Source organism: Myotis nattereri (genome assembly GCF_964212035.1).
Source record: "Myotis nattereri genome assembly, chromosome: 11".
NCBI classification, from domain to species: domain Eukaryota; kingdom Metazoa; phylum Chordata; class Mammalia; order Chiroptera; family Vespertilionidae; genus Myotis; species Myotis nattereri.
Window position 1 is genome coordinate 6,271,433 of NC_138086.1, and position 108,116 is coordinate 6,379,548.

At 56.0% G+C, this 108,116-nt stretch overlaps 6 protein-coding genes across 17 annotated transcripts; 4 read left to right on the forward strand and 2 right to left on the reverse strand.

Moving 5' to 3' along the window:
- Window positions 1–227: 227 nt before the first annotated feature.
- GBX1 (gastrulation brain homeobox 1) lies at window positions 228–23,793 on the forward strand (the record flags this gene model as incomplete). The annotated part of the gene is made up of 2 exons (XM_081102671.1): window positions 228–984; window positions 23,243–23,793. The coding sequence occupies exons 1-2, from the start codon at window positions 456–458 to the stop codon at window positions 23,791–23,793; spliced, it is 1,080 nt and encodes a 359-aa protein (XP_080958797.1). The 5' UTR covers window positions 228–455.
- A 2,004-nt stretch (window positions 23,794–25,797) lies between these two features.
- AGAP3 (ArfGAP with GTPase domain, ankyrin repeat and PH domain 3) lies at window positions 25,798–80,205 on the reverse strand (the record flags this gene model as incomplete). Of its 6 annotated transcripts, XM_081102672.1 has the most annotated exons (18): window positions 25,798–26,502; window positions 26,674–26,929; window positions 27,596–27,818; window positions 28,004–28,094; window positions 28,177–28,331; window positions 30,022–30,159; window positions 31,556–31,675; window positions 35,198–35,366; window positions 40,654–40,758; window positions 45,298–45,390; window positions 48,708–48,866; window positions 50,393–50,520; window positions 50,659–50,793; window positions 51,148–51,289; window positions 51,391–51,476; window positions 51,628–51,715; window positions 51,894–51,952; window positions 79,632–79,963. In XM_081102672.1, the coding sequence occupies 18 exons, from the start codon at window positions 79,960–79,962 to the stop codon at window positions 26,296–26,298; spliced, it is 2,685 nt and encodes an 894-aa protein (XP_080958798.1). In that variant the 3' UTR covers window positions 25,798–26,295. The 6 variants fall into 6 exon arrangements, with proteins under 6 accessions (XP_080958798.1, XP_080958799.1, XP_080958800.1 ...); XM_081102673.1 differs by lacking the exon at window positions 31,556–31,675; XM_081102674.1 differs by lacking the exons at window positions 30,022–30,159; window positions 31,556–31,675.
- A 3,614-nt stretch (window positions 80,206–83,819) lies between these two features.
- LOC308527043 (small ribosomal subunit protein eS19) lies at window positions 83,820–84,341 on the forward strand. The gene has a single exon (XM_081102364.1). It carries the CDS (start codon window positions 83,859–83,861, stop codon window positions 84,294–84,296), a length of 438 nt encoding a protein of 145 aa, XP_080958490.1. The 5' UTR covers window positions 83,820–83,858; the 3' UTR covers window positions 84,297–84,341.
- A 2,328-nt stretch (window positions 84,342–86,669) lies between these two features.
- TMUB1 (transmembrane and ubiquitin like domain containing 1) lies at window positions 86,670–89,141 on the forward strand. The gene is made up of 3 exons (XM_081101742.1): window positions 86,670–86,778; window positions 87,635–88,053; window positions 88,343–89,141. The coding sequence occupies exons 2-3, from the start codon at window positions 87,665–87,667 to the stop codon at window positions 88,692–88,694; spliced, it is 741 nt and encodes a 246-aa protein (XP_080957868.1). The 5' UTR covers window positions 86,670–86,778; window positions 87,635–87,664; the 3' UTR covers window positions 88,695–89,141.
- A 221-nt stretch (window positions 89,142–89,362) lies between these two features.
- On the forward strand, window positions 89,363–93,583 carry FASTK (Fas activated serine/threonine kinase; the record flags this gene model as incomplete). Of its 6 annotated transcripts, XM_081101750.1 has the most annotated exons (11): window positions 89,480–89,581; window positions 89,769–89,802; window positions 90,335–90,757; window positions 91,208–91,387; window positions 91,520–91,659; window positions 92,079–92,292; window positions 92,392–92,551; window positions 92,773–92,864; window positions 92,952–93,087; window positions 93,165–93,279; window positions 93,374–93,583. In XM_081101750.1, 11 exons carry the CDS (start codon window positions 89,480–89,482, stop codon window positions 93,479–93,481), a joined length of 1,704 nt encoding a protein of 567 aa, XP_080957876.1. In that variant the 3' UTR covers window positions 93,482–93,583. The 6 variants fall into 6 exon arrangements, with proteins under 6 accessions (XP_080957871.1, XP_080957872.1, XP_080957873.1 ...); XM_081101745.1 differs by lacking the exon at window positions 89,769–89,802 and having other exon boundaries at window positions 89,363–89,561; window positions 92,377–92,551; XM_081101746.1 differs by lacking the exon at window positions 89,769–89,802 and having other exon boundaries at window positions 89,363–89,561.
- A 93-nt stretch (window positions 93,584–93,676) lies between these two features.
- SLC4A2 (solute carrier family 4 member 2) lies at window positions 93,677–107,107 on the reverse strand. Of its 2 annotated transcripts, XM_081101744.1 has the most exons (22): window positions 106,994–107,107; window positions 104,799–104,964; window positions 104,405–104,646; window positions 104,207–104,325; window positions 102,542–102,774; window positions 102,311–102,453; window positions 101,190–101,370; window positions 99,447–99,582; window positions 99,198–99,363; window positions 98,992–99,106; window positions 98,697–98,881; window positions 98,386–98,611; window positions 98,050–98,265; window positions 97,822–97,970; window positions 97,519–97,713; window positions 96,153–96,407; window positions 95,945–96,034; window positions 95,588–95,754; window positions 94,694–94,947; window positions 94,431–94,600; window positions 94,001–94,174; window positions 93,677–93,905 (listed from the first exon to the last, which is right to left on the reverse strand). In XM_081101744.1, the coding sequence occupies exons 1-22, from the start codon at window positions 107,042–107,044 to the stop codon at window positions 93,825–93,827; spliced, it is 3,714 nt and encodes a 1,237-aa protein (XP_080957870.1). In that variant the 5' UTR covers window positions 107,045–107,107; the 3' UTR covers window positions 93,677–93,824. The 2 variants fall into 2 exon arrangements, with proteins under 2 accessions (XP_080957870.1, XP_080957869.1); XM_081101743.1 differs by having other exon boundaries at window positions 94,431–94,947; window positions 106,994–107,090.
- Window positions 107,108–108,116: the final 1,009 nt, after the last annotated feature.

The window sequence follows — 108,116 nt, forward strand, 5'->3', positions numbered from 1 at the left end:
GGGCTGGGTGGAAGGAGGGGCACTGGCCCAACAGCTGCAGCCGTCTTCTCGTTGGCCGCAAACTTTCACAAAGCGGTGTGTCCGGACTCATCAATCTCCATTAATAATAGTTGGTTGGGCCGCGGGGGGCGGGCGGGTCGGGCCGCTGGGAACAGGCTCTGCTGAGGGAGCGGGCGGGCTCCGCAGCGGGCGGAGGGAGGAAGTGAAGCGTAATTTGAAGAAGATGGATGAGTCCGGAGGGCGACACCCCCAGCCCGCCCGCTCGCCCGCCCCCTCCCTCCTTATGAGAGAGAGGGAACGCGGCACGGGAGCCACACTGCGCTGAGCCCGAGCCTCGCGCCACCTCGGCCCGGGAGCCAGGAGCCAGCTCTGCGTGTCCGCTCGGGCGCCCGAGCCGCGGGGCGCACGGCGGTGCCCAGAGGGGACTCCCCGGGGCGGCCACAGCTCCCAGCGCCATGCAGAGAGCTGGAGGCGGAAGCGCCCCCGGGGGCAGCGGCGGGGGCAGTGGTGGGGGCCCGGGCACTGCCTTCTCCATTGACTCCCTGATCGGGCCACCGCCGCCACGCTCTGGCCACTTGCTCTACACCGGCTACCCCATGTTCATGCCCTACCGGCCCCTCGTGCTGCCGCAGGCGCTGGCCCCTGCGCCGCTCCCCACCGGCCTCCCACCCCTCGCCCCGCTAGCCTCCTTTGCCGGCCGCCTTACCAACACCTTCTGCGCCGGGCTGGGGCAGGCTGTGCCCTCGATGGTGGCGCTGACCACCGCGCTGCCCAGCTTTGCAGAGCCGCCGGACGCCTTCTACGGGCCCCCAGATCTCGCTGTTGCTGCTGCTGCCGCCGCCGCCAGAAACAACCCTGAGCCCGGCGGCCGACGCCCAGAGGGTGGACTGGAAGCCGAAGAACTGCTGCCGGCCCGGGAGAAAGTGGCAGAGCCCCCACCGCCCCTGCCTCCGCACTTCTCAGAGACTTTCCCAAGTCTGCCGGGTAAGTGCTGGGGCTGACCAGGGAGCCGGGCGGGAGGCTCCTTACCGGAAATCCCAACATCAGGCTACTCAGACTGGACACTTGCCTGGAGCCCTGGAATCCCAGACCCCCCAAATGGCGGGTTCTGGGAACCACCTCCGGTTCCCTTCACACAGAGCACTTCTAAATCCCAGAATCGCAGCCCTGCTCTGTCTCCAAAGTGCCCGAAGCCTCGACAAAGACTTCCAAATTAGTGTCTTTCCTTTCTGCATTCTAGTCCTCAAGCCTTGGCTCTGCTGCATCTTCTTTTCAGAATCCCTTCATTTTCCTCAGATGCTGGGAATAGAGAAGCTGCAAGTGTGGGATTCCTGAGGACAGCAGCAAGACCCCAGGGTGAGGGTACATTGGGGCAGCTGTCAGTTAAGAGGGGGGCCCTTCTGGCTTCTGAGAAGGTTGTATTGACCCCAAATGGTCTCCGTGGATGCAGGGGCAAAGGGAGGGTCTTAAAGTGGTGGTGACCATGTTGATGACCCATCTTCATCTTAGTAGAAGAGGTCACTTCTGAATTGGCATATTTAGAGCTAAGCCGTAATAACTGAGTAGTGGCCTTAAGGAAACCTTAGCTAGCAGGGGGCTTAGCACCTGCTGGACCAGGGCTCACTGGGATGCCAAGAGAGAGGCTGGGCTGGGCTGGGCTGGGTGCAGCCCAAAAGCCTGGAGTCAAGAATTCAGCTAAGATTCTGGAACTAGGAGATTCAGCTAAGCTAATGCAGGAACACTGGGTCCTCCATGGGAAGAAGATGCCCTCTAAATAGAGACAGGGTGTATTAAACTGAACCCTGTTTAGAATAGATCTATTTAGAGAGCTCCTGACTTCCTATTTATTGATCCTTCACCCTTAGTAGCCGAAAATGCTCCTCCCCATCCAGAGACCGATCCGGGTGTGCTGACATCCAAAGCTTATACAGTTTGGTGGGCCCTGTTTAAGAAAAATAAGGGCCACATGCAAGTGCAGGGTTCCTGAATCTTAAACTTCTGTAGCATCAGGATAGATCTGCCTTTGCTTAACCGTTCATCTCAACCAGCTTAGTAGTGACCCATGGAGGCATGGGGGCTGATTCTAGTGAAGACCAGGAGGAGATGCAATAATTTTTTGTCCTTTGCCAGGAGAAGGCAATTCCTGATAATAGGTGTCTGGTCCCTTTCTTGAAATTGACCTTTGGAGGCAATAGGAGCAGAAGAAGAACCAGACACACCTAGAGAAGAGATAAGCTGTGGGGGAGGAGAAAGGAAGACACCTCAGTTCCAGAGAACTGAAGGGGAATATGCCCAAACCATGGAAAAACAAGCAGCTTGTCCTGCTCTCTCAGGTTTCCCTCAGTTCTGATATTGAACCATTTGTAAAATGGGTGCTCTTTTCTGACGCAGTAGAATATTGGCTGTAAAACCAGACACTGAGAGAGAGAGAAAGGAATAAGCAGAGGAAAAGAACAGAAGAGAAATATTGAGGAAGGAAGAATAAGGGAAAGTAACAACAAATGAGCTTTACACCCACATTATCCAAAGAGAGAATATTAGAAAGGAGAGAGCTGCCTATTGGAAGAGAGATGTACAGGGATTTTTAGCAGGGCTAGATGAAAAATGAGCACTATCTGGATCCGAAGTGTGTGGATCAGAAAGAGTTCTGTCTTGAGAGGACTGGATGAGAGCTAAATAAATATACAGGTAGGAAACGGGAAAGTTTCAACAGTAGGAGTAATTTTTAAAAAGGTTTTTCAGTACTAGAAGTAATGGGAAACTAGAATTTATATAAAGAGAATGATGAAGGAAAGATCATCATCTGAGGAAAATGTTGGAAGCAAAAAAAGAAACTTACTCTTAGAGTAAAGATAAGAAATTTATTTGCTAAGAATGATGGGAGGGGCCTGGCTGGTTTTGCTCAGTGGATAGAGCATGGGCCCACAGACTGAAGGGTCCAGGGTTCAATCCCAGTTGGGGCTCATGCAGGAGGCAACCAATTGATGTGTCTCTCACATCGATGTTTCTCTCTCTCTCTCTCTCTCTCTCTCTCTCTCTCTCTCTCTCTCTCTCTCTTCCTCCTCCACCATTCCACTCTCTCTCAAAATCAATGGGGAAATATCCTCAGGTGAGGATTGAAAAAAAATGAGGGGAGGAGTCCTTACAGAGGAAAAATTTTGAGAAGTGCTGGAGTGAAGGTAATCATTCATATTGGGAAGAGATACACAGAAAGGGTCTACAGGAGGGTTTCTGGGGCACAGCAGTAAGGAGAGATTTCAGAAGAAACATTCCAAGAAGATAATGAGTAAGAGATCTTATCTGTGACTGCTACTTCTTACCACTTCCAGTACAAACTTTCCCAACTCTCCTCACCATACCATTCGTACCCATCTGCCCAGTCTTGATTCCCCCCTAAAATAGTTGGGACAAGAAAAGGCAACTCCAGAAATGTTGGACATAATATCAGTTTGAGGAGTGATGATGACACATGGCCCATTGCAAAAGTGGTGGGAAAATAAATGTACCATTTTGAGAATTGTATTTGAGTATTTTGTGTGAAATAAGAGAGTTCTCTGCTTAAATAATGGGATTGAAACCTCAAAATTAGAAGAATTTGGAGAAATAATTCTATCTTTAAAATGACAGAGGAGGAGTTTCTGTCTTAATATGAATAGGAGATATTGGTCTGAAATTATTAATTTACATTAGTTTAGTGTTTTACAATTACTAGCCCCTTTAAATGAAATTACAGTGAAGATAGGCCAATTTGGCAAATGATGAGTGAACTTCCTTTTTTGGGGAATTATAAGGACATTTTTTTTAAAAATTGCTGAGAGTTGAAACAGATACCACCCTACAAGAATTGATGAGGAAGAAACTTTATTATAATTTGATTGAATGGATAGAAGCTATATTGTAGGCACAAAGAAATACTGTGTACAGAAATAATGAGGTAGAAAAGGTATTGATAACGGCAGATTGAAAATAATTCTAAGTTTGGAGTATGGGAAGCAGTGAATGTAATTGGAGAAGGTGTGATACAAGAAGAGAGAATTTTTAATTAGTAGGGAAGATTTAAAAGTATGAATCAATAGAAAAGTCCAGAGTAGTGCTGTCTAGCAAGCCATTTATGTAATTAAAAAATTTTATTAGCCATGTTAGAAGAATAAAGAAATAGGTGACATTAACTTTAATATTTTATTTAACCCAATATATTCAAAATATTATTTCAGCATTAATCAGTGTTCAATGAGATGTTTTATATTCCCTTTTCATATTAAGTCTTGGAAATCCAGTGTGTATTTTACACTTCCAGTGCATCTCAATTCAGACTAGCCATGTTTCTAGTGGTCAGTCGCCTCATGTGACCAGTGGTGACCATATTCAACATAACAGATCTAGAGAATCGTAAGAACAGTCACATGAACATGATGGGGGAAAAGGAGCTTTGAATTTCAGTGAATAGTGAAGTCCCCCATGTTAGGAACAATGGAGCAAAGAGAGCGGTAAGCTCTAAATGACAGGAAAAAGGAGAATTCTGCCTTGATTGGGATGGGCAGAGATGATCTTGTGTGTGAAGGTGTGTGTGAGCTAAAGCTGAGAGAAATCTAAGCTAACTTGAAGATGTGGTACAAATACACATTCCAGAGATAACAAGTGAGGAGGATGCTATGTGCTGGGAGAATGAAGAAAAAGAGCTGTCTGTCTGGAGAAATGCAAAAGAAAACTTTAAATTGGGGGTGTCTAGAGCAATGATTCCTTCAGGGAAAAAAAGAATTAGGTTATCTGAAAACAAATATTTAAGAAGTGAGGGATGGTAGATAACCCACATATAATTTTTGTATAGATGGTAAAAATACAGTAAGAGATTGATAGCAAAGATGAGTTGAGTGTGGTAAGGAAAAGAAAACACTTGTAGTTGAGACGATATAGAGAAGAGAATGTGATGGGACAAACCTGAGAGAAGGCAGTGTAGTGAACATTATGTTTTAAAATTAAACAGAAAAAGATTTGCTAATTTCTGAATAGATTGTCAATAATAATGGAAATCATGCCAGAAGACCAGGAAACTTCTAGGAGCACGATACTGTATTTGAGTGCTGATTGCTGTAAGCCAAGCACCTGATTGTAGCTAGACTATGTTACATGACCATCAGTTAATTTCCTTTTTTTAAAAAAAATATATTTTATTGATTTTTTACAGAGAGGAAGGGAGAGGGATAGAGAGTCAGAAACATTGATGAGAGAGAAACATCGATCACTGGGGATGTGCCCACAACCAAGGCACATGCCCTTGACCGGAATCGAACCCGGGACCCTTCAGTCCACAGACCGACGCTCTATCCACTGAGCCAAACCGGTTACGGCTCCTTTTTAAAACTATATATTTTTAATTGATTTCAGGGAGGAAGGGAGAGGGAGAGAGAGAGAAAAACATCAATCATGAGAGAGAATCATTGATCAGCTCCTCCTGCATGCCCCACACTGGGGATCGAGCCCACAACCCAGGCATGTACGGTAATCGAACTGTGACCTCCTGGTTCATAGGTCAATGCTCAACCACTGTGCCACACCAGCCAGGCCAGATTCAAAGTCTTATAATTTCTCCAGGCTTCAGTTTCCTCATCAGTAACATAAAAGTTTTGGTTCATACCCTGGCCGATGTGGTTAAGTGGTTTGAGCATCAGCCTGAGCACTGAAGAGTCACAGGTTCAAGTCCTGGTCAAGGGCACATACCTGGGTTGCAGGTTCGATTCCCAGCCCTGGCCTGGACAAGTACAGGAGGCACCCAATCAATGTTTCTCTCTCTCTCTCTCTCTCTCTCTCTCTCTCTCTCTCTCTCTCTCTCCCTCCCTCCCTTACCCACTTCTCTCTCCCCCTTTCTCCCTTCCATTCTCTCTAAAAATCAATGGAAAATATATCCTCAGGTGAGGATTAACCCCCCCCCCCCAAAAAAAGAAGTTTTGGTTCAGGTGATTTAAAAAATATTTTTTTATTGATTTCAGAGAGGAAGGGAGAGGGAGAGAAAGAGAGAAACATCAATGAGAGAGAATCATTGATTAGCTGCCTCCTGCACACCCCCTACTGGGGATTGAGCCTGAAACCCGGGCATGTGCCCTTGACAGGAATTGAACTTGGGAACCTTCAGTCTGCAGGCCAATGCTCTATCCACTGAGCCAAACCAGCTAGGGCTCAGATGATTTTTAATATTCCTTTCAATTCCATAGGATAAAAGCTTCTCTTTAAAGCCTCCATGTTTACAGTATGGTTCTTAATATGGACTTCATGCACCTCTTGTGAGGGGATCTGTTAATTATGGATGGGGGAAATTACATTGTTATTTTTATTAACTTGTAACTAAATTTGGTGCTTCCTTTAATTATAAATGTAGGCCAGAAACCATAGTAGTTTCAACAATACCTGAGATTTTTGTCACCAGTAGAAATCATAGATATTTTTCATAGAAATTTACAGTCTTTGGAGGCATCTTTTTGTTTAATAAATTAATAAAGAATCGCCGAAACCGGTTTGGCTCAGTGGATAGAGCGTCGGCCTGTTGACTGAAGGGTCCCAGGTTCGATTCTGGTCAGGGGCATGTACCTGGGTTGCGGGCACATCCCCGGTGGGAGATGTGCAGGAGGCAGCTGATCGATGTTTCTCTCTCATCGATGTTTCTAACTCTCTATCTCTCTCCCTTCCTCTCTGTAAAAAATCAATAAAATATATATTTTTTTAAAAAAAATAAATAAATAAATAAAAAAAATAAAAAAAATAAAAAAGAATTATGATTACTCAGGCCAGTGTTGCTCAGTGGTTGAGCATCGACTTATGAACCAGGATGTCATGGTTCGATTCCTGGTCAGAGTACATGTCCGGGTTGCGGTCTGAGTACCAAGTAGGGGCCTGCAGGAGCAGGCAATCAATGATTCTCTCTCATCTATCTTAAACATCTAAAGGCATTATTCTGAGGAGTTTATAGGCTTTATCAGACTTCCAAGGAATTCATGGCACAAAAAAGGTTAAGAATCCCTAGCTGAGATCTCAAAAATGACAAGAGGAAAATTTTATTAGGGTTGGAATGGGATACTGGGATACCTTATACATGGTAAAGGTAAACCTTGGGAGGGATGGAAGACAGGAGAGATCTCTGCAGTGGTATATGTAAATAGGGAGATATCCTATATAATAAATGCCTAATATGCTAAGTGTCTGGTCTTCCAGTCATCCATTTCAACCAATCAAAGCATAATATGCTAATAATATGCTAAGGCCACTCAACTGCTCGCTATGATGGGCACTGACCACCAGGAGGCAGATGCTCTGACTGGTAGGTTAGCTTGCTGCTGGGGTCGAACTGATCCGGACTGAGCAAGTTGGGCTGGACATGCCCTGGGGCCCTCCTGCAGTCCCTCCCCAGCTGGCCAACCTCCTACATCCCTTCCCAGCCCTGATGGTGCACTGGTGGGGTCCCTCGGCCTGGCCTGTGCCCTCTCGCAATCCAGGACCCCTCAGAGGATGTTGGAGAGCCGGTTTCAGCCTGATCCCACAGGCCAGGCTGAGGGAACCCACTGGTGCATGAATTCTTGCACTGGGCCTCTAGTATATTATAAATGACTAGAGGCTCAGTGCATGAAATTCATGCACTAGTAGGGTCCCTAGCATCTGCCAGCTGGGGCCTCCCTTCCCCCAGCCAGCCCACCCCCTGTATGAACTCCTGGAAGAACTCTGGTCGAGGGACAATTTGCATACTATGCTTTTATTATATAGAATTAGGAGGATAATTCTTAGAGTCATGGGCAAGAATAGTCTATACAGGGAATAATGGGAAAGAGGCAGTAATTGGATATGTTTTTATTGAATTTTTAGAGAGAGAAAGAGCGAGAGAAACATTGATGTGAGAGAGAAACATTGATATGTTGCCTCTCGTGTACGCCTGACCAGGGATTGAACCCACCAACCTGAAACCTTTTGGTATATGGGACGACACTCCAACTGAGCCACCCAACCAGGACAAATATTTAATTGAAAATAGGATGAATATAGTATGAGCAGTGCTTTGCATCGAGAGTGATGTTAGGAAGCTAGGGAAGTATTTTGCCTTGGAAGTAACGGGGAAAGGATCTTTGTGGTGAAACTGATTGGGAATTAGGAAATAGAAATGTGAGAAGTAATGGAGTAGATGTACAAAAAAGAGAGACACTTAAATAGAGATGATGAGGAGAGTTTGGTGGAAGAGAACTTTTAGCTAGGGGAATGGGGAGATGCCCCATGTTGAGGCCGGAAAGAAGGCCCATATCCGAACCAGTTGAAAGGACAGAGCTCTGTATGCAGGTGGTGGTACCACAGCTGCAGTGGTCACGATGGGTATGAAAGAGATCTGGATTAAGAGTGGCAAAGAAGTTGGTATGTTTTATTGGAAATATGGTCAACCTGGGAGAAAGTTATCAGCTTAGAGTAATGTGGGAAAAATATTGATGTACTAATTAGGAGAAAGAATGACAGAGAAAAGACATGCTTGAATTTAGTGTGATAGAAGAATGACCTGCACAGGCTGAAATAAATTGTAGTAAGAAGCGACAATATTGTACTACAAGTAATTTCCTTCCTCTCATGGAAGAGAAAGGAATAATCCCCAAGTGATGAAATGAAAAATCTGTATTAGAATCAGGAAGACTGCAGGGCAGAGACCAGGGTTCTGAGGAAAAAGCACTTTGTGTGAAACATGAGTACAGGAGAAACAGGACAATACTTTGGAACTGGGGATGATAGTAGATGGACTTCTTTTTTTAAAAAAAATATATTTTATTGATTTTTTACAGAGAAGAAGGGAGAGGGATAGAGAGCCAGAAACATCGATGAGAGAGATCAATCAGCTGCCTCCTGCACGCCCCCCAGAGGAGATGTGCCCGCAACCAAGGTACATGCCCTTGACCGGAATCAAACCTGGGACCCCAGAGTCCCCAGGCCGACACTCTATCCACTGAGCTAAACCGGTTTGGCATAGATGGACTTCTTTTTTTTTTTTTTTTTTTAATAAATTTTATTGACTTTTTACAGAGAGGAAGGGAGAGGGATAGCGAGCTAGAAACATCGATGAGAGAAAAACATTGATCAGCTGCCTCCTGCACACCCGCCACTGGGGATGTGCCCGCAACCAAGGTACATGCCCTTGACCGGAATCGAACCTGGGACCCTACAGTCCGCAGGCCGACGCTCTATCCACTGAGCCAAACTGGTCAGGGCCTTTTTTTTCTTTTTTAAAAATTCTTTTATTTTATTAAATCTTTATTCAGATTATTACATTTGTTCCTCTTTTTTCCCCCCATAGCTCCCCTCCACCCAGTTCCCACCCCACCCTCTGCCCTTACCCTCCCACTCTCCTCATCCATAGGTGCACAATTTTTGTTCAGTCTCTTCCCGCATCTCCCGCATCCCTTTCCCCCGCAAGAATAGTCAGTCCATTCCCTTTCTATGTCCCTGATTCTATTATAATCACCAGTTCATTCTGTTCATCAGATTATTTATTCACTTTATTCTTAGATTCACTTGTTGATAGATGCATATTTGTTGTTCATAATTAGTATCTTTACCTTTTTCTTCTTCCTCCTCTTCTTAAAGGATACCTTTCAGCATTTCATATAATACTGGTTTGGTGGTGATGAACTCCTTTAGCTTTTCCTTATCTGTGAAGCTCTTTATCTGACCTTCAATTCTGAATGATAGCTTTGCTGGATAAAGTAATCTTGGTTGTAGGTTCTTGGCATTCATCACTTTGAATATTTCTTGCCACTCCCTTCTGGCCTGCAAAGTTTCTGTTGAGAAATCAGCTGACAGTCGTATGGGTATTCCCTTGTAGGTAACTGAGTTTCTTTCTCTTGCTGCTTTTAAGATTCTCTCTTTGTCTTTTGCTCTTGGCATTTTAATTATGATGTGTCTTGGTGTGGTCCTCTTTGGATTCCTTTTGTTTGGGGTTCTCTGCGCTTCCTGGACCTGTAAGTCTATTTCTTTCACCAGGTGGGGGAAGTTTTCTGTCATTATTTCTTCAAATAGGTTTTCAATATCTTGCTCTCTCTCATCTTCTGGCACCCCTATAATTCTGATGTTGGTACGCTTGAAGCTGTCCCAGAGGCTCCTTACGCTATCTTCGTATTTTCGGATTCTTTTTTCATTTTGCTTTTCTGGTTGGGTGTTTTTTGCTTCTTCGCATTTCAAATCTTTGCCTTGATTCTTGCACTCCTCTGGTCTGCTGTTGGGAGTCTGTATAATATTCGTTATTTCAGTTCGTATATGCTTAATTTCTAGTTGGTTCTTTATCATAACATCAAGGGTCTCATTAGATTTCTTGTAGATCTCAATAACTTTATCGGCGGCTTCTAGACAGTTCTTGAGAGACCTTAAAAGTGTGGTTCTGAACTCAATATCCTCCATTGACAGTTTTGTCCTGTTTCTTTGTCTCCGCATTTTTTATGCTTTCTTGGTGCACCCCCTAGTGGTCTTTGTGCACAGTCTTGTTGTAGGTAAGCCTTGATTGTTGTAGTTAATACTAGGGGGATTTGACCTCCTGGCCAGCTGGCTGTGAGAATCAGCTGTGTCTGCAGTGGGAAAACTTCTGTAGATGGACTTCTTGACTGTGATTCCTGGGAAATCCTATCTAATAAAAGAGAAACATGGTAATTAGCCGTACCTCCGCTACCCTTCCCATTGGCTAATCAGGGTGATATGCAAATTAACTGTCAGCCAAGATGGCGGCCAGCAGCCAGGCAGCTTGAAGCGAACATGAGGCTAGCTTGCTTCAGTGACGGAGGACTCCAACATTCCCTGCCTGTTGCTGCCGGCCTCTGAGCTTGCAGTTTGAAACATTGTTACAAATATAGAAGCTAAACAAAACCCCAGAAACCTGCTTTCAGCCAGCCAGGATCTCAGAGCTGGAGTTGAAACAGTGTTTCGATTATAGAACCCAAACAAACCAGATACCTGCTTTCAGCAGCTGAGGCCTCAGAGCTGGAGCCAAGCCTCAGAGCTAAAGCTGGCCCAGAATAAAAAAAAAGAAAAAGAAAAAAAGGAGCAGTTGGGAGCTTCAGTCACCCGCCAGCCTGAAAACAGCCCTCAGCCCCTCACTGACTGGCCAGGCACCCCAGTGGGGACCCCCTCACTGAAGGGTGTGTGACCAGCTGCAAACAGCCATCATCCCCTCATCCAGGCTGGCCAGGCACCCCAGTGGGGACCCCCGCCCTGATCCAGGACACCCTTCAGGGCAAACCAGCCGGCCCCCACCCGTGCACCAGGCCTCTATCCTATATAGTAAAAGGGTAATATGCCTCCCAGCACTGGGATCAGCGGAGCCGCGAGGCCTCCTGGCACCGGGATCAGCGTGACGGGGGCAGCGCCCAAACCCCCTGATCGCCCTGCGGCTCTGTGTGTGACAGGGGGTGGGGCCACAACCTCCCTATCCGCCCTGCTCTGTTCGTGACAGGGGAAGGCGCCCCAACCCCCTGATCAGCCCTGCTCTGTGACTAATAGGGGGGAGCTCCCCAACCCCCTGATCGCCCTGCGGCTCTGTGTGTGACAGGCTGCAGTGCCCCAACCCCCTGATCGGCCCTGCTCTGTGTGTGACAGGGTGCGGCGCCCCAACCCCCTGATCCGCCCTGCTCTGTGTGTGACAGGGGGCAGTGCCCCAACTCCCCTATCAGCCCTACTCTGTGAGTGACAGGGGGGAGCTCCTCAACCCCCTGATCGGCCCTGCTCTGTGCGTGACAGGAAGGAGCTCCCTAACCCCCTGATGGGCCCGGCTCTGTGCGTGACGGGGGGAGCTCTCCAACCCCCTGATTGACCCTGCTCTGTGCGTGACAGGGTACAGAGCCCCTACCCCCCTGATGGGCCCTGCTCTGTGAGTGACAGGGGGCAGCACCCCAACCCCCTGATTGGCCCTGCTCTGTGTGTGACAGGGGGTGGCGCCACAACCTCCCCATCGACCCTGCCTTGAGTGTGATAGGGGGCGGTGCCCCAACCCCCCAATTGGCCCTACCCTGAGGGTGACTGAGGGTGGCATCGCAACTTCCCGATCTGCCCTGCTCTGTGCATGACAGGGGGCAGCGCCCCAACTCCCCAATTAGCCCTGCTCTGAGCCCAACCAGGGGCTGCACCTAGGGATTGCGCCTGCCCTCTGCAACCCGGAAGCAGGCCTAAGCCAGCAGGTCGTTATCTCCCGAGGGGTCCCAGACTGCGAGAGGGCACAGGCCGGGCTGAGGGACGCCCCCTCCCCCCCGAGTGCACAAATTTTTGTGCACCGGGCCTCTAGTGGTATTATAATAGAACAGAGAAGATGGAACTGTGTTGGGAGCCATGGGAAGAGAAGTGATGCAGAGGTGTACTGGAGGGAGAGAGGAGGAGAAAATTATCTTGAGAGTGAAGGTCAGAAGCACTGAGTGCTGGGCTAGATGATAACTGTTCTGTGAATTATAGCTAGATGTTAGAAGTATGTAAGTACGTGATCTTGGCCAAATCACACCACTCTGTGTCTTAGCTTCCTCATCAGTAAAATTAGGGTTTGATTTAGGTGATCTATAAGCTCTACAATTCTGTTTCATCTATAAGGATATCTTAATGAGTTGTTTCCTTAAAAAAAAAAAAAAAGTCATCCTGAGCAAAAAAATTGGGTGAATTTCTATACTTCTCAATGCTGAGTTGTCATGGTAGCTGATGAGGAAGAGCAGGCTGGGATATGTATGTCTTGAGGTAAAATCAGGACTGGGCTTTAGGATAGAAAAGGCATTGTCATCTGGGGTCGGGGGGGTGTTAACTGAGCTGTGGCTGTGTACAGCCTTCAGATTAAATGAGATGGAGAAACATGTGATAAAGGTGGGAGTTGATCTTATCCAGGCCAAAAAGATTGGGGATCAATTGTGACCGACTTTATCTGGTGGGCAAAAGAGCAGTGCCCACGAGGGAGTGAGAAAAAAAAAGTTAAGTTGTGGAATCAGTTCCTGGCTTTTTATATTATGTTTCCAATTGGTACAATATTTATCATAGGGTGACATCAGGAATCAGTCTCTCCACTCAGTGTTGAAGAGATGTGGTGTGGTGCAGAAGAAGGAGTACCGGAGTACCTTTGGATACAGATCTTGGTACCACCCTTTCTTTGTGGCCTAAAGCAAAAAACTAACCTCTGCAGTCTCAGTTTCCTAACCAGTAAAATTAGTGCAATAATACTTACCTCATAGAATTAAGGACTAAACGAGGAGATATTCGTCCAGTATCCTAACATAATAAGTGTGCAAAAAATTATCAGTATTGTCCTTGTTCTGGAAATGGATGGGGCGCTTTCCTGGGAATTAAGTTGGGAAAGACATCTTCTCTAGGAATTGTTTAGGATAGATGATACTCTCTGTACTGATAGGGACAAATATTTCTGGGAGTGATGATAGAAGTAGCACTGTATTCTGAGTACTATTCATATGGGGAATGCCAGGAGAGAACATTGTATGAATCTAATAGGAGTAGATTTTGTCTCTTGCCTTTCCTTCCTTCTTTTTTTTTAAATTTAAATTTTTATTGAATTTATAAAAATGGTGACATTGATTAATAAAATTATATAGGTTCCAGGTATATAATTTTATAATACACTAGAGGCCCGGTGCATGAAATTCGTGCACTGGAGCTGTCCCTCAGCCCGGCCTGTGCCCTCTCGCAGTCTGGAAGCCTTTGGGGGATGTCAGTGGGACATCCTTAGCACTGCTGTGGAGGTGGGAGAGGCTCCCCCCCCACCACCACTGCGCTCGCCAGCCATGAGCCCGGCTTCTGGCTGAGCAGTACTCCACCTGTGGGAGTGCACTGACCACCAGGGGGCAACTCCTGCATCGAGTATGTGCCCCCTTGCATATTAGCCTTTTATTATATAGGATCATCCTGTATATTGTATTGTTTTACCACCCTAAGTCATGTATCTTTCCATCACAATTTATCCCCCCTTTACCCTCTTCTACCTTCCCCCACCCCCTTTCCTTCTGGTAATCACTATACTGTTGTCTGTATCTATAAGGGGTTTTTCTTTGCTTAACCCTTCATCTTTTTCACTCAGACTCTCAACACCCCTCCCTTCTGATGGCTGTCAGTCTGTTCTCTGTATCTAATGCCTGTTTCTATTTTATTTGTTAGTTTACTTGTTCATTATATTTCACACGTAAGTGAAATCATATGGTAATTGTCTTTCTCTAATTGGCTTATTTCACTTAGCATAATGCTCTCCAGGTCCATCCATGCTGTCTCAAAGCACAAGAGATCCTTTTTACAGCTGCATAGTATTCCATGGTGTAAATGTACCACAGCTTTTTTTATCCACTCATCAACTGATGGGTACTTGGGCTGCTTCCAAATCTTAGCTATTGTAAATTGTGCTGCTATGAACATAGGGATGCATATATTCTTTCGAATTAGTGTTTTGCATTTCTTCAGATATATTCCCCAAAGTGGAATTTCTGGGTCTTTTTCTCCCTCCTTTTGGTTTCCATGTCTCACATTTTGGCATCTCCTCTAGATCCCAAGGCTGCTGAAAGCCCTCTGCTGTGTCCCCCTGGCACCTATTCTTCCTTTCTCTCCGTTAAAAACAAAAACAAAAAACAAACAAAAACATCTCCTTTTTTTCTTCATCCAAATTCCTTTTCTCTCATATGTCTGATCTCAACTTGATGTTAGGAGCAGAGCCAATGAATTAAAATTAATTCATACTCAAATGGATTAAAGAGATTTTTAACAATCCAAATGAATTTCAAACTGGTGGAATTTTAGGGGGTGGTATTATAAATGATTTCAGGTAATGTGGGAAAATGATTATTATTATCATTTTTAATCCTCACCCAAGGACGTTTTTCTATTGCTTTGGTGAGAGATGGGGAGAGAGAAAAACATTGATGTGAGAAAGACACATCAATTGGTTGACTCCCGAACTTCCCCCCTGACCAGACAGGGGGCCGAACCTACAGTCCAGGTACATGCCCTTGACCGGGAATTGAACCCTCAATCCTTCAGTTTGAGGCCGGCACAGAGTTGTAAACTAACCACTGAGCACACTGGCCAGGTTGAAAAATTATTTTATTTTTTTTAAATATATTTTTTTTTATTGATTTTTTACAGTGAGGAAGGGAGAGGGCTAGAGAGCCAGAAACATCGATGAGAGAGAAACATCGATCAGCTGCCTCCTGCACACCTCCCACTGGGGATGTGCCCGCAACCCAGGTACATGCCCTTGACCGGAATCGAACCCGGGACCCCTCAGTCCGCAGGCCGACGCTCTATCCAATGAGCCAAACCGGTTTCGGCGAAAAATTATTTTTGATGGGAAGTTATGGGAGTGAGGTGGAGATGCTTACTTTCCATGGGGGTAGGGGGGTGAAATAAGCTAGTTACAGCATTGTATGTAGTCAGAACTCTTTGAGTTGCTAGTGACAGCAGCTCAACTCTAATTTAAGCTAAAATGGGCAGTTATTGATTCACATGACTTTGAAATACAAGAATGCAAATAGTGCTATTATTTTCTTCTTGTTCTCAACTTGTCTCCTTTCTCTGTTTTCACCTCATTCTCTCCATGTGAGAGGCAGGAGGAGGAGTGTGGCACAAGCATAAGCTGATCTAAGTTTTATAATCCTATGTTGGGACCCCAGTGGGTTCTAGCACATATCAAATCCTAGGATGGTTGATTAACTAGCTTGAATCAGGTCCCCAGGGAGATGGGATGTTAGGATTGGTCAGATTCAGGTCCCATGCCTACATTTCACTAAGGTGGAGGGATGTGATTGACAGCCCCACTGTACTGGATAATAGGTGAAAAGCAGTGCCCAAAGGAAGGGGTGCTGTGAGTGAACAAAGGGGAAAGGGATGCTGGGCAGACAAAAACAAACCCCAAACAGATACCTATCTCGACCAGAAAGAAAAAAAAAGTACCGACCTTTAACTCCCTTTCATTATTAGGGAGGAAAGCCTTCTCCCTGGCTAGATAAGGAGTCCTAGGGAGTGATAGAAGAGATACCCAGAGTGAGGACTGAAGAGAGTTCTGTAATGAGGAAGGTAGAAATGAAGATAGTAGAAAATTTCTATTCCTCAATGAGGCTGATTCTTGTACAAGAGCTGTCCTTGAGGGTTGAGGGAGACAGTTGTAAACTAGGAGCTAGAGAAAATTTATATTAAAACGAAGCTGTTTCCAGAGTTTGACAACATTATTTTTAAATGAGAAAATACATTTCTAAATAAAAGGAATGTTGACTGGATGGATTATATCATCAAACCAATAATGACAGAAAAAAATATGAGAAAGATCTGATGGGAATTTTGTTTTGGGAAATGAGAGAAATATCCTGTTAAAGGACAATATTAGGCTAGAGCTCTGCAGTGATAAGTGAAAGGGATGAGGTCTAACTTAAAACTAGATTTGATAGGAAGGTTATTTATCTGATGAGACATCTAGGGAAAGGACTTTTACTTCAGGTGGGAGGGGAGAAAAGATATTTTACTGCAAAGAATAAAAGAGCATTGACTAAAGGTGTAGGAGACTAAGGTTTAGACATGGCTCTGTCCCTAACTATGTGACTTAAGGAAAACATTTTAATCTTTCTGAAACTCAGTGTTTTCACCTGAAAATAAGGTTACCGACCTCTCATTGCTATTAATAATAGGTTCTACTCCACTTCAGTGAGTTGCTTGAAGATAAAATAATACATGTGAAAGTGTTTTGGAAAGCTGAGGTGCTCTTGGCACTGGCACCATTAGTATGCCATAAGAGGAGCTCTGAGCTTGAAGTGGTGGGGACATTGTCCTGAAGTTGTCATGAAGGTTGGAGGGACTCTGGATGGTCGAGATGCAGAGAAAATTCATATCAAATCTGGAGCCAAGAATGCTGAAGAGCCCTGGGAAAAGGAGAGAGAGGGAGGGAGGGAGAGATAGAGAGAGAGAACCTAAATTATAGAGAGGAGTAATAGCAAATTGGGGGCCATGAAATGGATGGGTTAATGAAAAACAAATTGAAAGTAAGCTAATTGCGCCCTAGCCAGTTTTGCTCAGTGGATAGTGTCGGCCTGTGGACTGAAGGGTCCTGGGTTCAATTCCGGTTCGATTCTGTACCTGGTCGGGGCACATGCAGGAGGCAACCAATCAATGTGTTTCTTTCATATCAACATTCATAGCTCTGTCTATCCCTCTCTTCCACTGTCTCTAAAAATCAATGGAAAGCCCTAACTGGTTTGGGTCAGTGGATAGAGTGTCGGCCTGTGGACTCAAGGGTCCCAGGTTCGATTCCGGTCAAGGGCATGTACCTTGATTGCGGGCACATACCCAGTAGGGGGTGTGCAGGAGGCAGCTGATCGATGTTTCTCCCTCATCAATGTTTCTCTCCCTTCCTCTCTGTAAAAAATCAATAAAATATATTTTAAAAACTCAATGGAAAAATATCTTCTGGTGAGGATTAAAAATAAATAAACAAATAAAGTGGTAACTGTGATGGCAATAAATGGGTATATTGGGGGGGCGGGGAGAAAGTAAGCTAGTTGCTATAAACAATTGGAGTAAGTACTGTCTTTGAAAAGAACAGAGCAATAATTCTATACTGGGCTTGATGATGAGATGAGGATTTAGAAATGAGAGTGGTAGCAAACACCCCTTTTATGAGGTATGACCTGCATTTCTTCTCACCTCTTGACAACAACTTCCTCCATTGGTTCTGTATTCAGGAAACTGAAGAGGTGACCTGATCAGTAGGATCAGGAAACTCTGTGTCCTGAGAGTGGCTGTGGAGTGTGAGGGTAGTTCATCTTTGAAGTACAGGGAAGAGAAGTCAGAATTGAGTGAATGGGGAGAGACTTCTCTTCAGTGGGTAGTAAAGACTATTGATTTTATATAAGCTAGGACAGTAGGTGGATGAGGGATGGCACAGGGGCCCTGTGAGTTCCTGTAGCTGGAATCTAACTAAAATGGTTCTCCACTCCCTGGGCAGTTTTCTGTGCCACAACCCAGGCCACCATCCTTGGTGACCATGGCTGTGGGATTCCCCTCTAGATGGTGAGAGCCAATGCTATTAATTCTTTCTACTGGAAAATACCTACCATGGGTTCTTTGGTCCTTGATTTCTTCTCCAGCCTGACTGGACCGTTACCAAGATGGGGCTTCTCTGTCTCTGGAGCTGCTTCCCTTCCTCTTGGAAGGAAGGCCCCAGGCAAGGGTATCCCTGCAGCCTGGACACTACTCTCTGGAGTGGGATTAGTGCCCTGGCATGGACTCTACAACGAATTGCGGTTCAAAACTTGTGATTTCTGGTTCTTAGTGTAATAGCAACGACAAGGAGAGTTCACATGAACTCTGGATATATCCTAATAACCAATCTGCCCCACATTATTCCTCCTGAACAGACACCAAGCTTTTTTTCACAGACTCGAGACTTACCCATAGGGAACAAGTTTAAAATGCAAATACTCTTCTATTACCAGTAATAACATTTTCATGCACAAAGGACAGAATCTTTCTTTCTGTTTGGCTTACCTACCTAGCTCAGGCAAATTGTTTCCAATTTCAAGTTTTCCTTTTGGTGAAATTATTGTCATCAGAATCTTTATTTCCCATATAAAATTTCAATGTGGTCTTGTTTTGTTGATCAAGGTTTTTTGTTCATATCAACCAGTTATAGCATCTGCAGTTAGAATTTTACTTTTATGGACATTAAACCTAACAAATCCAATTATTCTAAATCAAATTTTGCAAATGGAAATTTTATCAAAAAGATTTGCTTTTGTTTTTAGTCAACACATTTTTCTATTGCAATTTTCATTTTATTTGATTTGAATATGTTACCATTAATATAACATATTATAAATTGGATAAAAGGAAATAGTTTGTATTTATTTCTTAGTTAACTCAATAGAAAATAATAAGCTGTTTCACGATTGACACATTGCAAAGGATTGGGTTAATGTCTTGTTCCTTCAATTCTTCTGAATATGTCTCTCTCACTTTGGGTATTACATTCTAATGTGCTCCACTGTTGGTGGAGCAAAGGGAAATTGGCAGGGCTAAAATGTTTTGCTTTGCTCCAAATGCATCAATGTTTAGGTAAAGAAGGTAGGGGTGTATGTGCGTTTTTAAAGCTTTTTGCTATTTTCTTTCTTCCTTCTCTAAACTTTTTAGCTCTTTTAGTTTCTCTGATTCATCACTTAATTCTTCCACCCTCCTTCTCTCATGACCCACTCCTTTCTGCCAACTTTTCTTCTCTCACCCACTCCTTCTCAGTCTTACTGTCCCGGACTCCTGTTTAGCTGCATTTCCCCCTCTCGGTTGCTTTCTTTTTTACCCCACCTCCATCTCCTTCTAAGAGTTGCTTATCAGAGCCTTCAATGTCATGATTATAAAGACTCAGAGACTCCCGCCCCTGCTCTCAGCATCCCCCTGGGATCAAGTAACCAAGAGAGGTTGTGAATCTGGGGTTCTTGTCTGGCTTTAAAAGCAGCACTGAGGGTGGCCCACTTATGGGGGCTTGATTTTATGGAATCTGTCTGAAGACAGAGGGATGGATGATGTGATCTCAGGAGGGCCCTGCCAGATCGAGGAACCTGGGAGCCTCATCTCAATCCTCATCCATTTAGATTTATTGGACACCCCTTGGGTACTCAGAACTGTGCTAACTGATTTCATCTTTCAAGACCTTTTAGCAGCTGTTTAAAATATTGTAATCCAGTATCTGCCTTTTTAGCAGCTGTTTAAAATATTATAATACTGGGCAGAGTTTTTACAAGCTTTTGTGTGGTTTTTGTTATTATTTACAACAAACCATGTTTTAAAAATTAGAAGTTAAAAGATTTAGTAATAATATTGGAGATTGTCCTTCATTTCTTTTAGCAGACAATCCTATAGGTTACTACTCCATATGGATTCCTCTCCAGCTACTGTGAGCTCTGAGGGCATGCTGAGCAGTGGGTAGGATAATATTCATGGAGAAGATGCCTTATGCGCACTAGAACTGGCTTGGATTGGGGCTGTGGAGAATATCTTAGGAGAGACATGGGAAAGGAAGGACAGAGGGCAAGAGAGCAAGCTTGGAACAGTTCTCTTATTTAGTCAATAAATATTTATTGAGTGCCTACTCTGGGCAGGTAATTTTCTAGATACTGAAGGTATAACAGTGAAAAAATATATTAACAATGTCTACCTTCATGGAGTTTATATTCTAATAAGAGGAGAGAACCAACAAAATAAATGAAGTTGGTGATTTGTACTATAGCAACAAATAAAGCACAGATAGGGAGTATTGGGAGTCTTAATTTTAAAAGGGTGATATAGTAAAAACCTAAGGAGACAGGATATGAGCCAGTGCAAAACTCTAGGTGAGAGTATATATGTATTCCAGAGAGAAGAACCTGGATAGGGGGAGAAGGCAGGGCAGAGAAACCAGTTTAGAGAAAGTGTCAATGAACCAGGGGAGAGATAATGGTGACCTGGACTTGCTGGATACAGAGGTGGTGGTGAGAAGAGGTCAGGGTCTGTATTTTAAAGGCAGCAACAAGACCAGGACTTGCTGGTGGATTGGACAGGGTTTGGTTTGAACAACAGGGAGGATGGAGTTACCATTAACTGAAATGGCAAAGATGTAGGTGCATGTGGGGAAGAACTAGCGTAGAAGAAAGATCACAAGTTCCATTTGGGACTGTTAAGTTTGCGTTCTGGAAGTGGAAAGTGGAAGATGTGTGAGGAAGCCCTTAGTGCTGGGGTGGGGAACTTTTTTTTTCTGCCAAGAGCCTTTGGATATTTGTAGCATAATTTTTGGGCCTTTTGGATATTTCTGTCATCATTCTTGAGCCATACAAAATTATCAACTTAAAAACTAGCCTGCTATATTTGGTCAAACATTTAATTAACTTACTCCTAATGCCTGGCAGGGCCAGACCAAATGATTTTGTTGGTGTTGTATAGCACACAGGCTGGACATTCCCCAGCCACCCGTCTTAGTGAAATGAAGGAAGAAACCAAGGATGTGAATCTCACAGTAAATAAAATGGACTTGGCTAGGGGTACGGGAGAACATGTGGGCGATAAGAGGTGAGTATCATGAGGAGCACCTTATAGTATGTGAAGTTGGGTGCTCATGAAGCGTGGCCAGCTGTTAGGGAGAGAATGAGGACCACTTGCTGGTGAAAAGCAATGAATAGTCACATAGGAAGGCTGGATAAGCCTCAGCTGGGGGGTGCCACATAGGTTTTGAGGTTAGATAAACAATGAAGTACTACAGGGAGAAAAGGTGCTGGCCTGGGGTATAAAAATACCCTTGAGACTGGCTGGCATGGCTCAGTGGACTGAGCATCGTCCCATGAACCAAGAGATTGCTGGTTCGATTCCCAGTGAGGATACATGCCCAGGATGTAGGCTGGATCCCTAGTGGGGAGTGTGCAGGAGGCAGCCGATTGATGTCTCTCTGTCATGTTTTGCTGTCATTGATGTTTCCATCTTCTCTCCCTCTCCCTTCTTCTCTCTCTAAAAAATCAATAAAAACATTTTTTAAAATACCCTTGAGGTATGAAGAAGCTAATTGAGGTGGAAGTGGGTGATCTGGATATGGTCGAGAATTTTGGCCTCTAAGGATAATGTCAGTGTGGCTCTTAAGGAAAAGGAACAGGCGTAGATTGCATCAGTGAGAGGAAAGGGACAACTCTGGGATGGGGAAGGGGATTGAAATTTACTGGGCTGCTACTAGAGGCCCTGAGAAGTTCTGCTGACTTAAAGGCAGATGGGGAGGGATTTGAGGAGAGCAGCAGGTAGCCTCTGAGTGCTGAGAGGTGTTCTAGCCGTGTGTACATGTGCACACTTCTTTTCCATATAAGGCACTTCATTCCCTGAAGTTATTTTACTTTGGGTTGTATTCACAACCTTGGAGTGTGCTTATGAGTGTACATGTGACATGTGGGTGTAGATACATGTGCTTCCAATTTGTGAAGTGCTCCCCACTTTTACACACTAAACTCTATTGGTAAGGAGCTGTTTACAGATTATTCATTTTTCTCTTCTCTTTCCTATTTGTTGGTTTTCTTGTGATTTTTTTGTTGTTTCACTGCTTATTGGTCCTTTGGGCAGAAAACAAGGGATTTTGTAAAACTCATTGAAAACATTTACAATGCATTATTTGCATTATAAGAATAAAAATGTCAGTGGATAGAATAAAACCAATGGTTCAATTAAATTTTAGAATTATATATGGGTTAAAATGTTTATGTGGCTGTGATTACAAATAATCAGTAATCTACTAAATGAATCAAAATTTCGTTTTCACCATCTATATTTTCCCTTGCTGCATTTTTATTTCTTCCCATATTCCTTCCATGTTCCCAGCTGACATCAAGCTCAGGGTCCTCAGGATTCTGAACTTAAGCAGAAAGCAGCTGTTTGTGCTGCTCAGCAATCTTAACTGGGAAAGAGGGAAGGTGGGAAAGCGATGACATCATTTTTTAAACAAGGAGAAGGAATGAAAGGGGCTTAGGAGACTAAGTAATTGGAAGAAGTCTGGTCACTGATAAGCCATGTGGCTGGGAGGGTTCCCCATTGTGGGCTGGATGGTCTGATTAAGGGGAATTGGGAAGGAGTGCAGTAAGGAAAATTCCTGATTCCCAGGTCCTTGTGTTACATTTCTATGACCCAGATTTTGGGAATAGAGTGAGGATGGGGAATCACATGCCCCTGAAATTCCCATCTGGAAATGAGATTCTAGATTTAAGGAAGAGGGAAGACAGAAGAGAAGTCAACACATAGCTCTTCCACTGGGTCTGGCTAGGATTCCTAGAATAACAAAGGCTGATAGCCCCGTCCTGCAAAAGTAAGCTCTCCTATAGTGTTCATTCCTGCCGCAGCCACTGGAAGGATCCTAAGCCAGGTCCCTACTACTTCACTCTGGGGCCTGAGGCTGCGTGGTCTGGATTTAGAGAAAGCTGGGAAGGTAGTGGGTAGGCAGAACTGAGGTAGGGTGTGGGAATGTGGAGGGGACACAGTCCTGGGAATGGTGCTCCTTTGATAGACACTTGTTGCCTGCCCCACTTTGCTTTAGTGAAATCTGTGCTGGTTAATACCTTTCTTTCTATTTCTTTGTCTTCCCTGAACTTCTTCCATCCCCATCTCACCCCCTCTACATCTGTCTCTCTTCCTGCTGTCGTTCTGGCCATGCCTGGTCATGGTTTCGTGTGCCTCTTCCAACCTGTCTCTTTTCCTACCTTCTCCCTCCCTGTCCATTGGTTTTCACTCCCCACAGAGGGGAAGGTGTACAGCTCAGATGAGGAGAAGCTGGAGGCACCAGCAAGAGACCCAGCAGGCAGCGAACAGGAGGAAGAGGGCTCGGGCGGTGACAGTGAGGACGACGGTTTCCTGGACAGTTCTGCAGGGGGCCCGGGGGTTCTCCTGGCACCTAAACCGAAGCTAAAGGGAAGCCTGGGGACTGGAGCTGAGGAGGCAGCCCCAGTGGCATCAGGAGTCACGGCTCCTGGGGGCAAAAGCCGGAGGCGCCGCACAGCATTTACCAGTGAGCAGCTTTTGGAATTGGAGAAGGAGTTTCATTGCAAGAAATACCTGAGCTTGACAGAGCGTTCCCAGATCGCCCATGCCCTCAAGCTCAGTGAGGTGCAGGTCAAGATCTGGTTTCAGAATCGGAGAGCCAAGTGGAAGCGCATCAAAGCTGGCAATGTCAGCAGCCGTTCTGGAGAGCCCGTAAGAAACCCCAAGATTGTTGTGCCCATACCTGTGCATGTCAACAGGTTCGCTGTGCGGAGCCAGCACCAACAAATGGAACAGGGAGCCCGGCCCTGAATGGGGCTCTTGAGGACTTCAGAAGGCAAAGGATTCGTTTCCTGGGCTTGCTTAGAGACTGGGTTATGGCTCTGTGGACCAGGGAGCTACCACTATGATTCTGCCCTAGCAGGGGGCTCAGTTGGCAACTCACTTAGCTCTAGGTATGCTCTCCTGGCAATCCGAGATATGGGCACATGTCCTTGAGCCTGTTCCAGAGACCCTCAGGACTGGGGCTTCAGGACTGAAGGGACTTGGGTTCTCATTGCCCAGGAGCTTTTGGGACTGAGGTGGACTCCTGGGGAGGTGTTGGGTTCTAAAATGCCTAGGGCCTGAAAGGTTCCTGGAATCACTTCTGACAGGGGTGGGGAAGAATCCAGGGTAATGACCAGCCAAGCTGATCACAACTCCTTATTTATTTTGTGTAAAGTTTGTATATGTGGATCTATCTGCCTCTGTCTGTCTGCACTGAGAGGGCTTGGGAAAGTTATGTTTCCTCGATCCTCAACCAGAGTTTAGTTCCATCTTACTGCCTCGGAGTGGTTACCGTCTTGCCTATCTATAATATAAGGACATGCAGAGAAACTAAATGGAACCGTCACTAGCCTCCTTAGAAACTTAACACACACCATCTCTTCTCATGTAAACTACCTCCACATCTGTTCTTTCCCAGCCTGGGGTCTGCCCGCTGTGCACCTTTAGACTTCATGTTCCTAACGTGGTCCTTTACTCTCTACCCATTAAACAGGCAAGCTTCATCATCTCTGCCTCCTTCTTTGGAAGAGTTGGCAGATTTCAGAATAGAGGACTCATTCACCTTTGTATTAGGACAGGAAATGAAGTACTTGGCCCTAGTTTAGCTTGGGTGTGCCCAGGCCCTCTCTAACTAGGTAGATGTTAGCAGTTTGAATTTGTTAGTGACTGACAGGCAGGTGTGTGTGTGTGGGGGGGGGGGGGGTTGACGGGCGGGTGCTGGCTCACCCTCATCACCTGTGAGCTCATTAATCTTTATCTATGCAGAGGACACAGCAGCTAAGTGCATCTGCCACCATTTAGTATCCCAGACATGAGGGCATAGAGTAAAAGACACATTTCTAGTTATTTCTTATGGCATTAATTATGGTTTCTCCTCCCAATCACAGCATTTATGAAGTTTGGGATACCAATCCTTTTGTTACAAAATGAGATTGGTTGAGAAGGCCCACGGCAAAGTGGAGGAGGCAGAAAAGAATCTGTGATGGTTCTGGAAGGGTATGTACTGTGGGGGAAGCTAGAGATAGGAATGAGGCCTTGGGGTTGGAATTCTATGAGCAAATTAAGGAACAGCGTTAGTGGACACAGTTACAGACCCTAACTTAGCAAGTTCTTACCCTTTAAGAACAGGTACAGGAGGGTTTCCCCTAGATGTTCTTTCTAACATAACTAAGGGAGAGAGGGAAAAGCAGAGGCTCTGAATTCTGGCCCAGCCTGGCAAGATGGTGGGACTCAAGGTAACTCTTCTGCCATCAGTGACCTATCACCGCCACTTTCCTTAAAAGCAAAGGCTAGGCATCCGTGCGGAGAGAAGCGCTGCCCTAGTGAGCACCAAGCCACTCCTCCTGCGGCATCCTCAGAGCTCTCCTCCTGTGCACCGACTCGTTTCCTTCCCTGTGTGGGCTAGTTCCCATATCCTCAGAAAGGGGAACAATGCTTATAGCCTCTCTTTGGGTGAACTTTGGCCAGTACAAGTCATGGCAGGAGGTTACTGGATAGAATGTTGATGAAAATAAGACTAACTGGGAAAAGTGGGGGGTGGGGGTGAGTAGAGAATGCAGCAGGAAGCTTCCAGAGCTCCGTATCACCTCGTCCAGACTCACTGCCAGTGCTGTTGACAAACTCAACTACACCTGCGGCAAAAGAGGGCTGAAAGCGATGTTCATGGAAGGCTCAGGAAAGACAATCTGAGAGTACGGAGAGCAAGCATGAGAAGATGGGCAAAGAGGTAGAAGTGAGGGCATTTGGAGAAGGGTAGCGATACAAAAGGGGGAAACAAGACCACACAGTCTGGTTTATTGGCTCATCATACACTCACACCAAATATGTACACAAACATAAATATTTGAATGTACAAATTTACATGGGACTCACAGATCACCCCCTTGTATTTCATCCAGCACCCCCAACCTGTGCTTTATCCAGGCTCCACTTTGAGATGAAGTTCGCAGGGGGCTGGCACTGGAGGGTAGCAATCTGGAGGAGGGAGAGGTCCTGCTCCCCTCTCCTTACAGGTACCTCCAAAGGGTCCTGTCCCTTCTCAATGGCACCGCAGGGCAGAAGGCTAAATACCTCCACACCCTCCCTGCTGCAGCTCAAATCCCAGACGTCTCCTCTGATCTGTCGCCCCATTTAGCTGTTTGTCTGTCTCCTTCTTCCTTTCTGCATGTCTCTACTTCTCAGTCTCTGGATTTTTGTTTTCCCCAGTGCCTATTGGGAGGAGGTACCCAGGGTATGGAGTCCTTCTGACCACTGCCCTCTTCCTGGGCCTTAAAGGAGGCTAGGGCTTCGGTGCAGCTCAGCAGAGGTGTTGGTGCCATTGGCAGGCTCTCTGTTGGGGGTAGGTGTTAAGCCACAGCCCTCCCCAGGGCAGCCATGCTGGATCAAAATGTCTGCACACTCCTGGCTTCCAGCCCGGCGAGCATAGGCCAGTGGAGTCAAGCCCCGGGCATCCCGACTCCTCACGTCCACTCCATACTGCAGAAGGAAGCATATTTTCAGTTGGTGTGACATGGCAGGGAAGATAGGTTCTTGGGGAGGAAAAGGAGAGGTGGCTTTCAAAGGTCTGGGGTATAGGGGATGTCAGGGCAGGTCAGAGGAGCCTGCAAGGGTGGGACTCGGAAGGCAAGGAGGGAGCCCAGGACTCACCCAGATGAGCAGCTGTGTGAAGACAACATTGGCCATGGCACTGGAGAGATGCAGAGCCGTCCGCCCGTCCCCATCGCCATAAGTCTCGTTCACCTCCTCCTTGGACCCATGTGCCAGAAGCATCACCAACAACCGCAGGTCGTCCTCCACCACGGCCCGGAGCAGCTGCTGCCCCAGTGGCACATCTGAGCTCGGCAGTGGGGCCAGGAAGAGCTTCTGTTCGTACTTGGCCCGTATCCAGCGCTCCTTCTCCTCTCTGAAAACACGGGCCCATCAAGGCATGAGTGAGGAGGGGCAGGGCCAGGGAGAGCGGTCAGGAAATCACATAAACACCCAAAAGGAGAATAAGGGAAAAACAGTGGGAGAAGGTGTCAGGGTAGAGAAAAGAGAAGCCTAAGAGATCAAGGGCATACAGAGGGGCAGTGGGCAATGCAAAGGGTGTGGAAGAAGAAAGGAGGGAAGGCTGAAGGGAGGCCCCTGGGGACAGCAGTGATGTAGAGGGCCGGAAGGGCAGGAAGATTCCAGGCAGGCTCGTGTGGCAGCTTATCTGGTCCTGCTAGAATAAAGGGGATAGGAGACTGTGCTGGGGGCCCACCGCTATCCTATCTACTACCCATTCTCCCCATCTCAGAGCTCAGGCTGGGCCTTTGCACCACAGTGCAGATAGGGCCCTGCGCATGCACCTCCTGCTGGCCCCCTGACCAGCTGATAACAACGCAGAAAGGGCCTCTTGTTGTGAGGTGCCTGAGTGACAGGGAGGGAGGAGGAGGGGAACCCCAAGGGGCCAACTGCCAAGCACAGCAACGGCCAGTTTTAACCCTTCTAGCACTGTCACACTCTTGGCACCATCTTCCATCTTCCCCATACAGGAACACTGATGTCCCCTCCCTTCTTGGCCAGTTTCAGGGTCCCATCCATTTACCTGCAGGCGTCAGGCCCTGGCTTTGCATAGCCATCCAGAGCCCCCTCCCAGACGCTATTGGCCAGGGCATTGCCCATGGCAGTCATGACAGCCAGCAGCTCAGGTGGCCAGTCATCGAGGTCAAGGGAACGGACCCGAGACAAGTGAGCCCCAAGATGTCGGTGGGTCCCTGAGCACTCGATACACATCAGGGCGCCCAGGTTCAGGCTGGCCCAGTCTGGATCTAGGCAAGGAGAAGAAGCACAGTGAAGCCCCAGTGCAACCAGTAAGACAACCCGGAGTCCTCGTCCTCCCTGCCCTCCTCCTGGGCCTACTGAAAGCCTCTTGTCGTTTTCTCTGTGGAGCCCATGGAGCTTTCTCTAAGCTGCCCCCAAGCCCAGCCCTGCTAACCCTGGCCCTGCCACTCACTGGGGGCGTCGCAGTCGATACAGAAGCTGTTGCCACGAACAGTGCGGACGGCCTGCACAGCCAGAGCTGTATTCTGGTTCCCCAGTCGAGTCTGCCACAGTGGGAGACAAGGGGTGGCTGGTCAATCATGAGGCCACCTTTGGGTCCCACCCCACTCGGGCTTCCATGCCAACCTTGTCCTTGGCGCTGCGGCAGCCCTGCAGGCTGGCGAGGATCTGGGCCTGCACGCTCTGTACCCACAGCTCCCGCTCCTCTGCCGTTGAGGCCTCGAAGTGCCACGTCTGCCCGGTGAGGGACACCACCACAAATTCAAAGGACTCCTCCACGTCTGTGGGGGATGGAACATTTACCACCATCATGGTAGGTGCCTTGGCAGGCACACCAGGCCACTGCCACAAGCCCACGCACCACCCTGCTTTCCTGGCACCCAGCCTCCAGGACCACGCTCTCCAGGGCAACTTGCAAGGTGGGAGGGAGGATACTTGCAAGAGTAGTGTGGAGCCTCAACCCTCCATTCCTAACCACCTGGAGAGCCTGAGTGAGAACAGATGGGGGTGCAAGGTTTCGGCATCACTGGCACTGCCAGCAGTGGGTCTGGAAATCAGGGTGCTTCCTGGAACAAGAAGAGCTGAGTATCTGGAGAAGGATGAGGTGGGGTGCTAGGAGGCAATGCTGGGAGAGGGTGGGGGAGGCTGGTGTGGGCATCCGTACATGTCAGCTGCAGCCACCTCATTTTGCAGCTCATTAAACCCAATATTCCTGACGGCGTCAGCATGGGGCTCCTGGGAACTGCCCCTCCCCCACTGCCCTCCCATAGACAGGCAGGAAGGGCAAGTGGATGGGGAGAGGAGAGGTTTTCTCCACAAACTAGGATGTGTGAGCAGATAGGGACCGAAGGACATCTGCAGTGACAGTGCTGTAGGCTGGACTGTGACCCCAAGCAATGTGGTCCAGCTGTTCCAAGTTCTCCCCCAGAAGACAGCCACATGAACCTCATTCCCAATGGTCACTGCCCCATGCGTGAACAGTTCCTAACAAGCAGTGTGAATGTATTGTGGGAGCTGGAGAGACAGCTCAGGTACCTGTTGGAGGCCCAAGGCTGAGCCCCTGGCAAAGGCCTGAGCCACGTGTTCCATCCAGGGCAGCCTCTCACCTCAAGGACACTAACATCCCCTGGAAGTCATCCTGCTGGACTTCTGCTCTAAGGGCACCCTTAACAGAACTGCCTTCCTAGAAAAAGAAAACTGGCACCTTTTCTCTCCCTACGTTCACAATTCCACCTCACCTTGCTCTTAACACAGCCTCTGAATTACATCACCGCCATCAATTGGGGCTCAGTTCCCTGGGACAGGGGGACCGTGTGCCACGAACACTAAGAATCACTGTATCGCAGGGTGGCTGGGAAAGGTAGCTCTTTCCCCCGGAGGTGGTCTCCACCCACATACCCACACCCCTACCCTGACAATCAGAACAGAAATGACAAACTAGGTATCAATGTCAGAGGGAGACTCCAACCACTGGTCAGAGGGACATTTTGAAGATACTTTAGGGAAAATCGGAGAAGTGGCGCGATGGCGGATAAAGGATTATGTGAGGGCCTATGGAAAAACAAGGAGCTGGAATCCTTCAGCCTACAGCTGACTGAGGAGAGGCTCAGCCCATCGGTACACATGTATTAAGCACCTATTATGTGCCCAGCACTCATTAAACTCAATGGGTGATACAAGAGACACAGAAAACAGGTCCTGCTTTTCCACAAGTCTTGGAAGAGCTATTGGGGTAGCCGCCTGTGATCTTTTACCTTCTACAAGAATGAGAGAAGCAAGCTCACATTTTCACAGAAAGGGTTAAGTTAGGCAGAAGAAAAGAGCTAAGACACCAGGTCTAGATTGCCAAAAGGTGTGGAACTACCTTTACTGAGGATTATTAAAAGTGCTTAACCTAATACTTTTAGGGTACTATCCCCAAGTCCCACTGCCCCCCTCTTGCGCCCCGGTATCCCTCTGGGTCCCCCTAACCTTCGGCAGCACTGCTGGGGCCGTCTGGTCGGGGGGTCCCGGTGCTCTTTTTCCTCCGGTGCTTCTTCCGGTTGGAGTGGGGAGATGGGGGAGGCTCCAGCTTGGGGCTGGAACCGAGCACCTCAGCTGGGCCACTGGCTGGGGAGGGGAGAATTGGAGAAGTGTGGGCAGAGGGGAGGGTGGGGATGAGCATAAGTCCTGTCTAGTGCACCTAAGAGAGCCACCCTGAAGTGCAGCTGGGCCGCCCTGGGAGAGCAGCCTGCCAGCCTCGGTGGAGGAGAAGGCAGGGAGAGGAGAGTGTAGGAAAGTCAGGCAGAACAGAATGAAGGCAGCAGAAATGTTGGCTTCTGCAGCCTGGAGGGGTGGAAGGCGGCCCGGGGAACTCATAGGGAGCTGAAGCCCCAGCAGCCCCGCACCAAATTTATCCTCAATCACACTCCCTGCTCCTGACAATTAATAGCAGAATTAGAAACAATCAGGGAGCTGCCTAATTACTGTCAATTAGAGCGCGCTAATCAAGCTCCCATCTCCCATACCCCGCCCCGCGCTCACCACTAAATGTCAAACTTCATTAGAGGTAGACATGCTCCCTCCCTCCCTCCCTCCCTGCCTTCCAGACTCAACAGAGGGACCCCACCCTTGGGGAAGGGGGCCCAGGAAGGGCCCTAGCTCCCCTTCTCAGGCCCTGCACACTCACTCCCCCAGGGAGGTTGGACTTGATTCCTTGTGCTGTGAATACCCAGTGCCTGGGTCAGAGCTCAGACTGGGAGCGGCACTTTCTTGGGTAGTTAATGTGCAGGGGCACTACTGCCCAGTGTGTAGGGAGGAGGGGCAGTGGCGAGGCAAACCTGGACCCTGGGGTCTCCTCCCTTCTACACCCTCAGTAAAGGAGGGCAGAGCTGCACCCATTTTCCTTTTAGCCATGAGAACTGCTCCCAGGATCTGGGTCCAAAGGGTTAGGATACAGGTGAGAGTAAGGAGAGAGAAGGGCAGAGAGAGAGAGAGAATGTGTGTGCAGGGGAGGAAAAGTTGAAATGCAATATACAAAAATGGACAGAGGGAATAAAATGAAGAGCCAAGGAAAGAGGAGGGTGGGACAGGAGAAGGTGGTGGTTTTAGGCAGGGTGGGGCCTCAACCTATCTGGGGAGACAGCAGGGGTGCGGACACTACCTTTCTGGACAACTCCCTGGATCCTGTCTGCAGGGACCCCCTCTCTTGCCTTGGACTCCCCCACTCAGCCCTGCTTCCCTGTCCCCCTGCAGTGAGGCTGATGAGCTGGCTGCGCAGGGGGCTGATGGGGATGCAGAGCTGCCACCAGTGCTGCCTGGGGACAGTGGCTGGGCTGCCAGAGAAGCTGCAGAGGCAGGGCTCTACCTGGGGGCAGGAAGCTCATGAGGAGGCCAGAGAAGGGTAAGAGCCCCTGTGACAGCCCCAAGGGCTCCACAGGGCCCCTCCCCTTGCCTGGGCACCATCCAATCTCAGCCACCCAGGCCCATGCTGCCTTCCTCTGTCCCTTCATGGGGTCCTGCATACCTGGGGGCAGGGCAGCAGCCTCACTCCACTGGTCGGCACTGGAAACGGAGCAGGAGCGCTGGTGCAGCCCCTCGGGACGCAGGCCAGCCCAGGCAGGACTGCTGGCCGAGTGGGGGGCGCCTGGAGAGGGGAAGGGTCAGACTAGGAGGAGAAGTCAGGGGAGGGATGCACATAGGCTTTCCTGGAAACAGGACTGTAGGCACAGCTTGAGAAATTCCAACAGGAAGCTGACCAGAAATTAAGGGGTCTTGGGCCCAGGTACAGGGCCAGGCTTATTGGAGAACCAGGGGCATCACACAGGCTCTCCGTGCCTGAGGAAGCAGCCAGTCTCAGACCTCACGCCCTTCCTCTCTCCATACACAAGAAGGTATACACATCTGTCCCCTCTCTGGGACCCAAAAGTGGGGGGGGGGGAGTGGTATCAACACCCCCATCACTGCAAAGCCCCTCATCCAGCCATTATCCCCAGCCTCCTCTCTCCTGGTCAGGGACCTGCACCCTACATTCTAGTCCACATATGCTATTTGCTTTGCCTCAGCTTTGCTGCCATTCTGATGAGAAATAAGTGTATCAAATTCAAGTAATTATGTCTAATTAGTATTAGTAATTATCCTGTTGGGCTGGAGAAAATTAATCTTTCGTTTCCCATCAGGGAAGAACAGCAGAGCCGAGGGGAACCGAAGGCTCCAGGAGTGCCAAGGCTGGGCAGGGAGAGCCATGAGTGACCTCAGAATTCCCTGCCTTCTCCCTAGGCACTGAGTCACTGTGGAGAGACTGTGGGAACAGTCACGGGACCTCCGAGCGCGTAACACTCAAAGGGCCTACACTGCCCTCTCACCTCAGTCCACGTAAGACAGGTTGGGGCACAGCCCAGAAGGCAATGGCCGTGGGAGGTCTCAAGATGAATAGGCCACACCCAAGGTGTTTGCCCCAAAGCAGCAAGGACATGGCTAGGTAGGTGCTGGAGGTTAGTAAGGAAGCAGAGATGGGCCTGCAAGCTGGGAAAAGCTGGAGAGAGCAAGCAGCGAACACAAGGCCTCAAACCAGCCCCGCAAGCACACGGGTTGAGTTTTTGGAAGCCTAGGGGTGGGAAGCTCTGAGCTGAAGCCAGAAGGAAATGGAACAGGCCAGACCTCCCTAACCCTCTGGGGACAGTATGACACTGAAAGGTCGTCAAGTTTTGTGTTTCTATTGTATTCCAAGGCAGGACCAGGCACACAATAGGTGCTTAGACGTGTGGGCTGAGACTGCAGCCAGGCTACCCTGTTTCCTGTCCCCTTGAGGCGACATGCTGACCTTCCTCGTCAGAATCCTGCCCCTTCCTGCTCTGGCTTCAGGTCTCTGCAAACAGCCTTTTCCATGGTCAGGAAACCTTCCCAGGAACAGCTCAGTTCCTAACTTCTCAGACACCTTGCTCTCCCCTCTCCTGCTCCCATCCCCTCCTGGGTTCCAAATCTTATTTCTGCCTCCCCAGTCTCCAACCCAAAGATCACAGGCCCACCTTCCTCCCCAAGCCCCCAACCCAAAACCCCAGGGAAGAAAAGTACTCTCCCTTTTCTTTGTTAATTCTCCCCTCATTACGCCTGCAATCCCACAATCAGTGTGCACTGTAATTGTCGAATTTGATGCTAATGATTAATGAATTAAACATGGAGCCATCAATTAGTCCTCGGAGGATAATTCTGCATAAAGCAGCGGATAATGTAATTACAGTAACAAAGATAATGAGATGTTAACATCGCCGGTGAGCGGGAGACATGTGTGAGTGTGCATGAGGTCGGTGTCAGCGTGCAGCGAGGGGACGCAGGCCTGGATAAATGCTGGCCCATATGTTCTGGGAGTGTCAGCGAGGGTCTGTGGGCGCTGGTAATGATGCGGGTGAGCGTGATGCATGCGTCTCCCTTCTCCAGGCGCCACTTCCGCTCCCCAGGTGAAGCTATCAGGGCCCAGGAATGTGACTGGGCAGAGGGTCTTATTGTTTCCCCTCCTTTGGGGTAACAGCCCAGCTTCTCTTGCTACCTGCTTCAAGGAAAGGTTCCCTTTTGGGGCACTTACACTTCCTGCTCCTCCAGTATGAGGTGGGAAACCCTGAGCCAGGCCAGAAACTGACACTCACTCTCCCCAAGCAGCTCTGGGAAAGCTCTTGGGGCCCTGGCTGACCTCCAGCCCCCTCCCCTACAGGCCAGGGCTTTCCCAGCAGCCCTGACTCTCTGGGCACAGCACTGGGGGCTGCGCGTGGCCTCCCATCTTTGCCATCGAGCGGGATCCTCCCCTGGTGCAGCCTCACAGGAGGCACCCGACCTGATGGCGGCTGTCTTTCTTGCCTTAGCTTCCTTCCTTCCCCGTCCACTGGGGCTCCCTCTGCACAACTCAGGGGCTTCTTTCTCAGCTCAGGATGGAAGACAACACGGCTTTTCAACTCAGGAACAGATTCAAACCCCAGCTCTATTGCTTACTGTGGGATTTTACAGACAAGTTACTTAACCTCTCTGAGCCCTTGTTCCCTCATCCATAAAATGGGGATGATGATCTCAGCTTCAGAGTTGGAAACGGGGCCTGCACCTGGTTCACCTCACTTGGCGGATGTCAGTGCCCCCTGGCCTCTCCCAGTGCCTCCAGGCCGAGCACAAGCCCCAGGGCAGGTGCCCACTCAGGAGGCCGTCGTCCTGCCTACCTTCCCTAGTCCCGACTTTCTCGGTGAGCGGCCCTATCAGCGTTTTGAATGGGGCAGTTTTTGGGGTCTGTCCCATCCATTCTAGGGACTAAGTACCCCAGGCCCCTGTCCACTGAATGTGACGAGCACCTAGGAGGGCAGGACAGCGTCTGAGCAGCTGTTTCCGGGCCAGGGGAAAACGAGACCCAATTATCTAGAACAACACCAAGACTTAAGTCGTGAGAGGAAGGGTCCAGAAGCCAAGGAGACCTGGGGCGAGGGGACTGGGCATGGGAGGGAGCGCCCCCCACAGAGCAATGTGGCTTAGAGCCGAAGAGGCCTGGGGAGGAGCACAGACCTTCACCGGAACCCGGTGTCCTCTGGCCAGGGAAGAACTGGCCAGGGAAGAGCCGCCTCCCTCAAGCTCAGGCCCTCTCAGGCTCTATCTCTTCTTTCCAGACCGTTGGCCACGCGGCAGAGTCTGCTGGGCCTCCAGCTTGTCTCTACACTCAGTCTGCTCTGAGCAAAGACCCCCCCTCTCACTGAAGACTGACGACGTCTGCAGGTGGGCCCCAGCAGCAGCTCTGTCCCCTCCCAGCCCCCCCTCCCCCCCCACATGGCAGGCTGGGCTGAGATGCCGGCTTACGTGCCCAAGGTCCTGCCCAAGGTCCTGCCGCGCCATCACCTGCCTTGAAAGACAGTCCCAGGACCACTGAAGCCACCGGCCAGCATGCGGCTTCTGGCCCCATTCTGACCTCGATATCATCTGCAGGACTGTCCATCGGCTGCGATCTCTAACTCCACAGGGATTTGGCAATGCCTTTGGCCAAGCTGCTCCAGTGCTGGTGGCAAGCATGTCTGCAGCTCACAGGCCTCCACTGAAGGCAAAGCCCCTAAACGCCTTCCCCAGGCACCGTCGCAGCACTCCCCACTCTTCCCGGAAAGGAAGCAATGCGCTCCACACGCCCCCACCCCAGCAGCCACCTCACCTGTGCCCCCACCCAGCTGCGTGCTACTCCGATCCAGGGCCAGCCCGTTGGCCCGGGGGCTGGTGCCGGGGGCTGTGGCCGGCGTGGCTCGGGGCAGGCGCTTCCCTGGCACTTTCACTGTTGTCCGCAGCAGGTCGATCTCCTTGCCGTGGATGTTCTGCATGTAATCCTAGGGCCGCGGGGTAAGACAGACGGTTCGTTAGGACAGGCCATTCTCCGGCAGCTCTCGCTCTGGCACTGACCCCTCAACCCCTACGCCTGGGGTGGCGGAGGGAGGGAAAGCTCAGGTTTAAAGAGCAGGACTGTGAATCCCACAGAATGCCCCCAAATCTGGATGACACCTACACCTACAGGCTGACCACACGCTGTGCGGGGGACTCGGCCAGGAGGGGGGCAGAGTCAGCGGAGAGAAGGTCTGGAGCCAGGAGCTGAGGCTCAGGCCTCCTATAGGGAAGATGCTAAGGGGGCCAAGTGCTGGACCAAGATGGGATTAGGGAGAGGGCCCGTGTGGTCAAGAGGAACTGACAGGCTCCATGGGATGCAGACAACTGGGTTCCCAGGCCCTGGGGGCTGGTCAGCAAGCACTCGGTCCTGCTTTCAGAAGCTCCCTCACCACGTGAGGCACGGAGAACCTTTACAGCCTAGCAGTCCCCACTCCTCAGAACAGCACCTGACAATAAATATTTGTTGAACAGTGAAAGGGAACCCTTTCCTTCTTTTTGCTGTTCTCAGGAATTAATAATAACACCATTATCACCACCACATCCTCTTCCCCTTCAGGGGCCAGGTAGTCACTGTACTGTAGATGTGTATCTATATTACACACGTTACCGCATGGAATCTTCACACCACCCACTCTACAGATGAAGAAACTGAGGCTCACAAAGGTTAATCTGCCCCAAAGTCGCACAGCAGAAGGCTGTGCACTGAAGGTGACTTCCTTCCACGCTTCCTTCCAGTCAGAGGGACCCCGAGTGGGAGCTGCTTGGTGCTTTGACCCCACCATCACCGCCACCGCCCCCTCGGCCAGGACGCCCCACGGGGGAGTGGCCACAGGGGCTGCAGAGCACGGTGCTGCCCTGGGTCTCAGCGGGGCCCAGCTTTCCCCACTGCTCTGGTCTCTCCTTCCAGACTGCAGACTCCTGTCTGCCCCAACACCCCTCCCCGGGGTGTCCCTGAGAGCAGAAGCCAGGTGCACAGAATCCCACTGATTAGACTTGGAATCAACTCCTCTTCCCTCAGGAGCACCTCTGGGACATTTTGCATCCAGAGAGCGTCCCTGAGCAGCACAGCGCCATCTCAGACGCAGCCTTCACAGGCCCAGCCCTATCTGTACCCACGTTGGGGCATCAGACTTCTTGGTACCCTGGCATTCTCTCCTACCGTCTCACTTTTTAGCTTCCGGGAAGAGCGACAGTCCCCTCTGCTTAAGAAAGCAGATAGAAGTGTTGCCTCTGGGAAGCAGGGCTGCCATCATTCTGGGAATGACCGAGAGGACATCAGTGGAAAGGGGTCACCTGGCCCCAGGCGGCCAAGAGAATGTGGAAGGGACCAGTTAGGAAGAGGAGCGAGAACAAGGAAACAGCACCAGCCCAGCCTCCCCCGCACACCTGTCATTAGGCTGGACGGCCCTGCAGGATGGGAAGACCATGGGAGGCCTGGCCAGGCCTGTGGTCACCTTTTATTTTCCAAGCGGCTCTGAGAACCCTCAGAGGCAGAGGGCCGTTCGGAAGGACCGAGGGGCGTGGCCAGCCAGGGGCGGCGCAGCTTCCAGAGTGTGTGTCCAAGGGGGGCTCCCTCCCTGCAGCTCTGGGCTGTGCCCAGGGCCTCCCGCCACCACCTCGTCCTGCCCAAGGGACGAGGCCAAGTGCCCGGTCTCAGGCACACGCTGCTCTCAGAACCACTGACCGATGTCACTGCGACATCAGTGAGCAGTGTCCGCCACGGGAACAGCCTTTGACACGCGGGCCCCCGACTCTGCCCCGAGCCCTGAGCCGCAGTGGCTGGGAAGGAAGCAAACCCAGGCGCCCCTCTGCCCGCTCTCTCTGTCCCTTCTCCAGCCGCTGCGGCCGCCACGGCCCACCTGTCCCGCTTCAGCCGAGCACCCACTTGTGACTGCGCTGTCTCGGCCCTCCCTACGCCAAGCCCCGGCATCCCACGGACTTGGCTTCTGCATATACCGATCCCGAGTCCCTGCACAGGCTCATCCTGGGTCCCTGCATTCAACCACATCGTGGACAGGCTGCTCCAGACAACTGCCAACAGCTGGCGGGGCCGGCGCACAGCTGCAGTCCTCGCTTGGGGGGGGGGGGGGACTGGGCTGCTCTAGTTCACAAGCAGGCCACAGCCGCTGCAACAGGTTTCAGGCCCCGTGACAGCCCTGGGAGGCCGGGCTGGGGCAGGGGAAGCTGACCCTGCGCCAACAAGAGCTGCACGGAGGGACCTGTTCGAGGCCAAGGAGCCAGACCCTGACAGGAGGGGAAAGGGCTATCCTGGGTGGCATCTCTGACCTCGCAGACGAGGCTCCGCTCTGTGCCCGGTGCCAGGCTGGCTTCCAGGGCCGCACCCCCGGGAGAGGCAGCCCAGCCCGAGGAGAGTGGAAGAGCAGCAGCGGGGATGGAGCGTCAGGGCGAGCAGCAGCGTTTCCCTCCGTCAGCAGAACGGGGAGCGCTGTGGTGGCGGCGGCGGCGGCTGCTCAGGAGAGCGGTCACCACGGCTGCCTTTATTACCCACCATCAAACAGCAATTTCTTCCCCAGCCTCCTCACTAATTACCCAGCCAGCGTTCTCATCTCGTTTTATTACTGGAATTAACAACGAGTTCAGAGCGTGGAAAGCTATTAAGATGTGTGATTAAGCCACATTCAATTAGTTTCTACAAACAATTTAATTGATGTTGCAGATAGAATTAACAGAAGGTGATTGTGTGAATGGCTCCGCTGGATGCAAAATGGGGGAGGCTGTGGCGGCTCTCTTGGGCCAGGCGAGGATCGGGCGCGAGGTCCGAGGCTTGCCCACCAGCCCTTCCTCTGCACGCCCATCCGGCACAGCCAGCCCATCTAGCCACTGGCCTCCGTGGGCAGGTGAGTGTCCAGCACGGCTGCCCTGGGGTTTCAGGTAAGAGCCGCCCTGGAGGGCAGCCGGCTAGGCCGAGGGTGCTCGTGAGCAGGGCTGGCGTTCCCAGGGGCCCTTCCCCTGCACGGAGCTCTCGCAGGGCAGCTCACAGGGAGGCAGGGTGCCTGCTCACTGCTGGCAGCTCGGAAGCTTGCTCAGGTTGGAAAAGATGGAAAAGGGGAGATGGAGGCAGGTAAACCAGCAACACGAATCTAGTGACAGGGAAGGAGGTCAAGAGGAGGAGGGGAGGCCCAAGCAGCCTCTGCCAGCAGCAAACTCCGGCCCCTTTCGTGGAACCGCACCGGCTTCCACCATTACTGTGTTCCGGTCTGAGTCATTCTTCTGAACGAGACGGCAGCACCTGCGGGGCATGTGCCAGTTCCTCCTGGCATCCCGTGTGGGGAAGGGCATGCACTCTGACCCCAGAGCCAAAGCCCAGGCTCTCCAAGAGCTGTCCATTCTACGGAATCCTGCGGCCGGGAGAGCAGAGCGGCCCTGGCTGAGGCCCGGGTGCTGGGCCAGCAGAGCCACCTGCCTCTTCGGCTCACGTGGCAAAGAGCGAGGACAAGCCTGGGAGCTCCGGCGACCCTGCCCCAGGCCCTGACTCCCTAAGCCACGCACAGTGCAGCGAGCATGGCGCTGGATAGGGCTCCGAGGGGCTGGCACAGCCTGGCCAGCCTCCTTGTGTGACAGTACGTCTGGGCCACACGTACCCTGACGCTCACTTTCCGGGACTTTCTCCGCTGGCCCTGAGGGAGGTGCTCTTGGCACGTGCAAAAGAACCTGGGGAGTGCATAGAGTCCAAGTCACATGTCCATGTCTTAGCTCAGCCACTGGCTGGGTGACTTTGATGATCCAACAAAGCCCGCTGAGCCTTGGCATAAAAGCAGCACTCCCTTGGGCCTTCACCCGCCCCCCCCACCCCAAACCCAAACCCAAACCCAAGCCAAACACAGCACCACTCCCAACCTCTCCTCTGTGTTTCAAGACCCCTGAGGCCTGGGGACAAGCACAGGATCAGAACACAGCACCCGGCTAAGGCAGCACAAAGCAGAAGGAACAGGTAAGAGCAAAGCTGCCTTGGGTGGAGGAAGCTAAGAGGCGCCGCTGTGGGCTCAGCGCAGGTCTGGGCACGGGCACGGCAGCCCCTGGGCTCCTCTTAGAGACTCTGCGCCCGAAGCTGCCCCTGGACTTTCTGAGAGCCCTGTGCCTCGGGGTCAGTGCCTTTCCTCGTAGCCCTGCTGCCTCTCACGGTGTCACCAACTCAGCAGCGGGACCGGGGCTGAGTGTGAGCAGGAGGCCAGAGTGGGAGAGAGGCAGCGCTGGGGAGCCTTCGTACGAAACACCCAAGGTCACCCGAGTGTGGCCCCTCCTCCAATCGCCAGGTAGCCCAGCACCAGCTCCCAACCTGTGGAATCAGGGAGACCAGGAGCCAACAGTCCAACTAGAGCTGTCCCCTGGGACAAGAGGAGATCAAACAGGGGCCACCCTGGGCTCTGGCCGCCCTGGGAAGGGACTGCCCACTGGTTCCCCCGAGCCAGGCCTCCACCACGTGCTCTCAGCAGCGCTGTCTGGGTGGTGCTCCCAGGACCCGGTCACCACCAGCACCTCTGGGCTGGGCCTCCCCGATGCCTTGTGCAGAATCAAAGGCAGGCGAGGGACCCTCTGAGGCAGGCCCTGGGCCTCCGGGCCGGGGGTGGGGCTGGCCCACGTGCTGTGCTTGAGGGGCTGCACAGGAGAACTCATTAGCCCCACAGTGGGGAGGTGACAGAGATGGATTCTGGTGACAGCTGTGTGCTGGAGCCACGCAGTGAGGGGAGGGGGAAGAAGGCAGGGTGGGGGAGCCACAATCTACAATCATGGCAAGCCCCGGCCACAGGCCACACACCCTCCAGACCCCACTCTCCTCCTCCCGGGACCTGTCCAAGTCCCAACGCCATTCTCCGTAGCCCCGGTTTCACTGCCCTCTAGCTCCAGCATCCCAGGCCCAGGGCGCCCCCCTGGTGTGGCTCCCTAAAGACACCTGGCTGGCAACATGGGCACCCCCAACTTTAGCAATTCTGTGTAAATGGGCCAAATCAGCTCTTCCAACAACTAGAATATCAGCTATAAAACCTGACTGCCCACACCAGCCTGGCCTGGCTGACCATCCCAGAGGAGTTTTCTCCAACAGGCTCAGCCACCACTCAGAGCTTCAGTGTAAGCGTTCAGCCTGGGCCTGGGTCTTGGGGTCTGAGCAGTTCCCAAGCCACCAAAGTGAAGTCCTTCAACTCAAGCAAGAGCCCAGGCGAACTCACTCAGGTCCCAGAGTCAGCACCGCCCCTCTGCCCGCCCCGGACTCACGTGCAGGCTGGGGTGGTAGGTGAGCAGCCCGTTGTCACAGAGCGTCACGTACTTCTTCTTCCACTCCTTGTTCAGGGACTTGCCGCTGCGCTTCAGCAGGATGCCCTGAGGACAGAGGCTGGATCAGAGACGGCGCCAGCCCCCAGGGCCACCGGCCAGGGGGTGCCCTCCTTCCCGTCCCCCTGCCCGGGCCCGCCAAGGGCACAGAGGCCTCAGATAGGCCTTGGCCTTCTACCTGTGGCGGCCCCAGATTAGGACAGAAAATCCCCTAACCATCCCCAGAATGCCCAACTCCCCCCAGGTAGGCAGCAAGGACCCCCCCATGGAGCCCAGCAACCCGATTTCCCGTGTAAGCAGGTAAGACACTCGGAGCATGGAGGTCACATGAGCATGAGGTTGGACAGAGCTCATGAGAGCAAGGACTGCTGTGTGTTTTGTTCACTGATACACTCAGATTGGGACAAAGCCTAGGACACAGCAGACACCCAGGAAACATCTGGTGGACGGGTCAGGGAGAAACCAGACAGGACTGGCGGAAAGTGGGAAGAGGAAATGAGACCATACTCGGGGGCAGCCTTTGCTGCCTTCCTCTAATGACAAGCCCTGGGAACGCCCTCCCCCGCCTCTGGCTCTCCCTCTGAAATGACAACCTGTGAGTGAAGACAGGAGCTGGGGTGGGGACAGGCCAAGGACGGCTAGGAATGTCTACAGGTGGCAGAGTCCAGGACCGCATGGCCCCCAAACTCAGGAGAGCTGAGCAGAGGACACGCTCTCTGCCGGTGCCTGTACAAAACGACAGCGTTCAGCCACCCAGAGCCACAAACCAGGGGCCACAAATGCGATCGGCAATGGCTGGGAGACCAGGGACACACCCCGAGTCCATCTCAACGGGGGTCAAAGGGGGGAGGGGCAGAGAGACAGACAGTGGTTCTCAACCTTGGCTGCACATTAGAATCACCTGAGAATCTTTTTAAAATCCTGATTTCTGGGCCTCATCCTCCAGACATTCTGTTTCTTTGTTATATTTGTTATGGGGTGGGGCCACAACATTAGTAACAAAGAAACAGAATGTCCGGAGGATGAGGCCCAGAAATCAGGATTTTAAAAAGATTCCCAGGTGATTCTAATGTGCAGCCAAGGTTGAGAACCTCTGCTCTAGAGAGAAAAGGCGGGATGATTAAGAGGTTCAGGTGTGATGATTTCACTTACATGTGGAATCTAACAAGAAAATAAACTAACAGAAAACCATAGATACAGACAACAAATTAATGGTCACCAGGTGAGAGGGGGTTAGGGGAGGGGAAAAGTGAAGGGATATATACAAATAGCCACAGGGATGGAAAGTACAACACAGGGAATACAGGCCACAATCCTGTAATAACTGCGTGTGTCCGGTAGATACTAGAAATATCATCTTCGCAGGGAATGCGTCTAACCGCTGTGCTATACACCTGGAAATTACATAATATTGAATTTCAGCTGTAATTGAAATTTTTAAAAAATATATATTTTTATTGATTTCAGAGAGGAAGGGAGAGGGAGAGAGAGAGAAACATCACTGATGAAAGAGAATCATGGATCGGCTGCCTCCAGCACACCTCCTAGTGGGGATAGAGCCTGCGACCCAGGCATGTGCCCTTGATCGGAGTCAAACCCGGGACCCTTCAGTCCGCAGGCCAATGCTCAAACCACTGAGCCAAACTGGCCAGGACTGAACTTTTTTTTAGAAAAGAGGGACTCAGGTGTGAGAAAGCGGGGGTCTCTCCAGCATCGGCTGTGGCCCTGAGGCCCGAGGTGGGGGGAACCCAGGCTCCATTCCACCTCCCCTCTGAATTCCGGGGAATACAACACTAGATTCGGAGCAAGGAGATCAGCAAACAGGTGGTTTGGGATTTCCTGCTTGATGGCTCCCCGAGTAGGGACGGGTGGAGGTAAGGGCCCTCCCCTCCAGTCCTCCACTTCTCAGTAGACATTTCACATCCTTGCTCCCCCCCCCCTCCTCCTGCTGCCCCCACCGGCGACTGGAGGCGGAGGACACATCCTGGTCCAAGTCAGCCTCACGGACAGTGTGGTACAAGGTGCTGCTGCAGACACGTGGTAACGGACCTTCTCACTACCCAGGGGTGGCAGGAACGTCTGGCCTGTGACGGAGCCTTGCTGACCTGCTTCCGGGGGGGAGGGGGGCATCCATCCCCTCACAGCCAGGAGAGGGTGCCTGGCCCCATCTCCTGACTGAGTCCCCCGCCCTCATCTTGCTCCCGCTCAGGGAGGCTCCCCAGCAACTCATCTCACTACCCTGCACCCCAGCCTCCCTTGGGGGGGGATCCACAGTGACCTCTGTTCTCTAATCCTTAGAACCGGAGCCCTGCCCTCGCTCTAGGGCAGCGGTGGCCCACCTTTCGGGCCTCACGGACCACCACTGGCGACCAGAGCTCTAGGGCCCAGCCCGGCTCCCGTCAAGGAAAAGGGAACCGGCCTCTTCTCCCTCTTCTGCCACCAACTGGCCCTTCACAGCAAACAAGTTATGTCACTGCCTCCGCCTGTCTCCCCTACCCCTGGCCTCTTCGCCTGGTCTCCCCAGAGGGCGAGGGCGGCGGCGGCAATGAGATGGCTCCTCAGCCTGAGCCTGGAGGGGCGCGGGAGAAGCCAGCGCAGCCCACGTGGCGCCCACGCCCGCCCCGCGCCGGTGCCTGTGGGCTGGGCGGGCAGGACCCGCGGAGGAGCTGGGCCAGCAGGGCCCGCCCGCCACCCGCGCCCGTTCTCGGGGCGCCGCATTCCGAGGAGGGAGAAGGCGCTCCAGGGGTTCCGCTCCCTCCCCGGCTGCGCACGGCGGAGCAGGAAGCAATCTAGGGCGGATGGGAGCGCGCCGAGGCGACAGCCCCCAGAGGACCCGTTCGCCGCCACCTCCCTCCCAGCTCCGCCAGCCGGCTTAATTGCGGAGTCCGGATTGATTGGGAATGCAAATGGCAACTGAAATGCAATCTCCACTCCCAGCAGGAGCAGGGGGGAGGGAAGGAGCGGGCGACGGGAGGGTGGCCCTGGGCAGGGGGCGGGGAGCGGGAGGAATGGCCCCGCTGGGCGAAGCCTCCACCCCAACCGCAGGCGCTCCCCCAAACGCCCTGGGAGATCGCTGTCTGAGGTGCCTGGGGCCCGGGCCAGGCCTGTGCTGGGCTCCTTCCCGCAGTGTGGGTCCTGGGGGCCGAGGTTTGTGGGCCTGTAACAGCCAGTGACCGAGCTGACTGCCTGGCCCGGCCCAGAGGCCCAGGTGCTGGCCACAGGCTCCACCCCCACCCGCAGCCCCTGCATCCCTGGCCCTCCTCCCCAGACTGAAGGCCGTGGGCTACCATTCCTCAGGGCGAGGGCCCAGGGCTGTCCGCACCATGTCTTAAAGGTCTGTGTGCACACGTTCCAGGCGGGGAGAGTCCTGGGATCACAGTCACGGCGCCCAGAAGAGCCCCCCAAGGAGGCGCTGGGTTTGCAGAGCCCCAGTGGCAGGTGTCACTGGGTTTGTGGGGACCTACAGGAGACGGGCGGCTGCCTCTCCTCTCAGCCCTCTCACCTGGCCTCCCCGCATGCAGACCCAACTGGAGTGCAGTGACATCTCAGGGGAGAAACAGGACGTGTGGTGTCCCCATCCTGTCCTCTGGGACCCTGCCCCACACCCTGGGCTCTCCATTCTAAATGCACCTTCACACGAATTCTTGTCACTCTGCCCAAGGACCCCAGAAGCTCCAGCCTAGAGGCCAGACGGGGCCACAGGGCCCTGGCCAAGCTGAGCTCTGCTGCTCTGTGGTCAAAACCTGACAACACAGCCCCTGTAGACACGACCTCTCTAACCACCAGCTCCCAAGAAGGTCTTTGCCTCGCCCAGCTCCTGTGGGTACAGCAAACTGGCCTCCAGGCCACAGCCCCCATCCTCGTGGGCACCTCAGTGCACAGGCTCCTGCCCAAGCCCCAGAGGGGCACATCCTGGCTCCACCCTTGTCCAGCCAGCAGTTCTAGAGCCCTGTCCAGTGCACCACCATCCTGCACAAAGACAACCCCGTCACTCAGGTTTTCCCAGCGCAGGGACCCACACAGGGGGTCGGGGAGCCCTGCCAGGCGGGCTCAGAAAGCAGCTGGGGAGAGACCTCAAACAAGTTTATTCCTTACAAGTGAACAGCGGCTCCTCTGGGTAAGGCTTTGCCATGGAACCTGGAGGACCTACAGCTCTCGGTCCGCCCTTCGGTGCACCTCAGGGTACTCTTGTGAGTCCTCTTCCTTTTCCGGGCCAGAGCGCCCAGGCCAAGCCCTCTGGCAGACAGCAGCTCGCCCCCTCCAGGTGACCCAACTCCAGAACCACCAGCAGGAGAGCAACTGAAGGCGGCTCTCTGCTGCCCCCTGGTGGCGGTGAGGAGGTACAGGCAAAGCCTGGAGAGCAGGCTGCTCCAGCCACAGGCTCAGATCTGCAGTAACAGACGGCAGACCCTCTGGCTACCCTTCCCACCAGAGGTGAGTCCTTCTTAGTAGAACCTCAGGCCTGACAGGAGCGGGTGCCCGCCTCTCACACCATCTCCCGTCACAGAGGCCTAGAAAAGAACCATCCTCTAGCATTTCCTGGGCCTTGCCTCAGCTCCGCAGGCTTCAGGGAAAGGGGGTGCTGACCTGTTTAATGGGGATGGCCCGGCCACTCCCGATACTGTCCACCTTGCACTCGGCGGCCTTTTTCTCCCGGTCCAGGTCGGCACCCTTCCGAGACTGGAAGAGAAAAGAGGAGGAATGTTAAAGGGGCCCAGGGTCAGCGGGGACAGCTGCCCACCTGGAGTCCCCAGCCCGCCCGCCCGACCCTCCCTCGGCCTGGACAGGCCCTAGCAGGGGCAGGGCCGGGGCGGCGGGACAGGGAAGGAACTGAGACCACGAGTATTCCAACGGGTTTATTCTTACACAGGGCACCATACAGAGCAGCACAGGTCACTGAGCCGGGACCGCCCCTTACAAAAGAGCAAGGACACGAGATACCAAGGGCGTGAGAGGCGCACAGCCCAGGGGGCCAGGGGGTAAGAGAAGGGAAGGGGTGAGGAGAGGTGGACGGTGGGACTGAGGAATGGCCAGGAGCACAGGGCACGACAATCGGGGAGAGCAAAGTCCAGAAGTGAGCGGGCAGTGGCCCGTCTGCGGCACAGATACCACACGGCATGTTGCGCCGAGCTCATCGGCGTGGCCCAAGGGGCACAGTGGATGGAGAGAGAGAGGAGAGAGGCCGTAAGAGGCCCTGCGCCCCTGCCAGGCTCCTGGGGCAGAGCCGCCCCAATGCGGATCCTAGGAAACGGGAGGCCAAGAGGGGGAAAGGCAAGCGCGCGGCGGTGCTGGCGTCCAGAGCAGAGCAGGAACGCAGAAGTCCATGCAGGAAGGAGCAGAGGAGGGGAGGGGCAGGAAAGCTCCCCCAGGAGCGGCTGGGCCGTGGGCGCTTGGACACCCCGCCCCTCTGGGCCACGATGCCGGGCAGGCGTGGGGCCGAGCTCCCTTCTTGTCCATGCAGCGAGCCTGGCGCAGCGTCCAGCCGGGCCTGGTCCCCGGCAGCCCCCAGCCTCGGGCTCCAGCTTCCTAGCCTTCCCTGGGGGTGGGGGTTAGTTACAAAGGTTCCTGTGGGTCTCTGGAGCGGGGAGCACGGCGGCCGCTTCTCATCTGAGAGCAGTCCCAGGGCCGGCCCGCCTCCGGCCCCGCACAGGGGAGAATGTCCAGAGGTGCTGTGTCACCACCTGGTCTTCTAATTTGGAAGGAGTTGGAAAGGCCTTTTTGTTGATGAAAAGTTGGAAACAGTGGCACATATCTGCAAATATCGAAAGAATAAAGATTTTGGCAAGTTATACTCAAGCCCCGCGTAAGGTGGTGAGCACTGGTGAGGGCAGAGACCCAGGTGCCTGGGGAGAGATGGCAGCGGGATGAAAAGGAAGAGGAGGCGGAGCAGGAGGAGGCAGAGGAGCGGCAGGGCAGCCGGCAGTCCATCTCAGCCAGGGGGAGTGTTCAGGCCCATGTCCCCCTCTCACCCAGGCTGCCAGGAGCCAGGAGCACAGGTAGGGGGCAGTTATAGCAGCACAGGGGGAGCACAGCCGAGGAGCAGGGAGAGCCGGGCCCGAGGCCACCGCCCGCAGCTCCAGCAGTGCCTGCTCCGGGCCTCCACTGGGTGCCACAGCCTCTGCCCCTTTGGCCCGGGGAGAAGGAAGGTGGGTGGGATCGCTGCCACTGGAGGGTGGGGAGGGACGGGGGAGGGGTGCAGCCTGCCCCAGCTAGACTGGCGAGCCGAGAGGTCCCCAACCACCAGAGGGTCCCCGGGAGCCCAGAAGGGCACACCCCCATGGCAGGAACCAGGGCAAGAGTGTCAACAAAACGAGTCCATGAAGTCATGGGGGAGACTGGAGAGCTCAACAGCCATGTCCAGTGGGCGGGTCACAAGGGCACCAGCTCGAGCAGGCGTTGCTCTGCCAGGGAGATGTTGAGGGGGGGGGGGGTGGCCCCAACAGCAAGGATGAGAGGGGAGGTCTCGAGATGAACCCTTAGAGATGGGGGACATGTCTTGAGGCAGCCTCGGGAACAATGGCACAAGTGAGGTCACCATGGAAACAATGCGAGGGGAAATAAGGTTGCCACCATGAAGATGGAGAGAACGGAAGGCCCGCGGGAGGGTGGCAGGCGGAGGCAGCACAGCGGGTGGCAGCAGGCGGCAGAGGGGCACGGGGCAGGCAGCACGAAGGCCGTGGCGAGGAGGCCAGGAGCATGGCAAGGACGGAGAAGGAGGGCGTGCCCAACTGTGCAGGACTAGCAGCAAAGGAAGGTGGAAGGCTAAGAATGGTGCTGAGGGAGCAGGTGGCGGAGGCAGGATGTGCAGAGGGCACGGGCGGCGGTCACACAGGCACCCACAGGCTCTACAGTGGCAGCAGCAGCAGCAGGTGGCACAAGCAGGCAGCCCAAGGCCCTGTGCGTCTCAATGGGCCTGAACAGAAATGAGAAGCTTCGAGTCTAGGCAGGGTCAAGGCTGGGAAGTGCAAGGCATGGCGGCAGCTGTCAGCAGAAAGAGGGTGGGTCGGCATGGACAGGGCGGGAGTGCGTGGCAGGCACAGGGGACAGAGGCAGGCAGACCGGGCAGAAGTGTGCTGGGCGGGGCAGGGCGAGAATGAATGGGCAAGGCCTGGGAGCACTGGCTCTGCTGGACTGGTTCCTGAGAGCCCGGCTGGGGCCTGGCCTGGCGGGCAGACACAGGCCGGGCGGAGAGCCCAGCCCTGATGCTCAGAAAGAGGCGCATGGAGTGACGCAGAAGGACAGGGCGGTCTCCTGAGAATCCACACGGCAGCTCACCCACCTGTGTCTGACCCAAGATCCTGGAATGGTCCAGCCAAGTCCCAGCTGGAGGGTGAGCATTTGGGGGTGGACTATGTGCCAGATGCTAGATCCTGGGCATGACAGACAGCAGGCTCAGGATACCTAAGAGCTTAGGGGCTGGGCCCCAAGCAGCAGGAGGCACATGGGGCCCTGGGTGTGAAGTCTGCGGGGAAGGGGAGAACCGACCTGTGAGGTTAAAGGCAGGGTGGTGGGGCACAGGCTGGAGACCTAGGAAAGATGGCTAAGGCTTTGCTAGACCAACCGCAGCGGCGGTAGGAAGCGTGGGGTGATGAATGGGAAAGATCAGAATGTGGACAGGAGGCCTGGGCCCTGGTTCAAGCTCTGCCGCTAGCTCTCTGCGTAGCCTTGGTGCACAACTTCGAAATCTAGGGTGTTGGGGCAGTGAGAGCAGATGCCTCCACAGATCCCTCAAGCTGGCCAAGAAGCCCTAAGGTGGCCGGGAGGGGAGGTGTGTGCGGCAGGGCAGGTGGCTCCATGTGGATGTGCTGAGGGCAGCCCATGTGGGCTCAGAAAGAGAGCCTGGAAGAGTCTGGGTGTGGACCAGGGCGCCGGTTAGAGCCTACTGAGCGGTGTGTGTCTGTGTGGATGGAGGCTGCAGGTGGCTCCCCTCCTAGGTGGGCGCTGCCTGCTGGGTGGAGGCGGCAGGGCAGGCGGGAGGGGCGGGCACGGGCACATACCGTGAAGATGTTGGAACGCCGCTTGGACTGCTTGCGGATGGGTGTGGGGGTGGAGGAGGCAGCGATGGTCTCGATGCGCAGCTCCCGCTGGCTGATGCTGGGGGTGGAGGGGACTGAGGACGAGTAGTCGCTGAATGCGCTGCTGCCGCCATTCGTGGCCTAAGGACAGAGAGGGCTGCTGAGGGCGTGGCGGCTCTGGGGTGGGGTGCCGGGGCAGGCAGCAGGCAGGAGCCCTGCCGTATGGGGAGCCTGGCCTGGGGCTCATGGAGCAGCAGAGGGGCCACTAGACAGAACGGAGGAGAGAGGCAGCATGGCCTGGAGGCCACCGCATGGGGCTGCCCACCGTGCCCCCCGGGAGGTAATGAGAGGCAGTGGCTAGCAAGTCGGAATCGGCAGCTGAGGCCGGAAGTGAACTGGGGAGTCGGCTCACAGGAGGGTGTGACACAAGGTAGCAGGTCACCCTGGATGTGACATATGTCAAGGATGCAGGAGATCGGGGCAGGGGAGGACGAGGTTTGCTTGTAAGAAGTGTGTGTGACAGGGGAAGGGACACGGGAGAGCTGAGGCCGAGCACACAACAGAACTCAGACCACTGTCAGAGGAGGTGGCAGGAAGGGACAGGGCTGGGAAAAGGAGGAAAGACAAAAAAGATGTCAAGAGGGGAGCAGAAAGTGCATGCCAGTGTCTACTCCAGGACTCAGAACACACACAGTCCAGGGCCCTGGTGGCCCCTCGACCCTCACCTGCACAAGGAGCAAAGGAGCTGCGCCCCCTCACCCATCACAGCCTCCCTGGCAGGGCCCCGTGCAGACTGAGGAGGAGTGCTCAGAGCTGGTGCAGGAAGGCCTACAGCTACGTCCCTGCTGTTCTGCTCCATGAGGGACGCTCACAGGGAGAGCCTGGCTGCCTTCTAAAATGCTAAAGGGAGGCATCTCGGAAAAAGCAACCAGGCTGCCAACAGGAAGCTGGTGGCCGGTGGGCCCTGGGCAGAAGTAAAGCAGCATCTGCCCGCTGGGCCAGTCCATGGGGCACCTGTGACAGCCCAGCGCCCTGCAGAGCAGGGACAGAGTGGGAAACACACTTCCGGAAGGAAGCTCTGGCCCGTGTGCCAGGGGCCGAAAAATAACCAGGCAGTGGGCCAGGAAGTGGACAGATGTCAAAGTGGAATTATGGGAGGACACTGGAAGAACCTGGCTCAGAAGCCCCCCCCCCCTCCCCGCGTACCCCACACGGCATGAAAACCACTGGTCCCTGTGGGGCAGGCACTGCGCTTCTAAACTCCCACACCGACAGGGCCGACAGGTGGGGGGCCTGCTCACGCTCCCAGTTTTGCCAGGGGCTGGTTAGTCCCAATAAGAACGCCTCTGTGCCTCCTGAGTCTGCTCCCCGGGCAGCGGCCCCTGAAGCAGCCCTGACAGCGCTCCCTAGAGCAAGTGTTCTGCTGCCTCAGCTGCAGGGGCTGCAGGGTCAGAGGGTGGCGAGCGGGGTGGGGCGCTAGCAGGAAGGCAGTCACCACAGGCGTGCAGATGAGGCCAGGGTAGTCGCACAGGCTGCATGAACTCGAGCCAGGGCTTCCAAACCGTCCACAAGGCAGGAGACGGGATGAGGAGGGGACAGGCAGGCAGACAGACAGAATGTGAGGCGGGCTGAGGCGCGAGCTCGGGGACGCGGGGAGGCTGCCGCACCTGGTTGATGTGCACGGACGGGATGGAGGCGGCGGACACTGCCGAGTGGCTGGGGGAGTTGGGCAGTGACTTGCAGGGCCCGATGGCCAGCTGCTGCTTCTTCCGCAAGGCCACCACCTTCTGGGCCACTGCAGGGACAGCACAGTCAGTTACCCCTCTGGGGAGCAGGGAGAAGCCCGCTCAGAGCCGCCCCCCGGAGCCCGCGCCGCTGGCCAGAGGGCCCGCCTGACCCACAGGGGAAGCAGTCCCGCCGGGCGCCGAGTTACCGTCCTGGAAGACGCGCTCCACATTGAGCCCGTAGGTGGCGCACGTCTCATAGTAGGTGCAGCGCTTCAAGTCTGTGGACAGCTTGCGGGCCCTGCTGTCGTCGATGACGCGGGGGTTGGCGGCACTGATGGCATCTGTGGAGGCCAGGGTGGGGAGTAACTCAGCCTGCGGAGAAGCTGGGCGCTGAGCGGAGGGCCTCTGGTCAGGGGCTGGGTGAGCACAGGAACCCAGGATGGCCTCGCTCCAGCTCTGCCCCCGACGCGCTGAGTGGAAATGAGCCAGCCACTCGGTTAAACCATCTCAGAAAACACGGACCCTGTTGTCACGGGGCTGGCAGGATGCAGCGGGGGAAGACCCATTGGGTGGAGCCAGGATGAGGAGCCCCTTTGGGTCCATGAGGGCTCAGTCAACATGGGGCAGCAGGGGGGGTGGCGGATGGTCTTTCACACACCTGCCCGCCTAGGGACCCGGCCCGCAGGCCCGCTCACCCTGCGTGCCCACCAGCACCATGGGCACCTCGTTGGCGTTGCGGAAGCTGCAGAGGCGCAGAAAGTAGTTGTACACCGTCTGGAAGCTGATCTCATCCTCCAGGCTGAACACAAACACCACCGCGTCCACCCAGGCAGCAAACTAGGGGGGACCGAGCACGATTACCAGCCTCGCCTGGTCAGGGCGGACTCTGGACCCCTCTCCCCACACACTCAATGGCCAGAGCTGGGCAGGAGCCTCACCTGGAGCTCAGGTGGGCCTCCTTCATCTCGGATCAGCAGCAGGTAACTCTGGCCATCCACCACAATCTCCTTCTTAAACCGACCCCCTAGGACAGAGCGCACAGTCAGGGCCGCAGCTGGGAGAAGCGCCCGCGGGGCCGAGCAGAGAAGAAACACACAGCTTCTAAGGAGGCAGGAGCCTGAGAAAGACGGGGCTCGAGCCCCCCACCCCCAGCGCAGCCAGCCTGTGACGCTCACCTTCAGGGGACTCCTCCTGGACATAGGTCCCCGTCAGATAGCGGTGCACAAGGGCCGACTTCCCACTAGACAGGTTCCCCACAATGCCCTGTGGGAGAGGAAGGGGCGGCAGCAGCGGTCAGAAGGCACTCGGAGGAGATGGGGCAGGAAAGGCAGAGACCATAGGACTGAGAAGGACCAGTGCTGGAGGGGAAGAGGGCCAGCAGGACGCTGCAGGGAGAGGCCTGGAGGAGAGGGGGCTGCCCGGCCCTCCCCGCCTCACTCACCACTTTAAGCTCCGGCACCGAGCGGCTCAGGGTCCACTCCTGGCTGTTCACAAAGGAGTCTGCGGGAGAGAAGGCTGCCTGTCAGGACTGGGTGGCACCCACACCTGTGCCATCTGCTACCAGCTGTCTCCTACACTGCCCTTTCCTAGGCCCAGGCCAGAGGACTGTCCAGAGGGGACCCTAACCCTCACCCCTAGTTCCCTAGGGAGCAGCAGGGCAGTGGAACAGAGTGAAGACAGTCCTCAGGGGGAGGACACTGAGAGGTGTGGGCTGCCCCCTGGCCTGGACCTGGGTCCTCCTCCTCTTACTGCTCCAACAAAATAAGTAGCTCCCACCTTGCGCCACACCCAGCCTGGTGCCCCCGGGGCCCAGACAATAGGCCGAGGTGAGAGCAGCTCCAGCAGGTCTCAGCCCAGACCCACGCTGGGCTGGGCACTTGGCAGCTGGGCAGCTGGGCAGGGGGGCCAGCCTCCTGCAGCAAGTAGGAACAGCTCCCCTGTGCAGGGTGGGGCCACCCACACATTCCTGCCAGGGTGAAGAGGGAGGAGCCCTTACCTGGCCCTCCACCCGCAGCTCCTCCTTGTTGGGAGGCCACCACCCTTCCTTCCCGAGACCCGCCTCCCAGGCTCCTTCTTCAGCCCATTCTCAGACCAGGGAAGCGGGCCTGACATTGGCACTGTCCTGGGGACGGAGAATGTGCCACCCAGAGCCCTCCGAGGGCTTGCACAACCTCCTCATCTTCTAGGTGGCAATGGCAACCCCCTGGGCCGCGCTTGCTTCCCCACCCAGGCTCTCAAAGAGTAGTTATCGCACCAAACCACCCACTGACCAACCGCGGCCACAGCAGCCCCTGCGCTCATCTGCAGAAGCCGCGGTAGGGGAGAGCCCAAGCCCGCCGGAGCTAGAAAACAGAAATGCCTTCCGCCCGAGGCTGCCCTGGCCTCCACGCTGCACGTGCCAAAAGCCACGAAGGCCTGCTACTCCACCAGGCCGGGGCCACGCTGGCACCGGGACCTGCTAGACGTCCTCCTGTCTCGCTGCCACCTCCAGGGACCATCACCGCCCAGAGCCCGCTGGGCGCTGCCCTCACTCGGCGTCCGCCGTCCCTGGCCCACGACACGCCCCCCTCGCCCGCGAGGTTCCAGGCTCCCACCCGCTCAGCCTGGACTCCAACTGGAAGGACCCCGGCCGGCCGGGCGCTCCCTCTTACCGCTCGGCGCGCCCAGGAGCCCGGGAGCGGCGGCCGCCCGGCGGCTCCACAGCGGCTCGACGGGCGCGGGCGGCGGCGCGGGGTCCCTGCGGCGGAAGCGGCTGGTGAGCAGCTTCCAGAGGCCGGCGGCGGAGCGGGGGCGACCGGGCTCGGGCGCGGCGCGCGGGGCCTCGGCGCCCAGCAGCAAGTCCCGGCGGCTGGGGAAGGCGCCCAGCGAGCTGGCGTCGCCGTCGCTGCGGGTGCGCGCGCGGGGCAGCGGCCCCGACTCCGAGCGCCGGATCTCCTGGCCGCGGCGCAGGCGGAAGCTGAAGCTCTTCTTCAGCGCCGACAGGCCGCGCCGGGGCCCCGGGGCCGCGCGCCCGCCGCCGCCGCCGCGCCACACCTGCCAGCGCTGGCTGCTCCAGAGCGAGGCGCCCCGCAGGAAGCCGGCGCTGCCCGCGCGCCCCAGCCCCGCGCCCGCCTCGGCCTCGGCCAGCTCCAGGCGGTTCACCTCCAGGAACGTCATGCTGGTGGGCCGCGGCCGCGGCGCCTGGGAGCCCCCGGAGCGGCTGCGCCGAGCGGGCGCGGGGCTGGGCGCGGCGGAGCCGGGGCGCTGGGGGGGCGCGGGCCCCGGGACCAGCGGGCGGCCGTCGGCGGGGCCTCGGCGACCGAGGCGCGGGCGCAGGAAGCCGAGCAGCAGGCTGCGGGCGCCGGAGGGCGCCGGCCCCGGGTCCCCGGAGCACACGCTCAGCGGCCGTGCCGGCGGCTCGCGCCCAGCGCACAGGGCGGCCGGCAGGGCGGGGGCCGCGCGGTCGGCCGGGGCGCCGTGCAGGTCCAGCGAGTCGCAGACACTGAGGGCGCGGCGGCAGGCGGCGGGCCGCTCCCGGCTGCAGCTGTCCCCGGGCGGCCAGCCCTGCTCCATGGTCAGGGCCCGCGGGCAAGGGCCAGGCCCATGGCGAGGGGCGCGGGGCGAGGCCCGGGCCGGGGCCGGGGCCGCGGCGCACGGACCTCCGGCCTCTGGGCACCTGGCATCGGTCGACTGAGTCCCACAACTCCTCCACCGCGCGGCCGGCAAGCCCAGACCTGGCGAGGCCGGGAGCCTGCCCAGCAAGGAGAGAGAGGCGGCAAGCCCGGCCTGGAACACCCCGGAACGGCGGCGCTGGGGAGCCGGCCCACTGGGGCAGCCCCGGGAGCCCTCGGAAAACAGGAAATTCCAGCCCAGGGCTCCTCCTCGGAGTGGAGCAGGTAGGTGAGGAGCTGTCACTAAGCGCAGGCCAAGGAACTAACAGTCCCTACTGGGCCCACTTTGGACAGAAGTGGGCCACTCTTTCTCCAAAGGAAAAACCTGATGGTGCAACGCCGGGGCCGGAATTAGGAAAAGGGTGAAGTAAGAGTTAGGAGGCGGTCACACACCCTCTCTGGGCCTTCGTCTCCTGATCTGTAAAATGGGAAGCTCAAATGAGGGGACCCTAGCTTAGTTCGAGGCTCAGACATGCCGAGGCTGGGGAGCTGGCCGAGCAGGGCTGCTGGATGCTGCAGGGGAGTTGCTGTTGAGGCTTTCCTCCTCCATGACTGTGACATCCTCAGGGCAGTGGAAAACCCAAAGGTGACCTGTGGACTTGGACCATACAGTTCTGGACAAGGAAAACTCAACTTACGGGTTCCTGAACTCTGGTCCGCAGCCCCGGGCGGCGCCTCCTGTCCAGAGGTGCCCGGAGGTTGACTGGCTGAGCAAGGTGAAGAGCGGGCCTGCAGCGCGGACGGACGCGCTCTCTCCAAGCCCTTTGACTTTGCAGTGTGGGCTGCACCAGACACTCATTAAGCTCTGGGCTCTCCCAGTCCTCCTCCAGCGCCCTGGAGAGGAGCCAGGGGCCAGTTTACCGAATCCGCAGGACCCCGGGCAGATCAGGAGAAACCAGTTTGGGAAGTGGCGAAGGTGAGGGGCTCTTTTCCTTTAAAGAGGTAATGCTCCCGGTTTCCTCAGTCCAACCCAACTCCCAACTTGCCTCTTAGCTTTAGAGCCATGGTCCTAGTCAGAAGCAAAGTACAAGATAAAGTGGCACATTCCAGAGGGGGCTGGAGGGGGGTAAATGCCTGAGGAAGGCAGGGCCTCTCCATCCCAAGGTGCTGGGGCAGAAAAGGGCTGGGAATTCCCAAGTCCCGGACTGGATCGCCCGGAGAGGCTTGGGGTGAAGTTGTGTTCTCTTGGGACTAGTCATTAACAGTGATGAGGCTGGCTTTGTCCTTTCGGGGTGCATAGTCTCCACATAATAGATGGTTCCGCTGAAGGGCCTTTCCCAGGATCTTTCAGGCATGGAGACCCGAACATGACCCTGGAATCCTGACTCACATTTCCAAGTTTAAAATTCCCACACTCAACTTCCAACTTCCCTATCTGCGCACCTCTCTCTCACACACACAGAATTGCCCCTCCCCCAAAGAATAAGGTGCTCATCCCAAACCCTTCCCCCAAGCCAATGAAAATGCACGCAGAGGACAGCAGTCTGGGGGCCATTTGGGGACGGAGGGAGAGGGAACAAGGTACCCAGAGGGGATGGGCTGCTTTAGAATCCACTGGCTCTTGCTGGGAGTAGCAGGATGGATTGGAGGGGAAAAGCCCCCCACCCCCGCCAGCTGCATGCACACACGCACAGGGAGGTTGGGCAGCAGTGCCCAGTACCAGGGATGGAAGGACATCTGTTCCCAGGGGACACACCAGCTCTGGGCTCCCCCTGCACCTGTATGACCAGCCCCGGCAAAATGGTGACTTCCCAAACCCAGACAGCTTCCTCATCAACGGGCTGCCTCCTCCCAGCCCTTTCCCAGAACCCGTTCGCGACGGGCAGAAATGAGAGGGCACCTGCCTACACTTCAGAGCCCAAGGACACGGAGACCCCAGAAAGGAGAACAGGGCAGGCACACAGCTCTTCGCGGGCATCGGCCCCACCAGGGACGAGGTCTCTGTTCTGTCTGACAAGATTCTGCTCCAAAGAGAAGCGGTAAACAGTTCTGCTCAGCAAGCCTGAAGGACACGAGTGCAGCACCCAAAGCTCCCAGCGTGCGACCTTGCAGACCGGACAGAAAATCCGTAAAACAGCCCTCAGGTCCGCTATCTGTCGGTCATCAGCAACACCAAGTTAAACCTGTCGCTTGGGGGTGAGGTCACCATGGCAGTTTCTGGGGGAACGGAAGAGGCGATGCCTCGTGATGCCTGCAGTGAGCATTCCGGGTGAGGATGGGCACGCAGCCCCGAGAGCCAAGCGTGCAGAAGCTGAGCACTGCACGGCCCCTCTGGTCCGAGGCCTGGAAGTCAGAAGATGCTGAGTCTATGCACACGCAGCGTGCTGCTGGGCCTGTCACCTTGCTCTGGGTGTGCAATTGCGTGTCTGGGGCAGCAGGAATATACTACTGACCGCGTCAGGGGAGCTAAGGTGAAGAGAAGGACCCGGCGAAGGCCTGACTTACAGGCGCTGCAGACACAGAACACTGGTCCTGAGCAGGGCAAGGGCGGCCTCGGGCTCAGGAATCCCACAGAACCTGCACCTACTTGAGTCTCCACTCAAATATTTGCCGGGTGATCCGCTGATAAGCTGAGGTATGCCCAGCTGAGGCCACGCGGCCCACAGGGAGCTGTGGATGGCCTCCTCAGAGGAGGGATGGGCTAGCTGCCTGCTGACACCCAGGTGCATGTGGGTGGCTCAGGGAAATCTTCAGCTTCTCCCTGCAGCCCAGACGATCCCAGAGCTACGCAGCCCCAGCGTCACCCAATATCCCTCAACGTCACAGGTTCCCCTGTCCACAAGGTGGCAGCAAAACCTCCTCCTGCAGCCCTGGCGGCCAGTGCAGGGAGAAGCAGGTGACCCCAGCGACCGCCATATGCAGGTCTCCAGTCCAGGACGAGAAGGGAGAGGAGGCTCGAGGCTTCCCCCTTGGTCCCTGTTTGCTCAAAGCCTCCCCAACAAGCCAGCACTCACGCTGGAGGCCTGCAGGACTCTTGAGCCTTTACAAGTGTCAGGGGCTCTCCACCAAGACAGTTCGATGCAGCAGCAGCAGCAGCAGCAGCAAGGAACCTCCACATTCTCCCCCCAAACCGGTTACCCATGTTCTCGGTTCCCTCCTCCTTCCACGCCTCACATCCAAACCGAGGTCCATCCTTTTGGCTCTACCTCCTCAAGTCCACTTCTCACCACCTCCTCTACCTGGCCAAGGCAAGCCGCCGCCTCCCAGCCCAGGGCCCCACTGCCAATCCAGAAGTGACCCGGGCACTGCCCCTCAGGGGCTGTCCACTTGGTGCAGAATCACAAGTTCCTTACCATCCAAAGTCCATGCCTCTTTGACCTCACCTCCTGGCACTCGCCCCACTCCCACCTGTGTCGGCCAGCACCCCAGACACAGGGCCTCTGCCCTTGCTGGTGTGTCAGCTCACCCGGATCCCCTTCCCTCACCAGCTGGGTGCCCAGCCACTCCATCACCACGGCCACCTAATACTCACTACTCTCAGGCATTTTCCTGGCGTGTTTAACACCCCACCCACCCCTGCACTCAGCTGGGCTTCCTGACTCTCGGTGAGTGAGTGAGTGAATGTCTTCACTGAGCGTGAACTGTGCACCAGGCCTTTGTTCTCCTGCAGAGAGGGAGGCAGGCTTGGGAGAGATGGCCCCTGATAGGCAGTCTTTTTTTTTTGAAATCTATTTTATTGATTTTTTGCAGAGAGGAAGGCAGAGGGACAGAGAGAAACATCGATGAGAGAGAAACATCGATCAGCTGATCCCGCACACCTCCTACTGGGGATGTGCCCACAACCAAGGTACATGCCCCCGACCAGAATCGAACCCGGGACCCTTCAGTCTGCAGGCCGACGCTCCATCCACTGAGCCAAACCGGTCAGAGCTGGTACAGTCTTTTGAGGCGATAAACTACAGGCAAAACAGTTCACACACACCCCACGTCAACAGGGTGGCAGTGCACTGGCAAGACACTCACATACTCAGGAGCTGAGGGCACTGGGTTCAAATTCAGCCTCTGTGCTGATCCCGTGCAGTCACCTCACTGGGTCTCGGCGGCCAGTCTGATAATCAGGGGCCATCCACCCTGCCCGTTCGGAACCTGGCTCACAGCAGGTGGTCCAACCAAGGAGCCTCACTCACTCGCACCAGCGCCAGCCTCTTCCAGGCAGACAGTGAGGGGGACTCAGCAGCTCCATGTCTGCTGGGCCTTTGGGCTACTGGTCCCTCCATCGCTTCCCCACGGGACTGCAGAGTTGGACCTCAGAGTCCCCGGGCCCAAGTGGGTCATGTCATTCTCCGAGTATGTAAGGGAAACCGATATGGGCTGGAAGAAGCAGATTCATACTGTGAAGTCCTAACCCCCGGGCCTTAGACTGCGGCCTCACCGGCAATAGCGAGGGTGCACATGTAACGCGCTAAGATGAGGTCACACTGGTAGGGTGGACTCCTAATCACATGTGACTGGTGTCTTAGAAAACATGGACAGAGAGACAGTCACGCACAGAGGGAAGGGGGCCGGAACAGATCTCCTCACAGCCTTCAGCGGGAGCTCAGCCCTGCCAACACCTGGACTTCAGACTTACCGCCTCCAGGTGTGAGAGGATCAATTCCTGTTGTTTTAGGAAAACACCCCCCACCACCCTGCCCCCTTTGTGGGCTGCTGTTCCTGCAGCCCCAGGAAACACAGAAGCTGTTAGACTCAAAACGGTGGCTCCAGCCCTAACCGGTTCGGCTCAGTGGATGGAGCATCAGCCTTCGGACCAAAGGGTCCTGGGTTCGATTCCAGGCAAAAGGCACATACCTTGGTTGCAGGCTCCTCCCGGGCCCGGGCCCTGGTCGGGGTTCGTGCAGGAGGCAACCAATCGATGTGTTTCTCGTACATCAATGTTTCTCTCGGTCTTTCCCTCCCTCTTCTACTCTCCCTAAAAATCAGTGGAAAAATATCCTTGGATAAGGGTTAACAAAAAAAAAAAAAAAGAAGAAGAAGGTGGCAGCTCCAGGGGGCGCAGCAGGGATGACTGCACAGAAACCAGCCCCCCAGCCCAGCCCAGATCATCCCCCGGGGCTGCTCAGAGGGGCTGGGGAATTCTGCCCTATCTCCCAACTCCGTGTCAGAGAGCTTCCCAGCGGCAGTGTCACCCCCACCCCCAGCCCACCCCACCCCACCCCAAGGTAGAGCTGAGGGCATCAGAGGGGCCAGGTTGGGGTGGACAAAGGGAGGAAACCAACACCGTCCGCTGGGAAGCAACGTCATCCCAGCCCGGAAATGGCCTTCTAGCCCCAAACGTGCTACTTAATAGTCTCTTCCCTTTCCTTTCTGTCCACGAACTGTCGGGACGATGGTGGACAGGACGTGACCCAACAAGACTGTCCCCGGAAGACTCAGTCCCTCCCTCTGTGCAGCCCCCCGGCCTCCTGACCTTGACCCACATTCTAACACCCTGAGCGGACCCCGGACGTGCTGCTTCTTGCCTGGCCCCGCTGCTTCCTGTCCAGACCAGAAAAATATCCCCGGGGCCGTCTGAGGACCGTGGGCCCTTCACCAAAAAGCCCAAAGGAAAGGGAGCCAGTGCGGGGAGACTGCACAGTGAGTGCGGCGAGACTCGGTGTAAGCGGGTGGGCGCTCCCTAATGTCACTGCCTTTCATCCCAGTCGGACACGGTTCCTGCATTTCATATTTTTAAACGGCCCAGCTACGTCCCATGAGCTAAGAACCTGCTGCTCCCAGCCTCACAGGCTTCTACAACACATTCAATGATGAGACCACCGTCCCTCAGCATATCAGCTCTCTCGTCTACTTTCATCCTATTTTCACAAAAGTAAAGAATTTGAATCAAGGGAAGGTGCAACAGAGTGTTCAGATAATTGCACTAAGTTTGCTCGAGATGGAGGAGCTGCAGAAACGAAGGTGCTGCCAGGTACTACGCCCTCCCCTCCCCACCCCCCACTCACCACCACCACCACCTCAGACCGCAGATGCGCAAGTAAAGGGGATGGAGGGTCAGTGTACACAATAAAAAAATAATAAAGGCAGGTGGTTTCAGAGTCTAATGGACAAAAGTTTAAAAGTGTCCGAATTCTCATTACAGATTTTAAAAGCAAGACAGTAACTTCCCCAGGGGAGGGGCCTATCCTGAGCCCAAGCCCACCCACTGGCCCCAGCATCCGGCACCCAGGCCCAGGCCCGGGAGCCCGGGAAGCCCCAGGGCAGGGCTCAGGTTGACACTAGCAGGATCTGGACATGGAGGCTGCCTCCTCTACCCCTGCCAGCTCGGTGGTGATTCTCCGCCAACCCTGGCTCATGCCTGCTGTCCCCACAATGCCCCCGGGGAGAGGGGATCTCTCAAACCTGCCAGTCTCCTCTCAACGTCGCAGCTCAGCTGGTCTCTGCTATAGAAGCTATCATCTACCCTCACCTGTCTGGGGCTCCTGGGCACAAGCAGGATGACAGTCACCTGCCCTGGCAGCTCAGAGCCCACCTCTGTAGCCCCAAGGACAGCAGGGCGCCTCTGGTGCCCCATGGAACCAAGGCAGCAGCCACGTGGGACATTGCTGGTCACTGGGAAGGAATAGCCAGTTATTGAACACTAGAGGCCCGGTGCACGAAATTCCCCTCAGCCCAGCCTGCACCCTCTCCAATGCGGGACCCCTCGGGGGATGTCCTACTGCTGGTGTAGGCCCAATCCCACAGGGCCTAAACCGGCAGTCAGACATCCCTCTCACAATCCAGGACCGCTGGCTCCTAACTGCTCACCTGCCTGCCTGGTCACCCCCAACTGCCCCCCTTCTGCCAGCCTGGTCACCCCCAACTGCCCCCCCTGCTGGCCTGGTCACCCCCAAATGCCCCACTCCCACCGGCCTGGTTGCCCCCAACTGCCCCCTCCCACCAGCCTGGTCGCCCCCAACTGCCCCCCTCCCACTGGCCTGGTTGCCCCTTACTGCCTCCCCTGCCAGCCTGGTTGCCCCCAACTACACCCCCCCACCCCCGCCGGCCTGGTCACCCCACGCAGCCTGCTGTTCAGTCGTTTGGTCGTCCCTCACTAACCCCCTTGCCAGCCTAGTCGCCCCACGCAGCCTGCTGTTTAGTCGTTACTGTTACTGTGAAGGTGTCCTGGACAATTTGCATATTCCTCTATTATTAGTATAGATGAGGGGCCCAACCATGGGCATTTACACACACTGACCCACTGAGCACTCACAATAACCCATTTTGCAGATGAGGAAACTGAGGCACAGACACCAAGTAACTTGCCCAAGGTCTCCAGTAGGTGGAATTCCAACCCAGGCTATCTAGCTGGCCCCTAGCCCTTGGGCCTCCCTGGCCTGGTGACATCTCTGCTGACATAGGGCGGACTTCAGCCTGAATTTCATCTTACTGCCCCCCCACCCCCGCCTATCTTCCTTTCCTCCTGCCCTGGTACCCACATCGGGGCAGCCCAGATGGCGTTTCTAGCAGGGGCCCTCCTTTCAAAAACCCTCCCCAAGGTTCCTCCTCACCTGCCTTCCAAACGAATTCCTGCCCCACCCCCACTCTCCCAGCCCTGGATCAGTGCGAGGGGCCAATACAAGCTGGGCTACTCTCCCAGGGACCCGTGGCCACTTACAAAGGAGAAAGCGACCTCGGGTGATACCTCTGACAATAAAAGGACCTATCGAGGGGCGGATGGGTTCAGGCCACGTAGACAGAGCCACAGAGGAGCCAGGGCAGGCCCACTAGTCGGGGAGGGAAAGCGCGGGTAGGTCAGACCACCCTGAACAGAAGATGCCTAGAACTGGGGTGGGGCAGGAGCAACCCCAGATGCGGCCGGTTCACCTGCACAATTTCCTGCCAACCAAAACCACGTGCGCTCGGCCCACAGGTTCTCCTGCAGCAGAGCCACTGACGATCCGATCAGAATCTCAGGCATCTGGTGACTGGGGTTAGACTTCGATGTTAAGTCTACTGTTATCTGCCTTCAGCCCGATGACTGCTGCCCGGGCCGGCCCACCAGCTCTCAGGCCAGTGACCACGTGGGGGCCCACAGGAGAGCACGAGGGAAGGGGCTCTGTGGCTGACAGGGGCCCTCCCCTGGCTGGGTGGCTGGGCCCTCAGCTTCGAGATGAGAAAGGCCAGGGGGTCTTAGGCCATCTAGAACCACTGCCCTCTGGGAACTTTCAAGGTCAGAGTCAGCAGACCAGGAGGCCCCTGGCAGGACCCCTCCCTGACGAGCCAGGCGATGGTCCTGGTCTGTGTGCAGCCAGGCTCAGGGATGCCAGGCACAGCGGGCCAATGACAGGCAGTGGCAGAGGTGGCGGGGACCCTGGTAACCTGGTAACTGTCTGCAAAGCACCTCGCAGACAGGTCTCCTGGGGCTCTCCTCCCCGCCTTCACCCGTGCTCCTGTGCGCCCTCCTCACCCCCACCTGCCCAAAGGCCCTGCTGCACTGGCACCATGCAGGGAGGGTGGCCACGCCATGAACCAGAGGGGGCTGTGGGGCTGTGGGAAGGACCCAGCGGACGCAACGAGGCTCGCTGGAGTTACAGAACAGGAGAGAGAGGATCAACAGGTTCAACTACATAAAAATAAAAAACCCTGACTGATAAAAGCCTGTGACAACCCTGACGGAAATGCAATTAATGGGAAATCAACACCTGAAAAAAAATGTGCCTGTGTCAGTGGTCAGCCTCGTTAACACAGGCAGGCCTTGTCTCACTGCACTCTGCACACACGCGTTCCCATCAACATGGAGGCAAGACCCTCGCGGGCACCAGCGAAAAGCTTACCGCTTGCTGAGGGCTCAAGTGATGGCTGACATCTTCGAGCAATAAAGTATTTTTTAATTAAGGTAAGTATATATTTTTAGACATAATACCACTGCGCATTTCAAAGACCAGCTACATCTCACTCACGTGTGGAATATCTAATGACCAACACAAACTGATGATCAAAAACAGATCCAGAGACAAATGGGGGGGGGGGGCGGGGAATAGAGATCAATGAAAGGACTTGTCTGCATGCATATTAGCATAACCAGTGGGCACAGACCCTGGGGCGGTGGGGGCTTGCCCTCTGGGGTGGGGGGTCAATGGGGGAGGAAGGAGACGTATGCAAAACTTTAGAACAATAAAAAATAAATAAATAAAGACTAAGGATAGTATCGCGTAAACATAACTTTCACATGCACAGGGAAACCAAAAATGTGTGAGTGGCTTTACTGCGAGACTGGGAGAGCTTAGTTGTCTAACATCACTGACAGCAGGGCCTGAGGTGGCACGGCAGGAGGTATCCATGAGCCCCGAGACCTCACCTCCAGTCACTGCGGCACCGGCACCGGCACCGGCACCGGGGATGGAGGGACCAGTTACCACCACCAGGCAGCAGCAGCGGCCTCCACGGGGCCGGCGGGCAGAGCACTGCCTGCAAGATTTCTGGCTCGGACGCCTCGCCCGTCTGTGTGAAGGGAACAGCGTCTGTGTGAAGGGAACAGCGTGATGATGGGCCTGTTCCATCCTGTCCCGTTCTGACTGGGAAAGGCAAAAAGGTGATATAAGGCATCTGGGGGCTCGCCGAGGAAATCTGGTCACGGATGATGAGCGACTACTGATGGGAGAGGATTCCTGTCCTAGGCTTGGGTTTGATGCTGGTCCTACTTTGTGTGGAAGGTGTCTGGTTCTTAGGAAATGCCTCCTGAAGTGCTTAGCGGGGAAATGATACAGGTGCTGACTGTGACCACCACCAAAAGTGAGTGTGTGTGTGTGTGTGTGTGTGTGTGCAAGGAAGAGAGGAAGAGAGGAGGGGGAGAGAGAGAGAGAGAGAGAGAGAGAGAGAGAGAGAGAGGAGAGAGAGAGAGAGAACAAACAGGATAAAATATTAACAAATTTCAAGGAGGTCATTTTTTTAAATAAAAAGCTGGAGGGAAACCTGTCAGTCTTTTCCTCTATAAATTCTGGGCTTCCTGTCTGGCTTAAAAGGATCCCCCTTATCTGAAGATGACACAATATTCCTCTAATTTCCTCCTGAATTTTAAATTTTTTCTCTTTTTCTTGTTACCACAGTGCATGCCAGCTCAGAACACGGGCTCTGATCTGAGGCCAGACGTACTGGGTTCAGGTCCTGCCTCGGCCATTACTAGCAAGCAACCTTTACATCTCTGCACCTCAGCTTTCTCATCTGAAAAATGGGGATAACGTGTCCCCTGCAGGGAGTTACAAGCAGGCATGCAGGGACACAGGGCAGCGCCCGGCACACACGGAGCACGCACAGGAAGCTCCTCTTTCACTGAGAGGTTCCAAGTCTAATCCTGCCCCCACCCCAGCTCAGAACCTGCAGCTCCGTCACCCGCTAGAGCTGTCAATCTTGTGTGACATTTGCAGCACAAACATCAAGTACTAGAGTGTGGAGAGGCACATTTGAAAAGTTTAAAAACACACTATGCCAGCCATTTCCATAATGAAATCCTGACTCCAGTACAACTGTCTCGGTGCCCATTAAAGCAGCCGCGCGCTCACTCACAGGGCCAGCCCACCCGACACTGCGTAGGGCCCAGACCTTGTCCCGGCTGCGGACACGCCCTGTCGGTAAACACGTTGTTACTTTGGTGTCAACTCAACTCAACCCAGCCCCAGGTCTCCTGCCCAGAGAAAGGCCGCACTTCTGGGCCCTCAGCTGCCTCGGGCACTGCTGTGACTTTTACCCCCTGGTAGCAAATAATCAATTTTACTGTGGATCAAGTTTTGGGGGCAACCTGGCAAGGAAAGGCTTTGGCAGCTGAAGCAGCCCGGTTGTGACCACTGCCCCCGGATCGGAACTAAGGAGGGCCTCACCTGTACCCCACTTACCTGCTCCCTCTACCTGGACCACCCCCAGTCCACCCTCGCTTTCAAGACCAGAGGCCTGGGGTGCCCCGGGCCCTCACTCCCGAGGACGGACTTTCTTTTACCACCAAGAGGACATCTCAGCGTGTCCCTCTCACATCGCAAGGAAAGGAGACACCACACTCTGGGGCCGGCCCCCGGCTGCCCCCCAGCCCCTCGGACGGCCTTCGTTCAGCTATTTGGATGGGGTCAGGGTCTCTTTATCTGTGCCACTGGTGCCCCCAACCTGCACCCCACCCCACACAGAGGGCACCTCACTGAGGGACCGGCTCCCGTCCCCCAGAGGTGGGAAGGCTCACTCGGGCCTCACACCCACCCTCACCCTGCAGCTCCACCCCAGTAGCGGGGCCGTTCACAACTGCCTCCCGGCCAGTAACTGGCCACGCGCCCATGTCCACCTCGCTGGGCCCGGGAGGGAAGGCCACTCCCGGCGCCGGGGAAGCCTGCTCACTGGGCAGGTAGTGTTTTCACAGCCCGAGCCAGCTGGCCTGTCAGGAGCCTGAGCCAAACAGCAGGAGCCCGTGTGTTCAGTGATGGCCCGGCCTGACTCAGCTCTGACCTCAGGCGGAATGGGAACTCCCAGGGAGGACAGGGGACTTGCCGCCCCGCCGCGCTCTCCCAGCGCCAGCAGCTGGGCCCGGGCCAGAGAGCCAGCCTGTCCCAGGGACTCAAGCGGAGGCACCTCTCCAGCTCCTGCCAGCGGGAAGACACGGGCTCACAAAGAGCACCTGTCCTCGCCCTGAAGGGTGCCCCTGCGGGCCCACGAGCACCTGCGCGGCCCGTTCTGGCAGGGACCCGAAGCTCCTCTCAGACCCAAGCCCACCTGCCCCTGTTCCTAAGGCCAGCGGGGCCCACCGGCGGGGCGGGAGCTCGGGCAGCAGTGTGGCCCTGGAGCAGACGAGCTGTGTGACCTGGGCAGGGAGGCTCCCTGAGTGACGTCCAGTGCCCAGCAGGGCTCCTGGGCTGGGCACAGAGCAGAGAGGCTCCTTGGTCGTTGTCAAGCATTACCTGCCAGGCTGGTGCTGGGCTCAGGGCTCGGGGCTCAGTGTCTAAGGCAGCGGTTCTCAACCTGTGGGTCACGACCCCTTTGGGGGTCGAAGGACCCTTTCACAGGGGTCGCCTAAGACCATCGGAAAACACATATATAATTACGTATTGTTTTTGTGATTCATCTCTATGCTTTAATTATGTTCAACTTGTAACAATGAAAATACATCCTGCATATCAGATATTTACATGACGATTCATAACAGTAGCAACATTACAGTTATGAAGTAGCAACGAAAATAATTTTACGGTTGGGGGTCACCACCACATGAGGAGCTGTATTAAAGGGTCGCGGCATTAGGAAGGGTGAGAACCACTGGACTAAGGGAAAGCAGTGAGCGGAGCAGACAGCAGCTCGTGACAAATGCCAGCCGGGGAAAGAACACCCTCTGCTCCAGGCCCCATGAGGTACCAGACCAGGAAGGCTGGGGAGGCGCGCACCCCACACACCAGGTCCCTGAACCAGAAAGGTGGGCATTGGAACTGGACAGGCCAGGTTTAGACACAGCTCACAGGTTAGGGCAGGGACACCCCCTGGAGGGGCTGCTGTGGGGCTCACGGCCCATCGGGGAGACATGCCAGCCCAAGGGCCACAGCCACAGGGGGATGGGGACCCAGCAAGGGGTGAGAGAGCCTTTGACACAGGTCCAGGGAGGCAGTGACGAGGCTGCGGGGGAACTACAGCTCTACAAGATGACAACCTGTCTTCTCTGGGTTGGCTGGAGGGGCCTCAAGACATCCCATCCAAGATGTCACAAAGGGCACACTAAAGCAAGCATGTCAAACTCGTGGCCCACGGGCTGCATACGGCCCACAATGCCAATACAACAGTGTGTAAGAAACGTTTTAATAAAAATTTCATGACTTAATTTTTACATATCCTGTTATATATAATATTAATAACAAACTACAACCTTTGCTAATGACTGATTACTATAATTGTGTTGCATTCATTTCCCTTACATGTAGACGCACCATTTCTCTCCTCTAATACTAGCAGCGAATATTTTAGCAGCCGATGGCCACGTCATTAGTCTTCTACTGACTTGTTTGGTGTGAGCAACAGGAAATATTTTGCTTTTGGAGAACAAGGAAAACAAATTTGCATTACGCTTATAAATTTGTGCAGTTATTCAATGTCTAATAAGTTAATTTTCAAGAAAAAATATTAACTTTTTTTTGAGCTTCAGAGTGCCTTTATTTCTTTTTTTTGAAACAACATAAACCTTACTGAAACAAAAAATATTAATTAAAATGGTCTAATATTTTATGTTAACGATTACTCATTTACTTACTTTTTTATATATTTTTTTATTGATTTCAGAGAGGAAGGGAGAGAGATAGAAACATCAATGGTGAGAGAGAATCATTGACTGGCTGCCTCCTGCACATCCCCTACTATAAGGGGATCGAGCTTGCAACCCAGGCATGTGCCCTTGGCCAGAATCGAACCTGGGACCCTTTAGTCCTCAGGCCGACGCTCTATCCACTGAGCCAAACTTGCTAGGGCAGGATTACTCATTTATTTTAGCCCTTTGTATCCAGCATGTTTCTATCGAAATAAACCTACATTTCTATGAAAATTGAAGCTTTTTTTTTTTTTTTTTTTTTTTTTTTTTGCAGCCCACATAAACTTAAAGCTTGTTTATTTGGCCGGTGTCAGCCTTTGAGTCTGACATGCTTGCACTCAAGGCAGAGGGCTGCCCACCAGGCCATCCTCAGGCTTCCTGCGGGCTCCCTGGACAAAAGTTAACACAAGGGGGTTGGTAAAAGGTACCAGCACTTAACTGCTGCCACACTAGGGGATGCCCCTGCTTGGCATAGCTCCCTCATCTCCGAGCAGGGAGGTGGGGAGAGTCCTGGCTTCAGCGCTGGGAAGGCTGAGACAGGGCAAGGAGGCCAGCAGGGATGCTGGCTGAGGGGCTGCCATCTGTGCCATTTTCCAAGGGTATGTGTCTGTTCACAAACTTCCTGCTATTTTATGAATATACTAGTGGCCCAGTGCACAAAATTCGTGCACGGAGAGGGGGGGTTCCCTCAGCCCAGCCTGCCCCCTCTCCAATCAGGGACCCCCTGGGGGATGTCCAACTGCCGGTTTAGGCCCGATCCCACTAAACCAGAAGTCGGACATACCTTTCGCAATCTGGGACCACTGGCTCCTAACCACTCACCTGCCTGCCTGCCTGATCGCCCCTAACTGCCTCTGCCTGCCTGCCTGATTGCCCCTAACCTCTCTGCCTGCCTGCCTGATCACTCCTAACTGCCCTCCCCTGCCGACCTGATCTTGCCCCCAACTGCCCTCCCCTGCCGGCCTGATCTCGTCCATAATTGCCCTCTCCTTGACGGCCTGGTTGCCCTCAACAGCCCTCCCCGCCAACCTGATCTTGCCCCCAACTGCCCTCCTCTGCTGGCCAATTTGGTTCTGATTGGTTGGTTTCTATGCCAGTCAGCGCCAAAAGCTCCGCCTCCTAGGCAGCCATTGGCTCCTCACAGTTGACCCAGATTTGGTTCTGATTGGTCGGTTTCTATGCCAGTCAGAGTCAAAAGCTCCGCCTCCTAGGCAGCCATTGGTTCCTCACACTTTACCCAGATTTGGTTCTGATTGGCCGGTTTCTATGCCAGTCAGCATCTCTGGGCCTATCAACAGGACCTGATCAGAAAAGCAGGGCTGATCAGCTGCCAGGGTGGAGGCCTTGAGAGAAATGGAGGCACGGCTGCTGGCCAGACTGGGAGAGAAAGAGAGAGGCAAGTGCTGATCAAAAGCTGCCACAAAGGCAATGGATTAGTCCCTGCTTCTCTCTTCAGTCCTCTCTCTGGCCCTGATTCACAGCCCCCTCTGCAGTCAGTGCTGAGGCACCGCGCCTGCAGCGGAAGCAGTCAGAGCTGGGTTGCCACCAGCGCTGACTGCAAGACTGACTTCTGGTTGGTTGAGCCTCAGTAGTTACCAGTCGTTACAACCCAGGGTTTTTATATATTAGGACTAGAGGCCCAGTGCACAACATTTGTGCACTTGGTGGGCGGCGGGGGGGGGGGGAGGCGCGTCCCTCAGCCCAGCCTGCACCCTCTCGCAGTCCGGGACCCCTCGGAGGATGTCCACCTGCCAGCTTAGGCCTGCTCCCCAGGAGCAGACCTAAACTGGCAGGCAGACATCCCCCAGGGGTCCTTAGCACTGCCGCAGAGGCAGGAGAAGTTCCCGCCACCGCTGTTGTGCTCATCAGTCATGAACCTGAGTGGCGCTCTCCCTGTGGGAATGCAATGACCACCAGGGAACAGCTCCTGCATTGAGCGTCTGCCCCCTGGTGGTCAGTGCGCGTTATAGCAATGAGTCGTCCCACTGTTCAGTCTATTTGCATATTAGCCTTTTATTATATAGGATAGGATAAGTTAGCATAAACTAAGGCCAAAACACAGCAAACAACAATAACAAAAAAATTACAAAAACAGCTCCTGCCTAAAATGCCAGGATGGGGTGAGGGGAATATTGAGGCATTTGCTGGTGACATGCAGCATCGCAGGTCATGGGTGAGGGGAAGGAGGCTTCCAGCCCACCTCTCCTCTGGAAGGAGGTCATCAGGATGCAAAACACCTGGGGCCACTCTGGGACCCGCTGCCACAGTGACCTCAGCCAGCCACTCCCACCCTTTCTGGCCTGCATGGCATCTGGGCTGTGTATCCAGCACCCTGCTCCCTAACTGTCCACACCTCACAAGCCAGCACTCCCTTTGAGCCGTGTGCAGAGCTGATACACAGAACGCTGGCCAGTCCACTGTGCAAGTCACGCAGTCTGTCTCCCCACAGGCTCGGGGCTGGCCCAGCCCAGCAGCAGACGGAAGGAGCGGAGGGACCTGTCGCAGCCTTTCCCCACCGCCTTTCTTCCCTCACCCTAAATCAGGGTTATCCTCCATCTAGGAGAGGGGAGGGGACATGAATAAGGCAGCAGCAGCCACATGGGATGAAACTGCCAAATTGAAGTGACACGAGCCAGCCACACGGAGGCCTGTGGCCAACCCATCATAATCAAGACACTGACTAACGGGGGGGGCCCACAACACGGGCCCCCAGACATGCACTCTCCTTCATCTTCTTGCAAGAGTGGGGCAAAGGGTATAAACTGTGATTCCTAAACTTGGAGCATGGGAACCCTCTGACATTAATGAGTTTTCAGGCCAACCCTTCACAACAGTAGTTATATTTCCAGGTTTTAAGAAAATCCACGGTGACAAAAGCTACTGTGAATTCAGCAACCGTTTCCCATGGATCTGTCTGCACTCCATCACCATGGCCTTACCAGGTCCTCAATAAATGAATGTTTGTTGAATGACTGAATGAAAAGAGTAGCAGCACATTGTGATAGGTACATTCTTTTAAAAATTTAAATACAAAACTTTAGAAAGGTGAGTCCAAAAGGTGACTACTCCTGTGTTCACTCCTTTAAAGAAACGGGTATCCTTTTGTTACAGGCTAAAACGAGAGCTGTTTTTCCAGTATCACAGCCACTGGCCACGTGTGGCCACTGAGCACGTGAAATGCGGCCTGTCCCAGGGAGAGGGGCTACGATGTGAAACCCAGAGCGGAATTTGAGCACTTTCGTATGAACAAAGACATAACACGTCTCATCAAAAATGTCTATATTGATTACACGTGGAAATGGTAGTATATCAGGTATATGGGTTAAATAAAATACAGTATTAAAATCAATTTCACCATTTTTACTTTTTTAATATGGCCACCTGGACATTTAAATTTGCACGTGATTCATAGGGTGAGGCAGAAGTAGGTTTACAGTTGTGAGTACATAAAACAGTCTATCTTGTATTATTATTTGTTAATTATTGTATTATTTTCCATATGAACAACTGTGGACCTGCTTCTGCCCCACCCTGTATGTGCTGAGCTGGAGGAAACACTTTAACCGACAGGCAAAGCATCAAATGAAGGCAATCCGGGTGGCTGAGTGACACACCTCGCGACAAGCTGTGGTCCAGGGCCCACGTCCATCAGCTGGAACCTCACAGATCCCTGCTTGGCACCCTTGCCCCGGGGCCTGCAGAGCTATGCCAGCCAACCCCAAACTCTGCCCCTCCAGGCTGTGGCTCGCGTACAGGAAGCACCCTTGGGGGAGCTACTGCTGCGGGCGCCGAGCGAGGCATACTCACACACACGCCCGCAGTGCTCACCCCGCTGCGCGGAGCATGGCAGCCCGTTTATGAATGGGGGACCAGAGGTGCCACACGTGAGCACTTCCTAGAGGCTGGTGCCGGTCTAAAAGCTTCACATGCCTTAACTTCCTTCACTCTTCCGCCTATCCAGTGGTCGGCAAACTGCGGCTCGCGAGCCACATGCGGCTCTTTGGCCCCTTGAGTGTGGCCACGAAGTTTCAATCGCACTGTACGTGCGCGCCTGCACGTGGTATTTCGTGGAAGAGCCACACTCAAGGGGCCGCAGTTTGCCGACCACTGGCCTATACCATGATGGGAGTGCTTGTTAACCTCATTTTAGCAACAAGGAAGGCAAGACAGAGAGGTTAAGGAACTCGCCCAAAGTCACACAGCTACCAAGTGTTAGGTCTGGGGTTCAAATCAAGTCAGCCTAGCACCAGAGCTGAAACTGTAGCCTGTGCAGGCTCTGACAGAGAAGGGATGATGCCCAGGCTCCATTCCACCACAGCACCCAACGTGGAACAGTCTAGAACAGTGATGGAGAACCTATGAACTCATGTTTTTGGCTGATTTTTCTTTGTTAAATGGCATTTAAATATATAAAATAAATATCAAAAATATAAGTCTTTGTTTTACTGTGGTTGCAAATATCAAAAAATGTCTATATGTGACACGGCACCAGAGTTAAGTTAGGGTTTTTCAAAATGCTGACACGCCGAGCTCAAAAGGTTCGCCATCGCTGGTCTAGAAGCCATAACCAAGCAGAGGGGGCTTTGAAGTGACCAGAGACATCAAACCTCCACTGCTCTTTACCCCAGGCTTTGGGGCCTTCCTTTAGAGAAGATTTAACACAACAAAATCCTCATGGGTCCCTCCCAGGAAGAGACCAGGATGAGGAGGGGCTGGGAGCGCCCACCAGGAGCAGACGGAGCCCCAGTTCCCCCACACAGACACGCACACACCAGAGGCTGTGACTGGCTCCAATCCCACTCCAGAGCTTGGGCTCCGGGTCTGCAAGCATCGAAACATCGAATTAAATGCAAAAGAGAAACTGCTGTGGGCAGGCACACCAGCGGTGGCAAGGAGGGGTGCGGACTGAAAAGAAAGAAAGAAAGAAAAAAATATACACTGTCACCAGGCACAGAGCAGCAGGGGCCTCTCCTGGGACCATGGGGTGTGGGGTTGGCCGCCTCGGGCCCCGACATGGCGCCTACCTCCAGCAAAAAGAAACGTACGACAGGGAAAAATCTAAGAGATTGAAACTGTATTACACATAATAAGAAAAAGAGGGACCAACAAAAACCAAAATGAATAAAGAATATAAACAGAATTAAACAAAATACAAAGGACCAAAACAACAATGAAAATCATCTTGTCCTTTTTTTAACCAATCAGGTGGCAGCAGGGGTCGGGGGGGAATGGGGACCTCTGATCCTGGGAGTGGCGGGTAGTGTGGCCCTAAAAACGTGCACACACGAAAGTCTCACCCTTTCCTTCTTCTTCGGAATCCGTCCAGAGGAAATAACCGGACAAGTGAACGAAGATCTCCGTCCAGGGAGATGTATAATGAACTTACACCCGTACACAGGGCCCCGCGCAGCCGTCTACATGACGAGCATTCACGGGTGGGGTGCCTGCTCTGTGCCCGGCTCTGCTCTGAGCGCCTTACATGCACAACCCCCTCACACCTCAGCACGCCCTGCAGGTAGGTTTCGCATCACCCCCCATCTCACAAGAGGAAACTGAGGCGCAAGAGATCTCATCTCTCCGCACCGGGCCTCTTCAAGTACCAGCTCCTTGAGGTGCCCAGGCAGTGCGTGCCACCGAGCCAGACTGAGCGTGGGAGCCAGACGCAGAACCCTCGGTGACTGTGGCTTGCACCCCCGGACCAGCGGGGCCAAGGCCGGGGAGCCAAGGCCGAGCTAGTTCATTCGCTCCCTGCAGGGTCACGGCAAGCTGCACAGATGCAACCAGAATGCTGTTCGAAGACCTGCCCGAGCGGGTGTGCACGCCTGCAAGTGTGTGGGCGCGACTCGCCCAAGTTCCCACCGTCTCACCCAACTTCCCACCGCCAGTCAGCGGCACAACAGACGGGGGACCCAGGAACCCTGACTCCCCGTCAGGGAGCTGCCAGAGGGGAGGACGGACCTGGGGCCTCTTGTGAACCTGTGACTCTGGCCGAGCGTTTCCCACAAACCCACCCCCCACAGCCTCACATCGATCCCAGAGTAGCTGCAGGCAGGTATTCGTAGGCTGGGAAACAGGCGGGAAGGGAGCAGGTCAGACAGTCAAAGCAGGTACGCTTGGGGGGAGATGGGACACACACATTTCTTCTACTTCCTACACATTTGAATTTGTTACAACAAATAGTTATCCTTGTCATTTGAACATATATTTAAACTTTAACCATGTTTAAATATTATCAAGTGTTTCTTGACCAAACACCTACTGTGCGGCCTATCCATATCCGGGCTGCTCACATAAGGGAGAGGCAGCTCCGAGAGCCACCATCCACCATCCATCCACCGGTTTGGCTCAGTGGATAGAGCATCGACCTGCGGACTGAAGGGTCCCAGGTTTGATTCCGGTCAAGAGCACATGCCCAGGTTGCGGGCTCGATCCCCAGTAGTGGTGTGCAGGAGGCATCCGATCAATGATTGATCCTGTCTCATCACTGATGTTTCTATCTCTCTCTCCCTCTCCCTTCCTCTCTGAAATAAATAAAAAATATATTTTTTAAAAAGACATCAGAAGATAGACACAGCAGGAAAGAACTACATCGCCCTTAGGTTATAGTCTAAACGTTTCCAAAAGTTAAATTCAGGTCAAAAGCATCCCTGAGAGGCACCCAGCAGGGCTGACCAGGGTCCGGCATGGCCCCCCAAAAGCTCACTGGTCCTTCCCTGAAGGGTAAAGATGAGACAGGAGCTGGAAAACCAGGTGACACGCTGGTCCTGCCGCTGTGTGTGGCCTGGGGGAGCTGCCCCTGTCTAAGTCCTAGGCTGTCTCATTTGCTGATGGGGATGATACGTGCACACCTCACAAGAGCCTGTGGGAAAAGAAAGTGACCGCAGTGCTGTAAAGGCCTCAAGACCCCCTCCAGCAGGCAGGCAGGCAGGCAGAAGAGTGCCAATTGGTGCAGTTCTGCACAGAGCAGTGTCTCCACCCTCCAAGCAGGTGTCCCAGGTCCGTCCCTTCCCCACATCCACAGCCTCGTGCTCAGCCCCCGTTCCAGCGGCCGGCCCCGTACCCCTGGCCTGTGCGGTGGAAGGCAGCAAGGGTCAGGAGGAATGCAATCTGGTTAAACTGATTTCAGGTGACTGCACATTACCACGAGAATGAGGACAAGCCAGAGGTTCCAGGCAGGTGGGTGTTGAGGAGACACTAAACAGCGACACCCAACTCTCAGGGCGCTGCTTGCCTCTCCAGGCCTCGGCTCACCGCGCTAGCCCCCCTTTCTGGAAGGGCATTTTCTTCCCTCCTATGGTTCTGAGGGCTCACAGGGCAAAAGCACCATGTGGATCCGAGAAGCCCACTCATCCGCTTCTAACTCCCACCCCCCATCACCCTCGGGTCCCCCTGGCCTGGCACCTGGGGTCGAGACTGCGTGCTCTCCAACGCACCCTCCTGTGACAGCCCGCCTCCTGCAGGATTGAGCGCCATCTCAAATGGCCTCCTGAAACATGGCAAGGTGTCAATGGATAACACAGGATAAAGCACTAAGACCGCCGAACCAGGGTTCTCCTGCCGTTCCCCGTGGACTTACTGCCCCAGCCTGCTGCTTCTTGAACACCAGGCTATGCTTTCACCTCCCCTGCATGGGGAGGGGTCCCCATGGGACTGAATGGGGAGGGGTCCGCCTGGCTGCCTGAGGTCAGGCTGGGGCGGGTCTTTCCATCCCTCTCCTGTAACCTTAAGGAAAGGGGTCTTCCCCAGTATCTAACTTTTGCCCTAATTTTTTAAAAATCTGGGTTTATTCCTGCCACTCCCAATCCCCTGTCTGGTACCTCGTGCAGGCTGATCCATTCACCTCTGGGATCCAGAGAGCAGCTGGAGCCCCTCCTTCCTTCCCCTGCCTTCCTGCCTTCCACGGAGCTAGGTGCAACTGGGCCACGCAGTCGGAGCTAAATAAATGTATCTGGAACAAGTGTGGCTCTCCCTGGCCACTAACCCTGCTCGGATATCCTCTTTTTCAGAATTCCTGGAACTCTTTTGTGCAAAGTCCTACATAAGCAACCAGCCCCCCACCAGGCACTCATTCCCTACACCAGCTAATTACTGGGATGGCCCAGGAAAGTTCCAAACGCAGATGCACCCCAGATCCCTTGGAGGGAGCCCCAGAAATCTGCACTTTAGCAAGTCCCCTGGGTGAGCATCTTCACCAGGTTGGGGGGGGCTGCCCAATTACCTCAGGAGACAGCTTCCCTGTCTCCAAAATGGGTACAATTCTCTCTGCATCATAGGGCTGTTGCCAGGATCTAGCCACAGGACACACACAGACAGGGAACCAACTCAAAAGCCCCAGGCAGGCCAGCCAGGAAGAGTGTGGCTGTTGAGCCCCACTGAGCCCCCACCCCAACACATCCGCCCCCAGCTCAGCCCCCTCCACCCCCCTCTCTATCCTAGACTTGAACCAACAGGAAAACCGTATTTAGAATGTTACCAAGCCCCCAGCCTGTGGAAGAAAGTGCCAGAAAGACTAAGGTGAGGGTGAGAACAAGCCAGCCTGCCTCTGGAATGCCCAAAGGAACTCTGCTTTAAAAAAGACCCTAGCCGGCCCTAACCCGGTCTGGCTCAGTGGCTAGAGCGTCAGCCTGCGGATGAAGGGTCCCGGGCTCGATTCCAGTCAAGAGTACATGCCTGGGTTGCGGGCTCCATCCCCAATCGGGGATTGCAGGAGGCAGCCAATCAATGAAGAATCTCTCTCATCTCTATCTCTTTCTCCTTCTCCCTTCCTCTCTGAAATCAATAAAAATATATTTAAATAAATAAAAATAAATAAATAAAAGACCCTAGGGGAGCCCAGCAGGAGTGGCTCAGTGGTTTAGCATTGACCTATGAACCAGGAGGTCACAGTTCAATTTCCAGTCAGGGCACATGCCTGGGTGTGGGCTCCATCCCCAGTGTGGGGTGTGCGGGAGGCAGCCGATCAATGATTCTTTCTCATCATTGAGGTTTCTATCTCTTTTTCCCAAATCAATCAAAATAAAAAATAAAGAACAAAGACCCTAGGGGAAAACAAGGAGGACAGGAACCAATCACCAGTTGACAAAGCCCAGTCCCTGCACACAGTCATGGCCATGTGGCACACCCATGGCCAAGGTCCACTGCCAGGCCCTCCCTGGGACCTTCAGAGCCCACGCCTGCTTGCCCTCCCCGCTGGCAGACCTGGGGGGAGAGGGCACATCTCGGGGACAACTCTGCCTTTGCAAGCCACCGGCTGGGACCCCAAGGGCGGCTTCTCCCAGCAGCTCATCTGGCTCCTCCTCACTTGGCCCAGCTTCCTGCATTCCAGGTGCCCGGCTGTCCGCCCTCTGACCGGAGGCCCCGTTCTGCAGCCTTCTCTCTAAGGCAGGAGACCCATGCCAGCCCCTGGAGCTCCTGTCCCTGTAGGATCCAGCCTGTGGCCCTGCCTGTGGCCCTGCCTGATCCCTGGCTGATCAGCTCTCTGAGCCTGTTTCCCCACAGGGAGGTGAGAGCAGCCCAGAGGGTCAGCACAGGGTGAGCCTTCCATCCCAGTCCCAGCTCCCGGCTATACTTCCTTCATTCCTTAGGACCCCCGTGTGCGCACGTTTTCTCTTTTTTTGGCCTTTGGTGGGGAATGGAACTTTTCAAAAACAGTCTGCCTCCCCTCAAATCCTGTCCTAAAACCCCACAAAACTGCATGTTCCTCAGCTCCCCCCTGCCCTAACCGTGGGTCAGAGAGGTCAGAGGTGACTGAGAGGAAAAGAGCCAGGACAGGCCGGCAAGGTGCCACTGCACTTCCTCAGCCCCAGAGGCATCCTGACTGCATCTTCCAGGTCACCTTCAGGGCTGGAACCGAAACCCGCCACTGATATTATCGGAGTGAGGCGGAGACTTATCATACACCAGGAAAACGCCGTTCCTTCCCACGAAGAGGCTCATCCCAACAAACACAGGACCTGCCTCCCAGGCCAGGAGTGTTTATGTAACAGCCGAACCCCAGGACAGCTGGGCCCTGGCTCGGGGGGCTCAGTCAGGCTCGGAGTGAGCAGGGAACCGCCGGGAAGCCGCTCCCCTCCCTCCGCCAAAAAAGAAGGTGGGGACACTGCTTTGCAGGATAGCAGCAATATGGTTTGGCAGATGGAGTGAGGAAGGATATAGGGCAGAAATTGGAGGAGTTTTCTGGGTTTTTTTGATGCCTGCCTACAGCAGGAAAGCTGGGGAGATAGAAGTGGGAAAGCAGCGGTGAGGTGGGTAATAAAATCGGGTTCCAGGAAAGAGTTTGGAAAAAAAAGGGGGAGAAAGAAAGAGGTGGGAGGCCTTGCCAAGAAAGAACAGGGAAGCAGGGATCAGGAGAGCTGAGAACGGATGTGTGAGGAGCAGCTGGGCCTGGTGACAATGAGACATCAGGTCCCAGGATTCACAGGGGTAACACCAAGCTCCCAGGCTAAGCAGGAACATGGGGTACTTCCAAACCACAGTGGGGAAGTTGGTCACGGGGGAGAGCTCTAAGACGGGAGTCTGCCTGTTGTGATGAATTTACGACGGTGAAAACCCAAGTGCGTAAGGCAATCGCGGCCTTCGCATCACCAGTGATGCGGGCCAGAGACTTCCTGAGCTGGGGGGTGGGGGTTAATCGCTGACAAAGGCAGCGGAGTTAGCTGTGAGCTGTGGAAGCCGAGACTCCTGCCTCTCCCGGCTCTGGGAAAGGCTGTGACAGATGTCTTCCCTCGCCCCTTCTGTGGCTGTCCCTCCAAGCCCTTCACCAAAAGGGAAGGGGGTGGGAGCTGACTTCTCTTACTTCCTCCAAAGGACACTGAAGCTGCAGGGACTGGCTGCTCTCCCTGCCCCACCTCCGTCAGCTCCAGGAGGAAAAACTGGTCATCGCTGCCTCTCTTTGGGGCCCCGGGATCACACAATGCCACCTCCAGGTCCCCAGCCTCAGCACTGATTCAGGCCATTTACTCGGATCCATGCTAATGAGTTTTTTTTCTGTCACCTAATTAGTTCACAATGAACTCAGCCTTGAGAGAAAAGAGGCTAGAGAGGGCTGGGGAACGGACAGAAAGCAGTCAGACTGGGATGTCACCCTAAAGGGCAGGACCCCAGCTCTAATGGGCCCTTTACTCCCAAAAGACCCCATGCTCCTTCCCCAGCTACAGGGAGCTCTGAGAGCGGAAAGGGGGTGCTCAGATGAGGAGCCCCCCGGGCCTCACACAAAGAGGTGAAAACGGGAGTGAGCCCCAACGGCAAGGCTCAGGTCGGGGCCAGGCCCCTGTGCACAATTCCATGTCATCAGCAAAAGGCCTTGCCCTCTCCCTGCGTTTCCACTAAGGCCCAACCCACCACCTGCTGGTGGGCGTTCCCCTTGGAATGGAACCTGAGGAGGAAGCAGATGCCCCAGGGTGAGGCCATCTGCCCACTGGGCACTCAAAGGTCACCATGCCACAGGAGGGCCTGCGGGTGGGGCCAGCCCCCACGACACCAGGGGTCGAGGGCCATCTACCAGCAGCTTACACCATCTCTCCTGCCCCTGGGAAAGGAGTGCTGGGCGGGAGGGGGGGGGGGTGGGCAGCCCCTGACACCCGGCGACGTGTCCCTGGAAGTTGGTCAGTGACCCACAAGAGGCTCCCTGGAAAGCAGCAGTGGGTCCGGCGCCCGCGGGACCCGGCGAAGGCGCGGATGGGCAGGCCAGCGCCTCCCACACGGTCGCAGCGCCCAAGCCCCGAGTCAGGCCCAGCCCACCGGGCCTCGGCAGCTTGCGGGATGTGCGTCGGGAGAGGGCGCGCCGCAGCGAGCGCCACCCTCCCCGGCCTGCGGGCACTGGGCCCGGGAAGGCTGACACCCACTAACGGAGGCTCCGATCCCCGGCCCCGCCGCCGCCGCGGGGCAGAGCCTGGGCAGCTGAGCCGCCTCTCAGGCAGCGGCCCCACCTCCCCGGCCGCCGAGGCCCTCCGCTGCGCCCACCCTCCCGGGACATGCCTGACCAGATCGGGCACAGACCTCCCCCCACTCCCGGAACCGCTACGGCTCCGAGCGCCCCCGCCCCCGCCCCCGAAGAGGCTATCCTCGAGCCCTGGCGCACTAAAAGCCGAAAATGTACACCCTGGCCCGGGACCGGCCCCCAGCCCGTGTCCCCAGGCGAGATATGGCGAAGCCTGGACGCCGGCACTGCAGCGCCGGCATTCAACAAACCGCGTGGCCCGGACCTGAGGCGCGCGAGGATCCCCGACGGGGAGAGCATGGCCAGGCCGGACCCGCAGAGCCCGGAGGGGCCACCGCGCCCAGCTCCGCTCACCCTCGATGGAGATGACGTGCTCCCGGATCTGGTTCTGCAGTGCCAAGTCCTCCATGCGCTCGATCAGATCGTAGATGGCGTAGATATTGGGATGCACGGACTCGAAGCGCTGGATCTCGGCCCGGATGGCCGCCGAGTTGGAGAGCGCGAACTGCTGGGGGGGGCCGCCGGCCAGCTGCTGCGAGGGGCCGCCGCCGCCCCCGGACCCCGGCCCCGCGCCACCGAACTGCCCGCCGCCCCCCGCGCCTCCGCCGCCGCCGCCGCCGCCTCCCGGTGCCGCCAGGCTGGGCTGCTGCTGCGGGCTCTGCCCCCCGCCCGCCTGGAAGTTCATGGCTCCGGAGCCGCGGGGCCCGAGGCGGGCCCGGCCGAGGCCGGGGCGGCGCGGCGGCGGCGGCGGGCGGGCGCGCGGGGCTGGCGGGGCTGGGACTGCGGAGCCGGCGGCACGAGACTAGTGCATGGGGCCGGGGGCCGGGGGCCTTGGCCGGGAGGCGCCGCCGCGCACGCTGTGGCCGCTGCCGGGCGCTTCCCGCCGCCGCGATCCCGCTGCCTCTGAGCAGCCTCCAGCGGCAACAACAACGGCACCGGGAGCGCGCGGCCCGGGCCCTCCCCCCGCGTCATGCGCACGCACTGCCACCCCCGCCGGCTCCTGCACACGCAACCCGAGCCCCCTCCCCGCCGCCCCCGCCCCTCCGGCGCGCGGGCCCAGCGCCCCCGCCCCTCGCTCGCAGGCTGTGCAGCCTCCACCCCCGAGCCTCGCGCTCCGGCCGGGCGCCCCGGCCCCTCCCACCACGCCTTCGCCCTTCCGCCTCCTCCGCAGCCCGCACCCACACCCGCGGCGGGGACCACCGCGCAAGGGACTGTGGCCTGGGCCTCCTCCTGCCCGGCAGTCACTCTCGCCTTCCTGCGCTGGTTTGGGCGGGGTGTCCTATCTCTGGGCAATGCCCGAACAGTGCCCTGCGCCTGAGGGTGCTGATGAGCACGGCAGATTGTGGGAGAGGGCCGCCAGCCCAGGCCCAGCGGCGCCTGCCTGACATCGTCCTGCCTTCAATGCGGCACAGGCTCCCCTGTCCCTGGCCTGAGGTCTTCCCTAGAGACTGTCCCCCCTCGGGCTTCTCTCTCGCCCCCCACTGGACTCCCGCTGCCAGCTGCAGCACAGCGGCTGAAATCCTCTTTCCACTTCTGAGAGCTCTCTCGGCGGGGCCCTTGGAAATGATACTTTGAACAATAACTCCCCTGTCTTCCCTCTCCCCCTTAAAGACCCCTCTGCGGACCCCCACAGGTACTTAGAAGAGGGAGGCTTGCCCTCAGGGGTGGGAGGGGAGGGAGGAGACAAGTAATACTTGAAACAATAAAAAGAAGAAGCAGCCCTAGCTTCTTTTTTTAAAAAGGAAGAGGGAGGAATCAAATATTTGACTTCTTCCCCAACTCACCCCATTCAAGAGACAACAGAGCCCACATGACTGTCTTAATGTTTCTTGTATTAACCCCTTGGTCCACCCTGTGTTCATGTCCACTCCTCCGGGGCCAGGGAGCTCCGTCCACTGTCCCAGTCCTCTGCATTCCCATTGCCACAGCTGTCTGCAGCTCTGCTAGCCACCCCTCTCACCAACCTTTCTTAGAACCCACAGAGGTGGCATGTCCAAGACACTGGCCCAGCCAATCAGCACAAGGCTGCCTCTCCACCCCCCTCCCCCATGTCTTCTGGCACAGTTGACATGTGTCATCCTTTTTATTTATTTTTTTAAATATATATTTTATTTTTTACAGAGAGGAAGGGAGAGAGATAGAGAGTCAGAAACATCGATGAGAGAGAAACATCAATCAGCCGCCTCCTGCTCATCCCCTACTGGGGATGTGCCCGCAACCCAGGTACATGCCCCTGACCGGAATCGAACCTGGGACCTTTCAGTCCGCAGGCCGACGCTCTATCCACTGAGCCAAACCGGTTTCGGCTATTTATTTTTTTTAATATATTTTTATTGATTTCAGAGAGGAAGGGAGAAGGAGAGAGAGAAACATCAATGATGAGAGAGAATCACTGATCGGCTGCCTCCTGCACGACCCCTACTGGGGATTGAGCCCGAAACCCAGGCATGCACCCTTGACCAGAATGGAACCTGGGACCCTTCAGTCCACAGGCCGGCCGACGCTCTATCCACTGAACCAAACCAGCCAGGGACTACTTATTTATTTATTTTTTCATTAAATATTTTATTGATTTTTTACAGAGAGGAAGGGAGAGGGATAGAAACATCGATGAGAGAGAAACATCGATCAGCTGCCTCCTGCACACTCCCCACTGGGGATGTGCCCGCAACCAAAATACATGCTCTTGCCGAAACCGGTTTGGCTCAGTGGATAGAGCGTCGGCCTGCGGACTGAGGGGTCCCGGGTTCGATTCCGGTCGAGGGCATGTACCTGGGTTGCGGGCATATCCCCAGTGGGAGATGTGCAGGGGGCGGCTGATCGATGTTTCTCTCTCATCGATGTTTCTGACTCTCTATCTCTCTCCCTTCCTCTCTGTAAAAAATCAATAAAATATATTTAAAAAAAAAAAAAAAAAAAAAAAAAAACACAAAATACATGCTCTTGACCGGAATCAAACCCGGGACCCTTGAGTCCGCAGGCCGATGCTCTATCCACTGAGCCAAACCGGTTAGGGCGACTACTTATTTTTTTTATCTTTATTGTTGAAAGAAATGTCATCCTTTTTTAAAAAAATCCTTATTGTTGAAAGTATTACATGTGCCCCCCTTTTCCCCCCATTGACCTCTTCTAGCCCACCCCCGGCCCCCCGCCCCAGGCCCTCACCACCCTATTGTCTATACCCATTGCCTATATGTATACAAGTTCTTTGGTTGATCTCTTCCCACCCACCCACCCTCCCTTGCCTTCCCTCTGAGATTCCAAAGTATGTTCTATACTTCTATGTCTCTGGATCTATTTTGTTCATCAGTTTATTTTGTTCATTAGATTCCACATGAGTAAGATATGTGATACTTGTCTTTCTCTGACTGGATTATTTCGCTTAGCATAATGCTCTCTAGGTCCCTCCATGCTGTCTCAAAGGGTAAGAGTTCTTTCTTTTTTACTGCTGCATAGTATTCCATGGTGCAAATGTACCACAGCTTTTTTACCCACTTATCTACTAATGGGCACTTGGGATGTTTCCAGATCTTAGCTACGGTAAATTAAGCTGCTTGTGAACATAGGGGTGCATACATCCTTTCTGAGTTTCTTAGAATATATCCTTAGAAGTGGGATCACTGGGTCAAATGGCAGCTCCAAATTTAATTTTTTTGAGGAAACTCCACACTGTTTTCCATAATGGCTGCACCAGTCTGTCATCCTTTTTAAACACACTTCCACTTCCCAGGCCAAGGCCAGCATAAAGCTGTCTCCCACGTGGCTGTCCACACAACTCGGCCCCAGTACCAACCAAGTCACCATGCCTAAGTTTCTTGAACCTTCCAAAGAATGAGATGCAAGCTAATCAACACTGGAGGTTTCCCCACCCCCCACCCCCCACCTCCTGAGAGATGTGGACCCATCTACCTGTTTGACATTCAGGATGTCATACACTCTCTGGGCTTCATCTGCAAAATATAGTGGTTGAACAGAACACCTAGCTCTGATGTTCTGTAATTCTAAAAGCATCTGTTTTAGATGCTTAATTAGAATCCACAGCAAGAAGTTGCTACCAGTACCTCCCAGGAGAGATGCTGAGGCTATAGAACTTCTGAAATGTGTTGCCCAGCAGCCAGCACACACCTACTCTTGCACTGGTGTGCTGTCTACATGTGTGTCCCCCAGTAGCATATGAACCCCATGAGGGCAGGGACAGCATCTTACACATGTCTGGCATATAGTATATATTTAATACGTGTTTGTAGAACAAATGGCTGAATGGGAGCAAAGGACCTAAAGATAAATTAGTTCTATATGTTATAAATCTAAAGTAACATTCTTGGCCCTGGCCGAGTAGCTCAGTTGGAGCATCGTCCCAATGTGCAAGGCTGCGGGACCTACCCCCATGCAGGGTTGGATGGACTGGTTCCGGTGTCCTCAGGGCAGTTACAAGAATCAACCAATGGATTCATAAAGTGGAACAACAAATTGATGTTGCTCCCTTCTCTCTCCCTAAAATCAATCAATAAAAATGTTTTTAAAATATATTTTTGCCCCCGTTGCTCCCTTTCCCCTGGCTGGCAGCGCGGAGGCCGCACGATGCCCGGAGTTACTGTAAAAGACGTGAACCAGCAGGAGTTCGTCAGAGCTCTGGCAGCCTTCCTCAAAAAGTCCGGGAAGCTGAAAGTCCCTGAATGGGTGGACACTGTCAAGCTGGCCAAGCATAAAGAGCTTGCTCCCTACGATGAGAATTGGTTCTACACACGAGCTGCTTCCACAGCGCGGCACCTGTACCTGCGGGGAGGCGCTGGGGTTGGCTCCATGACCAAGATCTATGGAGGACGACAAAGAAATGGTGTCATGCCCAGCCACTTTAGCAGAGGCTCTAAGAGCGTGGCCCGCAGAGTCCTCCAAGCCCTGGAGGGGCTGAAAATGGTGGAAAAGGATCAGGATGGGGGCCGCAAATTGACACCTCAGGGACAGAGAGATCTGGACAGGATCGCAGGGCAGGTGGCAGCTGCCAACAAGAAGCATTAGAACAAGTGCTGGGTTAATAAATTGCCTCATTTATAAAAAAAAAAATATATATATATATATATATATATTTTTATTGATTTCAGAGAGGAAGGTAGAGAGAGATAGAAACATAGAAACATCAATGATGATAGAGAATCGTTGATCAGCTGCCTCCTGCACGCCCCCTAGTGGGGATGGAGCTCGCAACCGGGGCAAGTGCCCCAACTGGGAATCGAACCTGCGACCTCCTGATTCCTAGGTCTATGCTCAACCACTGAGCCATACCGGCCGAGCAATAAAAATGTTTTTGTTTTTTTCTATTGTCTTTTTTAAAAATAATTTTTATTTCTTGAAGTATTACAAAGAGTATTACATATGTCTCCTTCCCCCCCCCCCTTGACACTCCCCCCGGCCCCCACCCCCCAGTGTCTTGTGTCCACCGGTTATTCCTACATGCATGTATATAAGTCCTTCGGTTGATCTCTTAACCACCCCCTCCCAAACCCTCCCCAGGCTTCCCACTGTAGTTTGACAGTCTGTTCAATGCTGCTCTGCCTCTGCATCTACCCCTGTTCATCAGTCTATACTGGTCCCCGTTATCTGTCCCAACCTCACTGGAGCAGTCCCAACCTCACCGGGGCCGTCTCGGCCTCACCGGGGCTGTTTCAACCTCACCGGGGCCGTCCCGAAAAAATGTCTTTTTAAAATATATTTTATTGATTTTTTTACAGAGAGGAAGGGAGAGGGATAGAGAGTGAGAAACATCGGATGAGAGAGAAACATCGATCAGCTGCCTCCTGCACACTCCCTACTGGGTATGTGCCCACAACCAAGGTACATGGCCTTGACTGGAATAGAACCTGGGACCCTTCAGTCCGCAGGCTGACGCTCTATCCACTGAGCCAAACTGGTTAGGACAATAAAAATGTTTTTAAAATAAAATAAACTAACATTCTTTTCTTCTGGTAAATTGTATTGAGGTGTTTTTTTTTAACTGACATTTATTTATTTATTTATTTGTTTATTTATTTCAGAGAGGAAGGGAGAGGGAAAGAGAGATAGAAACATCACTGATGAGCCCTAGCTGTTTGGCTCAATGGATAGAGAGAGGTTCGATTCCAGTCAAGGGCACATGCCTGGGTTATGGGCTCCATCCCCAGTAGGGGGCGTGCAGAGGCAGCCAATCAATGATTCTCTCACATCCTTGGTGTTTCTGTCTGTCTTTTCCCTTCCTCTCTCTAAAATCAATAAAAATATATTTAAAAAAAGAAAGAAACAGCAATGATGAGAATCACTGATGAGCCGCCTCCTGCACACACCCTACTGGGGATGGAGCCTGCAACCCAGGCATGTGCTCTGACAGGGAATCCAATGATGATCTCTTGGTTCATAGGTCAATGTTCAAACACTGAGCCACACCAGCTGGGCTAAACTGACTTCTTAAGGCGACACTTGGGAGTACTTGCTCCCACAAATAGGCATGTGCTATGGGAACATGAGGGTATCATACTTTTTAATCAAGACTGGCCTATAAAATCCAGGATGTGGGATCTCTGTGGCTATAGAAGCCCAGAGGAAGGAGGGAAAACCCACAGAAATTAGCTGGCCTGGGCCAGGCTGGGGATCAAATCACATACTCTACACAGCAACATGCTAAGGATTTCAGTTCCAAGCCCAGATTTGAGTGGAAGGAGTGTGCTAATACTAGTTGAGCAAGTATCTACCATGTGACAGATCCCTTACACAGTTTCCACATTTAACAAAACACCGAAGCGCTTCCTTACAATTGCCTTATGAAGGAGGCCTTAGAAATGAAGAAATTTAGGTTCAAAGATTCAATAACGAACCTAAGGTCATTAAGGGATAAGGGATCAGCATTGTGTCAGGTTCCAAAGTCCATGTTTCGTTCCCAGTCTTGCAGGGGCAAGGCGGGAAAGGGGCCAGGGAAACAGGACAACCCTGGGATGTATACGCAGCCAGACTGGTGGGGCAGCCCATGGTTGCTGGGCTCTGGGCCGAGAGTCAACCGGGGGGTGGGGGTGGGGGTGGGGGGGGGCAGGGATGGGTGTCCAAGGTGCCTCCTGGCGTTCACCGGCCTTAAGAGTAGAATGAGCCACCGGAGTTCACCAGAGCCTGCATCTCCAAACACCGGGCTCTGATCTGCCCCTGCTGACGCTGGTTGATGCGGGGACAGATGCGGTGGATGCTGGCAGAGGGAGGGGCGGATCCCGCTGCGGCCGGACCTCTGGGGGCTGTCACAACCCCAAACCTGCCCTGCCCTGCCCTCTGCCACTCGAGGGCAGCGGAACCAGTCCGCCCAAGCCCGCTGGTAGGTCCGCAGGGAGGAGGGCGGGGATTTCGCACGGTCAGGACTACAAGTCCCACAATGCTCCGGACAGCGGCGGCGGAGAAGGGGGTGGGGGTGCCTTCAGGTGTCGGCGGCCTCGGCGCCTCCCGCCCGGAAGTGGCCTAGGGTCCGCTATGGAGCCGGTGGAGCCGGGCGGTGAGTCCCCGAGCCGCGCCCGCGCCCACCCCGCCTCCCCGAGCTCGCAGTCACCCGCGCTCCCCGCCCCGGAGTCGCCCGCGCCCGGGGGCTGGGGGCGGGGGACGATGGCATAGCTGGGGACGGGGAGGGCGAAGCCCCGGACCCCGAGCTGGACCTGGGGTCCCCCCGGGGGCCGGGCTTGGAGAGGCTTCCCGAGGAGGCGCGGAGTCGTGCCGCCAGGGTGGGGCCGGGTTGGGTGGGGGGTGGCACCCTGGGGAGGCTCCCGATGCCGAAGGGCGGAGTCTGACTTTTGGTGTTGGGAGCCCTGGGAAAGCCGTCCGCGTGGGTGGGTGGGGTTTGGGTAAATGGTAAGAGGGCGGCGGCATAGAGGCCCTTTTTCTTCCCCTTTGAACAAACTTTAGCCACGGAGCAGGAGCTAAGCTTTGGGGTAGATAAGCAGCTTTGGGTGAAACTGGTGAAGGAATAAATGTTGAGATGAAACAGACGGAAGAATAGGTAAGATTAGGGCGAAGTGGGTGGGGGATGAAGTTAGGGGAGAGGTTGCCCCGAAGGTCCAGGCACCTTGTCTCTGGATAGTGTTTGGGTGAATTTGGGAGCTGGTTAAACACCGAGAACTCAGGTTACAAAAGTTAGGATTTGGAATGTGGTGATGGGAAGGGGCACGTGAAGCAAGTTTGGGGCAACTGGGAGTCCAGACAGTCTATGCCCTGGGCTGGGGCTGGGGTGAGGGGACAGAGTGAGGCCGGTGGGAAAGTGGGGTGCGGGGGGGCCAGGAGCCTGTTGACGTTCGGAGAGCTGTTGGCCCCGGTGGGCCAGCCCCTCAACCCCTTATGGGTTCTTTGTGCCTCTCCAGCTCAGTAGCGCGGCGGGCAAGGCGGGTGCCATGGCCCTGATTGAAGGGGTGGGTGATGAGGTGACTGTCCTTTTCGCGGTGCTTGCCTGCCTGCTGGTGCTGGCTCTCGCCTGGGTCTCAACACACACATCGGAGAGCGGTGACCCACTGGCCCAGCCATCAGGGACCCCAACACCAGCGCAGCCCAGCGAAGCCATGGTGGTCACCGACAGTGCCAGAGGGGAGGCCCCGGGAGCCGAGACCCCCAGCCTGAGACACAGAGGTCAGGCTGCACACCCGGAGCCTGGCACAGGACTCCCAGCAACCACACCACCGCCAGACTCCCCCCAGGAGCCTCTCGTGCTTCGGCTGAAATTCCTCAACGATTCAGAGCAGGTGGCCAGGGCCTGGCCCCACGACACCATCGGCTCCCTGAAAAGGTAAGCTGGGGTGAGGAGGGGAACAAACGCCAAGGACTGGGTGGGAGTGAGGGGGTGGGAGTGATCGTAGACCTGGAAGGACCAGGAGACACTGGAGACTCCCCCCGCATCTCATAGATGAGGGGACCCAGATGCCCAAATCACACTGTCCTGTTCCCGGTGGAAGAGGGGACCCCCCCTGGGCGCCATGACCTGGGTGGTGGGGGGTGGAGGCAGAGGTGAAGGGTGGGAGTATTATTCTGGGCCAGGGATGAGGATTGCTCTATTACCCAGGTCCCTCTCTCCTCAGGACCCAGTTCCCTGGCCGGGAGCAGCAGGTTCGACTCATCTACCAAGGACAGCTGCTGGGAGACGACACCCAGACCCTGGGCAGCCTTCACCTGCCTCCCAACTGCGTCCTCCACTGCCACGTGTCGGCACGGGCCGGCCCCCCACACCCGCCCTGCCCACCGGGGTCAGAGCCAGGCCCCTCCGGGCTGGAGATCGGCAGCCTGCTGCTCCCCCTGCTGCTCCTGCTGCTGCTGCTGCTCTGGTACTGCCAGATCCAGTACCGGCCCTTCTTCCCGCTGACCGCCACCCTGGGGCTGGCCGGCTTCACGCTGCTGCTCAGCTTCCTGGCCTTTGCCATGTACCGCCCGTAGTGCCTCCGCGGGCTCCCGGCCGCCTGGCTGGCCCCGCGGGACCTCGGCCCGCACCACGCCGGCAGGGCTGCTGTCTGCCCGGGCCCCGCTCTCTGGCCTGTCTCTTCCCGCCACCCTGGAGCCCAGCCCTGCGCCGCGGAGCACCCCAGCGGCAGGTGGAGGCCCCTCTCGGTGACCTCCATGGCTCCGAGCCACCTTCCGGGGCCGCTGGCTCTCAGCCCCCACTGACCGTGGGCTCCTCCGGGTCTGCCGGCTGCTGTCGCTGCCTTGGCCCTGGGCAGGGCGGGGCCGCACCCCTGGGCCCGGCCTAGGGTTCGGCCTGAAGACCCCGCCACCTCTAGTCCCTAGTCGCTCCTCGCGCTGATTTGGGACCCAAGGACCCTGGGGGTGGGAGGGCCGAGGGAGCTTCCTGGAACTTGTGCAGATTAAATGACTGTGAAGTTTTCACTTCCGGTGTGTGTCTGCGCGTGGGGGCCCGTGGGGCGGGGCCCTTGCCCACGGGAGGAACGGAGTGAGGGCACGGGCTGGGCCTCCGCTCGCCCAGCCCGCCTGGGCTGCCACGAGCTGCCCTCTCCTCTCCGCGGCCCGGCGCTGGCCCCTGGCCACGCCCCCAGTCCCTGGCCACGCCCCCGGCGCCGCCTGCGCAGCTGCCCGGAAGCGGGGGGCGGGGCTGGCGGCGCCCGGTGCGCAGGGCCTGACGGGAGCCACGTCTCTGCTGGCCGAGGACTGGGCGGCGATTGGCGTCCCGGGGCTGCTGGGAAGATGGCGGGCTCGGTGGCCGGTCGATGAGGAGGCCGCGGGGGGAGCTCGGCTCCCGGGCCCCAAGACCGACCGAGGGAGCGACCTGCGCGGGGCCTGGGGAGTCATGTAGGGGCGGCCCCTGCGGGGCGGGCCGCGGGAGGGCTGCGGGAGTTGGTGTTGGCCACCGTGACCAGGTCTCTGGGGGGTCCCCGGCCTGGGTGGGTGTGGGGGCCGCCGACTCCGCGCCTCTGCAAACCTGTGCACTCGGGCTCCACGGGCGTCCTCCGCGGTGGGCGCGGCGCGCGCGGTTCACAGGCGAGAAGGCTTAGGCAGGAGACGCAGCCGCTGGCCCAAGGTCACGCCGCTGGTAAGTGGGAGCACCCAGCGTGGAACCCAGGACCGTCCGGCGGCGGAGCCCGCGTGCCACCTTCTGCGCCGCCGCCGCCTCCTGCGGGCGGGGGAGGTGGTCTGGAAGGCCGGTCGCCGGGGCCGGCTGGGCTCCAGGCTGGGCGCAACCACTAACCGGATTCGTGACCCCGGGCTTGCCTTCCCCCCTCACCTCTCTGGGTCTGGGTTCTCCGCCTGTGCGATCGAGGTGACGCCAGCCCTGCCTGCGCCCCGGGGGCGTGTGCGGAGGACCGAGAAGATGTGCATGTGGATTGCCCTGTAAACGTCCCTGCGCCGGGCACACAAGGATTAGGATGGCTGTTCCCGGATGGAAGGAGGCGGAGGCGGAGGGGCGGGTGGGAAGAGGACCAGGGCCGTCGCAGAGAAGGGTGAGCGGGAGTCTGCCTTGCTCTGACCCTAGACCCCTCTGAATGGGGAGTGAGGGGAGGAGTAGAGAGCAGGCTTTCCTCCCCTTCGGGGAGACCTCACCCCCTTTTCTGGGCCGCCCTCAGGGTCTCCGTCACCCAACTCCATGCTTCGAGTCCTGCTTGCTGCCCAGGCCTCTGCCGCTCAGCTGTCTGGCCTGCTGCTGCTCCCGCCGATACAGCCCTTCTGCCTGGGGCCCAGCACGTGGGGGGACCGGCCTCCCGGAGGAGGCCCCCGCGCAGGTCCCGCGCAGGGGCTGCAGCGGCTCCTGGAGCAGGCGAGGAGCCCTGGGGAGCTGGTGCGCTGGCTGGGCCAGAACCCCACCAAGGTGCGCGCCCACCACTACCCAGTGGCGCTGCGTCGTCTGGGCCAGCTCTTGGGGTCTCAGTCACAGCCCCCGCCCGTGGAGCAGACCTCACTGCAGGACTTGAGTCAGCTCATCATCCGAAACTGCCCCTCCTTTGACATTCACACCATCCACGTGTGTCTGCACCTTGCAGTCTTACTTGGTGAGGAGGCTGCCTGGGGGTGGGCGCTGACGAAAGAATAGAGAAGAGCAGGAGAGGACCCACATCACTGACAGGATTCGCCTCTTGGGCCCCGCCAGAACGGCCACACGCGGCCCACGGCTGCTCCCCCACAGGCGGCGGGAGTCCAGCAGCGTTTGCTGCTGCCTCCGATCCCTGCTACCCCGTGCCCTAGGAGCCACCACACCACTCTGTCACCAGTAGAACAAGATGAGAACGTATTCGCCATCTTTGTATAAAGCCTTCCCCATAAGCTGCTCTGCTCCCTTAGTTCACATGGGATTTCACATTTCCCGTGTTCCCACTGGCACTCTAGCACACCTTCCAGCCAGGAAACAGAGGAGAGAGGTTGGGATTCACTGACAACCCAGGATGGAGCAAAGCAGCTCCGCTCCGCTCCCAGGACCGCCTCTCTGACCCTCTCCCTCTCAGGCTTCCCCTCAGACGCGCCCCTGGTGTGTGCCCTGGAGCGGGAGCGAAGGTTCCGCCTCCCCCTGAAGCCGCCTCCCCCTCTGCAACCTGTCCTTCGCGGTGGGCAAAGGTTGGAAGCTGCTCTGAGCTGCCCCCACTTTCTGCGGCATCCACAGCAGCACCTCATCCGAAGCTTGGCAGGTGCTGGAGGGGTTCAAAGGCAGGCTGGGGGTCAGGGGCCCAGGAAGAGGCAGGTGGTGGGGTCTGGGCTAAGGTGGACACTAGTCTGGAGGTCTGGCCTGAGGGTCCAGGGTGATAGGCTGTCCTTCACAGAGGCCAGGCCAGAGGAACTGACTCCCCACGTGATGGTGCGCCTGGCCCAGCACCTGGCCCGACACCGGTTGCGGGAGGCCCAGCTTTTGGAAGCCATTGCTCATTTCCTGGTGGTCCAGGAAGCCCAGCTCAGCAGCAAGGTGGGATTGCCTCCCGTGCTTCCCAGACACCGCCAGGCTCAGCCCGTCCAGCTTGATTGGCTGCCGTGTCCCACAGCGAACAACCCAGCCAGGCCCTGTCCCCAGGTTTCCATCTTTGCTCACACACCCCAGCACGTGCAGTCCTGCAAGCACTCAGCGCGTCCTCACTTCATTGACCCCACTCCTCTAGGCCTGCAGGGCCAGGCCCATAGCAGTGTCTCCTCCACCTGTTTGGTGATTGACTGCACGGGGCTCAAGACACTGCTTATGCCACAAACTTCTGGTGTGTGTCCGGTAGAGGAATGGTGCTGCCTCTGCAGTGATGGTCTAAGCGTGCAGATCAAGCCTCCCTGAGGCCCTCCTTGCCAAGGGTTTTGGAGAACGTTCCTTGCGGGGTGATGGCTGCTCTCCCTCTACAGGTGGTGCAGAAGCTGGTCCTGCCCTTTGGGCGGCTGAACTACTTTCCCCTGGAACAGCAGTTTATGCCCTGCCTTGAAAGGATCCTGGCTCGAGAAGCAGGGGCGGCCCCCCTGGCCACTGTCAACATCTTGATGTCACTATGCCAGCTTCGGTGCCTGCCCTCCCGAGCCCTGCAGTTTGTCTTTTCCCCAGGTTTCATCAGACACATCAGTGGTGCGCAGACAGGAAGGCTGGCCGGGCCGGAGGGCTGGTGGGCAGGGTGGAGGGGGTGGGAGTCTGCAGCCCAGCAAACCTCAGTCCCCTTGCCTGTAGGCACCCCTCATGCCCCGATTGTGCGGCGCTACCTCTCCCTACTGGACACGGCTGTGGAGCTGGAGCTCCCAGGATACCAGGGTCCCCGCCTTCCCCGAAGACAGAAAGTGCCCATCTTCCCCCAGCCACTCATCACTGACCGTGCTCGCTGCAAGTACAGGTGGATGGGCAGCTTGGGGAGGGGAAGGGACCAGCCCAGAAGCAGCAGGGTAGAAAGGCCAGAGAATTGGGACCTGTTTCGGCTGGTACTCTGAGCAGTCATAAATAAATGGGCCTTGAAGCAACAAAGGCATTTGCCTAGGATCACAGAGCTGGGGGAGGGGGTGGGGCGCGACCAGGGACTCCTGGGCCTTCCTGCTATCGGTGTTCCACTCCCCTCAGTCACAAGGATATAGTGGCCGAGGGGCTGCGCCAGTTGCTGGGGGAGGAGAAATACCGCCAAGACCTGACTGTGCCTCCAGGTTATTGCACAGGTGAGCTCCAGGTATGTGGGCAGGCAGCAGGCTGACATGGAGCTGTGGCTAAAAGCCTCTGGCCCTTTCTCTTCTCCCACCTTTCAGACTTCCTGCTGTGTGTCAGCAGCTCTGGTGCTGTGCTTCCTGTGAGGACCCAGGACCCTTTCTTACCTTACCCGCCCAGGTCCTGTCCGCAGGGCCAGGCTGCCTCTCAGCCCACTACCCAAGACCCTGCCCAGAGGTAAGGGAAGAGGGCAGGAGGGCCTCCCCTGCCTTCACGGACGGACAGCGACCCTGAGCCACGGCCGCTCTCTCCAGGGTGGTGCTGATGCTGCAGGAACGCTGGCATTTCTGCCGGGACAGCAGGGTGCTGCTGGGCTCCCGGGCCCTGCGGGAACGGCACCTGGGCCTGCTGGGCTACCAGCTGCTGCCGGTGAGCCGCCCCGCCCCGCCCCGCCCCTGGTGACACTGTGTGCCCACTCCCTCACCCACAGGGCCTGTGGATAACCTGCTGCCTCTCCCCACAGCTACCCTTTGAGGAACTGGAGTCACAGAGAGGCCTGCACCAGCTCAAGAGCTACCTGAGACAGAAGCTGCAAGCCTTGGGCCTCCGCTGGGGTCCTGAGGGGGGGTGAGGGGATGCACATGGGGTTCACGATGGCTCCCCTATGGGGGGGTGGACAGTTTGCACTTTGGATCCCTCTATTTTTGTTCATTAAAGTCCCTTCTTCATTGCACATCTTGTTTCTGGGGCGGGGAGCAGACTGGGTCTCCCCACTTCTTTTCCATCCATGCCCCCACCCCTCATACAGAGACAGAAGGCCAAGGATAGGTGGGGGCCAAAGCACTTTACTGCGGGGGGGGGGGGGGGGGAGGAAGGGGACTTTAAATTAATCACTTAAATAAAAATGAGGAGGGAAGGGGATGGGAGAGCATCCCTGGCCCGTTCCCTCCGTCCATCGTCCGTCCCAGCAGCAGCTACACAGGCATGGGCATCTCATTGTACTCGTCCACACCCTCCCGCTCATCAAACACGGGCTCTGCCTCATTGGCGTCCAGCTGTAGGGGAGGATGGTGTCAGGAGGGGTGACCCCAACCAGGACCTTGGCAGGGAACAGAAAAGGGGCTTGGGGCAGGAGGGCAGGCAGCCTTACACATTTCATCTCTCGATCCGTGAAGATGCGGGTGAGCACCACCATGCGCAGAGGCACTGTGAGGATGAGGATGAAGGGGAAGGCCAGGGAGGCCGCTGTGGACATGACGGCCCAGAGCAGGGCCAGGCAGAGCAGCTGCAGGGCTGTGAACAGGTGCATCCGGAGGGTCCGGACCTGGGGGTGGGCAGGGTGGGATGAGACGGGTGAGCCCAGGCTTCTCCCCAGCCGAGGGCCCTGGTCCCTGCTGGGACATCTGGTTCTGCCACATCCAGAGGATGGCTGACCCTTTTCCTCTCCACAAGGGTGAAGACAGAAGTGCCTCCTTGAGTGTGCACCAGAGCCCGGTCCGCACAGACTGAATGGTGGCTGGCCAAGTGGGCAGATGGGGGGCTGGGGGGTGACCCATGCAGCCCTCTGAGTGGGGTCTCACCTTCTTCACATAGGTGACATCTGGGTGGTGTTTGGGCGGCATGAGCAGCAGGTGCAGCCGCTCATAGAACTGGATCCCGTTAAGGGAGGTAACTCCCATGTAGAGGAAAATCCCGAAGAGCACGGCCAGGGGTATCTGCCGGAGTAGGTCCCCGATGACCATGGAGAGGCCTGGGAGGAGGGAGAAACAGTGGTCCCCAGGTCTCCACACCCTCAGTGGCCCTGGGGCCCCTCCAGGACAGGCAGGGCAAGAGGTGAACATACCCACAAGCAGGGCAACTAGCAGCCCTGTCACCCGTTGCTCCTTGACCTCTTGGATCTTGGGCTTGTCCCCGGGAGCCACAGCCTTGCTCATGACGGTCAGTGCGTTGGCATGAGTGACAGAGCGGACAGTGGCAGCAGCCAACCAGGGCAGGCCGAAGACAGCACAGATGCCGCCCATGGCCACGATGAGCAGCAGGTCCAGGTGGAAGCCGGAGCCCTTCTGCAGCATGCGCTCCTTCTTGGAGATGATCAGCCTGTGGGACGGGCGCTCACTGAACCTGGAGCCAGCTCAACAGGCAGGGTCTTTCCAGAGCCTCTGCTTTTGGAAGCTGGTGGTCCCCACCCATTCCGTCCAAGTGAGCGTTCCATCACGGAACTGAGCCCTTTCTGCATGCCCCCGGCCTCTAGGACAGCTCCAGCCTGGATGGGCCGTGCCAGCCCACAGCAGCTGGAGCTCCTGCCATCTACAAAATCACCTCCCTCTACAAAATCACCTCCCTCTACAGAATCACCTCCCCCTACAGAATCACCTCCCTCTACAGAATCACCTCCCTCTACAGAATCACCTCCCCCTACAGAATCACCTCCCTCTACAGAATCAACTCCCTCTACAGAATCACCTCCCTCTACAGAATCACCTCCCTCTACAGAATCACCTCCCTCTACAGAATCACCTCCCTCTACAGAATCACCTCCCTCTACAGAATCACCTCCCTCTACAGAATCACCTCCCTCTACAGAATCAACTCCCTCTACAGAATCAACTCCCTCTACAGAATCACCTCCATCTACAAAATCAACTCCAGCTTGGCAGCCTGGGTTCCCCTCACCCGCCAGCCCCTAGCCAGGGCTCTGGCCCATCCACACACCACCCCCCTGGCGAGGACCACGCACGTGGTGATTTGCGTCTCCATGAAGATGAGGATGAAGACCAGGATCGCGGGCAGCAGGCTGGCCACCATCATCCACACGGGGAAGGCGCTGTTCACGCCCAGGGGGTTGATGACCCAGCCCCGCTTTTCCGGGGCAGTCACCGAGAATCCACTGGGCACGCTCAGCTTCTGCAGGACAGAGGTGGGGCTGGTGAGCTTGGTGCGAGAGCCTTGGGCGGCACAGGCAGGCTGAGCCCTGAGATGTGCCATGGAAAGGGCCCGTCTGCCCCTGAGGAGACGGCTCTGGGGTTGGGGACCGCAGGGCAACATCCAGAGCCCCGTGCCAGGCAGCACGTTCTCACTGTGCGCGCTGCCTCACCTGGGTGTAGGTGTCCTCGATACTGTAATCCACAAGCACCATGATGAGGATCGCGATGGGCACCCCAAAGTCCCCAATCACCCGCCGTACCTGTGGGCAAGCGCCATGCTCAGACCAGAGGCTCCTGCCCCAATCCGGGCAGACCTGACTCCTCCTCACCCCCTCCGACCCCCGGCTCCCGCCTCCCTCAGGCCTCCGGCCCACACACCCGGCCAGGGAAGAACCGGCTGTTCTTGAATTTTCGCAGGAAGAAGGCAATGAAGAAGGTGCCGGCCATGAGCACCAGCGACAGCAGGGCTGTGTTGGGCTGGCCCCGGGGCCTCTCCTGCCCAGAGGGCTGGGCCGAGCTCCCATTCCCTGGCCCCAGCGTGGCCCCTGCCCCAGTCCATGTGGTATTATCGCCGCTGTCCACTTCAGAGCTGTTGGAGACCGAACAGCCATGGAGGGGGTGTTCCTGGAAGATCTGGGGAGAGGACAAAGGGCTCCATCAGCAAGATTTCCGGGCTCAGCTATATGCTGAACAAGACAAGCGGGGCGGGATCGCCAGCCTGCCCTCAGGAGCTTTCCTTGTTGATTTCAGAAAATATCCCAGCCCTCGCCGGATGCTCAGTGGTTAGAGCATTGGCCCAAGGACTGAAGGATCTCGGGGTTTTTTGTTTTTTTTTTAATATTTCTTTATTAATTTCAGAGAGGAAGGGAGAGGGATAGAGAGTTAGAAACATCAATGATGAGAGAGAAACGGCGATCAGCTGCCTCCTGCACACCCCCTCCTGGGGATGTGCCCACAACTGAGGTACATGCCCTTGATCGGAATTGAACCTGGGACCCTTCAGTCCGCAGGCCAATGCTCTATCCACTGAGCCAAACCGGTCAGGGCAGGATCTTGGGTTTGATTGGGTCAAGGGCATATACCTGGTTGTAGGCTCAATCCCCAGCCCCAGTAGGGGGCACGTGCTGGAGGCAACCAATAGATGTGTCTCACATCAATGTTTCTTTCTCTGTCTCCCCTTCCCTGCCACTCTCTGAAAAATCAATGGAAAAATATCCTCGGGTGAGGATTAACAACAACAACAACAAAAACTTAGCAAGAAAATAAAAAAATTAGCAAGAAAATAACTCAGAAGACCAGATGTGCGCACAGGAACCCGAGGCCTGGGAGGCTGCTCTAACTGGGAAGGAGCGGGAGTGTGGCTCCACCCAGGCCGGAGGAGCAGGATGTGGAGCGCAGGACTGAGCCTGTCACAGACTCGGTCTGAAGTGTGACTGTGACCGTCTGTCCTCTCAGGGGCTTTTTCCTGTCTGCATTTCTGGGTTGTCTGCCACTTTAACAAAAGTGATTACTTTGTTATTAACAATGTTTTTCAGATTGGTCTCAAGCTGGGGTGTGTACTGATGACCTGGCAGGACTTGTGGGGAGGCTAGGGGAAAAACCAGCGCACACTCGGTGGGCCCGATGGACTGTGGCCCGATGGACTGTGGCCGGGGATCTCCGAGCCAGCCTGGCCTCACACCCAGGAGAGAGAACAGAGAGGCACAGACAACCCGGCTCCCTCCAGTCCCGAGGCCTCGCCCACCTTAACCAACTTGTAGAAGGTCTCGTAGATGAAGATGAGGGAGATGAGGAAGGCAAAGATCTCCTGGGTGAAACGGGAGACGAAACGCACCAGGAAGCTCCCCTCCAGGGCCACCATGAGCAGGGCCAGAAGCACCAGCCAGAAGCCGATCCACACGCGGCCCACAAGGTACTCCAGGTCGTTGCTCTTGCAGAACTGCGGGGCAGGGAGGGGATAGGCCCAGTCAGGTCCAGAGCCCGGGGCTAACTGGCTGGGCCTGTTCCGGAAACAGGAGGGGCACCCCCGTGGCCTGTGGGCCCTCACCGAGAAGAAGGCCTCCTCAAAGACCAGCAGGGGCCCCGAGAAGCCGATCACCAGCAGCGGCTGGGCGCCCAGCAGGCAGAAGATCACGCCCTGGATCGCGGTGGACATGATCAGCTCCGACACCCCGATCAGGTCCTGCGTCTTCTCTCCTGGGGCGGCAGGAACCTGCTCAGGGGCTGGCAGCCCAGCCCTGTGTGCTCCCCACCCCCACCGGAAGCCTCTCCTTACCCAGCAGGCCCCCGAAGGTGATGGCAGGAGACAGGGCTGCAAAGTAAATGAAGATGACCGCAGCCAGGCACTGGGGGTCGAGCGCATCCCGGAAGTCACTCAGGTAGTGGGGATAGCGGCGCCGCACATCCCGGATCAGCCCCCCGAAGGGACGGCCTGTCCGCCGAAGGGGATCATCTTCCACTGTGTCCGTCGCCTCTACCATCTGCAGGAGCGCTGCAACCCAGGCCTCCATCAGGGTGCCTGCCGCAGCCCCCGCCCGCCCCGCTCCCCTCCGCAAAGGCACAGGCCACCCAACTCCTGCCCCGGGCAGCCCTAGCCTGCACTGGCCCGTACCCTTATCTTGGGCAGACTTGGGCTCCAGGCCAGCCCCCGGGGGCAGCAGCCGGCCCTGCTCCTCCCGCTTCTTGAGCATTTGGCGCTGGAAGTGAGCGACGGATCGCAGCAGCTCCTCGCCCTGCACTTCGGAGGGCGGCAGCACCACACTGCAGTCCAGGAAGGCGTTGATGGCAGTTAGCAGGTCCTCCCGTTCGTCTGCCAGGTAGGCTGCCTCGTGGAATTGCTGCCAGTGCAGGACGGGGGCTGGTGAGGGCACCGGACAAGGGCCAGGCGCCTGGGGCGGGGCTGGGCTCCGGGCTGGGGCTGACCTTGTCGGACATGAGGGTGGAGATGGAGCGGCCGATCTCATGGTAGTCCATGTTGGCGCTGCTCGGGCCCAGCAGCAGGAAGAGGAAACGCACGGGCACAGGCACCTCCAGCACCGCGTCCAGCTCCACTGCCTCCCGCAGCCGCACGAAGGCCATGGTGGGCCGGGAGAGGAACTCCACGCAGCCTGGGGGCACAGGGCCATCGTGGGCAAGAGCAGGGCGCAGGCCACCCTCCAGCCCCAAGCCCAGGGGCAGCACCGAGGCGGGCCTGCTGCCAGGCGCCCCCCCCACTTACCCACAAGGACCACTGTAGCCTCCGCATTCTCGGGGATCTTCTCCAGCAGCTTCAGCTCGTGCTTGGACTTAGAGCGAGTGATGCCGGCCGAGGGGGCTGGGGGCGGGAGCTCACGCTGGGGACGCAGAGCGGAGTTCAGCCCAGCCTGCGGGCAGCCCTGCAGCCGGCGGTGCTGGCCAGACCCGACCCAGGCAGGGCACACTCACCTCTCGCTCCACCTCCAGCCTGGTCTCGGGGACTCCTCCAATGAGCGGCTCGGTGACATGGGGGTCACTCTCGGCGCCCTGGCCGTGGTGATGCCCCAACAGGGAGCCCAGGGAGCCGGCCGAGATGTTTCGGGGGAAGGAGAATTCCTTCTCATCACTTGGGTGGCTGGTGGGGCAGAGCGCCGTGGGTAAGAAGCGCGACAACGGGGGCTGGGGGCCGCGGGCAGGGTGCAGTGGGCCGGGCCTCACCTGTGTTTCAGCAGCAGGGCCCGCAGCACGTTGGCTCTGTCCTCGGCCTGGATCTGGTCAGAGATGACCATCTGCTCCACCACCTGGTGGGCCACCCCCGGCAGGGTCTGCTGGTCCAGGTCCAAGAGCACAGCCCCTGGAAGAAGGATGACTTAGGGGGACCCTCAGGCAAGAAAGTGTCGGGCTGGGGGAGAGCCGGGGAGGAGGGCGCACCCAGGTGAGGGCCGCTCAGGGGACAGTGAGCAGGGCTTGAGGCCCCAGTCTCGTTGCCTCTCTGACCCATTCCTTCCTATCCCCCTCCCCCCAGGAATGTTGTGGGGCTCAGCAGAGGCCTCGGAACCCCAGCTATCAGAGTGGGAACCTGGGCCACAAACTGCCCAGGCACCCCTCCATGGACGCAGGTGGACTCCCCGGGGGCCCCAGCCACCCACGCCGGCTCAACAGCTCCTGACTGAGAAAGTTCCTCCCGCAGTGACCCGCACGCTGCCGCCCCGCATCCACTCCAGGTCCTCGCTCTGCCCTGAGCACCACAGCGCAGCTCTGACCTTGCCCCATCTGAAGACGACCCCGCCACCGCTCCTCAGCACCCCCTCATCCAGCAGCTGCTCTCAGGCACTTACTAGACCTCCCCCAGAGGTCACTCCTCTGAGCTGCCATTTCATACAGCAGTGAAAGTGCTTTTAAATATATTTTTATTGATTTCAGAGAGGAAGGGGGAGGGAGAGAGGGATCGAAGCATCAATGATGAGAGAGAATCATTGATCGGCTGCCTCCTGCACGCCCCCTACTGGGGACCGAGCCCTTGACCAGGAATCGAACCACTGAGCACACCAGCTGGGCAAGGCCGTGGAAGTCCTTTTAAAAGTCACCAGGTCATTTTCCTGTCAAGGTCAACTTTCAGAACACAGAACTAAAGAACAAACAGAACCAAAAGCCTCTGCGCAGCCACAACGGAGATCGCTAGGCCTGGCGATAAAGCGCCGCAGGCCTCAGGCAGCCTCTTTACTCCTCGTTTGGAAACAGTTCTAACAGCAGGTTTCTCGGCCCTCGGTGCTTAGAACTGGGCCTCCTGACAGTAGCTGAGCGAGCTCTCCCAGGGGAGGGAGGAAACAAGCAAAGAGCAGAACGGCGGCCGCAGAGCTCCAGAGGCTGCGTCTGTGCCCTGAAAGTCAGGGTGTACACCGGCCTACAGGTTGGGCCATTTTAGAAAGTGTTCCATCAAACCTGTGGCAAACCATGTTAGCACCCGAAACATACCAGCTTCGGTTATTGGGAAGAGCCCCTTAGAGCCCTGGCTGGCTTAGCTCAGTGGACAGAGCCTGCGGATGGAAGGGTCCCGAGTTCGATTCCGGTCAAAGGCACATGCCCGGGTTGCGGGCTCCATCCCGAGTGGGGGGCGTGCAGGAGGCAGCCAATCAGTGATTCTCTCTCATCATTGATGTTTCTATTTCTCCCTCTCCCTTCCTCTCTGAAATCAATAAAAATATTTTAAAAAAGAAAAAGAAAATGTCAAATAGACAAGATAAGAGAGGGGAGTCACTCCGGCAGGCACCCACGGCGGGGCGATCCCAAGGGCAGGCTGAGCGACATCTGGGAGGAGGCTTCCTCCGGGCTCCGCTGACATCGATCATGTGGCTCAAGACAGCCGTGGGGCCGTTTGGCCATGTGGTTCTCAGAGACCTGGCCTGAGGGGGGCGGGTGTGTCCTGGGCGAGGACAGCAGGGAGCAGGGCAGAGCAGGTACCGTGGGCCAGGGTCCGGCGGAGCTCCAGGAGGCTGCGGAAGGACAGGGAGGCCACGTGGGGCTTGCCCCAGCGCTCCGTCTCCTCCTCCACGTCCTCTTCAAACTTGATCCAGCGCGCCGTCTCCCGCCACTGCGGCTCCTGGTTCTTGTCCAGCAGCAATTCGTTCAGCTCCACAAAAACCTGGAGATGAGACGAGAGGGCACGGCAGGGTCAGAGCCTCTGGGGTTCCAGGGGCTGCTCTCAGACCGACAGTGTCGAGATGGGTGCGTGTGACTCTGGACAGCACAGGGCAATAGGCACGGAGTCTTAGTTCCTATCCAATCGGAGACTTTCTTTCCCTCATCTGTAAAATGGGAGCAATACCACCCACCTCAAAGGGCCTTTAGGGGGATTAAAAGAAAAAGCAGACAAAACACTGAGCATAGGACACAACTCACGGTAAGTACTTGGTGAAGAGTCGCCACACACACACACACACACACACACACACACACACACACACTGTGTATGATTCCATTTATATGCATTCAAGAACTGGCAAAACTAATAACAAAAGAGCAGTCGCCTCTGAGGGTGCTGGCGGGAGGAGACGTGAAGGAACCCGCCGTGTGCAGGAAATGCTCCATGTCTCGTGGAATGAGCCCGCTGTGTGTATGTGCACAAAGCCACTGAGCACTTAGCCCGAGTTCACTTTACTGTATGTCTATTAGATCTCAATAAAACGGTTTAAAAAATCCACCAGAGGGTCAGGGTTCAGGACCGCAGCCTGGAGTCTAAGAGGGGCAGCACCACCACGTCACTGAGTGGCCTCGGCCAATCACTGCCCTGGTTTACGGCTGACGCCACCGGGCCATCGTCTTTACAGGTTGTGGGAGGATCAATGAGTCAGAGGTAACTGGATTCTGGAAAATGAAGTTCAAGGCTCTGCAGAGCTATCTCTAGTCCAAAGGGCCCACAGACACCTCACTGCCAGAGAGGGGCCATGACAGGCACGAACAGTGTGGGAGGAAATGTCCCCACCACGGCGGGTGGGCCGGGCTGGGGGCGATCACTGCTGGTCCGAGAGGCAGGGGGAGGGGGGGGAGGAGAGGAAGGACGCGCGTGATGCCGAGAACCTGACCTCGTGGGGCTTGTGGGGGGCCCGGGGCCGGCCCCGAGGAGTGGGGCCAGGCTCACGTCCTTCCCGGCCACTCTGCCCGGACCCTTTGGCATTCTTCCGTACCAAGTGTCGCCGAACCCCAGGAACATCCTCAAACCGGTGACCTGGGGGGCAGAAGGGCAGGATCAGGCTCCCCCTTTCTCTTAACCCTGTTCCCACGAGCACTGGGCTTGGCCCCGGGCCAGCACTCACTCTTCATGAGGTCTAGGTCAGCCGTGGCCAGGGTCTGGGCCTCGCTCTCATCCGTGGGGACCCGGGGCAGCAGTGCCTGCTCGGCCCCTGTCATGCTTCCGATGCGCCTCCTTTCCTGCAGGTTGTAGCTGCGGTGCCCAGGCTGCGCTTTGGTCAAGGGGCGCCCTGAGGCACCTCCATCGTCACCTCCTGCTGTGCCGCTGGCCACTGCCACCACCTCTTCCACCACGGCTCTGGACAGACAGAGCGGCCATGAGACAGGGAAGGCCAGGCCCCCTCCCCTCAGCCAGGAGCAGGCAGGAGGACCCCACCCTCCGAGCGCCCCACTCTAGGGCGTGCAGTTGTGAAAGATGGAGGATTCTGGAAGCAGACTAGATTTAGGCGGCCCTCCCCGCTACTGGCTATGCCCTGAACAATCACGTCAGCTACTGAGAACAAAGTCCTGAGCAGCGCAACTGAGCTGAGGCAACTCCTGTGGCGTGGGGAGGGGTCGTCCGAAGCCGCCACTCAGAACAGTGCTGGCTCCCGCCGCCCTCCCAGGCACTTCCCTAACCACGGACCCCAGAGGGTCCCAGGGTCCCAAGTTTCTGACCACACGGGGTGAAGTATATGGAGATGAGCTTTGAGACCTCAGACAGCCCCTGTAGTCATGAGGAAGACATCACTCCTTATCCCGTCCACACTCCAACTTCTGCTCCTGTCCTCCAACCAGATGCCTTTCTCTCTGCCACTGCCAGTGATGGTTTCTCAACCACTGCCCGGTACCTAGCGCTTCCCACCGCACCCAGCCCAGGACCGGGACCCTCCACCACCAGGCTTCCTCTGCCCATGCCCTCGCTCAGTCCCCTGGGCTCTGCTCGCACCCTTGCTCACAATCTGACCCGTCTGCAATGCCAGGCTTCTCTCAGGCTCCCTCACCTCCCACTGGCCACCCGCTGCCCACAGGCCAGTGCCTACAGTGAGACCCAGCTGGGGACCCAGCACTACCTGCACAACGAGCCTGTGCACACCCTGGAGGGGCACCGTGCCCTTCACTTCCCTGCAGCCCTTCATGCTGCCTGGCACCCAGAAAACAACAGGTCCCTGATAGTAGCGACCTTGAGAACTCGTTCAAAGTGATTTCCTCCAGGCAGCCTTCTCTGGCCAACACCCCCAAACTCCAATCACCTGCTGTTGCTGACGCCGTGCCTGAACCAGGCCGTTTGGCATAGTAACTTGTTCTGGTGCCATTTCCCGAGATGATGACCAAGGTAGACTGGCAGCTCCCCAAGTGCAAAAGGGGTTCTTCTACTTCTCTTACGTCCTTAGGGCCCCAGGGGTGCTTGGAAGTCATCAGACCAGTCCCTGACCCAGAGCTTGATGAAGCCTGGGGCGAGGAGCTACTAGTGGGGGGCAGGGGAGGCAGCTCAGACTGCACATCTGTTCCGTCCCAGGCTACACCCTAACTCACACCACCCCTTAATCCCTACACCCACCTTTCGAGAAAGGGTCTATGATTGTTGGTTTACAGATGGGGAAACGGGCTTAGAGAGGTTATTCGCCCAAATAGCTAGTGAGAACCAGAACTGAGATGTAAACCCCAGTCTGATGACCCCAAGACTCTGCTTCTTTTCTCAGTCACCTCGCGGACAAAAGCAGGGAAGTTCTCTGTTTGGGGACACTTACCCCGTCTGGGCCCCTTTGCTGGCCTGGGGAGCTGCCTCCTGGTGGGGCAGTGGCGGAGGGGGAGAGGGACTGGTCCTTCCTGCCTTCCGATCAGCGCCTTCATCCTCCTGGAGAAAGAACTGGAAAAGGGACCCACGTAGGCAGAGGGCCAGGCTGGAGACCCCACAGACACCCTCCCGGAGCCCTGCTCCCACTCACCTGCACGGAAGAGGGTGTGGAGGCCGGGGACGGCTGGGTGAGTGCCCGGGCCCCCTCGGCCTCACTGGCCTCATCCTCATCTTCCTCTCCCTCCTCAATGGTAGGGGTCTCCCCAGTGGGGGAGGCTCCAGGTCGCCTTCGAGGCTTCCGTCCGGGGCCCTGGGGTGTCTTGCGGCGGCGGGTGTCCGGAGGCAGGTGGGTGGACAGTGGGTGATGGATGTGGTGGGAGGACTGACGGTGGTCTGCAGGGAGAAGGGGACTTGGCTGCCGGGCCCAGCCTCACTCCCCGGCCATCCTGGCCCCAGCCCCGGCCCCTCCCGCTAGGCCCCTGCCCCTTCCTTTGAGGGCAGTCAGGCCAGAGGGCCCCCACCCCCTCCTCAGGGTATCCCCTCACATTCAAAGTCTTCCTCCCCATAGCAGCGGCCTGGCTCTTCCCCTCCCCGAGACCCTGTCTCCAGAAGGATCTCCTCAAAGCGCTCCACGCCCAGGGTGCGGTGAAGTTCATCTTCCTCCTGCTCAGGGAAGCCAGGCACGGCAGGACCCAAGCTCTCTGGCTCTGGCTGCGAGGAGGAAGGGATAGAGAGAAGACACAGGGGCTCACCAGGAGCGCACAGCGAACCCTACCCTGCCCAGTGCTGGGGATCTAGTACCCCTGTCCTCTCAAATGCTAGGGATGGCCCTAGCTGGTTTTGCTCAGTGGACAGAGCATCGGCCTGCGGACTGAAGTAATCCCCAGTACCCCGGCCACGGTCTTAGGGTATATTGGATTCCAGGACACATGCCTGGGTTGGGGGCTTGATCTGCAGTGGGAGGCATGCAGGAAGTAGCCCAGCAATGATTCTCTCTCACCACTGATGTTTCCATCTCTCCTTCTCCCTTCCTCTCTGAAATCAATAAAAAAAAAAATGCTGGGGACTCAGACCTGCCCCCCAGCAGCCTACCCCCTAGTTCCAGGCTATCTGGACCCTGGCTGTGCCCATCCAGGCAGTTAGGGCAGCAGGAAGGGTCTGCTCTGAAAGTCTCAACAGAAACCCTGTGTGTGCAGCCCCTGGCAGGGGATGTAAACCTGCAGCTCACGTAGCTGGCGGTAAACACACTCCCTCTGGACAGAGGCAGCTGCTGAGCCTGAAAAGTAATTTCTGGAAGCACCTAAGCTAACTGACCTGGACTCGGGTCTGAGTCAAACTGAAACCAAGCCCCTGGACAGGAACGTAGCTTCACCTCATCAGGGAAGCCCCCCCCCCCCCCATACACCACAGCTGCATTCCCTGGGGTCCCTCCACTGCTCCCTGGCCCCGCCTCTCACCCCACCCCCACTCCCACCACCTGAGTCATACTGCAGGAGAGGAGCAGCAGGACTGCGGTGGCCAGTGGCCCAGTGGCCGGGCGCTTTCAAGAGCTGGTGCTTTTAGAGACTAGCTACCGGCCTAGTCTGCCGCCTTGGTCCAGCCCCCCACCCACCCCCTGCCGGTCTCAGCTCCCAGCGCGCCAAATATTTGCTCAAGAGCTCCTGGACGTGAAGGGCATCAAGATCTCAAAGGGCAGGGTATGGAGTCCCCACCATGGGGCTGCTAGCGCGGCTAGAGCAAGGAAGAGCAAGGGGAGGCAGCTGGGAAGAAGGGCGGGTCTTGGGGAGACTCCGAGGTGAGGACAGGAGCAGCTGGGGTAGCAGGGATATTGGATTCAAGAGGAGGAAGGGGTCAGGGGGCTGCTTCTCCCCAGCCCATCTCTGCAGCTCTAGCCCTGCAATTCCCAGGCGCTCCCCCCCCCCCGCTCCCCGCCCCCAACACACACACACACACACACACACACACACACACACACACACCACAGTTGGCACGCTGTGGAGAGGAAGGCAGGGGGAGGTGCTGAAGCGAGTGAGGGCACGGAGCTAGCGGAGGGGGGGGTGAGGGAGGGGGGGTCTTGAATCCCTCGCACCTGAGGGCGCAGGAGGAAGTCCATCGCCGGGCAGGGGTGAACTTGGGAAGGCGGGGGGAAGGGACCAGCCCGCGCCCCTTCTCAGTCACATGTCCACTGGGCCAAAGTGACCAATAACGGGCTGATTATGGCACTTGGGGTTAATCATTACACTTCCCAGGAAAATCGGGAGGGCCACGTGGGGTGGGGACCACGTGGGGGCGAGGCGGGGCCTTGGGTGGCATGTGGGGCTGGGGCGGGGCCTGGGCGGGCACGGCTAGTGGGCTCCGCCCAGAACCACTGAGCAGACTGCTGCTCTCCAAGGCCCCTGTGGGGCTGGGCACCAGCGCCCGTTTCTCTCTCACTGAGGCTACCATCGAGGTCTTCAGTAAAACAGCCTCAACTCCCTCCCCAGGTCTGGAGGCCCGCTGATGCCCCCAACCACTACCCACCTCAGACCCCTAGCGCCCCTCGGGAACCCATTACAGGCTCCCCTCACTCCCAAGCCTCTGCGCGCACATGCACGTTCGTGTGTACACACACACACGCACACACACACACACACGCACACACACACACACACACACGCAATGGGAAGCCTCAGGAGGAGCTCCTGTGGCGGGAGGAGAGACAGTGCGGTGGCCAACTCAGAACTCAGCTGGCAATACTCACAGTTCGGAAAGAATCGGCGCCCGAGGTGGGGCGCCTGGGGGCGCTGCTCATGGCCAAATCTTAGCCCTTTTCGCTGTCGCTGCGGCTTCCAGGGCAACAAGGTGGCGGCATAACCTGGACAGGGGAAAGGACCGGTCACCTCGTGGGGCGACAGCCCTTGGCCCAGCCCAGGCAGGACAGGATGCCGGCTTCGCGCTGCCTGGCTTCGAGGAGTCTCCCAGCTGTGCAAGATCCTCCCAGGTCACTAAGGGCCTCCGAGTGGCCCTTAGAGGCAGTGAGAGCAAAGAGAAGAGTTATTTATAGGCAGAAAGGAGGAGAACAAAGAGAAAGATGGGTGAGGACTGGGACCACAAAGGGCCAAGAGACTAAAGGAGGAGTTAGGGTAGAAAGCAGAGGTGGGAGAGGCTGCAAAAAAAGTAAGGGGTGGGGGGGGGGGCGGTGAGAAAGGAGTCAAGGCCCAGACCTGGAGAGAAAGCATCAGAGATGTGGGGGGGGGGGGGGCGAGGAGGGGGAGGGGAAGGACAGGCTGAGCCAGAAGCGGGAGCAGTGACCTCCTGGTGGCATGCGGAGGTGGACTGAGACCAGGGAGGGTGTGCTGGAGAGTGAGATACCCCATGGAGCAGGAACGTGGGGAGGAAGGAAGGGAGAGAAAGAGCTCTGGAGAGAGTCCAAACAGACAAGCAAGGGGGTCAGGAGACAGCCCAGGGCAGGGAAGGAGAGCATGGCTGCCCCCTCCCCGATGAACGCCAGGCCGGAGGGATGCAGGCCCCCTGGGGGAGGGGCAGGAGCCCCACTCCACTCACTCAGTGGGAGGGAGGGCGGACAGGCACAGACCAGGCCGGGTTTTATACTGGGGGAAGGGCACGTGAACCTGGAGGAGGTGGGCACCGAGCCCTGAGGTTCTGCCTTGAAGGGCAGTCCTGATCGCTCCCTTCCCCTACGGCCAGGAAAATCTGAGTGGCAGGGCTGACGCCCTCCTGACTGTGACTATAGGGGTGTCTGGGAGAACACTGTGTGGTGGGGGCGGAGAGAGCTGCAATTAGGGAACCTGACCGGTGGGAATCGGGGTACCCATTCACAAGTGGGGGACTCACAGGGGGGCAAAAGTACTGAAACTCCCCAC

Bases quoted from the DNA above. Each gene is read 5' to 3' on its own strand.
- LOC308527043 (XM_081102364.1), top strand. From the start codon at position 83,859: ATGCCCGGAGTTACTGTAAAAGACGTGAACCAGCAGGAGTTCGTCAGA.
- TMUB1 (XM_081101742.1), top strand. From the start codon at position 87,665: ATGGCCCTGATTGAAGGGGTGGGTGATGAGGTGACTGTCCTTTTCGCG. The intron at 88,054-88,342 runs GTAAGCTGGGGT...CTCTCTCCTCAG, and splicing joins ACCATCGGCTCCCTGAAAAG to GACCCAGTTCCCTGGCCGGG.
- SLC4A2 (XM_081101743.1), bottom strand. From the start codon at position 107,044: ATGAGCAGCGCCCCCAGGCGCCCCACCTCGGGCGCCGATTCTTTCCGA. The intron at 104,647-104,798 runs GTGAGGGGATAC...TTCTCCCTGCAG, and splicing joins TGGGGAGGAAGACTTTGAAT to ACCACCGTCAGTCCTCCCAC. The intron at 99,364-99,446 runs GTGAGGCCCGGC...CTGCCCCACCAG, and splicing joins GCCCTGCTGCTGAAACACAG to CCACCCAAGTGATGAGAAGG.